Source organism: Cetorhinus maximus, chromosome 31, assembly GCF_964194155.1.
Source record: "Cetorhinus maximus chromosome 31, sCetMax3.hap1.1, whole genome shotgun sequence".
In the NCBI taxonomy this organism is placed as follows: Eukaryota; Metazoa; Chordata; class Chondrichthyes; order Lamniformes; family Cetorhinidae; genus Cetorhinus; species Cetorhinus maximus.
Genome location: NC_135909.1, coordinates 9,694,589 through 9,838,767, shown reverse-complemented (window position 1 = coordinate 9,838,767; position 144,179 = coordinate 9,694,589). Strand labels below are relative to the sequence as shown.

Sequence of the window (144,179 nt, the reverse complement as noted above, 5' to 3'; positions counted from 1 at the left end):
AGGAGGTAAAGGGACAGGTGTTGCACCTTCTGCGCTTGCATGGGAAGGTGCCGTGGGAGGAGGCTGAGGTGTTGGGGGTGAAGGAGGAATGGACCAGGTTGTCCCAGAGAGAAAGGTCCCCACAGAATTCTGACAGTGGGGGTGAGGGGAAGATGTGTTTGGTTGTGGCATCATGCTGGAGTCAGCAGAAATGGCAGAGAATGATCCTTACTAAGCAATCCTGATTGAGCTGAGAATTACACTTGCAGTGTGAGCTAGAAGGACAGAGTTTTAAAAATAAGGCATCTCCCATTCAAGATGCAGATGAGGAGGAATTTCTTCACTCAGATGATTGTTAGTCTTTGGAATTCCCTTTCCCTGAGAGCAGCGGAGGCTGGATCATTGAATATATTCCAGACTGAAATAGACAGATTTTACAAGGAAATCAAGGAATGAGGGAGACAGGCTGGTAAGTGGAGTTTAGGCCATAATCAGATCAGCCATGGTCTTATTTAATGGCAGAGTAGACTCGAGGGGCTAAAAGGCCTCCTCTTGCTCCTATCTCTAATGTTCTTATGCCTGTAAGCTCTTCCCAATTCTGGTTCCTTTTTCTTTGCGCGTTTGATTTTAATCTAATTTTTCTCTTGTTTTTGCTTTCGGATGGCAGCTGTTCATCATTCCTCCATTCACACTCCTTTAGACTCATCTCTGATTTTTGTTACTTGTTCCTTTACCATTCCCTGTAGCCTTGCAGCACCAATTCTTTTGCCATTGAATCTCTCCTGCCCTCTACCCTGCAGACTGAACCACAAGACAAAAGGTTTTACTAAATTCACTAAGGAGTAGCAAAGGAGAATTAATAAATAATCTGACAGTAAATGGGCATCTAAAAATCTCACAATATGTTAGAGGCAGACATTCAGTTCGAGGTGAATGGTCACACACATGTTACAGTTTTCACCTTAAGCAAGTCCGATAAGGAGGGAATGAGCGATAAACTGAACTCGTTAACATTCGATCGGTGATTAACAGATAAAAGAAGACAGGAAACAATCAGACACTCAAAGAATTATTTAGCATAATATGTAGAATGCAAGCCCTAGGGAATGAAACTTCACGTTCTTGGTTCATGATGATTTGGGGGACAGAATTCCATGGTTTGAGTCAGCGATTAAGAAGGAACCTGCCCAAATATTGATTAACTGCGTCTTTGACGTGATGCTGTCTCCGCAATGCTGATACTCTCGATGGGACATGTCGAAGGGAGGACACTGTTGTCCAAATTAGCATGGTGAATTACTGCAGGGTGTCCGGTAGATCGGACATACTGCAGCTTATACGTATAAACTTCATTATATACATTTTTCCATTTAAGAGAATAGCTTTTGCTCTTCAGGCAATCATAGCGTGTTAGAGAACAAGAGAAGGCCACTCGGACCATCATGCCTGTGTCAGCTCTTTGGCGATGAGAGAAAATCTAGGCTTGTGTGTGTTTGCCGCATTTACAGCTTGTGTTCTTGTGTGAATAAAAAACATGACAGGGATTTGTTACAGACTTAAGTGGTTACTGGAAGCGAGGAGCCCATTAAAATTCCTGTGTACGGTAAAGAAATATCAAATATATTTGTGGGGAGAGGCCAAATGTTTCTTTCTGCTTTTAATGAAAACGTAAATAGCAGAGAATGGTTTCGATCCATTGACCTCTGGGTTATGGGCCCAGCACGCTTCCGCTGCGCAACTCTGCTCCTTGTTATTTTTCCCTGCTACGTCTTGTTGTGTTTGAGCAACGTTCATTCTCGTTTTGTTGTTCAACCAGAGCACATGTATTCGGCGGTTCCCCCTGGCGACTCGATTCCACTTTGTAACACTCCCAAGAATGTAACAGACAAAGCATGACACATAAGAGCAGTAAGAGACTGTCCGCACACACGACGATAGGAAGGCAAAGGAGCATGGAGTGAATCACCATTTATGTAAAGGCGTTCTCTCTTGCATAAATATACCCCACATTCGAAACGAATTTGCTGTTGCCTAAATTAGCTCCCTGTGCATGTGTACTCTTGTTGAAAGGTGTTCCGGTGTTTAAAGTGCTTTCCCATTTTTTAAAAAATATCTTCCCTGCTGTACAACTTTGCTGTCTGCTTGGAACTGTGTTCACTGCAGAGTTTGAATCCCACCACGGCAGATGGTAGAAGCTGAATTCAATAAAACATCTGGAATTAAAATTCTAATGATGACCGTGAAACCATTTTCGATTGTCGTAAGTATCCATCTGGTTCATTAATGTCCTCCAGGGAAGGAAATCTGCCGCCCTTAACTTATCTGGCCTACATTTGACTCCAGACCCACAGCAATGTGTTTGACTCTTAAATGCCTTCGGAACAAGGGCAATTAAGGGTGGGCAATAAATACTGGCCGAGCCAGCGATGTCCACAACCCATGGACAAATAGAAGAAAAGAACTCTGCTCTCTGCTGTAGAACTGTACTCTCTGCTGCAGTTCTGTCCTGTCTGCTGTAGGACTGTGCTCTCTGCTGCAGTTCTGTCCTGTCTGCTGTAGAACTGTGCTCTCTGCTGCAGTTCTGTCCTGTCTGCTGTCGAACTGTGCTCTCTGCTGCAGTTCTGTCCTGTCTGATGTGGAACTGTGCTCTCTGCTGTGGAACTGTTGAGAGATATTCTCTGTTGTGTAAAATACTTTCCTGTCATGCAAATCTGTTCCAGGCTGTATAAATACGATCCCTCTTGTACTTTTTTTCTTCTCCATTCTGTAAAATGTGACCTGATCAGAAGGCATCCCCTGTTGTCCGAAGATATTACCTGTTGATCTTTGAAGACGTTTTCTGTGGGTAAATATTTTCTTCCTGGTATCATAATGTCCCCCATTCGTGTTATGATGCCTCGTGTTATGTTTAGAATTTCCCATTTCCTATGTGAAAATCGTGATATGCCACAACTGGACAGTTGTCAAATCTAAATTGTATTAATTAGCCTCTGGTCGTGAATGTGATTGTGGGATACATATCATATCCATCAGACTCTGTTACTGTATGTGAGCGAGATTTGTTCTGTATCTGTCAGTCACAGGTAGTGTCTCTGAGTGTAGGATTCATTCTGTATCTCAGTCTGTGGAACAGTTTGTGAGATAAAGGCAAAATACTGCGGATGCGAGAAATCTGAAACAAAAACAAAAAATGCTGGTCTGACTGCATTTGCGGAGAGAAAGACAGGATTAACGTTTCGAGTCCGTATGACTGTTCTTCAGAGCTGAAGAAGAGTCAGACTGACTCATAATGTTAACTCTGTATTTCTCTCCACAGATGCTGTCTAGCCTACTGAGTCATTTTTTTGGTTGTTTTTGGACAGTTTGTGAGAGTGGGATTCCTTCTTTATGGGTCAATGTCTGGTACTGTATGTGAGGGTGGGATTAATTCTGTATCAGTCAGTGGTACAAAACGTCACTGTGGGAATCATTCTGTATTTATAAATTCTCATTACTGTTAGGGAAAATGGGATTAATTCTGTATCTGAATGTCTCTAGTATTCCATGTGAGCTTTGGCAGCATTATTCAGCACTCAGTTTCTCATGCTTTGTGGGAGTTTGGAATTAATTCCTTTTCAGTGAGTGGTATTGTGTGGAAAGTATGAATCATTCTGTGTTGCTCAGTCCCCCATATCAATGGTCTGGTCAGGTGCGCAGAAAAGTGGCAACTGGAATTCTACCTGGGGATGTGTGAGGTGATGCACTTAGGGAAGACAAAGAAGGCAAATAAAAATAAACTACACTGTTAATAGGAGAATACTCAGAGTTGTCGAGGAAGTGATGGAGGTAAAGTGAATGTCCACAGATCCTTGAAGGTACCAGTAGAGGTCGATAAGGTGGTTCAGAGGGCATGTGGAATCATTTCCTTTATTAGCTGACTTTAGAATATAAGAGCGGGGGGAGGGCGGGTAATGCTGGAACTGTGTAAATCATTAGGCCACAACTTGAGTACCGTGTGACTTCTGGTCATCTTATTACAGAAATGATGTAAATGCTCTGGAGAGAATACAGAGGAGATTTATTGGGATGTTGCCAGCACTGGAAAACTGCAACAATGAGGATATGTCAGGTAGGCTGCATTGGTTCTCCTTGGAACAGTGGAGGCTGAAAGGTGATTTGATTGAGATGTACATTATTGTGAGGTGCCTGAATCTAGCAAATGGGCAGGGCCTATTTACCTTCACAAACAGGTCAGTGACCAGGGTGTACAGATTTAAAGTGATTCGTAGAAAGATTGGAGAGGAGCTGAGGATGTCTTTTTCACTCAGAGGTTAGCCAGGGTCTGGAACTCACTGTCTGAACTTGTATCAGGAGCAGAAACTCTCAACTGATTGAAAAGGTGCCTGCATATGCTCCTCAAGTGCCATAACCTGCAAGACTATGGACCAAGTGCTGGAAAGTGGGAGAATCATGATATTAAAAAAAGTAAAGATGCTGTGTGTGAACGTATTTTTTTTCTCTCAGCAGCAAATTGCTGTGATCCGGAATGTGTTGCCTGAAAGACTGGTTCAATCAGATTCAAAAGTAAATGTTAAAAGGGAATTGGACAAATACAGAAATTAAGATATTTTCAGTGTAAGCAGAGGAGTTGGACTGATTCGCTCCGAAAGAGGTCGCACAGATGCTATGAGTCCAAATATCACCGACTTCGCTAATATTATTCTTGAAATGGTGAACAATATAACCCAGGATTCCACGCGTCTGGGAATACGCCCTATCTCCATCAGAAGGGTCTCACTGCGCAGCTGCGGGAAGGCCCAGCCAGCGGAAAACGCCTGCCGCGCGGAGCATGCGCAGTGCGGCACCAGGAAGCTGAATGTGGGTCATCTTCGTCTCATTAACACCGACTCTCAGCGCCGCCGCCGCGGGGACGGGGAGCGGGTCGGCGCCGTGAAGCCGATGGTGCAGCGCCTCCCCCATCCTCACCGCCGCTTCCCGGATTCTCCCGTTTGTACCGAGTCTTTAATGCGGTAACAGAGAGGGTTGGGGAGGGTGATGCTGTTCATGTGGTTTACATGGATTTCCAAAAGGCATTTGATAAAGTCTCACACAACAGACTTGTCAACAAAGTTACAGCTCATGGAATAAAAGGGACAGAGCAACATGGATATGGGATTGGCTGAGTGACAGGAAACAGAGGGTAGCGGTGAATGGTTGTTTTTCAGACTGGAGGAAGGTTTAAAGCGGAATTCGCAGGGGTCGGTGTGAGGACCCTGCTCTTCCTGATATAAGTGAATGGCGAGACCTTGGTGTAAAGAGCATCATTTCAAAATTGACTTCATGAAAGTTAGAGGTATTGTGAACAGTGAGGAAGGCTTTCAAAGCTTGCAGAGTGATCTGGACCAACTGGAAAAATGGGCCAGAAAATGGCAGATGGAATTTAATGCGGAAAAGTGTGAGGTGTTACATTTTGGAAGGTCAAACCAAGGTAGGACATACACAGTAAATGGTAGGACACTGAGGAGTGCGGATGAACAAAGGGATCTGGGAGTTCAGATACATAATTCCCAGAAAGTGGTGTCACAGGTAGACAAGGTTGTAAAGAAAGCTTTTGGCATACTGGTCTTCATAAATCAAAGTATTGACTATAGGAGTTGGGATGTTATGGAGAGGTTGTATAAGACATTGGTGAGGCCAACTTTGGAGTATTGTGTGCAGTTCTTGTCACCTAACTACAGGAAGGATATCAGTAAGATTGAGATAGTGCAGAGAAGATTTACTAGGATGTTGCCGGGTCTTAAGGAGTTGAGTTACAGGGAAAGATTAAACAGGTTAGGACTTTATTCCTTGGAGCAAAGAAGAATGAGGGGAGATTTGATAGAAGTTTACAAAATTATGAGGGGTGTAGACAGAGTAAATGCGAGTAGGCTCTTTCCACTTAGATTAGGAGAGATAAACACGAGAGGACATGGCTTTAGGGTGAAAGGGGAAGGTTTAGGGGGAACTTCTTCACTCAGAGACTGGTGAGAGTGTGGAACGAACTACCATCTGACGTGGTAAATGCAGGCTCACTCTTAAGTTTTAAGAATAAATTGGATAGATACATGGATGGGAGAGGTCTGGAGGGTTATGGACTAGGTGCAGGTCAATGAGACTAGCGGAATAATATTTTGGCAGAATAATATTTTGGCACAGACTACAAGGGCCAAATGGCCTGTTTTCTGTGCTGTAGTGTTCTATGGTTCTAAGATAGTATTAAACTTCAACTGGATATAAGCGTAAAAACAGAAAATGCTGGAAAAACTCTGTTCTGATATCATAATCTGTGGAGTAAGAAACAGAGTTAACTTTTCAATTCTATATGACCCTTCTTCAGAGCGAAAGATATAGACAGGATATAGGCAGGTTGGTGGAATGGGTAGACAAGTGGCAGTGGCAAAAGTTTGGGATCAGAATGCCTTGGGACCGGCCCTGGGGAACATGCCCACTCTGTGCCTGGGAAAATCAGTGCATTGGATACAGCGGTTTCTCGGGCACAGAATTGTGGGAGTTGCAGCCACCATTAGCAGATGTCAGTAAGTGTTTTATTACAGGCTGATTGTCAGTGACCTGAAATGTTAACTCTGTTTCTCTCTCCACAGATGCTGCCTACCTGCTGCATATTTGCAGAATTTTCTGTCTTTATTTAAGACTCCCAGCAGCCACATGATTTTGACGGTGAATTATTGCAGGTGTTTCTCACAAAACCAAGGCCAGAAACACAAACTGACAAATGAGGCGTCCTTTTGCATCAGGGTGGATGTTGGTCATGGAAGTTGGTCTCTCGCTTTCTGTGAAGGTATGTTCTTGTTGGCTGACTTTCAACTGGAGTGTAGATGGAGGAGTACTTGATGTGTTTTAACCTTGAGTACTTTTGAGACCAGTAGAGCCTATCTATTTCTGATAAAAGGACACAAGCAAAAATCATTAGCTGTTTCCTGTACTGTAAGAGACTGACAGAAAGTAAATTCCACACACTGATTCGGTGACAGAGAGTGACAGACTGATTTAAGTCCACTCAGACTCATATACTGTAAGAGAGATTGACAGGTAGTTCATTCACAGAATTATAGAATGGTCACAATCCAGGAGGTCGCCATTCAGCCTGTCGTGTCTGTGCTGGTTATATTCATCTTGTGCCGCTTCACCACCTTTTTCCTGTAGCTCTGCACATTTTTCCTTTTCAGTTAATCCAAATCTCTTTTGAAGACATTGTTTGAACCTGCCTCCATCACACTTCATAAGAACGTAAGAAATAGAAGCAAGAGTTAGCCATTTGTCCACCCTAGCCTTCGATGCCATTCAATAAGATCATGGATGATCTGATTGTGGCCTTTGTTATTCACAACAAGAGGTTGTGGTGGAAGAATTAATCCAGGCTGGTCTTTTTGTTCAAGCTGGTTTATTTTCAAGACAGCTCCTCAGTGCTACAGACTTCCAAGTAGCTTCCCCACAAAGTGTTTCAGCTGTATCTTTTTATTCTGTTTAGGTGGGATAATCAATGCCCACCACCTGTTTAACTAACAACAAGGCTTTTGTCATTCAAAAATCTGTCTAATTCAGCTTTGAATATATTCAATGACCCTGCATCCACTGCTGTCTGAGGTAGAGAATTTCAAAGAATAAAGATCCTTTGAGAGAAGAAATTCCTCCTCATCTTTGTCTTTAGAAGGAGACCCATCATTTTGAAACTGTGCCCCCCCTTGTTCTAGATTCCCCCATGAGGGGAAACATCCTCTCAGCATCTTTCCCCCTCAGAACATTTTAGGATTATATAAGATCACTTCTTATTCTTCTAAACTTAAATGACTATTGGCCCAAACTGCTTAATGTTTCCTCAAGGGACAACCCCTCATCCCAGGAATAAGCCGAGTGAACCTTCTCTGATCTACTTTTGTTTTGGAAAAATATACTTTATTCATAAAATATCTGAAAGAACATTACAAAACATTTCCAAATGGCCATCACAAAAAGTGCAATCATATTCAACTTTTCCACATGGATCACGAGGAGCAATTAATACCAGCAATGAACATTACAGTATTTTCAATATGGTCATCACAGACAGTCAGACAGTGCAATGGTATTGCAGTTATCGATATACAACATGTTGCACTCTGAAGTGCTTCAATATAATTGAGACACATGTAGCTTTCACTATATACATTCCTTGTGAGTCATACAGCCGAGGGGTCCATACAATTCCCAGCCCTTCGGTGCACTATGGCAGAAAGGTCTTAGACAGTGACCTTTCCCCATTGCGCCTTTGTGGCGGCTGCTTCAAGCTTTAGTGCGTCCCTCAGCACGTAGTCCTGGACCTTGGAATGTGCCAGTCTGCAACACTCGGTCGGGTACAACTCTTTGCCCTGGAAGACCAACAAGTTTCGGGCAGACCAAAGGGCATATTTCACCGAGTTGATGATCCTCCAGCTGCAGTTGATGTTTGTCTCGGTGTGTGTCCCTGGGAACAGCCCATAGAGCACAGAGTCCTGTGTCACAGAACTGCTCGGGATGAACCTCGACAAAAATCGCTGCATCTCTCCCCACACTTTCCACAAAGGCACATTTCACAAGGAGGTGAACAATAGTCTCTTCCCCACTACAGCCACCTCAAGGGCAGCGTGCGGAGGGGGTGAGACTCCTGGTGTGTAGGAAGGATCTGATAGGGAGAGCCTTTCTCACCACCAGTCAAACTGCGTCTTGGTGCTTGTTGGAAACTTCTGGTGATGAAGCATTCTGCCAAATGACTTTGACAGTCTGCTCGGGGAACCATCTCACAGGATCCAGCATCTCCTTTTCCCACAGGGCCTCTAGGACATTACGTGCCGACCACTGTCTGAAGGACTTGTGGTCAAAAGTATTTCTCTGCATAAATTCTTCCACAAGGGGCAGGTGGTACCGCACGGTCCAACTACTTGGAGTGTTCTGCGGCAGCGTGGCCAGACCCATCCTTCGCAACACCGGGGACAGGTAGAACCTCAGCACGTAGTGACACTTGGTGGTTGTGAACCGGGGGTCTATGCACAGTTTGATGCAGCCACACACAAAGGTGGCCATCAGAATGAGGGTGATGTTGGGCTTATGTCCCTCCTCCAACAAGATGACGAAAACTGTACACAGTGTTTGAGCTGTAGTCTCACCAATGCCCTGTACAGTTGCAGCAAGGCATCTCTGCTTTCATTCTCCATTGTCTTTGCAATAAAGACCAACAATCCATTTGCATTCCTAATTACTTGCTCGAGCTACATGTTAACTTTTTGTGATTCATGTCCAGGATCTGTCTGAACCACAGTATTTTGCAATCTCTTCACATTTATATAATAATCTGCTTTTCTATTTTTCCCACCAAAGTGGAAATCCTCACATTTTCCGACAGTATAGTCCACATGCCACATTTTTCCCACTGACTTAACATATCTATATTGTTTTGTAGATTCTGTGTCCTCCTCACAACTTCCTTTCCCACCTATCCATGTATTGTCAGCAACTTTGTCTAGTCTGTCCTTTCATCTCAGTCATTAATATAGATTGTAAATAGCTGAGAACCCAGCACTGATCCCTGTGACACTCTGCTAGTTGCAGTTTGTTAACCTGAAAGTGACCCACTTCCATAGAGTAACAGAGACTGACAGACAGAGAGTTAATTACACACACGTTATGATAGATTGACAGAGAGTGAATTCCACACACTCAGAATAACTGTGATTGACAGAGTATTAATTCTGCACTCACACACAGTTACAGAGATTGACAGAATGTTCATGCCACACTGACACATAGTAACAGAGACAAAAAGATCTCGAGTTAATTCCACACTCTCACACAGTAACAGAGACCAACAGATACAGAAATAATTCCACACACACATAAAGTAACGGAGACTGATGGGGAGTTAATTGTGCACTCACATACAGTAACAGAGATGGAGGGAGAGTTAATTCCACACTCGCATGCACTAATAGAGGCTGACACATACAGAATTAATTCCACACTCAGACAGACTAATGGTCAATGACAGGTTGAAAGTTACTGTATTTCCGCCCTGAAACACAGTAACAGAGATTGACGGATAGAGAGTTAATCATGCACTCATGTACAGATGACAGATACTGGAGATTAGTTAATTCCACATTCGCATACAGTAGTAGAGATGGATAGATATAAAGTTAATTCCACCCACTCGTACAATAACAGTTACCTGGGTCACACTTGAAGAATTCATCTGACGTGCGTCATACGGCCTCTTCATTGTTTCATGATATTTTCCATCTTCCTCATCATCCAAGGAGCCCTGGTCTTGGTTCCTCTCCATTTCCCCCTTATTGGAATGTACCTACTCTGTACCTGAAAAATCTCCTCCTGAAAGATCACCCATTGTTCTGTTACAGTTTTTCCTTTCAGTCTCTGGTTCCATTTTACCCTGGCTAAATCCCCTCTACCCCCATTGAAGTTCGCTCCCTTCCAATCACTCTTACCCAAGGGTCCACCCACAGACACTTGGTTCACGTGGCCAACCTTGGCCCACCTCATTCCCCAGCACCAGATCCAGCAATGCCTCCTTCCTAACTGGACTGAGAACATTCTGGTCTAGGAGGTTCTCCTAAACACATTTCATCAATCTCCAGACATCACCACTCTATAGTTCTTATCACTTTTAAAAATATGGGGTCGCCCATTTAAGACAGAGATGAGGATTTTTTTTTTTTCCAATCGGAAGCTTTTGTGTCTTTGAAACTCTCTTCCTCAAAAGATGCTCGAAGCAGAGACTTTGAATATTTTTCAGGCAGAGATAGATTCTTGATAATCAAGGGGGTCAAAGCTTATCAGGGATAGGCACGGATGTGGAGTTGAGGTTACAATCAGATCAGCCATGACCTTATTGAATGGTGGAGCAGGCTCGAGGGGAGGAGTGGCCCTACTCCTCCTAATTTATATCTTCCTATGTTCTTATACATCTGTGATTTCCCTGCAGATATGCTCCTCCATCTCCCCCTCTCTCTCCTTTTTGGAGGCCAATTGAATATCCCCGTGAGTGCGATCATCCTGTTATTATTCCTCAGCTCCAATAAATGAATTCTGCCCTTGTCCTTTTGAGGATATTGTCTCTTACCAACATTACAGTGACTTCCTTAATTAGTACTGCCATCCCACCTCCCTTTTCCCTTCTCTATCTTTTCTGAACACTTTGCATCAGTGAAAATTAAGCACCCAGTCCTCACCATTTTTAAACCACGTTTTCGTCATTGCATCGACATCATATTCCCTCACGGCTATTTGGGCTTCTAGCTCATCAACATTATTCACCACACTTTATACCGTAACACACATGTCCTTGTATCTCTCTTAGATTCCTTCTTCATCTACTCCTATCTTGTATGTTCCCACTTCTTCCACAGTTATTCCTCAGTTCTGCTTCTATATACTGATACCCACCCCGTGCCTATTTAGTTCAAACCCTCCCGAATCACACAAGTGACCCTCCCCATGAGGAAATTGGTCCCAGTCCTATTAAGGTGCAACCTGTTCCTTTTGATTAGGTGTTTCCTGCCCCAGAACTGGTTCCAATGTCCCAAGAATCTGAAACCCTCCCTCCTGCACCAGCCTCAAACCACATATTGATTCTCTCCATCTTCACATTTCTACTCTCACTAGCACGTGGCACTGGCAGTAATCCCGAGATTACTCCCTTCGAGGTCCCACTTTTTAACTACCTCCCTAGCTGCTGGAATTCTGACTGAGGGACCTCAATACCTGTCCTCCCTGTGTCATTGATACTGACGTGTACCACAACCTCTGGCTCATTCCCTTCCCCCTGCAGAATATTCTGTTCCCTCCCCGTGATGTCCTTTACCCTGGCACCAAGGAGACAACACACCATGTGGGACTGTCAATGACAGTGACAGAAATGCCTGTCTGTCCCCCCTGACTATGAAATCTCCAGTAATGACTGCATTTCTACTCTTTGCTGTTCCCTCCTATGCAGTTTCTTGCCCATTGATGCCATGGTCTGGACTGCACTCCTTCAGGGTGTCACCATTCCCAGCAGTCTCCAATGCTGAATACCGGTTTGACAGTGGCACATACCTGAAGACTCCTGCATTTCCTGCCTCTTCCTACTTCTACTATCCTGAGCTCTCTCTCTCTCCCTTTGAGGTGTTCAGCTCCTGGAATGTACGATCCAGCAATCTCTCATCCTCCCTGATACTCCACAGTGACTCCAGCTGCCCCTCAAGCTCGGAAATCCTGAGCTCGAGCTCAAGCAGCTGGAGACACTTCCTGCACATGTGGCCCCCAAGACACATGAAGTGCCCTGTGGCTCCTACATGGGGCAGGAACTGCAAACAACAGGTCACAGCTGCCCATCCATGATCGAAAACAAACCTCTATTCCCTCTTCTAGAATCCAGTTTGTACCTTGATTAAACTATTAATTATATTAAACACCTCAAGACCTGTTCTGCACTAATACTCTTATAGTTGCCCTGATTGAAATGTTTAATTTTCCAGCTCCTCGTTTAATCAATGCCTCATTTAGAGAAATCTGCACAAACCAACCAGCTCCCTTCTTTCCCCTGATATCATGCTTTGACTATTTATTATAACCATGGCCGGTTTGCTCCAACCCCTCCCTCACAGCTCTTTATCCCCCCCACCGCTCTCACTCTTCTCTCCTTCTCTCTCTCACTGCTGCTCTCGGGCTGCTCTGCCGCTGCTCTTTATCCACCCTCCAGCCTCACTCAGCTCTCACTCTCACTCACTCTCGGCTCCTCCACAGTCCCAAGTTTCTGACTGTTTAGGAAATTCTCTGATCTTTCTTTGCTCCAAGATGGGTGACCTCACACATCCCCATGTTGACCACCATCGGCCACAGTTTTGTTCAGTCACTGAATCTGTCAATGATCCTTTGAAACTTGCTGCTCCTGCCTACACTACTTACCATGTCACCTAACCTAGTGCCATCAGCAAACTTGGATATAGGCTGGAAGTATTTGAAATGTAAGAGCTCTGGGAATGCAAACACAACAGCCAGCTGACGTGACAAAGAATCAGTTCTGTATAAATCTCTCCACGCTGAAAAACAGCCATTCACCACTACTTTCTCCTTTCTGTCCCTTATTCAATTTTGCATCCATGTTGCACCTGCCCCTTTAGTCCCATCTGCTTGAATTTTACTAACAAGTCTTTTGCAAACCCCTTTGGAAATCCTGACAAACACCATCAACCTCACTACCCTGGGCAATGTTCTTTGAAACTTCATCAAAGAACTTCATTAAGTATTTGCCATGGTTTTCTGTTAACCAATCTGTGCTGGTTGTCATTGATCAACCCATGTTCTACCAAGTGACAATGAATTTTGTCCTGGATTATTGTGTCTCAATGTTTCCCCACCACCAGCATTAGACTAACTGGTCTGTTGTTCCTAGCTTTATCCCTCTCCATTATAAACATGGATGTAACATTAACAACCTGCAGTTCTCCAGCTTCACTCCCATATCCAAGGAGGTTTGAAAGATTGTGGCTCGAGCTTCCTCTATTTTCCCCCTTCCTTCCCTCAGGAATCCAGGATGTATCCCATCCAGGTTGTGTGGTGTTTCTACTGTGAACGCTGCCAACCTTGTGATGGCCTCCTCTTTATCTATTTTCATCCTTCCAATTTCTCCACCAGCTCCTCCTTTACTGTGAGATTAGCAGCATCTGCTTGTTTCGTGATGACAGATGAACTGTTCTCATTTAGTACCTCAGCCCTCTGCCTCCACAGGATCTCCTAATCAGCTGACCTTTTCAGTAACTGTCTATACATTGGTAAAAGACTTCAGTTTTTGGTTAGGTTACCTTCTAATCTTTTCTCATACACTCTCTTGGCTGACCTAATTTCCTTTTCCAGCTCTCCTCTCTGCTTGGTTCTCGATATGTATTATGAATCTGATAATTATCATCATGCTTCTTTGCAGTTCCCACAGAGCACAGGATGTGTAGGCAACAGCTCTCAGCTGTCTCAATACTTCACTGAAATGAACCATTTAATTAAAGTTCTTGTTATTTAGAATGTTCCTCTCTTTCTCTCTTCTACTTTTGCTGTTGTCTCTCGGTTTCAATTACACATCAGCTCCTTCCCTGTCTGCACCTAATCCCCACTCTCCACAAAATCCACATTTTAAACCCTTCACTCTGCAATTCACTCTCTCTGTGTTTGAGCTTGCTGGTCACTCTGGTACTTTTTGTAAAATAATTGTTCTACTTTATTTATTCGAAAACAGTTTGTTTTTGAATTATCAATTCATTTGCACTGTAATTCTAGTTCATCGGAATTCAATGTTTCAATAAATTGGAACTCAAGAAAATCTAGAGATGACTTACTTGTTCTGCAATGACGTGTCTATTCCACTTAGTTCATTAAAACCTGTTCTAAACAGAAAGCTTAATCCAGATAATATCTTGACCTGATGAACTGATGATGCACAGAACTCTCAGCTTTTGACAGGAGTTATTCTGCTTTTGATTTTAACTTGTTCGCTGGTGTTGATTTACTTGGATTCTTCACCTGATTTCTCTGCTGTCCAATGAAGTTCTCCCAGCAGAGTTCGCAATAATAATTTGATTTTTCCTCACAGGATTTCAATCTTGATGGTTTTTGAACTGTTTTATTAAAGGATTTAGTTTTGTAACTAGCTCTAGCTCCCTAGCTCTCCTCATGATCAGACAGGAAGTTTAACTGCTGCATTTTCAAGCAGCTGACAGCTTAATTTGAAAAATCATTGAGACAAGATTTTGGGTTTGAATCCAGTCACAAATCTGGTTGTGATGCCTTGTGGCTCCAGCTGTCATGTGGCCTGCCAGGGGATGACATCATAATTGCCCCAGTCAGGTAGCTGTTGATTGGTCGATTTCTTAAACACTTTCACTGGGACTGACTTGTTCACAAAGGTGTTTTTTTCAAATCCCACACCGGAATTTGTGTGTAACAAAGAAGACTGATACTCTAGTACAGCACTGAGGGAGGGCTCCACTATTCGAGGTGCTATCCTTCAGAGGACGCATTAAAACGAAGCTCCCTCCAGCCTCTCATTTTGTTGTAAGTGATTCCATGGTGCTCTGCCAAAGACACGAGCAGTGGCGTTATTCTCCTCCCCCCGCCCCGCCTGCGCAGTCGCTGATATTTATGTCTCAATCAACAGCCCAAAACATGGTCACATTGGCGCTTTTGGAGGTTTCCTATGTGCAAATTAGCTGCCTCTTTCTGACAGAAAGTGTCTGTTCCTTTTCCCTGGATGAGTTTCGGTTTTTGACAAATAACACATGAAATTTGACTGAAAACTCAACTTAGGTGGGACTCAAAATCACAACCAATGCATTAGTAATAAAGGGTAGAGGGTTTAATTGATCAGAGTGTGTGATGGACTAATGCTTTCTGGATTAAGTACCGATTTCATTGAGATAATATTAGAGAGAGGGAAACAACTGGATTTTAATTCCACTCCTATGGCTACTATTCCCAAAAACACCATAGAATTGGGTCAACAGGCAGATGTTCCTGCATTAAAATACCCAAATACTGATCAAAGGATTCACAGCTGGTAAAATCTGGGAAATGCAGCTTGGAAAGGATACTGCAACATTGACTGGGAGCTGCGCTGTGTGTAGGATTCTAGTTCTGAGCTGGAGATTTTCAATATTGAGAGAATAATGGCATCAACAAATTTGGACAGGGCTGCACCTCGTTTCAGTTCTCTCCAATAACTATTGAGCACAGATCCAGAGTTAACCCTAGAATCATAACCCACATCAAAGATTGAGAACGATAAAATAAACCTCACATTCACACAGAAAATCGGACAGGGTGAACTACTGAACAAATCCAACATGTTACCAGGCACTGACAAACTGCACAATACACACACAGCACCAGAGCCTGACAGATACAGAATGAATCCCATTACTCCCAGCACCAGCGACTGACCAGTACAGAATAAATCACCCACTCGCTACAGTAACGGAGACAGACAAATGCAGAATGAATCCCACATCACACACAGTACTGCTGACCAGTAGATACAGAATACATCTGAGACCGTTTGACATTCAGAAGTTGAGAATGAATCAGACTTTCACACAGTGCCAAACACAGAGACACAGAGGAATCATAAGCACACGTTCAGAATCAAAATCTGATAGAGACAGAATGAATCCCACAGTCATTAATGAAAATGAAAATAGCAGAAGATGGTTTCAATCCATCGAGCTGTTGGTTATGGGCCCAGCACGCTTCCGCTGAGCCACTCTGCTAGATGGGGAGGTAGTGCCACAGTGTTATTGTCACTGGACGAGTATGCTAGAGACCCAGGGGACCCAGTTTCGAATCCCACCATGGCAGATTGTGAAATTTGAAATCAAAATTCTGATTGTCGATTGTCGTCAAAAACCATGCAAAACCTGCCTCTTTTACATGATCCGACTGGTAACTCCAGGCCCCTGACCCACAGTAACGTGGTTGTCTCTTAAATACCCTCTGAACAAGGGCAATTAGGGATGGACAAAGTTGTGCACAGCATCAGGGATTGAGTGTTACAAAATGTATCTAACACTCGCGCAGATTACCAGAGCCTGACAGACAAAATGAATCCCACTCTCACATACAGCATCACAGACTAACAGATGCAAAATATGTTTCAAAGACTCCCAGATATTGAGAATGACTCCCACATTCCTGTTCAACACTCGACACTGACAGATACAGACTGAATTCCACACTCACATTGAGCAGCAGATGTTGGAATGTCCAAAATTAATCCCACCTTCAGACACAGAACCAGGCTCTGACAGTGAATGAGAAGTGCACAATCAGATAGTACCACAGACTGAACGATCTAGAATCGATACCACATTGACTTACAGTGCCAGAGACTGACAAACACAGGATGAATCTCATTTACAGACAGTTACAGGGACTAACGGGTATAGAATCAATCCAACACTCTCATATTGCTGTCGAGAATGACAGATACAGCATTTATCCCAAACTGGTATATCATTGAAACAAGGATCAAGTGTAGGCCATTCGGCCCTTTGAGCCTGCTCCACCATTCAATATGATCATGGCTGATCCTCTATCTCAACACCATATTCCCTCTTTCTGTCCATACCCCTTGATGCCCCAAATATCCAAAAATGTACCAATTTCTTTCTTGAATATACTCTGTGACCCGGCCTCCCCAACTTTCTGTGGTAGAGAATTCCACAGGCTGACCACCCTCTCAGTGAAGACAAAACCATGAAGCAGCACTTTATGGGGTATGTGGAACATTCCTTGTTCCAGTCCTGCTCAGGCCCCCTTCCGCAATTCTTTCTTCGGAAAACCGATGACCATTTCAGTGCTGCTTCATGCCCTCACCTGGACCTGGAAAAAATGATACAATTTTGCTTCCAATTTCCATCCCTCCATCACCTTCATGGTCCATCTCTGACACTTCCCTTCCTTGACCCCTCTGTCTCATTTTCTGGCAATAGACTGTACATCAATATTTGATACAATCCACTGGTTCTCCCTTATCTTTTCTCCAAAAACTTCAGTTGATTAGTTAAGCATGATTTCCCTTCCATAAACCCATGCTGACTTTGTCTAATCCTATTAATGCTTTCCAAGTGTTCAGTTACCATGTCTTTTATAATAGACTCTAGAATTTGCCCCACTACTGATGTTAGGCTAACTGGTCTGTAGTTCTGTTTTTTCTCTCCCTCCTTGTTTAAATAGCTGGGTTACAATTGCCACCCTCCAATCTGTAGGAATTGCTCCCGAGTCGAGAGATTTTCGATGATGATCACCAACGCATCCAATATTTCCAGGGCCACTTCCTTTAGTAGCCTGGGATGTAGATCATCAAGTCCTGGGGATTTTTCAGCCTTTAACCCCCTTAATTTCTTGACCACAATTTCTTTAACTAATACTAGATTTCTTCAATTCCTCCCTCTTGCTAGACCCTTGGTTCCCTAACATTTCTGGTAAATTATTTGTGTCCTCTTTTGTGAAGACAGAACTAAAATATGTGTTCAATTCTCCTGCCATTTCTTTATTCCCCATTATAATTTCCCCCATTTCTGACTGTAAGGAACCTACATTTATCTTTGCTAATCTTTTTCTCTTCACATATTGATAGAAGCCTTTACAGTCAGTTTTTATGTCCCTTGTAAGTTTAATCTCATACTCCATTTTCCCCTTCTTGACAAATCTTTTTGTCCACTTTTGCTGAATCCAAAACTGCTCCAAATCTTCAGGCTTGCTCTCTTTTCTGGCAGGTTAATATGTCTCCTCTTTGGATCTAATACTATCCCTAATTTCTTTTGTAAGCCATGGTTGGGCCACCTTTCCTATTTTATTTTTGTGCCAGACAGGAATGAATAATTGTTGTAATTCATGCATACTTAAATATTAGCCATTGCCTATCCACTGGTCAACCTTTTAAGTACGGTTCCCCAGTCCATCATTGCCAACTCGTGCCTCACACCTTCGTAGCTCCTTTTATTTAGGTTCAGGACCTTCATTTTGAATTCAACTTCTTCACTATCCATCCTAATGAACAATTCCATCATTTTATGGTCGCTCTTTCCCAAGGGAATTAATTCTTTCTCATTGCATGGCACCCAGTCTATGATAGCCTGCTCTCTAGTTGGTTCCTCAATGTCTTGGTCCATAAAACCATCACGTACACACTCCAGGAAATCCTCCTCCACAGCATTATTGCTGTGTGTTTTGTCCAATCTGTATGTAGATTAAGGTCACCCACAATTACAGTTGTATCCTTATTGTATGCATCTCTAATTTCCTGCTTAATGCCTTCCCTTACATCTCCATTACTGTTTGGAGGCCTATAGACAACCCCCACCAACATTTTCTGCCCCTTGGTGTTTCTTATCTCCAGCCAAAAGATTCCACATCATGATTTTCCAAGCCAATATCCTTCGTCACTATTGCATTGATTTCCTCCATTACTGACAATGCCACCCCACCCCCTTTCCCTATTGGTCTGCCCTTCCTAAATATTCAATACCCCTGGATGTTCAGTTTGCATCCTTGATCACCCTGTAGCCATGTCTTCATAATTGCAACTATATCATAACCATTTATATCTATTTGCACCGTTAATTCATCTACCTTATTGCAAATGTTCCACACATTAAGATATGATGCCTTTCAACTTTTCTTTAACTTTGTAACCATCTTCGCTTTATTTTGCACTCTGACCCCATTTGTTTTTCACGCCTTTTTTTCTGTCATTCACTTTTGCTTCTTACTTTTCTGTCTTTTGTTTCTATCCTCGTTTCCCCCTCCTCTGTCTCCCTACTCAGGTTCCCATCCCCCTGCCATTCTAGTTTAAACCCTCCCCAACCGCACTAGCAAACACTTTCCTCCACCACCACCACCACCACCCCACCCCCAACCCCTCCACTCCCACCACCCCCCCACCTCCAACCCCTCCACTCCCACCACCCCCTCACCCCCAACCTCTGCACCCCTGAGGACATTGGCTTCGGTCCTACCCAGATGCAACCTGTCCTGTTTGTACTGGTCCCACTTTCCCCATAAGCGGTCCCAATGTCCCAGGAATCTGAATCCCCCCTCCCAACACCATTTCTTCAGCCATGTATTTATCTGATATATCCTGTTATTTCTACTCTCGCTAGCACGTGACACTGGTAATAATCCTGAGATTACTACCTTTGATGTCCTACTTTTTAGTTCACATCCTAACTCTCTATATTCAGCTTGTCGGAGCTCATTATTTTATTTTTTACCTATGTTGTTGGTACCAATATGCACCATGACCACTGGCTGTTCACACCACCCCCCCCCCCACCCCCCTTCAGAATTCCCTGCCGCTCTCTGGGACATCCTTGACCGTGGCACCAGGGAGGCAACAGACCATCCTGGAGTCTATTTTGTGGGCCACAGAAACGCCTGTCTGTTCCCCTTACTATTGAATCCCCTTTCACTATAGCCCGGCCACTCTTCTTCCTCCCCTCTTTTGCAGCAGAGCCACCCGTGATGCCATGGACTTCTGCTGCTTTCCCCTGAGACGTTGCCTCCCCCAGCAGTATCCAAAACGGTATATATGTTAGAGAGGGGGACGGCCACAGGGGACTCCTATACTACTTGCCTCCCTCTACTCTGCCTGGTGGTCACCCATTCCCTTTCTGCCTGTTCAGTCTTAACCTGCAGTGTGACCGCCTCACTGAATGTGCTGTCCCCGATAATCTCAGCATCACAGATGCTCCAAGGTGAATCCAACCGCAGCTCCAGGTCCGAAATGCAGTTAGCCAGTAGCTGCAGCTGGACACACTTCCTGCACACATGCTCACCAGGGTCACTGGAAGTGTCCATGAATTCCCACATAGCACAGGAGGAGCATATCGCGGGTGTGAGCGCTGCTGCCTTCTGTTCCCTTTAATTTAAGCTTGTTAGTTACTCCCTTTTAAAGAATACTAATTACACTAGGGTCCTTATTCCACTCCAACTACAGTCCAAAGTCCTCACATTATTTTGTTTAAACTGATGGACTGCAGCAGTTTAATTAATAGAATAAGTAGAAGTACTTACCTGACCTACTTACTGCGTCATATTTTGAATCGTGATGTCACTTTGAACTCCACCGCCTGGAGGCCCTGAGGGTCCACCTCTCCTCTCCGGACTTGGCGTCTGTCAGAGGGAGAGAATGAAACAAAAACAAAAATACCTGGAAAAACTCAGCAAGTCTGGCAGCATCTGCGGAGAGGAACACAGTTAGCGTTTCGAGTCCGAATGACCCTTCAACAGAACTAAGTAAAAATAGAAGAGAGGTGAAATATAAGCTGGTTTAAGGGTGGGGCGGGGGGCGGGGGGGGGACACAAGTAGAGCCAGTGATAGGTGGAGATAACCGAAAGATGTCACAGACAAAAGGACAAAGAGGTGTTGAAGGTGGTGATATTATCTAAGGAATGTGCTAATTAAGGGTAGAAAGCAGGACAAGCAAGGTACAGATAGCCCTAGTGGGGGTGGGGGGAAGGAATCGAAAAAGGCTAAAATGTAGAGATAAAACAATGGATGGAAATATATTTAAAAATAATGGAAATAGGTGGGAAATGAAAAGTCTATATAAATTATTGGGGAAAAAAGGGGGGGGATCGGAAAGGGAGTGGGGATGGAGGAGAGAGTTCATGATCTAAAATAGTTGAACTCAATATTCAGTCCGGAAGGCTGTAAAGTGCCTAGTCAGAAAATGAGGTGCTGTTCCTCCAGTTTGTGTTGAGCTTCACTGGAACAATGCAGCAGGCCAAGGACGGACATGTGGGCATGAAAGCCGGGTGGAATGTTGAAATGGCAAGCGACAGGGAGGTCTGGGTAATGCTTGCGGACAGACCAAAGGTGTTCTGCAATGCGCTCACCCAGTCTGCGTTTGGTCTCTCCAATGTTGAGGAAACCGCATTGGGAGCAACGAATGCAGTAGACTAAATTGAGGGAAGTGCAAGTGAAATGCTGCTTCACTTGAAAGGAGTGTTTGGGCCCTTGGACAGTGAGGAGAGGGGAAGTGAAGGGGCAGGTATTGCACCTTCTGCGGTTGCATGGGAAGGTGCCATAGGTTGGGGTTGAAGCGTAGGGGGTGATGGAGGAGTGGACCAGGGTGCCCCAGAGGGAACGATCCCTGCGGAATACCGCCAGGGGGGGTGAAGGGAAGATGTGTTTGGTGGTGGCATCATGCTGGAGTTGGCGGAAATGGCAGAGGATGATCCTTTGAATGCAGAGGCTGGTGGGGTGATAAGTGAGGACAAGGGGGACCCTATCATCGTTCTGGGAGGGAGAGGAAGGTGTGAGGGCGGATGCGCGGGAGATGGGCCGGACACGGCTGAGGGCCCTGTCAACCACCGTGGGTGGAAAACCTTGGTTAAGGAAGAAGGAAGACATGTCAGAGGAACTGTTTTTGAAAGTGGCATCATCAGAACAGATGCGACAGTGGCGAAGGAACTGAGAGAATAGGATGGAGTCCTTACAGGAAGCGGGGTGTGAGGAGCTGTAGGCGAGGTAGCTGTGGGAGTTGGTAGGCTTCTAATGAATATTGGTGGACAGTCTATCACCAGAAATTGAGACAGAGAGGTCAAGGAAGGGAAGGGAAGTGTTAGAGATGGACCATGTGAAAATGATGGAGGGGTGGAAATTGGAAGCAAAATTAATAAATTTTCCAGGTCCAGATGAGAGCATGAAGCAGCACCGAACTGATCATCGATGTGCCGGAGAAAGACTTGTGGGAGGGGGCCGGAGTAGGACTGGAACAAAGAATGTTCCACATACCCCATAAAGAGACAGGCATAGCTGGGGCCCACGCGGGTAACCGTAGCCACACCTTTTATTTGGAGGATGTGAGAGGAGTTTAAGGAGAAATTGTTCAGTGTGAGAACAAGTTCAGCCAGACGGAGGAGAGCAGTGGTGGATGGGGATTGTTCAGGCCTCTGTTTGAGGAAGAAGTTGAGAGCCATCAGACCATCCTGGTGGGAGATGGAGGTGTAGAGGGATTGGACGTCCATGGTGAAGAGGAGGCGGTTGGGGCCAGGGAACTGGAAATTGTTGATATGAGGTAGGGTGTCAGAGGAATGACGGGTGTAGGTGGGAATGGACTGGAAAAGGGGAGAGAGAATGGAGCCAAGAAAGCACGAAATGAGTTCCGTGGGGCAGGAACAGGCTGACATGATCGGTGTGCCGGGACAGTCCTGTTTGTGGATTTTGGGTAGGAGGTAGAAGCGGGCCATCTGAGTTTGGGAGACTATCAGGTTGGAAGCTGTGGAAGGAAGATCTCCAGAGGAGATGAGGTCAGTAACAGTCCTGGAAACACTGGCTTGATGTTCAGTGGTAGGGTCATAGTCCAAGTGTGGTAGGAGGAAGTGTCTTTGAGTTGATGCTCAGCCTCTGTGAGGTAGAGGTCAGTGCGCCAGACAACAACAGCACCACCCTTGTCAGTGGGTTTGATGACAATGTCAGAGTTGGACCTGAGAGAACGAAGTGCAGAAAGTTCAGAGAGAGATAGGTTAGAGTGGGTGAGAGGGGCAGAGAAATTGAGACGACTAATGTTACGCCAACAGTTCTCAATCAAAAGATCAAGAGAAGCTAAGAATCCAGAGGGAGGCATCCAGGTGGAGGGAGAATATTGGAGGCAGGTAAAAGGATCCATTAAATGGGGAGAGGACCCCTGCCCAAAGAAGTGAGCACGGAGACAAAGGCAGCGGTAGAAGAGTTCAGCATCGTGCCGAGCCTGAGATTCATTGAGATGAGGGCGTAAGGGTCTGAAATTAAGTCCTTTGCTGAGCACTGAACGTTCAGCGACGGAGAGGGGAAGGTCAGGGGTATGGTGAATACACGGCCGGGGCTGCCATTGGAAGACGGGATAGGGACAGAGGGACAGGCAACGGTTGAGGGTCCTGGATGGGTGTTGGTGTCAATGAGTTGTTGGAGCTTGCGTTCCTATGCGCCTGAAAGAAAAAGACAAAGTTTCTTGTTGAAGCGTCGGATGAGACGAAGAATAAAATGAAACTGGGGATATGCGCAGCTTAGAAAAAGAGTGCGGCGGTGCTGCTGGAGGAAGAGGTCAAGTGTGTTCATATGGCGGCACATGGCACTGAGTGTAGATCTCAGAATGCGACGAGAACAGCAGTCCGAGGAGCGTTGTATGTCCCGGAGATACCTTTAATCCTGGGTGGGTTTGAAACATAAGGGATGGAACTTAAGTTGAAATCCACATGGGGTAAGTCGGAGACGGAGACAGTCAATGAGGAAGGAAATATGGCTGTGGAAGCGAGTTTTGGTAAACACCTTGTCAAACACCAGGAGAGAAATGGAAAGCAATGAAGGTGAACAAGGCAAGAGAGAGATACGAAAATCCTGTCGGAGAGAAGAGCACAACTTCTTCAAGGTAGGCATTCCTTGAAGAGAAGTGGCAGTCAATTAAACTCTAAGATAAAAGCAAAAAACTGCGGATGCTGGAAATCCAAAACAAATACCTGGAAAAACTCAGCAAGTCTGGCAGCATCTGCGGAGAGGAGCACAGTTAACGTTTCGAGTCTGAATGACCCTTCAACAGAACTAAGTAAAAATAGAAGAGAGATGAAATATAAGCTGGTTTAAGGGGCGTGGGTAGGACAAGTAGAGCCAGTGATAGGTGGAGATAACAAAAAGATATCTCAGACAAAACGGCAAAGAGTTGTTGAAGGTGGTGATATTATCTAAGGAATGTGCTAATTAAGGGTAGAAAGCAGGACAAGCGAGGCACAGATAGCCCTAGTGGGGGTGGGGTGAAGGAATCGAAAAAGGCTAAAAGGTAGAGATAAAACAATGGATGGAAATATATTTCAAAATAATGGAAATAGGTGGGAAAAGAAAAATCTATATAAATTATTGGGGAAAAAGGTGGGGGGGGGATCGGACAGGGGGTGGGGATGGAGGAGAGAGTTCATGATCTAAAATTGTTGAACTCAATATTCAGTTCGGAAGGCTGTAAAGTGCCTGGTCGGAAGATGAGGTGCTGAATGAAAGCCCCACTCACTCACAGGCACCGCTAACTGACAGATGCACAATGAGTCTCAAACACTATCACAGTCAGACACAGAACGACAGCAACAATCACTTTCAGTCCCAGAGACTGACAAGCACAGAATGAATCCCAGACTCTCTCACTGTAGCACGGCCTTACAAACAGTGAATAAATCCCAAACTCATTCACAGTATCAGAGTGAGTAAATCCCACACTCGCACACATTATCAGGGGCTCTCTGTTACAGATGGAATCCCGCTTTCCCGTATAGTCTCTCTCTGTGGAGAACGGACCCTCGCAAAACAATCAGGCGACATTCCCCGATGTATAGTAAAACACTGTGGAACTGGGGCTGGAGAGAGTCTTTGTAAAATGTATTTCCTGACCAAAGTAAATGGGCTGATGACGGGTCGGGAGGAGGAGTGGGGGCGAGAAATCACAATCTGATTGGCCTGTTTCCATTTCCAATCCTGAAATTATATACTTAGAGGCTGGTTCCGCCTTTAAACTGTCCATTCAGAGTCATCTTTTCCCAATCCTTCATTAACATAGATCTGGGAGACTGTCTATTTAATCGGCGCTCGGAAGGGGTTTGGTTTATTTCTGTGTCTGAAACTGAAGATGGTTGATGAGAAGAAACCAGCTCCCAAGAAGGGAGCCAAGAAAGCCTTAAAGAAACCGGTAGCAAAGGGCGGCAAGAAGCGGCGAAAGTCGAGGAAGGAGAGTTACTCCTGACCATTTTCTGAACAGATTCACCAGTCAGAGTTACAAGGACTATTAATACAATCTGCTCGACAATCCGCCTTTTTAGACTCTGTGAGGAACCGCCCCGAACAGTAATTGGCTGCAGCCTTACGCCCAGGCAGTTGCGTCCAAAATCGAACCAATGAATTAATCCCTGGCAGCTCAGGTCCTCATTGGTCGAGTTGTTTTTAATTGTCCATTTAAAAATTCCGCCTTTTTTTACAGCCGTTTCCCGTCTCGACAATAGACTTCGTTCTTCCCTTTTTTGAAAATTATAAATACCATTTTTCACACTCACTCACTATTTCCTAACCCCAATGAAATTCCAGTTCATGTAACCTGACCCGGCAATTTGTAAACCCCGCATCATCCTGGTGAATCTGCTCATTTTTGGACAGAAACACCAGTCTGTTGTTTGAACTGTGTAAAGTCAGTGCTGAGTTTCCCAGGCAATAACTGAATTGTTAATATAATAATAATTGAACATTGCTCCATACAGCACAACCAACCTTTAAAATCGCCGCTCGCTTAGAGGGCTGGAATGGGTAATAAAATAGAAACGGTGCTGGGGGCATCAGACCCCTTCCCATTGCCCTCATTCTGGGCTGTTCATTCCGATAAAGAGCGGGAACGGGAGCGGCTCGAAGCTCCCCCTGTTTCCGGTCTGAGTCTTGACGGACATCCGTGCGAATATTGGGAATAGGAGGAGGAGGCCACTCAGTCCATCGAGCCTGTTCCGCCATTCAGTGAGATTATGGTTGATCTGATTGTAACCTCAACTCCACTGACGGATTGAACGGCTGATGTCAGAGGAACCGCCGGATCCTGTCATTATTATCCGACCCATTATTCATCTAGAACAAAACCTTTCGGAAATGTGAAGCAGTGGAGAGACTTTTCAGTGTCAGTACAGAATGTGGCATCCGGGTAAATAAACAACGAGCAAACTGAGATTCTCAGTACATTCCCCGCCAGAACAAATCAGACACTAACATTCCCGATCACAGCCCATCCCAGCTCCCGCTCCCAGGTCTCTGCTCTCTCTGTGAGGCGGTGGGTGGCTCTTAAAAGAGCCTTTGTTGTGTGTTCGGTAAAAAGGGTCGAATGGTTTAGCCGCCGAAACCATAGAGAGTGCGGCCCTGGCGTTTCAGAGCTTACACCACATCCATGGCAGTGACCGTCTTGCGCTTGGCGTGTTCAGTGTAGGTGACCGCATCCCTGATCACATTCTCCAGGAAAACCTTCAGCACCCCGCGAGTCTCCTCATAGATCAAACCCGAGATCCGCTTGACACCGCCACGGCGAGCCAGGCGGCGGATTGCTGGTTTGGTAATGCCCTGGATATTATCACGAAGCACTTTGCGGTGCCGCTTTGCTCCGCCTTTCCCCAGTCCTTTGCCTCCTTTCCCTCTGCCAGACATGATGATTCTACACTCAGAGCGCTGCAGAATATGAGAAATCAGCTGTTTCGGTTCTTCTTTTATACAGCCCGCCCCGACCTGACTGAGAAAGGGGCAGAGAGTGAGAGGCGGGGTGGGGAGGAGACTGAGTGACAGACAGAACAGAGGAATGTCTATGATAATCCAACTCCGCCTCCTCCCTGCTAGAAACGACTTTGTTTTTAAATTATCGACAATGGAAGTTAACACAGCGCTCGGCACAAAGCTTATAGATTGGAGCTTCAAATTAAACGGTTCTAAAAACCCGCAGCTTTTAAATAAAGAGCTTTACAATTAAAATTCAGTAATATTCCCGCCCAAGTACATACACTATATGCTGTCAAATCCGCCTATTTCCACTTCACTCCCAGCTTCTGTTCTATCCCCACACACCTCCCCTCCAGGCGGGTTGAGCAGTTTACCGACACCTCACTCCAGCTGAATTAGACAAACTCATGTGTTGGGCTTTGAGTTGTAACGCGGGGTTTCTCCGCCCGGGTAACTGTCTTACACACACCCTGAATCTGTGAAAAGGGAAGGAGCAGAAACTGACAGAGCAGCTGAACAAATCCCCAGTTACAATGGGGCACGGACACCGCTCTGTTTTATTGCAGAGTGGGGGAGGGGATGGGTATAGTGCATGTCAGTGAGATACCGGGAATTTTCAATTTAATATAAATCATTTCAGTGTGAAACCTGCTCCCAGCGCCGGGAGAGGAACATTTGATTCGGGGATCAGCTCTTTCCTGAGAGACGTGGGCGGCTCTGAGAAGAGCCTTTGTGTTCAGAGGTTTACAATTTGCTCGGCTGGTTTCACTTCTTTCCTGGCGCTGCTTTCTTAGCCTTTGCTGCTTTCACTTTGGGTTTGGCCTTCGATTTATCCACTTTTTTTAAAGCCTTTCCGCCCGTGACCTTCTTGACGGGAGATTTTTTCTTCAGCGCTGCTTTCTTCACCGCCTTTTTTGGAGTTGCCGCCTTCTTGCTGCTTGTTTTCTTGACTGTTGCTTTCTTCGCTGGGGATTTCTTGGCTGCTACTTTCCTGGCTGGAGATTTCTTAGCTGCTGGTTTCTTTGTTTTCACCTTCTTGGCCGCTGGTTTCTTTACTAAAGATTTCTTGGCTGTTGGTTTCTTCTCCTTCTTTCCCACTTTCCCCTGGGATTCCTTCTTAGGGATTTTGAAGGAGCCGGAGGCGCCCTGTCCCTTTACCTGCACCAGGGAGCCGCTCTCCACCTTCCTCCTGATACTGAGCCTGATCTGGGAGCCGAGCTTCCCCACATCGACACCGCTGCCAGACAAAGCTTTCTTTATCGCGGCCAGGGACATCCCCTTGCGATCGCTGCACCCCGCCACAATCTTGAGGATCTGTTCGCCTAACTTGGGACCGGCTGCCTTCGATCGGGAAGCCGCCTTCTTCTTCTTGGGAGGTTTGACTTGAGCGGTGGCGGCTGGAGGAGCCGTTTCGGCGGCTGCAGTATCAGTCATATCCGAGACTGTGTGGAAAATCTCTCTGACAGTCAGAACTGGATCAGAAATGAAACCAGTGGTGGCGGCTCAGAGCAACTTAAACACAGAGAGCGGACGGGGCAGAGACAACCTGCTGTCTGCTCCCGGCTCCTCAGCCTCTCTGTGTTTCTCTCTCCTCATAAACTCCCCAATTCCACTTCAAATTAGACATTTCAGATTCCCACACTCGCTTCCTTCTGTTAACAAAATCCGAATCTTTGTTGTCGAGAATGTTCCATCCGAATTAAATGCAGCAATTTCGATTTAAACCCGTTTCTTTGCTGCTTTGATCGCGCCCTCTCAGCCGAGCGCTGACTTCTTCTCTGTGTTTCCACTGAAATCTTGAAATAAATGAAAACTTTGCCTTAAATTCTCTCTTCAGGGCTGAGCAGGGGAGCATCGCGATCCAATTGCAGGGAAATCTTGTGATTTTACACAAGAATGACTCGGAAACCTGGCGCTGAGGCCGGACACACAAACACAGTGACATTAGTCTAACCCGCCCGCCCCTTCAACACACTCTCGCTGATACAATGTCACTGTCAGCCTGTTCCTGCCCCACGGAACTCATTTCTTGCTATCTTGACTCCATTCTCTCTCCCCTTGTCCAGTCCCTTCCCACCGACATCCGTGATTCCTCTGACACCCTACATCATATCAACAATTTCCAGTTCCCTGACCCCAAACGCCTCCTCTTCACCATGGACGCCCAATCCCTCTACACCTCCATCCCCCAACCAGGATGTTCTGATAGCTCTCCGCTTCTTCCTCGAACAGTGGCCCGAACAATCCCCATCCACCACTACTCTCCTCCGTCTGGCTGAACTTGTTCTCACACTGAACAATTTCTCCTTAAACTCCTCTCACTTCCTCCGAATAAAAGGTTTGGCTATGGGTTCCCGCGTGGGGCCCAGCTATGCCTGTCTCTTTATGGGGTATGTGGAACATTCCTTGTTCCAGTCCTACTCCGGTCCCCTCCCACAACTTTTTCTATGGTACATCGATGATTCCTTCGTTGCTGCTTCATGCTCTCCTCTGGACTTGGAAAAATTTATTAATTTTGCTTCCAATTTCCACCCCGCCATCATTTTCACATGGTCCATCTCTGACACTTCCCTTCCCTTCCTTAACCTCTCTGTCTCAATTTCTGGTGATAGATTGTCCACCAATATTCATCACAAGCCTATCGACTCCCACAGATACCTCGACTACAGCTCCTCACACCCCGCTTCCTGTAAAGACTCCATCCCATTCTCTCAGTTCCTTCGCCTCCGTCGCATCTGTTCTGATGCCACTTTCAAAAACAGTTCCTCTGACATGTCTTCCTTCTTCCTTAACCAAGGTTTTCCACCCACGGTGGTGGACAGGGCCCTCAACTGTGTCCGGCCCATCTCCCGCGCATCCACCCTCACACCTTCCTCTCCCGGCCAGAACCATGATAGGGTCCCACTTGTCCTCACTTATTACCCCCCCAGCCTGCGCATTCAAAGGATCAGCCTCCGCCATTTTCGCCAACTCCAGCATGATGCCACCACCAAACACATCTTCCATTCACCCCCCCGCTGGTGGCATTCCACAGGGATCGTTCCATCCGGGACACCCTGGTCCACTCCTCCATCAACCCCCTCCCACGACGCCTTCCCATGCAACTGCAGAAGGTGCAACACGTGCGCCTTTACTTATCCTCTCCTCACCATCCAAGGGCCCAAACATTCCTTTCAAATGAAGCAGCATTTCCCTTGCACTTCCCTCAATTTAGTTTACTGCATTCGTTGCTCCCAATGCGGTTTCCTCTACATTGGAGAGACCAAACGCAGACTGGGTGACCACTTTGCAGAATACCTTCGGTCTGTCCGCGAGCATGAGCCAGACCTCCCTGTCGCTTGCCATTTCAACACTCCACCCTGCTCTCATGCCTACATGTCCGTCCTTGGCCTGCTGCATTGTTCCAGTGAAACTCAACGCAAACTGGAGCAATATCACCTCATCTTCGGATTGGGCACTTTACAGTCTTCTGGAATGAATATTGAGTTCATCAATTTTAGATCATGAACTCTCTCCTCCATCCCCAACCCCTTTCCGATCCCTGTTTTTATTCCCCAATAATTTATATAGATTTTTCTTTTCCCACATATTTCCATTATTTTTAAATGTATTTCCGTCCATTGTTTTATCTCTACCTTTTAACCTATTTCGATCCCTTCCCTTCACCCCACCCGCACGAGGGCTATCTGTACCTTGCTTGTCCTGCTTTCTATCCTTAATTAGCACATTCCTTACATAATATCACCACCTTCAACACCTCTTTGACCTTTTGTCTATGACATTTTTTGGCTATCTCCACCTATCAATGGCCCTCTATCCAGCTCTACCTGTCCCACATCCCCTCTCCCTTAAACCAGCTTATATTTCACCTCTTTTCTGTTTTTACTTAGTTCTTAGTTGAAGAGTCATACGGACTCGAAACGTTAACTGTGTTCATCTCTGCAGATGCTGCCAGACCTGCTGAGTTTTTCCAGGTATTTTTATTTTTGTTCATATCTACACGTTGACAGGACAAACTGTGTCTCAGATTTACAGCTCCCAGGACAGGCTTTCCTCTCCTCTCGGCCTGTGCTGTGGATTATTTGGAACTAGTTGTTGTTTCCCAGCTCAGTAACTGTTAAACCTTCTGAGACCGGAGCTGCTCACAGTGTCTGTTCCCCAGATTCAGGAGGTTGCAGCCAATCACAGCTGTGCCTGTGTTAACCCATAACTGGTTTAAATTATTCTCTTGTTCACAGGAAAATTTACTTTTGATCATTGGAGGGGGCATCGAATAAAACTTTGTGGGTAGAGTTTAGGAATAAAAAAGGGGCAACCACATTATTAGGTGTTTATTATAGACCCCCAAATAGTCAGCGGGAAATTGAGGAGCAAATATGTGCACAATTTTTGGAGGTGGGTAAAAACAATGACAATAGGGTGATTATATTAGGTGATTTCAACTTTCCCAACATTAATTGGGATAGACAGAGTGTTAAGGACTTGGATGGAGTGCATTTCTTGAAATGTGTACAAGAGAACGTTTTAGGTCAATATGTAGTGGGTCCAATAAGGGACGGTGCATTGCTGGACCTAATTCTGGGGAATGAAGCTGGACAGGTGGCTGAGGTAGTGGTGGGCGAGCATTTTAGTGATAGCGACCACAACATGGTACAGTTTAAGTTTGTTATGGACAAAGAAATCGAAAAGTTGCAAAAAAATGTTTTGGATTGGGGGAGAGTGGATTTTAGTAAAATAAGGCAAGATCTGGCCAAGATAGACTGGGAACAGTCACTTGTGGGAAAATCTGCAGAGGAACAGTGGGGGGTGTTCATAAAGGAAACGGGGAGGGTACAGGTTCAATATGTTCCCTTTAGGGTGATAGGAAGTAGTAACAAACCCAGAGAACCATAGATGACCAGAGATATTCAGGTTAAGATGAGATAGAAAATAGAGGCTTTTAGCAGGTACAAGGGATGCAAATCAGCAGAGGCATTAGTGGAGTACAGACAGTGCAGTGTGGACCTTAAGAAAGCAATTAGGAGAGCAAAGAGGGGATATGAGAGAGCTCTGGCTGGTAAAAGAAGGGAAAATCCCAAGATATTCAATAAGTATTTCAATGGGAAGAGGATAACCAGGGAAATAGTATATGGGATCAAGTGGGCATTACATGGGTGGAGCCAGAGGACATCACTAGAGTTTTGAATGTATACTTCACGTCCGTCTTCACCCAAGAGAATGAGGATGAATGTATCGAACTCGGGAAGAAAGACTGCGAGGTACTTAACCAAATTGATATAGCGATTGACAAGGTATTGGTGGTGTTGGCAGGTTCAAAAGTGGATCAATCTCCAGGTTCGGATGATTTGTGTCCCAGACTGCTGAGGGTGGCAAGGGAGGAGATCACAGGGCTCGGACCCAAATTTTAATTCCTCTCTGGCCACGGGGAAGGTGCCAGAGGACTGGAGAACAGCTAATGCGGTTCTGCTATTTAAGAAGGGTTGTAGAGATACACCAGGGAACAACAGGCCAGTGAGTATCGCGTCAGTGGTAGGGAAACTATTGGAGAAATTTCTGAAGGAGAGTATCTGCCTCCACTTGCAGAGGCAAGTTTTGATCAGCGATAGTCAGCATGGCTTTGTCAGAGGGAGGTCATGCCTAACAAATTTGATTGAATTATTTGAGGAGGTGACCAGGTGTGTAGATGAGGGTAGTGCAGTTGATGTAGTTCATATGGATTTCAGCAAAGCCTTTGACAAGGTCCCACATGGGTGACTTATAAAGAAGGCAAAGGCACATGGGAAACAGGGTAACTTGATAAGGTGGATTCAAAATTGGCTTAGTTGAAGGAGGCAGAGGGTGATGACAGAAGAATGCTTTAGTGACTGGAAGCCAGTGTCCAGTGGCGTACCACAACGATCTGTGCTCTGTCCCCTATTGTTTGTCATTTATATAAACGACATAGATGACTATGTGGGGGGTAGGATTATTAAGTTTGCGGATGACACAAAGATTGGCCGGGTGGTTAACAGTGAGGTTGAGTGTCTTGGGCTACAGGAAGATATAGATGGGATGGTCAAATGGGCAGATAAGTGGCAGTTGGAATTTAAACCTGAAAAGTGTGAGGTGATAAACTTTGGATGGAGTAATTTTACAACAAAATATTCAATGAGTAGCATGGCACTAGGAAGTTCTGAGGAACAAAGTGCCCTTGGCGTGTGTGTCCATAGATCTCTGAAGGCGGAGGGGCATGTTAGTGGGTTGGTGAAAAAGGCATATGGGTCACTTGCCTTTATCAATCGAGGCATAGATTACAAAAGTAGGGAGGTCATGTTGGAGTTGCATAGAACCTTGGTGAGGCCACTATGCATTTCTTGTCGCCACATTATAGGAACGATGTGATTACACTGGAGGGGGTGCAGAGGAGATTCACCATGATGGTGCCTGGGATGAAACTTTTAAGTTATGAAGGGAGGTAGGATAGACTTGGGTTGTTTTCGTTGGAGCAGAGAAGACTGCAGGGCGACCTGATCAAGGTGTACAAGATTATGAGGGGCATAGACAGGGAGCAGCTTTTCCCCTTTGAGGAAGGGTCAGTCACAAGGGGGCATAAGTACAAGGTGAGGGGCAGGAGGTTTAGGGGGGATGTGAGGAAAAACATTTTTACCCAGAGTGTGGTGATGGTCTGCAATGCACTGCCTGGGAGGGTGGTGGAGGCGGGTTGCCTCACTTCCGTTAAAAAGTACCTGGGTGAGCACTTGGCACGTCATAACATACAAGGCTATGGGCCAAGTGCTGGTAAATGGGATTAGGTAGGTAGGTCAGGTGTTTCTCACGTGTCGGTGCAGACTCGATGGGCCAAAGGGCTTCTTCTGCACTGTGATTCTGTGATTCTGTGATTTGAAGATAGACTGTGTGCACTCAGTCACTAAACAACAGTATCGCACCTTCATGTGGAGTTCAAGAGAGAGGGGGTGGAGGGATAGACAGAGACAGAGTGAGTGAGGGCGGTGAGACACAGACAATGCATCAGTTGCAGAAATCCTTGTAAATTCTGGTGTTATCCAGAAAGATTCTCATGAAGAGGCAGAAGCTGCAGTCTCAGATCTTAATGATATTGTAGCACAGACACATCATTAATCCCACACACAGGAATAATGCTGTATTTTAACAGAAATGAGGCAGTATGAACACAATGGTCCAGTTCTAAAAATTGTGCAAGGTCAGAGGGACCAAGAATCTTTATATCTTTGAAGGTGACAGGAGATTTTGAGGGTGTATTTCAGAAAGCAAATGGGATCTTTGGTTTCAACAACAGAGGTACTGAGCATAGAAGCAGGAACGTTATATTTAACATTTATAAAGCTCTGGTTAGGCTGCAACTAGAGTATTGCCTACATGTCTGGTCACCACGTTTTTGGAAGGATGTGAGAGTCTTTGAGAGAGTGTAAAGGAGATTTCCTAGAATAGTTCTAGGCATGAGGGATGATAGCTGCAAGGTTTGTTTGCGGAATCCGGAGCTGCTCTCCTTGAAGCAACCGAGATTGACGGGAGGTCTGAGAGAGGTGTACAGGATTATAACAGGTTTAGATCAGGTAGACAAAGGAAAGCTGTTCCCATTAGGTGAGAGCAGAAGGAATAGGCAGCACGGATTTAAAATATAAGACAAGATGTACAGGGGGGATGTGTGCAAGAAATTTGTTACATTCTAGGTAATGACCTGGATCTTGATCCCTCTGGGCATTGTGGAAACGGAGATGGTGATTACAAATGGAAATTGGGAAATAAAGTTGCAGGAATGGAGCAGGAGAATGGGCCTGACTGGATTATTCTACAGACAGTCAGACTGGATGGGCCGTATGGCCTCCTTCTGAGCAGCAATGTCTCCATGACTCTATGTCTCTCTGTCTCTATGACAGTGTCAGTGAGTGAGAAACAGTGGCCCATGTTTAACCCTCGGTTCCTTTTTGTACTCCCTGCAGCTCAGGGCCATTGGGTATCACTCTCAGTGAGTGTTTCACTCGGATTGAATGAATCTGGGAGAGTTCATGACAGATATTAACTCCTGCACGGTCCTAGCAAACACCACGACTACCGGCTTCCTCCAGTGATTCTGCAGGATTGCTTTGTGATGACGGGCCCCTGAACAGCAAACAGGCTGCACAGAAAGATCTCAAGCAGAAATTCTTATTTCATCGTTCCCTTTCTCAGGAGCTCCACATCTTTTGCTGATCTCGGATATAAATGAATTGGAGAACGTTTCAAAACAAAATTGTTTCACGGAATGTTGTAGAATTCTGCGTCATTCTGACCCACCAGAGCTCAATGGGTGGGAGCGGAAGAGCGCATGGGCGCTGCTCTCCCCCAGCTCCACCTGGGACAGGAAGAGCCGCCAATGGAGTGACCTCAGTCCTGGGGGAATGGAACAAACAGCAGCCTCCTGGGAGGAGGGAGACAAAATGGCAAGAAGCTGTTATTGAAAATAATTGCTGCTTTCTCCCCACAAAGCAGCAGTGAATATTCTTGGTTGAGTTCCCACTCCCCAGGTTTGTTGATATTGGACAGTGAAGAGTTTGAACAGAGCCGGACAGTCGGGACGTGGGGAGTCAGACAAGGAGCAGCTATTGCAGGCACCAGATGAGAAATAGGACGGGCACTTTTTAAACAGCGGCAGTTTGGTTTCGGTGGCAGTTTTAATAGTGGAGATGGTGGCGTAGCGGGAATCTAGAGTTCCAGGTTAATGAACATAAGAACAGAAGGAACAAAGAGCAGGAATAGGCCACTCGGCTCCTCGAGTTTGCTCCACCATTCAATAAGGTCATGGTTGATCTGATTGTAACCTCAACTCCACATTCCTGTCTACCCTCGATAACCTCTCACCCACTTGCTTTCATGAGTCTACCCCTGCTTTAAAAGTATTCAGAGAATCCACTTCCACCCTCTTTTGAGGAAGAGAGTTCCAAAGACTCAAGACCCTCAGCGAGAAAAAAATCTCCTCATCTCTGTCTTAAATGGACGACCCTTTATTTTTAAACAGTGACCACGAGTTCTAGATTCTCCTCCAAGAGGAACCATCCTCTCCACACCTATCGTGTCAAGAAACATCAGGGCCCCCTCAGGATAATGTTATGGAGGCGAGGGATCAAATCCCACCACAGCTACTAGTGACATATAATTCAAAAAAACCTTGAAAGTCATGTTGATAAAAAACCCATCTGGTTCACGCACTCTCCTGCTCTGTTTGAACGAATATACATTCCTGAGACTTGGGCTCACTGCCAGTCTACCATAGTGCTAACAAAAACGGAACATTCTGGAAAACTCAGGAGGTCGAACAGCATCTGTGGAGAGAAAGACAGAGTTTACCTTTCATGTCTGTATGACTCTTAAACGTTAACTCTGTCTTTCTCTCCATAGATGCGGTTAGACCTGCTGAGTTTTTCCAGCATTTTCTATTTTTCTTTCAGATTTCCAGCATCTGCACTATTTTGCTCTTATCTTACTGTGTTGTTGGTGCTTGTGGAACTGGTGTCTCTGCTCTCTGTGAGTGATACTGTACTTACTGTGTGAGAAGGAGCTGGCTGCACTTCTCCTTTTGTCACCGAATCACTATTTTGATTCAGCTGCTATCAAACTTTTGCCTGTAGGAAGAAAAAGGTATTTATAATAATTCAAAGAGAGGTGAGGTTGCAAATACAAAATAGACCAACGCATTTGTTTCAATTAATTGTCATTACGAAAAAACAGAAAATTAAAAGCAGCAACTGAAGCAGGGCCTGATCTGAAGGGTAATTAGAGCAAGGCAACATATTCTGGTCTTGTCAGCGACTCCTACAGCCCGTGAACAAATAAAAACAAAAGTGGATCCCGAGTGTGGGTAGTAATTCGAACTGTACAGAACTCCCTGCTCTGTCACTCAGTCCCATTCATGGAGCAGTGAATTGTTTCTGGATGGCAGGAAATTGTTGTAAAATGTTCCAAGTCCTTGCTCTGCAGTAGCTGGGTGCTGCAGCACTGTCGTGCAATCAGACACTGACTCTGTTCAGAGAGAGAGAGAGAGAGAGAGAGTGGAAGCAAATCATCCTCTAACCCGAATGTCTGAATAATAGTAAGAATAACAGAGACATTCAGATACAGAATTAATCCCACTTCCCCTGTCAGTAATGGGGTCTGATAGACACAGATTGATTCCCACATTCACATTCTGTACCACTGCCTGATACAGACCCTCATCCTCACATATAGTACCAGGCATTGACCCATAAAGAAGGAACCCTGCTCTCACAAATTGTTCCAGAGACTGAGATGCAGAATGAATCCTACACTCACAAACACTATCTGTGATGGACACATACAGAACAAATCTCGCTCAAGTCCAAAAACAGAGTTCTCGGGATGTATCACACAATCACATTCATCACTAGAAGGTAACAGACACAACTGAGAATTGACGATTGTAGTCCAGTTGCGAATTAACCAGATTTTCACTCAAGAAGAGGGAACATCTGAACACAAGATGGAACACATTAACATGACAGGGAAAATTAAGGCCCCTGAAAGAAAATAATTGTGCAATAGAAAACACCCTCACTGAGCAACAGAGACCATCTTTGCAGAACAGGGAGCACTTTGAAACAACAGAGAACATTTTAATGCAGCTGGGAAAACGTTTGCACGACAGGGAAGCGGGTTACACAACGGTGAAGATCTCTCAACAGCAGAAAGCACAGTTACACAATAGAGAGCACAGTCACACAACAGAGGGCACAGTCACACAACAGAGAGCACATTTACATAATAGAGAGCATTGTTACACAACGGAGAGCATTGTTACACAACAGGGAACCGAGTTAGACAACAAAGGGCACAGTTATACAACAGAGTACACAATTACATTTTCGTGAATACAGTTACACATCAGAGGGCACAGTTCCACAACAGAGAGCACAGTTAAACAACAAAGGGCTCAGTTCGACGACAGGGGGCTCAATTAAACACATGGCACAGCTACACAACAGAAAGCACAGTAACACAGCAGAGAGCATATTTACACGACAGATAACACAATTACACAACAGAGAGCGCAGTGAAACAACATAGGACACAGTTACACAATAGAGGGCAGAGTAACACAACAGAGAGCACAGTTATATGAGAGCAGTTACACAACGAGAGCACAGTTACACAACAGAGAGCACAGTTATACAACAGAAGGCAAAGTTAGACAACAGAGGGTACAGTTAAACAACATCGAGCACAGTTAAACAACAGAGGGAACAGTGAAACAACAGAGAGCACAGTTGAACAACAGAGAACAGAGTCCCGCAACAAAGAGCACAGTTACACAATAGAGAGCACTTTTATACAACAGGGTGCACATGCACAAAACAGAGTGCACAGTTACACAACAGGGTGCACAGTTACACAACAGGATGCACAATTACATTACACGATGCACAGTTACACAATAAGAGTCATTGTTACAAACAGGGGACATCTCTGTGTAGCTGGGAACAGTTTACAGAAATGATTAGTTTCTCCACCTCAGTGTCTTGCTAATTTTCTCGGCGTCTTTCTCTGTTATCTTGTGTATCCTGACAGTCTCTTGCTGCCTTTCTGTGTGTGTTTTTCTGTCTGTTTCTGGTGTTACGCAGTGGAATTGTGCAGCCAAGATGATCCACCCAACACATCTTCTCTTGCTCAAAAGCACAAAGCAAGTGACTATTTAGTTCCCTAATACACAAAACTAACATTCATCAACTAGTGACAATGTGCAGCAGAGTGGCGCAGCGGAAGCGTGCTGGGCCCATAACCCAGAGGTCGATGGATCGAAACCATCCTCTGCTATTTATATACTCACTAAAATAAACATTTTGCTGCTACCCACAAACTTATCTCATTTGTAGGTATTAGCATTGGCATCTCGCTTCCTGTAAACACTTCAGTCTGCAACAAATATCTCAAATTGCTTTCATTCACACAAGGATACTAGCTGAAATTGCAAACGCACATCAGCTGAGACCAGCCCATTTCTCGCAAAGAGCTGGCACAGTCTGAATGTTCTTCTCTCGTTCACTCTCACCCCATCATTACCTGAATAGGAAATTCCTGAGATGGGAATATATAGTGAAATTGATATTCATTGCATGCAGTCTGTCCGACCTATATGACAAGCAGCAGTAATTCACCATTCTAATTTGGACAACAGCTTCCTAAACTGCGACATGTACCATCGAGGAAGAGAGGATCATCATAATGAAGACAGCATCATGTCAAAGGCAGTTAATCAATATTTGGGTAGATATCAGCGTTCCTGCTTAATTACTGGTTTAAAACTGGGATAGTGAAGTTTCCTTCCTTGGACCTTTGAGAGCCTCTGATTGTTTCCTTTATCCTGCTAGTAGCTGTTCGGAATTTAATGTGTTCAGCTTCCTGCTCATTCGGCCCTTACCGACCTTACTTAAGGTGAAAATTGTAACATTTCTGTGACCTTTCTCTGCCTCTAACATATTGTGGTCACTCATTGCTAGATGCTCATATACTGCCAGAATATGAATTAATTATCTCTCGTTACTTATTACTAAATCTAACATTTTTCTCTTGTGGTTTCCAAATCAGGGTGGAGGGCAGGAGAGGTTAAATGACAAAAGAGTTTTTGGTGCAAGGTTAAGGTAAATGGGCAAGTAACAAATCCAAAGATGTGTCTGAAGGAGATGTGAATGATGGGATGATGAACGTCTGCCATTCAAAAGCAAAAACAAGAGAAAAATGTGAATTCAACCAAAATATCCAATTGAAAAGATACATAATGGGGATTGAGATTACATTCTCAAATTGTTGTACTCAGTGTTGAGTCTGGATGGTTGTAAAGTGCTCAATTTAAAGATGAGACACGGTTCCTCAAGCTTACATTGAGATTCATTAGAACACTGCAGGATGTCCAGGACAGAAAGGTCAGCGTGAGGACAAGATGGAAAATTAAAATCACAGGAGATTGGAAACTCAGAGTCGTACTTGCTGACAGAGCAGATGTTTATCAAAGCAAACACTGAAACTGCCTAACATAGATCAGACCACCATTGTGAGCAGTGAATACGGGGTGCTAAATTGAAGAAAGTACACATAAATCACTGTTTCAGCTGGAATGAGTATTTAGGTGAGGACAGGTAATATTCCATACCAACACTGCTAATTTACCTTCTTTTTTTCTCAACTGGTTATCTCTCCTCTCTGTGATTGACAGGGCCCTCAAGAACTTCTGTTCCATTTCGCGAACTCGGCTCTCATCACTTCCCTCGCTCCCCGTACACCGATAGGCTTCCCTTGTCCTCACCATCCTCCCCACCATCTTTCACATTTAATGGATCATCCCTTGTCATTTCTTTGTAAGGCAGAGAGTTGTTGCGGTCTTAAACCCTCTGCCGTAATTGGTGGTGAAAGCCGAATCAAAATAAACTTTCAAAAGTGAAACGAGTAAATACCGAAGGGAAAATATTTTAAGGCTATTGTAAAGGGGAAGGGGAGTGGCACTGATTTGCTTCTATAGAGCTTGCACAGAAACGATTAACACAAACGTTTCCTCCCGTTTCGCTGTTTAGAATGAAATGGCGGTAAACACTTCCCAGAATGCTCTGGGGGATATAAAACGGCCTATCTCGAGCGGAAGGGCCGCACTGCGCAGGCGCACCTATGTCCACCGGAAATCCTTTCTGCGCCGAGCATGCGCGGTACATCTCCCGGAAGCTGAGCGTGGTCGAGTGCAGCCTCAGGAGCCCGATTCTCAAAGTCCGAATCAGAGGCTCCGGGTCCGATGACGTGCGGCGAGGAACCCGGGCAACGGCACCATGAAGCCGATGTGCACCATCCCAGACGCCGCTTCCCGGTTTCATCTCCCGTTTGCACCGAGTCTTTGATGCGGTAACAGAGAGGGTTGGGGAGGGTGATGCTGTTCATGTGGTTTACATGGATTTCCAAAAGGCATTTGATAAAGTCTCACACAACAGACTTGTCAACAAAGTTACAGCTCATGGAATAAAAGGGACAGAGCAACATGGATATGGGATTGGCTGAGTGACAGGAAACAGAGGGTAGTGGTGAATGGTTGTTTTTCAGACTGGAGGAAAGTTTATAGTGGAGTTCCCCAGGGGTCGGTGTGAGGACCCTGCTCTTCCTGATATATATTGTTGACCCACTGCTTGGTGTATGGGGCACCATTTCAAAATTTGCAGATGACATGAAACTTGGAGGTATTGTGAACTGTGAGGAGGATAGTATTAAACTTCAAGAGGTCATAAGCATATTGGTGAAATGGGCCGATAAGTTCGACCTCAGAATGACCCGGGGCCGGCCCTGGGGAGCATGCACACTCTCAATGCCGGGGAAGACAGTGCATTTGATAGAGCCGTTTCTGGGATGCAGGGAATTGTGGGAACTGCAGTCACCATGGGCAGATGTTAGTAAGTGTTTTATTGCAGGTTGATTGTCAGTAATCCGAAATATGAACTTTACTTTCTCCACAGATGCTGTCTGATGTGTGGTGTATTTCCAGCATTTTCTCTCTTTATTCCAGATTGCCACTATACACATGATGTTGTCAGTGAACTATTGCAGGTGTTGCTCACAAAACCAAAGTCAGAAACTCAAACTGACAAATGAAGAACACTTTTGAATCAGAATGGATGTTGGACGTGGAAGCCGTTCGTCGCTTACTTTGAAGGTATGTTCTTTTGGCTGATTTAGAACTGGAGAGTAGAGAGAGGATAAGGTGGTGGGTTTAACCGCGAGCAATTTTGAGAACAGTAGGGCCCAAGCATTTCTGATATCAGGTCATTTACTGTTTCCTGTACAGTAACAGAGACTGACAGGAAGTATATTTCAAATTTTTATGTAACAGCAGAGAGTGACAGACGGTGTTAATTCCACCCATATTCATATACTGTAAGAGAGATTGACGGAGAGTTAATTCAAAGAATCATAGAATGATTACAGCAATGACGGAGGCCATTCTGCCCTTGATGTCTATGCTAGCCTTCTGAAGGAACAAATCACCTCTTCCACTTCACCGCCTTTTCCACATAGCCCTGCACATTTTTCCTTTTTGGATAATGATCCAATTCTCTCTTGAATTCCTTGATTCAACCTGCCTCTACTACATTTTCAGGCACTTCTCCTATCCGGTCAATGCATGACAAGGTTTTTCCTCATGTTGCCATTGCTTATTTTGCCACTTAGCTTAAATCTGTGCCCGTTGTCCCTCTACCTTTCCACAAATGGGATAAAAAGTCTTCCTGTTTGCTCTGCCACACTCGCAGTAACAGAGACAGACAGAAAATTAATTCCACATACATTCAGTAATGCAAATTATTAGACTTTTTATTCAAACTCACATACAGTAACAGACTCTAACAGAGAGTTAATTTCACACTCAGATCCAGTAACAGACATTGACAGGAAGACAATTCTACAATCACGTACAGCAACCAAGACTGTCAGAAATTTAATTTCACACTTACTCACAGTAACTGAGACTAGCAGAGAGTGAATACCACACTCACAGCATAATTGATACTGACAGGTACTGAATTAATTCTGCATTCCTGTACAGCAAAGAGGTTGACATGTAAGGTATGAATTCCACACCCACAGTCAATAGCAGAGACTTAATGATAGAGATTTAATTCTTCACTCACATAACAGAGACTGAGAGTTAATATCTCACTCATATACAGTAACACATTGGCAGATGATGAGTGTGGAATTAACTTTCTTGAAGTTGCAGAGCCTGAAAAGGAGTTATTTCCATGGCCTGATACAGTAACCGAGACTGACAGATACAGAATGAATTCCACGTTCTGATACAGTGACAGAAACTGACAGAGTTAATTCTATATTTACCTACAGTAACAGATTATCATACAGAGTTAATTTCACACTCACGTACAGTAACCAACATGATTGGATGGAAAGCTAAATCTGCGCTTGCATATGCGACAGAGATTGAAAGTTAAGCTTAACACAATAGGAAGGATCTGAATGTGTTGGAGAGAGTGCAGAAGAGGTTTATGAGAATGATTCCAGGTATCAGGCACTTCAGTTATGAGGAAAGATTGGAGAAGTTGGGACTGTTTTCCTTGGAGAGGTGAAAGCTAAGAGGAGATTTGATAGAAGTTTTCAAAATCATGAGGTGTGTGGATAGAGTAGATAGAGAGAAACTTCCCACTTGTAAACGGATCGAGAACCAGAGGACATGGTTTTAAAGTGTTTTGGAAAAGAAGCAAATGCGAAGTGAGAAAAAACTTTTTCACACAACGAGTAGTTAGGTTTTGGAATGCACTGCCTGGAAGTGTGGTGGAGGCAGGTTCAACTGAGTCATTCAAGAGGGCATTGGACGATTATTTGAATAGAAACAATGTGCAGGGTTATGGGGAAAAGGCAGGAGATTGGCACTACGTTAAAATGCTCAGAGAGCCGATGCAGACACGATGGGCCAAATGGCCTCCCTCTATAGCGTAACAATTCTGTGATTCTGTGAATTCACACTCACATTAACAGAGACTGACTGATAGAGAGTTAATTCCACACTCACATACAGTAACAGAGACTGACATAAGGAGTTAATTCCATATTTTCATACAGCACGAGGGTGACAAAGAGTGAATTCCGCACTCATATACAGTGTTCGAGATAAAAACAAAAAACTCCTGCGGATGCTGGAAATCCAAAACAAAAACAGAATTACCTGGAAAAACTCAGCAGGACAGTGTTCGAGAGTTAGTTCCACTCTCATAACCGTAAAAGAGACTGACAGAGATTTAAATTACACACTCGCATTCAGTGAGTGATGGACAGAGAATCAATTCCACACTTACATGCAGATCAGACTGAATTAATTCCACACTGAAATACAGTAAAAGAGACTAACAGACAGAGATTCAATTCCACACTGACAAATTAAAAATATAAGAAAGAGAAGCAGGAGGAGGCCATTCAGCCCATCGGGCCAGCTTCGCCATTCAATAAGACCATGGCTGATCTGATTGTGGCCTCAAACCCATTTTCCCACCTGCCCCATAACCCTTGACTCTCCTACCGATGAAAAATCTGTCTAACTCAGCGTGAATATATGCAATGAGCCAGCCTCCACTGCTCTCTGAGGTGGAGAATTACAAAGATTCAGGATGCTCTGAGAGAAGAAATTCCTTCTCCCCTTCTTCTTAAATTGGAGATGTTTATTTTTAAACTGTGTCCCCTGGTTCTATATTCCCCGCAAATGGAAACATTCCTCTCAACATCTACCCGGTCAAACCCCCTCAGAATCTTATTTGTTTCAATGAGATCACCTCTCATTCTTCGAATCTCCTATGTGGATCAGCCCAACCTGCTTAAACATTCCTCAGGAGACAACTCCTTCATCTCAGGAGTCAGTCTAGCACCTCTGTGAATTGCCCCCTATGCAATTATATCCCCCTTTAAATAAGGAGACTCCAACATAACACAGTACTCTCGGTGTAGTCTCACCAATGCTGTGTAGTTGTAGCAAGACTTTCCTACTTTTATACTCCCCCCCCCCCCCCCTCCGGGAATAAAGGCCAACATTCCATTTGCCTTCCTAATTACTCGCTGCAGCTGCACATTAACTTCTTGTGATTCATGTACAAGGAGATCTTGATCCCTCTGTACTGCAACATTCTGCAGTCTCTCTCCACAGTATCACTGCATCGAAGGAGGCCATTCGGCTTATCAAGTCTGCATTGGCTCTCTGAAAGAGCATTCTACCTAGTACCATTCTCCTCCCTTGTCCCCATAACCTTGCACGTTCTTTCCTTTCAGGTAGCAATTCAATTCCCTTTTGAATATCTCAAGCAAACCTGCCTCCACCACCCTTTGAGGAAGTTTGATCCAGACTCCAACCACCTTCTGGGTGAAAAAAAAATTAAATTTTAAATGAAACTTTGAGTCTATCTCACATCACATTTACTCCTTTTGCCAATTATTTTGAGTCTGTGCCTTCTGGTTCTTGATGTTCTATTGAGTGGGAACAATTTGTCATTTATTTACTCTGTCCATTCCCCTCAGGATCTTGAATGCATCCCTCAAGTCTCCTTTAAGCCACCTTTTCTCCAGGGAAAACAGCCCCAACCTCTCCAATCTATCCCCATGGCGACAGTTCTTTATCTTGGAATCATTCTTGTGAATCTTCTGTGTACTCTCTGCAATGCCTTAACATCCTCCCTTAAGTATGACACCCAGAACCGCACACAGTACTCCAGATGAAGCCTAAAAAGAGACTTATAAAAGTTCAACATGACCTCCTTACTCTTCACAGAATCACAGAATCTTGTACTCAGTGCCCCTATTAATAAAGCCTAAGTTACTATATGCTTTATTACCTGCTCCCTCAACATGCCCGGCCATCTTCAATGACATATGTACATATACAATGCAGTCCCTCTGTTCCTGCACCTCCTTTAGAGGGTCTCCCTTTATTTAATACTGTCTCACTATATTTTTCCTACCAAAATGAATCACCTGGCACTTCTCTGCATTGAACTTCAGCTGCCACTTGCCTGGCCAATCCACCAACATGCCTATGTCCTTTTGAAGTTCAAGACTATCCCAATCACAGTTGACAATGTTTCCAATCTTCGTATCATCTGCAAATTTTGAAATCATGCCTTGCACACCACAATCTAGGCCATTAATATATATATCATTTGAATAATGTGTTGTTTTTCTATTCTTCCCATCAAATTTTCCCACTTTGTATTTCATCTGCCAAATGTTTGCCCACTGATTTAACCTTTCTATATCCTCTTGCAGACACTTTGTGTCCCCCTCACAATCTGCTTTCCCACCTATTTATGTATTGTCTGAAAATTTGGTGATGCTCTCCCCACTCATCTATGTCATTAATATAGATTGTAAATAGCTGAGAACCCAGCACTGATCCTTGTGACGCTCTACTGGTTACAGTTTGCTACCCTGAAATTGACTCACTGCCATAGAGTAACAGAGACTGACAGACAGAGAGTTAATTACACACACATTATTATAGATTGACAGAGAGTGATTTCGACACACACGTAGTGTAACATTGATTGATAGAGTATTAATTCTGCACTCACACACAGTAACAGATTGACAATGTTTGTGCCACATTGACACACAGTAATGGAGACAAAACGATTGAGAGTTAATTCCAGGCTGTCATACAGTAACAGAGACCAACAGATAGAGAAATAATTCCACACACACATAAAGTAACGGAGACTAATGTAGAGTTAGTTGTGCACTCATGTACAGTCACAGAAACTGAGAGAGAGTTAATTCCATATTCAATTACGGCAATAGAGACTGAGAAAGAGATAATGCTGCCCTCATATACAGTAACAAAGACTGACAGTTAATTCCACTCTCACATGCAATAATAGAGAGAAACAGGGAATTACTGCCCCACTCAGAAACAGTCATAAAGAATAACAGAGACAGAATTAATTCCCCCTCACATACACTAACAAGATGGACAGAGAAGTAATTCCACCCAGAAATGCAGTAACAGAGACTGACGGATAGAGAGGTAATTGTGCACTCATGTACAGATTGACAGATACTTGAAATTAGTTAATTCTCGATTCACATACAATAACAGAGATAGACAGGTAGAGAGTTAATTCCACACTCTTGTACAATAAAAGTTACCAGGTTCTCGCTTGAAGAATTCACCTGACATGCATCATACAGTCTTTTCATTGTTTCATTATATTTACTATTTTCTTCTTCATCAAAGGAGCTCTGGCTTAGGTTACCCTCCCTTTCCCCCCTCATTGGAATGTACCTAGTCTGTACTTGAAACATCTCCTCCTGAAAGATCACTCATTGCTCTGTTACAGGTGTCCCTGTCAGTCTTTGGTTCCATTTTACTTTGGCTAAACCCCCTCTCCTCACATTGAAGTTAGTCCTTTTCCAATTTAGAAGTTCTACTTTTGATTGCTCCTTGCTCACCTCAAGCTTATGATACGATGATCACTCTTACCCAAGGGTTCACCCACAGACACTTGGTTCACTTGGCCAACCTTGGCCCACCTCATTCCCCAGTACCAGATCCAGCAATGCCTCCTTCCTAACTGGACTGAGAACATTCTGGTCGAGGAAGGTCTATTGAACACATTTCAGAGACCCCTGGATATCACCACTCTACAGCTCTTGTCGCTGTTTAAAAATAAGGGGTTGCCCATTTAAGACAGATGAGAATTTTTTTTCTCTGACAGGGTCTTGAGTCTTTTGGACTCTCGTCCTCAATGGTGCTGGAAGCAGAGTCATCGAATATTTTTAAGGCAGAGGTTGATAGGTTCTCGATAGGCAAGGGTGTGGGGGGGAGGTGAAGTCTTATCACGGGCAGGCACGAATGTGGAGTTGAGGTTACAGTCAGATCAGCCATAATCTCATTGAATAGTGGAGCAGGCTCGTGGGGCCGAGTGGCCTCCTCCTGCTCCTAATTCATATCTTCCTATGTTCTTAGACACCTCTGTGATTTCCCTGCAGATTTGCTCCTCTATCTCTCTCTCACTATTTGGAGACCGATTTAATATCCCCATGAGTCTGATCATTCCCTGATTATTTCTCAGCTCTAACAAATGAATTCTGCCCATTTCCGGTCAAGGACATTGTCTCTTCCCAATATTACAGTGATTCCCTTAATCAGTCCCGCTAACCCACTTCCTTTTTTCCCTTCTCTATATTTTCTGAACAGTTTGTATCAGTGAATATTAAGCATCAGTCCTCACCATTTTTAAACCATGTTTTTGTCATTGTCTCTACATCATTTTCCCACATGGCTCTTTGTGCTTCTAGCTCAGCGACATTATTCACCACACTTTGTGCGATTACAGACATGCATTCTAAACCTGTCCTTGTATTTCTCTTAGAATCCTTCTTCATCTACTCCTATTTTATATGGTCCTATTTCCTTCTCTAGTTATTTTTCTTTTCTACTTCGATATACTGATGCCCACCCCCCCTGCCAATTTAATTCAAACCCTCCCCAACCACTCGAGTGAGCCTATCCATGAAGACATTGGTCCCAGTCTTGTTAAGGTGCAACCTGTTCCTTTTGATTAGGTGTTTCCTGCCCCAGAACTTGTCCCAATGTCCCAAGAACCTGAATCACTCCCTCCTGCACCAGCCTCAAGCCACATATTGATGTTCCCTATCTTCACATTTCTACTCTCACTAGCACGTGGCACTGGCAGTAATCCAGAGATTACTCCCTTTGAGGTCCTACTTTTTAACTACCTCCTTAGCTGCTGGAATTCTGACTGAGGGACCTCAATACCTGTCCTCCCTGTGCCATTGATACTGACGTGTACCACAACCTCTGGCTCACTCCCTTCCACCTGCAGAATATTCTGTACCCTCCCCGTGATGTCCTTTACCCTGGCACCAAGGAGACTACACATCATGTGGGACTCTCAATGACGGTGACAGAAATGCCTGTCTGTCCCCCTGACTATGAAATCTCCAATAATGACTGCGTTTCTACTCTTTGCTGTTCCCTCCTGTGCAGTTTCTTGCCCATTGATGCCATGGTCTGGACTGCACTCCTTCAGGGTGTCACCATTCCCAGCAGTCTCCAATGCTGAATACCGGTTTGACAGTGGCACATACCTGAAGACTCCTGCTCTTTCTGCCTCTTCCTACTCTTTCGATGGCCACCCATCTACTATCCTGAACCCTCTCTTTCCGTTTGGAGTGTTCACCTCCTGGAACGTACGATCCAGGAAACTCTCATCCTCCCTGATTCTCCACAGTGACTCCAGCTGCCCCTCAAGCTCGGAAATCCTGAGCTCGAGCTCAAGCAGCTGGAGACACTTTCTGCACATGTGGCCCTCAAGACACATGAAGTGTCCTGAGGTTCCCACATGGGGCAGGAACTGAAAACAACAGGTCACAGCTGCCCACCCATGACTGAAAATAAACCTCTATTCCCTCTTTTAGAATCTAATTAGTACCTTGTTTAAATTATTAATTTTATTAAATGCCGACCTGCTCTGCACTAATACTCTTATTATACTTACACTTACTGTTATACTTACCCTGATTGTAATGTTTAATTTTCCAGCTCCTATTTATCATGCTCTGACTATTTATTTTAACCATGGCCGGTTTGCTCCAACCCCTCCCTCACAGCTCTTTATTCCACCCCCCCGTCACTCTTCCCTCCTTCTCTCTCTCACTGCTGCTCTCGGGCTGCTCTGCCGCTGCTCTTTATCCACCCTCCAGCCTCACTCAGCTCTCACCCTCACTCTCGGCTCCTCCACAGTCCCACGTTTCTGACTGTTTAGGAAATTCTCTGACCTTTGCTCCAAGAAGGATGATCTCATGTTGACCACCATCGGCCACGGTTTTTTTCACTCACTGAATCTGTCAGTGATGCTTTGAAACTTGCTGCTCCCACCTCCACTTCTAACCATGTCACCTAACCTAGTGTCATCAGCAAACTTGGATATAGTCTGGAAGTTATTAAAATGTAAAAGAGCTCTGGGAATGGGAATAGAACAGCCGCCTGACGTGACAGAGAATCAGTTGTGTATGTATCCCTCCACCCTGAAAAACACACCACTCACCACCACTTTATCCTTTCTTCCCCTTATTCAATTCTGTAACCATGCTGCCACTGCCCCTGTTTCCCATCTGCTTGAATTTTACTAACAAATCTATGATGTGGGATTTTTGCAAACCCTTTTGCAAGTCTGGACACACATCATCAAATTCACTCCCCTGGTCAATGTTGTCTGAAACTTCATCAAATAACTTCATTATGTATTTCAGTCATGATTTTCTGTTAACCAATCTGTGCTGGCTGTCATTTATCAACCCATGTTCCACCAAGTGACAATGAATTTTCTCCTGGATTATTGACTCTAAACCTTTCCCCACCACCAGCATTAGACTAACTGCTCTGTAGTTACTGGGTTTATCCCTCTGGCTTTACTGGGTTTGTCCATCTCTGGTGCTTTACCTGAGTGTGTGATTGGTTATTTAATTATCACTCGCCAGTCCTGTGTCAGGATTACATTAATTCTGTACATCAGTTTCTCGTCTCTCCTGGCCTATGTCAGCATGTCATTGAATTTGTTTCACTCTGAAACGTGATCTTTGTGAGTCTGGCAGTCATTTTCCGACTGTTAGTCCTTGGCACTCTTTGATAATATTTCATACATTTTGTATCTGCCAATCTGTGACACTGTCAATATGAAAAACACTCTCAACCTGTCAGTCTCCATTACTGCCTGTGAGCATTGTATTATTTTTGTGTCTGACAGTCTGTTGTTCTCCAGGTGAAATTGTAAATCCTGATGTTCAGAGAGATTTGAGTGAACTTGTATATGGATCATGGGAAGATAGCATCCAGAAATCAATGTGGAAGGCAGCTAGCATGTTAGACTTTATGACAAGGGGATTGGAGTACAACAGTAAGGAAGACTTACTACACTTCCATACGGCTTTGCTGAGACCACACATGCAGGATTTGGCACTGTTTTTTGTCTCCATATCTAAGGAAGGATATATTTACATTGGAGGCCATAAAATAATTGGTCGCTGTGATGAGACGTTTGTCCAATGATGAGAAGCAGTGTAAATTGTTTTCATATTCTCTGGTTATTGGAAGTAGAAGTGATCTCATCCACGCGTGCAGGATTACAATGGAGCTTGACAGGTTAGACACTGAGAGGTTGTTTGTCTTGGCTATGGAATACGGACATACATATGAATTCGGAGCAGGAGTCGGCCACCCGGCCCCTCGAGCCTGCTCCGCCATTCAGTAAGCTCATGGCTGATCTGAATGTAACCTCAACCCCACATTCCTGCCTTCCCCGATAACCATTCACCCCCTTGTTAATCAAGAAACTATCTAGCTCTGTCTTAAAAATATTCAAAGACCCTGCTTTCACTGCCGTTTGAGGAAGACAGTTCCAAAGCTTCTCAACCCTCTGAGAGAAAACATTCTCCTCATATCTCTCTTAAATGAGTGACCCCTTATTTTTAAACAGTGACCCGTAGTTCTAGATTTTCCCACAAGAGGAAACATCCTCTCCACATCCACCCTGTCAATACCCCTCAGGACCTTAAAGGTTTCAATTGAATCACCTCTTACTATTCTAAATTCCAGTTGATACAAGCCTAACCTGTCCTGCCTTTCCTCATAGGACAACCCCTCCCTTTCCTGGTATTAGTCTAGTAAACCCTCTCTGAACTACTTCTAACATATGTACATTTCCCTTTAAATAAGGAGACCAGTACTGTATACAATACTTCTGAAGAGGTCTCAGCAATGCCGTGTACAACTCAAGCACAGCCTCCCTACTTTTGTAATCAATTTCCCTCACAATAAATGATAACATTGTATTAGCTTTCCTAATTACCTGCTCTACCTGCATACTCACCTTTTGTGATTCATGCACCAGGACACCCAGACCCCTCTGAATCTCAGAGCTCTGCAATCTCGCACCATTTAGATAATAAGCTTATTTTTTATTCTTCCTGGCCAAAAGGAAAGATTTCACATTTGCTGACCTTACACTCCATTTGCCAGATCTTTGCCCACTCACGAAATCTATCTATGTCACTTTGTAGCCTCCTTGTGTCCTCTTCACAATTTACTTTTCTACCAACTTTGTCTCATCAGCAAATTTAGCAAACATTCCTCCGGTCCCTTCATCCAGGTCATTTATATAAATTGTAAAAAGCTGGGGTCCCAGCACTGATCCCTGTGGCACACCACTCATCATATCCTGCCAACCATAAAAAGACCCATTTATGCCAACTCTCTGCACCGTTAGCCAGCCAATCTTCTATCCATGCCAATATGTTACCCCCTTCACCATGAGCTTTTATTTAATGCAATAACCTTTGATGTGGCACTTCATCAAATACCTTCTTGAAATCTAGGTACAGTTCATGGACTGGTTCCCCTTCATCCACAGCACATGTGACTCCTTCAAAGAACTCAATTAAAATGGTTAGACATGATGTCCCTTTCACAAAGCCATGTTGACCCTTGAATTTTTCTAAGTGCCCTGCTATAACTTCCTTAATAGCTTCTAAAATGTTCCCTGTGACAGATGTTAGGCTAACTGGCCTATAGTTTTCAGCTTTCTGTGTCCCTCCCTTTTTGAATGAAGGAGTTATGTTTGCTATTTTCAAATCTAATGGAACCTTCCCTGAATCTAAGGAAGTTTGGGAAATTAAAACCAGTGCATAAACAATCTCACTAACCACTTCTTTCTAGACCTTCGGGTGAAGCACATCAGGACCTGGGGATTTGTCAGCCCGCAGCCCCAACTATTTGCTCAATACCACTTCCCTGGTGATTGTAATTTTCCCCAAGTTCCTCCCTCCCTTCCATTTCCTGATTTACAGCTATTTCTGGGATGTTACTTGTGTCCTCTACAGTGAAGAACGAAGCAAAATACCTGTTTAATTCACCCACCATTTCCCTACTTTCCATTATCGATTCCCCTGAATCTAGAACATGTGGGCACAATGTCAGCATAAGGGGTTAATCATTTTGGACTGAAATTTGGAGAAATTCTGCACTCTCAGCGTGTGAATATTAATACTTCTCTGTCCTAGTGAAATATGGATGCTTCATCCATGAATATATTTAAGGATGATGCAGACAGGTTATTCAGTGAATCAATGGATATGGGGTGTAGGCAGGAAAATCTAGTTAGGTAGAAGGTCAGGCCTCTGACCTTATTTTGTTTGCTATGATATTGCCCCTTAGTGAGTGAATTATTTGGTGTATTTCATTCTTTGGTATGATGTATGAGTGGTTCGGGTTCTGCAAGTCAGTCTCTGGTACTCTATCTGAGTATGAATATCCTTTTATTTTTCTATTAGTCTCCCACTCTGAATAAGAGTGAGTGATTTTTTTTTCCCATCAGTATCTGGTACTGACTGTCAGCTTAAAATTCATTCAACATCTGCCAGTGTTTTATATTCCATGTGAATGTGGATCTAACTGTGTTTTTCAGTGCGAGTAGTTGCAATTAATTCTGCATCTGTCAGTATCTGGAACTGAACAGGGCTATGGGATTCATTCCGTATCTTACAATCTCTGTTAATGAATGTCAGTAACATTCATTTTGTGTGCATTATTTTCCGGTACTGGAATTGATGGCGGGATTTAATATTTAACTGTTATTCCCTGGTACTGCATGTGAATTTGTGTCACATCCTGTATCAGTCACTATCTTTGTGTGTGTCTGTATGTGTGTGCAGGGTTCATTCTGTATTTGTCAGCATCTGGTACTGAATGGGAATTTGGAATAATGTATTTTAATATGTGTCTACATCTGGGGCAGAGAGTTACTGTGGGATTAATTGTATATCACTCGGTTACTGGAACTGTGTGTGAAAGTGGGATTCGTACTCTATCTATGTGACTTGGGAGCTGTATGTGAGGGTACTTTACTTCCATATCTGTATTTAATAGGTATCTCAAGAGTGGTCGGCAAAGCCATTTATTTCACATTGTAGACTGCAGCTCAGGGTTAACCTGATTATTGTGATTGGTTCTAAGATCACACATAAGCCAAATTGGGTAAGGATTGGGATGAGAGGTTTCCTTCCTGACAGGTATTAAGATGGGAATCATTTACAACACCATGCCTGAGATAACTATTGAGTACAAATCCAGAATTAATCCCAGAGTCATAAGCAACATCAAAGATTGAGAACAATAAAATACACCCCACATTCACACAGAAAACTGGACATGGTGAACTACTGGACAAACCCTATACGTTACCGGGCACGGACAAACTGCCCAATAGACAGACAGCACCAGAGACAGACAAATGCAGAATGAATCCCACATCTCACACTGAGAACAAAACACTTGCACACCTGCAGTTCTACTGGCAGGCTCAAAAAGTGTCCAGACACTCATACAATACCAGAAAATACAATATGCAGACTGAATATGACACACATATATTGTACCAGAGAATGAGAGACATAGAATGACTCCAACACTCACTTTCAGCTCCAGAAGCTGACTGATAGAGCAAAATCCTTCCACATACAGTTCCACTGACAGTTTCAGAATGTAACCCACCTCTCTCAGTATCAGAAAATACTGATACAGAAAGGAATGGAATATAACACAAATATACTGTCCAAGAGAGTGACTGTCAGAATAAATCCAAACATATTGGCAGTTCCACTGATAATGTCTCCACACTCACATACAGTAACCAAGACTAACAGCTTCAGAATGTCTCTCAGTTTCACACAGTACCAGTGAGTGACATAGATATTGAATCCCACATTCACAAAATGAGCCAGAAAAGGGCAGTGAAGAATGTATCTCACTCTCAAATACAAAACAACGGTCTGTTGGTTTCAGCACAACATTATAACTTCTGCTTGGTATAACAAAATATTATGAAATGTCATCTTCACCGTTAGTAATTCCAAATACCTCCCTTCGCCGTCCAATAAAATGTGAACGGTTCTTGTCTGTCCTGTCGCTCTCTGAGTGTGCTGACATCTACTGGCCAGAGCTGAGAAGTGCAACAGAGCGGAACTTTTTTTAAATTCAATGGATATGAGATTCGCTGGCTCGGCCATCATATTTGTACAACCGGGAACACGTTTGTACTGCAGGGAAGCATTTTACACAACAACAAAGAACATTTCTCAACACCAGAGAGCATAATTCCACAGCAGGAAATATATTCTAAACATGTGAAACACTTTAACACCATAATGGAACAGTAGACATTAAAAGACCAAGCAGCAGAGTGGCGCAGCGGAAGCGTGCTGGGCCCATAACCCAGAGGTCGATGGATTGAAACCATCCTCTGCTATTTACATTCTCATTAATGTCAAAAGGGAGTACTTCCTGTTACCCACAAGCATGTCCGTTATTTACATCAGCTTCCTGCAAAAATGCAATCTTCAACAAATCTCTGATATGGCATTTATTCACAGAGGGACACAAGCTGCAAATACTGTGAACTCATCCGAGCCGATTCCCTCAGCCCATTGACCCCAAAGAACTGGCACAGACGCAAATGGCCGGAGTGGCCACCTCCTCTTCACTATCACTGTATGATTATCCGAATACAAAAAACTATCCTCTTAGATGGAAACAACATCGTGAAGGTCATAATTTTTAAAGGTAATTCACGGGATGTCGGCTTCGCTGACTGGGCCGGAATTTTTTGCCCATCCCGAGTTGCCCTTGAGAAGGTGGTGGTGGCTGATTTCTTGAACCGCTGCATTCCATGTGGCGTAGGTACACCCACAGTGCTGTTAGGAAGGAAATTCCAGGATTTTGACCCAGCGACAGTGAAGGAACGGCGATATATTTACAAGTCAGGATGATGAGTGACTCGGAGGGGAACTTAGCCGCAGGTTTTCCGATCTATAGGACACCCTGCAGTAATTCGCCATCTTTATTTGAACAGCAGCGTCCTCCCTGAGACATGAACCACCGAGAAGGACAAAACCATCAGCATAGCGGAGACAGCATCGCACCAAATACACAGTTCATCATTATCTGGACAGAAATTGTCATTCCTTCTTAATCACTGGTTTAATTTATGGAATTCCGTCCCCGTTATTAATAATATTAATCATAATAATTAACCATAATTATCATAAAAGTTTCATTCCTTCGGTACAGATTACACTAAATTATTATTTGAGTGCCTCTGATTGTTTCCTGTCTTGTTTTACCTGTTAATAGCTGATGGGAATTTAACGTGCTCAGTTTACCGCGCATTCCATCCTTATTGGCCTTACTTGAGATGATAACCAGCATGTATGCGACCTTTCTGCTCGAACTGAATGTCTGTCTCTAACATATTGCAATCACTCATTGCCAGATGCTCATTCACTATCATATTGTTAAGTCATTCGAAATTCCGGTGAGTCTAGATCCAACCTTATCAACCCTTCCTCGTTAGAAAACCCCCTCAGCCAAGGGAATATCCCAGTCACCTTTCTCGGGAACTGTCTTCAATGCAAGTATATCCATCCTTCAGTAATCAGGCCAAATCAGCACCCATTATTCTAGGTGTGGTCTCGCCAATGTCCTGTACAGCTGCAGCAAGGCTTCTCCGCTTTTCTATTCCAGTCCCCTTGCAATTAAGACCAACATTCCACCTGCCCTCCTAAGTATTTGATGCACCTAAATGATAACTTTTTTTCAATGATTCTTATACAGCGGCACCCATATCCATCTGTACTGCAGCATTCTGCAATGTCATCTAAACATTTTTTGTAATTCTTGTACAAGGATCCCTCTGTACCACAGGATTCTGCAGTCTCTCTGCATCTCAGTAATATTCCTCTCTCCTATGCTTCTTGCAGAAGTGGGCAACCTGACATTTTACTACATTGTACTTCCATTTTATCCCCACTTACTTGAACATCTACATATCTATGCAGACTCTTTCTCCACCCTCCGGTCTCACTCAGCTCTAACTCTCAGCTCCTCTGGCATAGTCCCAAGTTTCTGACTGTTTAAGAAGTTCTCGGATCTTTCTTTTGTTCAAGGTGGATGACCTCATTCTTCCCAGTGTTGACCACCACCGGCCACAGTTTTATTCACTCACTGAATCTGTCAATGGCCCTTTGAAACTTGCTGCTCCCACATACACTAATAACCATGTCACCTAATCTAGTGTTATCAGCAAACTAGATATAGGCTGGAAGTTATTAAAATTTATAATAAAACAGAAAATGCTATAAAAACTCAGCAGCCCTGGCAGCATCTGTGCAGAGAGGAACAGAGTTAATGTTTGAGTCCGTATGACTCTTCTTCAGAGCTCGCCACTACTTTACACTTTTTGTCCCTTATTTTATTTTGTATCCATGCTGTCGCTGCCCCTTTAATCCCAGCTGCTGGAATTTTACCAAGTTCATTATGTGGGACTTTTTCAAATCCCTTTGGAAGTCCAGACATCAATCATCATCCTCACTTCCCTGGTCAATGTTCTCTGACACGTCATCAAAGAGCTTTATTAAGTATTTCAGTGCTGATTTTCTGTTAACCAATCTGTGCTGGTTATCATTTATCAACTCATGTTCTACCGAGTGACAATGAATTTTGTTCTGGATTATTGTCTTTAAATGTTTCCCCACCACCAGCATGAGACTAACTGCTCTGTAGTTACTGGGTTTATCCCTCTCCATTTTAAACACGGATGTAACATGAACAATCTGCAGTTGTTTGGCTTCACTCCCATATCCAAGAAGGATTGAAAGATTGTGGCTCGAGTCTCCGCTATTTCCACCCTTCATTCCCTCAGTAATCCAAGGTGTATCCGATGCGGATCGAGCAGCTTTTCTGCTGTGAGCAGTGCCAGCCTTGTGATAGCTTCCACTTTATCTATTTTCATCCTATCCAATTTCCCCACCAATGACATTAGCAGCATCCGCTTGTTTTGTGATGACAGGTTTATTGCAAAGTTTACGAGGCAAATACCAGGGATGGGCCGGTTGTCTTATGTGGTGAGGTTGAACAGGTTAGGCTTGTATCGCCTGGAGTTCAGGAAAGTAAGAGGCAACTAGATTCAAACCTTTAAGATCCTGAGGGATTTGACAGGGTGGAGATGGAGAGCACGTTTCCTCTTGTAGCAGAATCTGGAACTAGGGGTCACTGTTTACAAATAAGGGGTCGCTCATTTCAGACAGAGTTTCTTTTCTATCCGAGGGTCGAGCGTCTTTGGAGCTCTCTTCCTCAAAAGCTGGTGGAAGCAGAGTCTTTGAATATTTTAAAGGCAGAGTTAGATAGATTCCTGATTAACAAGGTAGGGGGGGCGGTGAAAGGTTATTGGGGGTAGGAAGGAATGTGAGGTTGAGGTTACAATCAGATCAGGCAGGGTCTTACTGAATGGCGGAGCAGGCTCGAGGGGCTGAGTGGCCCAATCCTGCTGCTAATTAGTTTGTTTGTATGTTCTCATTTAGTACGTCAGCCACGCCCTCTCCCCGCACAGGATCTCCAAATCAGCCCCCCTTTCAGTGACTGCCCTTAGGCTGGTAAAAAATCTTCTGTGTTTTCGGTTGTTACCTGCAAATCTTTTCTCAAACGCTCTCTCTTCTGATCTAATTTCCTTTTTCCATCTCTCCTCTGCACTTTCTGTATTCTGCTTGGTTCTGTAATGTATTATGAATCTGACTATTATCATCAGACTTATTTGGAATTCCCACAGAGCACAGGATGTGTAGGCAACAGCTCTCAGCTGTCCCAACATTTCACTGAAATGAATTGTCTATTTAATTAAATTTCTCGTTATTTAGAGAGTTCCACTCCTTCCCTCTTGTACTTTTGCTGCAGTATCTCGGTTAAAATTACACAGCAGCTCCTTCCCCTCTGAACTTAACCCTCACTTGCAAAAAATTGAATTTTTTAAGTCTTCACTCTGAAATTTACTCTCTCTGTGTTTGAGCTCACAGGTCACTTGAGTTCTTGTTTGTAATTTAATTGCTCCACGTAATTTACCTGAAAGTAAGGTTTGATTTTGAATATCAATTCATTTGCACTGTAATTCCAGTTTATTTCAATTCTATATATCAACAAACTAGAAGTTTGCTCCTAGTTTCTATGTTTTCAAAGGAAAATCTAGAGGTGACTTATTTGTTCTGCAATAACGTGCCTGCTCAACTCAGGTCAATAAATCCTGTTCTGAACAGAACGCTTTATCCAGACAATACATCTACTTGATGAGCTGATGGTGCACGGAGCACTCAGCTTTTACTCACTGATCTTCACAAGAGTTGATTCAGTTTTGATGTTGACTTGTTCGCTGGTGTCGATTTACTCAGACTCTTCACCTGATTTCTGTGCTGTCCAATGAAGCTTTCTCAGCAGAGTTCTCATAATAACTTGACTTTTCCTCATAGGATTTCAATCTTGATGGTTTTTGAACTATTTTATCAAATGATTTTGTTTTGTAAATGTCACAGTCGCTCTCATGATCAGGCAGAAAGTTTAACTGCTGTGTTTTCAAGCAGCCGACAGCTTTATTTGAGATGTCATTGAGACAGCATTTTGAGTTTGACTCCAGTCACAAAATGTTCCGATGAAGCTCAAGGTTCGCTCGAGGAGCAGCGGCTCATCCTTCAATGAGGAACTTTACAGCCTTCCAGTGTGAACATTCAGCTCAACAATATCACTCTGTAAAAACTGCCAACATTCTGATTCCCTTCTGTTCGCAGATGTGGGTTTGAGCTAAAAACAAAAAACTACTGCCGATGCTGGAAATCCAAAACAAAAACAGAATTACCTGGATAAACTCAGCAGGTCTGGCAGCATCGGCGGAGAAGAAAAGAGTTGACGTTTCGAGTCCTCATGACCCTTCAGCAGAACTAACAGACCCTTCTGCTGAAGGGTCATGAGGACTCGAAACGTCAACTCTTCGCCGATGCTGCCAGACCTGCTGAGTTTTTCCAGGTAATTCTGTTTTTGTTGTGGGTTTGAGCCTCGGTTTCACTGAGATGTTCTGAATTGATCTTTTTCTTGACGTCACAAAGCGCTTTATTATTCAACACGTCTGTCCATTGCAGGGGCTGATGGAAGATCCAATCAGTGAGGTGCGCATTCACCCTTTTAAAACATTATTTCAGGGGGTGTGAGCGGCGCTCGCAAGGCCAGTCTTTGTTACACATCCCAAATTGTCCTTGAACTCAGTGGCTTTCTCAACGGCAGTTAGGAATCAAACTCATATGTAGGCCACACCAGGGAAGACATCAGTGAACCACCACTGAGACTAGCGTTTAATTGCAGGTTTTAATTATTGAGTTTAATTTCCATCAGCAACTATGGTGGGAAATGAACCCAAGTCCCCGGAATATTTCCACTGCTCCAATGTTTCCCCTTAGAGAGAGACGGAAATATCAAGTCAAATGGACACTAAGTCGTAGCCCCATGTTATTGTGAACAAAAGTATCGAATCCAAGATCTTACAAGAAAAGTCGAAGCAAGCTGGACTCATAACTTCGGTTGGAGAATCACATCAGTGATTCCAGGCAGAGCTTCTGCAAAATCACCGCAATAAGGCGAAAACAGTTGATAAAGTAACGACGAAGCTGGGATTCGAACCCACGCGTGCAAAACTCAATGGATTAGCAGTCCATCGCCTTAACCTCTCGGCCACCTCGTTGCAAAACACAGTCGATTAAACCCCCTTCTAAACTTTTTGCATCCATGAACCGTTGAAATAAATGATCCTCTTTGGTACAGGCCCTGAATATTCAGCCAGATGTGTAAAGATGGAAATGTAGTTTATGTCATTAAAATGAATGCCCATCACATCAGATCAGGGACTGTTGTAAACCGACTGATTTGAATCACTTCAACGCTTCAAACTAACATCCAACATGTTTCTACACAGTGTGAAAATCCACCGCGGAAAGACCGGAACATACAAGCATTTGGTAGCAAAAGGAAACCCCTCCCAGCTCACTGCAAGCACCGGAACACAGCTAAAATGTGGTAAATTAAAATGAAACACTGGGGTTCCCAGCTCTGCTTGTCCTTTCAGTCAAGATTGAAACTGAGTGCAATCAGCCTCCCACGTGAATCCACAAATAGACAGTTCACTCATTTGATGCATTAGAATAAATTCAGAGTCTCATGGCACGGAGAAACGCTCTTTAAACTTGGCATTCATTTATATCACGTGTGTTGAGGTGATGCATTCCCTGCAATGACTTCCTGGGTGTTCAAACTTGCTCCTGATTTCCGGAACTGCCACCACCTCGAGCGCGAAAGAAAATGCTGCATTAAGATGGGCTCGTCCGGGAATTGAACCCGGGACCTCAGGCATATTAATTCAAAGGAAAAACCCAAAGCGACCAACAAGCCACCTTCTTAACAAGATGCACTCAAGGAATCATTTCATTGTCACACAAAGTGCATCAATCATAAGCGAATTACAGTTCAGGCTGGAAATATTTTCGAATGTTTTAGAAACCCCGGGGACGACTCCAAATAGTGGAGAGTTTCCCGCCTTATTTCCATTGACTTCAGTTTTGCTGGGGTTCCTTGATGCCACATTACGTCAAATACTTGTTTGAACTCAAGTGCAACCACTTGCACCTCGCGTCTTGAGTTCAGCTGTTTTCTCCATGTTTGGACCAAGGCTCCAATGAGGTCAGGAGCTGAGTGACCCTGGCAGAAAACAAACTGAGCTTCAGTGAGCGGGTTATTGCCGCTTGATCGCACTGTAGAAGACATTTTCCCTCACTTTCTTGATAAACGAGTGAAGACTGATGGGGCGGTTTTTTTCCGGTTGAATTTTCCAGTTTTTTTGTGGATCAGACAGATCTGAGCAATTTCCCACATTGCCGGGTACATGCCAGTCCTATAGCTGCACTGGAACAACTTGGTGAGGGGCGAGGCTATTTCTGGAGCACAGGTTTTCAGGGCTGCTGCAGGAATGGTGTCAGGGCCCAAAGCCTTTGCAGTTACCCGTGCCTTCAGCCATTTCTTGATTTCACTTGGAGTGAATAGAGCTGGCTTAAAATTGACATCTCTGATGCATTCCCCCGGCTTTGAACAAAAGCGGAACTGAGGAAATCACATACGTGGCTCTATGAAACTGATCAGCTAAACAGTGAAAGGTGACAGGGTTTATCACAAGCGGGTTCCATTAATTCAGATACAGATTTGGTGTAAAACTAGCCATGACCAAGTGCGAAACACGCATTTTTCTGATCTGCATGCAGTTAAATGTGCTCCCGCTGTGACGTTTACATACTCGTGAGTTGGGAAACTCTTTCAAGTTACCAACAGTCACAGATTGCAACTTCTTTCGAGTACAATCACAGTTCTTGGTTTTCCGGGAGCGGGACAACAACCCACAACCCTCTGATTCAAAGGCGAGGGTGCTATGAACTGAGCCACAGCTGACACCAGCTCGTGAGTTGAGAAGCTGTAGGCGTTATCTGGTTGAGGTAATTGAGATGATTAATAGGTTTTAATGCGGAGAAACGATTTTCTCTGGCGGGGGAGTGCAGAACAAATGTATATAACCTTAAACTTAGAGCGAAGCCATTTAATAGTGACGTCAGGGAGCAATTCACTCAAAGGATGAAGAAAGCTGTTTGTCGGACAATCCCTGTGTAGCGATTGGCCGAGAGATTATGGCAATGAACTGATGCTTCGTTGGGCTTTGCACCCCCTCTTTATCACGAAAAACTGGAAAACTGGAGGGAACTGAAATGAGGCGATGGCTGTCCTTTGTCATTATGCGATCATGTTCTCTAATGTAAGCGGAGGACTGCAGGTGCCTGTAAAACTAACATCCTTAGTTCTCTGGTTCAATTCTGGCTCGAAGAACTCATTTCTGTCAGCCGAAATAGCTCAGTTGGGAGAGCGTTAGACTGAAGACCTAAAGGTCCCTGGTTCGATCCCGGGTTTCGGCAGCAAATAGCAAATCCTTTCGCCTGAGCGTCGCTAGCCGATGGCGCCGACCGTTTTTGGGAAGGCCTAGTCCCGCTTCTGAGGGTAGGGGTCTCATCCACCGCACACGGAGAGCTCTGTGACCGCTGGTCCACCTTACTTGAATAAAGCTCGGTTTAACCTTTCTTGAAAAAAACATATGAAAAAGCGCTGGTCATATGTTCCCAGCTTCTGGTTCCTCGATCAGTCATTGACTGATTTTAATTTCCTGAAAATCCGTCTGTTGATGCATTGCATTGGTGCTTTTTTTCACTTTAACCAGGGGACCGTAATTGGAATCCAAGTAGTCCATTGTTTCCCTCTCGTTTATTAATATTTCTTTGTGTCTGTGTCTCTCAGTGATTAGGTCACTATGAAATGAGCTCGCCTCAGTCATGCGGCGGATGGATCTCATGAGTATTACAAATATTTACCCTTTCCTTTTAAATTCAGATCAGGATTTCTCATTGAAACACAGGAAATGCTGCTTCACCTGCTCCAAGGTCACTTCTATGACTCACTGAAACAACATAATTTGACCTTTCAGTAAGCTCTTTGGGTGCAGCCGTTTCTGGGGGTCTTCCTCAGTCACGCATATTGGAATCGGATCTTAGTTTTCTGCATGTTTAGTGGGAAGCCCAATATGTCATCGGCTTTATAGAAGGAGTCGACAGTGACCTGGAGCTAAGTTTCTGAGTGAGCACCCTTTTACGAGCGGGATGGGAGGAGTGCGCCCTTGGTCTATTCCCAGTACTCTACAGGTCACAACATTGGCTCAAATGTTCAATTTACTCACCAAAATTGCCAATTATTTACCTTCACCACTGTTCCCGAGAATAAAAGAGGTTTTAAAGTGGATTATTTCGATGAACAATAAATATGTTTGTTTATTATAGAAAAAGGTATTTTCGAATAGAAAAGTACAGTATGGATCTGACATTATGCGAATTAATCTTTTGAGATACCATAAGTCACACACACACACACACACACACACATATACACACACATATACACACACACGCTCTCCCTCTCTCACAAACACACATACACACACGCATTCATAATAGGAAACCATGATAGTAAAAAGAGAAATAGGGGAAATTAAAGCAAAATGATGGGGATGCTGGAAATCAGAAACAATAACAGAAAATGCTGCAAAAAATCAGCTGCTCTAACAGCATCTGTGGGGAGAAGTAAATACAGAGTCAACGTTTCGAGCCCTTATGAACCTTCTTTAGAAAGGGAGCAATTTTGCCAAAAATTAAAAGTCAATCGATCAAGGCAAAAGACAGGGTGTGCAGTCCTTGAGATGGGGTCAGTGTTCGACAGTAACTCCCCCAGCACTGATCCGTGACAACATCAAGCAGTTGGTCCTTCTCTTCTCAAAGGAAAAAAAGCCCACTTTTTAAAACACAGTTTTCCAGGTATGATTTCTTTCAGAACCATGAAATCCATGTGACCCCCAGTGTACAGAGCCCTATCGGGTCAAAATGTTCACAGCCTGATTTCAACATGTAGGCTTGTCTGAAAGAACATTCAGCTTGGCAGAGTTGGGGGGTGGCTGCGGGTCCGGGGGAGGGGGGGGCGGGGGAGGGGTGGGGGGGTGGTGCTGGGGGTGCAGGGGGGCGAGGGTGGTGGCAATTGGGTGAAGCAGTGAGAGGAGGGGCGTGTGGTGGGGGCAGATGATGGTGGGTTGGACGGAAGGGTTACAGCTTCATGTTACTTGACCATATTTTAGCTGTGTTATAGGAGTTGCAGAAAGTCAGCTTTAATTGGACTTAGCAAAGAAGCTCAGGAGGAATTAACGGTCAGGGAAGTTAGGCAGCGCTCACTTCAATTACTGGTCATCACATGTCTAAGTGGCAGTTTCTCAGGGCAGTAAGAGTTGGGATGGGGTTACTTTTGACAGAAAGTGTTGAAGTGGCATTTTCCTGCGACAGAACTGATAGCCAAGAATGTGTGGTAAATTAACAGAAAGTCCAACAACTCATCCACACCGTCAAGCTGGTGAAACGAAATGACTGGCGACCTGGCTCTCACCCTGATCACTCGGTTCTCGGACTCCTGCCATGTTCCGATGAAGCTCAGGGTTCGCTGGAGGAGCAGCGGCTCATCCTTCAATGAGGAACTTCACAGCCTTCCAGTGTGAACATTCAGCTCAACAATATCGCTCTGTAAAAACTGCCAACATTCTGATTCCCTTCTGTTCGCAGATGTGGGTTTGAGTCTCGGTTTCACTGAAATTTATATTTTTCTTGACGTCACAAAGCGCTTTAATATTCAACACGTCTGTCCATTACAGGGGCTGATGGAAGATCCAATCAGTGAGGTGCGCATTCACCCTTTTAAAACATTATTTCAGGGGATGTGACCGTCGTTCGCAAGGTCAGTCTTTGTTACAAATCCCAAACTGTCCTTGAATCAGTAGATTTCTCAGCGGGCAGTTTGGAATCAAACTGATCCCTAGGCCAGACCAGGGAAGACATCGGTGAACCACCACTGAGATTAGTGTTTAATTGCAGGTTTTAATTATTGAGTTTAATTTCCATCAGCAACTATTTTGGGAAATGAACCCAAGTCCCCGGAATATTTCCACTGCTCCAATGTTTCCCCTGAGAGAGATGGAAATAACATGTCGAAAGGACACTAAGTCGGATCCCCATGTTATTGTGAACAGAAGTATCGAATCCAAGATCTTACAAGAAAAGTCGACGCAAGCTGGCCTCATAACTTGGGTTGGAGTATCACATCAGTGATTCCAGGCAGAGCTTCTGCAAAATCACCGGAATAAGACGGAAACAGTTGATAAAGTAACGACGAGGGTGGGATTCAAACCCACGCGTGCAAAGCACAATGGATTAGCAGTCCATCGCCTTAACCTCTCGGCCACCTCATCGCAAAATGCCCTTTCTTAAACCCCCTTCTATACTTTTTGCATCCATGAACCGTTGAAATAAATGATCCTCTTTGGTACAGGCCCTGAATATTCGGCCAGATGTGTAAAAGTGGAAACATAGTTTATCTTATTAAAATAAATGTGCATCACATCAGATCAAGGACTGTTGTAAACCGACTGATATGAATCGCTTCAAGACTTTAACCTAACATGTTTCTATACAGTGTGAAAACCCACCGCGGAAAGACTTCAACATAAAAGCATTTGATAGCAAAAGGAAACCCCTCCCAGCTCACTGCGAGCACCGGAACACAGCTAAAATGTGGTAAATTAAAATGGAATACTGGGATTCCCAGCTCTGCTTGTCCTTTCAGTCAAGATTGAAACTGAGTGCAATCAGCCTCCCACGTGAATCCACAAGTGGACAGCTCCCTTATTTGATGTATTAGGATAAATTTAGAGTCTCATGGCACGGAGAAACGTTCTTTAAACTTGACATTCATTTTTATCACGTGTGTTAAAGTGATGCATCCCCTGCAATGACTTCCCGGGTGTTCAAACCTGGTCCTGATTTCCGGAACCGCCACCACCTCGAGCGCGAAAAGAAATGCTGCATTAAGATGGGCTCGTCCGGGAATGGAACCCGGGACCTGACGCATATGAATCCACAGGAAAGCCCAAAGCGACAAACAAGCTAACGACATAACACAAACCAATCAAGGAATCCTTTCATTGTCACACAAAGTGCATCAATCATAAGCGAATTACTGTTCCTGCTGGAAATCTTTTCGGATGTTTTAGAAACCCCGGGGACGACTCCAACCAGTGGTGAGTTTCCCGCCTTACTTCTTTTGACTTCAGTATTGCTGGGGTTCCTTGATGCCACATTAGGTCAAATGCTTCTTTGAACTCAAGTGCAGTCACTTGCACCTCACGTCTTGAGTTCAGTTGTTTTCTTCATGTTTGGACCAAGGCTGCAATGAGGTCAGGAGCTGAGTGACCCTGGCTGGAGACAAACTGAGCTTCAGTGAGCGGATTAGTGCGGAGTAAGGGTCACTTGATCGCACTGACGAAGACATTTTCCCTCACCTTCTTATTCAACTAGAGTAGGCTGATGGGGCGGCTTTTTCCGGTTGGATTTTCCTGTTTTTTTGTGGACAAGACAGACCTGAGCAATTTCACACATTTCCGGCTAGATGCCAGTCCTGTTCCTGCACTGGAACAACTTGGCGAGGGGCGAGGCTATTTCTGGAGCACAGGTTTTCAATACTGCTGCCGGATTGATGTCGGGGCCCAAAGCCTTTGCAGTTACCCGTGCCTTCAGCCATTTCTCGATTTCACTTGGAGTGAATGGAGCTGGCTGAAGACTGACATCTCTGTTGCATTTCCCCGGCTTTGTACAAAAGCAGAACTGAGGAAATCGCATACGTGGCTCTATGAAACTGATCAGCCCCAGTGAAAGGCGACAGTGTTTATCACAAGCGGGTTCCATTAATTCAGATACAGATTTGGTGTAAAACTAGCCATGACAAGTGCGACACACACATTTTTCTGATCTGCAGTTAGATGTGCTCCCGCTGTGACGCTAACATACTCGTGAGTTGGGAAAGTGTAGGCGCTATCTGGTTGAGGTAATTGAGATGATTAGTAGGTTTTAATGCGGAGAAACGATTTCCTCTGGCGAGGGAGTGCAGAACAAATGTATATAACCTTAAACTTAGAGCGAAGCCATTTAATAGTGACGTCAGGGAGCAATTCACTCAAAGGATGAAGAAAGTTGTTTGTAGGACAGTCCCTGTGTAGCGATTGGCCGAGAGATTATGGCAATGAACTGATGCTTCGTTGGGCTTTGCACCCCCTCTTCATCAAGAAAAACTGGAAAACTGGAGGGAACTGAAACGAGGTGATGGCTGTCCTTTGTCATTATATGATCATGTTCTTTAATATAAGCGCAGGACTGCAGGTGCCTGTAAAACTAACATCCTTAGGTCTCTGGTTTAATTCTGGCTCGAAGAACGCCCTTCTGTCAGCCGAAATACCTCAGTTGGGAGAGCGTTAGACTGAAGATCTAAAGGTCCCTGGTCCCATCCCGGGTTTCGGCAGCATGTTGCAAGCCCTTTCGCCTGAGCGTCGCTAGCTGATTTCGCCAGCGGTTTTTGGGAAGACCCAGTCCCGCTTCTGAGGGTAGGGGTCTCCTCCAACGCACACGGACAGCTCTGTGCCCGCTGGTCCACCTTACTGGAATAAAGCTCGGTTTGACCATTCTTGAAAAAGCACTGGTCAACTCAGCACCCATATAAACTATGCTAACAACCGTGCAACGCTCATATGTTCGCAGCTTCTGGTTCCTCGATCAGTCATTGGAATTTTAAATTCCTGAAAATCCGTCTGTTGATGCATTGCAATTCTGCTTTTTTTTAACATTAACCAGGGGACCGTAATTGGAATTCAATTAATCCATTGTTTCCCTCCCGTTTATTAATATTTCTTTGTGTCTGTGTCCCTCAGTGATTAGGTCGAGAAATGAGCTCGCCTCAGTCATGCGGCAGACGGATCTCATGAGTATTACAAATATTTACTCTTTCCTTTTAAATTCAGATCAGCATTTCTCATTGAAACACGGGAAATGCTGCTTAACCTGCTCCAAGGTCACTTCTATGACTCACTGAAACAACATAATTTGACCTTTCAGTAAGCTCTTTGTGTGCAGCCGTTTCTGGGGGTCTTCCTCAGTCACGAATATTGGAATCGGACCTTAGTTTTCTGCATGTTTAGTGGGAAGCCCAATATGTCATCGGCTTTACAGAAGGAGTCGACAGTGACCTGGAGCTAAGTTTCTGAGTGAGCACACTGTTACGAGTGGGATGGGAGGAGTGCGCGGTTGGTCTAGTCCCACTACTCCACAGGTCGCAACATTGGCTCAAATGTTCATTTGACTCACCAAAATTGCCAATTATTTACTTTCACCAGTGTTCCCGAGAATAAAAGAGGTTTCAAAGTGGATTATTTCGATGAACAATAAATTCATTTGTTTATTATAAAAAAAGGTATTTTCGAATAGACATGTAAAGCTTATGAACATACAGTATGGATCTGAAGTCACACAGACACACGTTCTCCCTCTCTCACAAACACACACACACACACATACACACAGACACACGTTCTCCCTCTCTCACAAACACACACACACACACATACACACACGCACCCATCATAGGAACCAACACACACATACACACAGAAATACGCTCTCCCTCTCTCACAAACACACATACACACACGCACGCATAATAGGAAACCATGATAGTAAAAAGAGAACTAGGGGAAATTAAAGCATAATGATGGGGATGTTGGAAATCAGAAACAAAAACAGAAAATGCTGGAAAAAAATCAGCTGGTCTAACAGCATCTGTGGGGAGAAATAAATACAGAGTCAACGTTTCGAGTCCTTATGACGCTTCTCTAGAAAGGGGGTAATTTTGCCAAACAGTAAACGTCAATGGATCAAGGCAAAGGTCAGGGTGCGCAGTCTTGAGATGGGGTCATTGTTCTACAGTCGCTCCCCCCGCACTGATCAGTGACAACATCAAGCAGTTGGTCCTTCTCTTCTCAAAGGAAAAAAAAGCCCATTTTTTACAAGACAGTCTCCCGGGCATGTTTTCCTTCAGAACCATGAAATCCATGTGACCCCCTTTGTACACAGCCCAATTGGATCAAAATGTTCACAGCCTGATTTGAACATGGTGTTGTAGGCTTGTCTGAAAGAACATTCAGTCTGGCAGAGCTGGGGGTGGCTGTGGGGCCGGGGGGGAAGGGGGAGTGGGATTGGTGTGGAGGGGAGGGGAGTGGCGAGGGTGGTTGTAGTTGGGGGGGTGCACTGAGGGGAGGGACGTGTTGTGGGGGCAGATGATGGTGGGTTAGGCGGGAAGGTTACAGCTTCATATTATTTGACCATATTTTAGCTGCGTTATAGGAGTTGCAGAAAGTCAGCTTTAATTCGACTTAGTAAAGAAGCTCAGGGGGAATTAACGGTCAGGGAAGTTAGGCAGCGCTCACTTCAATTACTGGTCATCACATGTCTAAGTGGCAGTTTCTCAGGGCAATAAGAGTTGGGATGGGGTTACTTTTGACAGGAAGTGTTGAAGTGGCATTTTCCTGCGACAGAACTGATAGCCAAGAATGTGCGGTAAATTAACAGAAAGTCCAACAACTCATCCACACAGTCAAGCTGGTGAAACGAAATGACTGGCGACCTGGCTTTCACCCTGATCACTCGGTTCTCGGACTCCTGTAATGTTCCGATGAAGCTCAAGGTTCGCTCGAGGAGCAGCGGCTCATCCTTCAACGAGGAACTTTACAGCCTTCCAGTGTGAACATTCAGCTCAACAATATCACTCTGTAAAAACTGCCAACATTCTGATTCCCTTCTGTTCGCAGATGTGGGTTTGAGCCTCGGTTTCACTGAGATGTTCTGAATTGATCTTTCTCCTGACGTCACAAAGCGCTTTATTATCCAACACGTCTGACCATTACAGGGGCTGATGGAAGATCCAATCAGTGAGGTGCACATTCAACCTTTTAAAACATTATTTCAGGGGTTGTGAACGTCGTTCGCAAGGCCAGTCTCTGTAATACATCTCAAACTGTCCTTGAAATCAATGGCTTTCTCAGCGGGCAGTTAGGAATCAAACTCATATGTAGGCCAGACATCAGTGGGAAGACATCAGTGAACCACCACTGAGCTTAGCGTTTAATTGCAGGCTTTAATTATTGAGTTTAATTTCCACCAGCAACCTATGGTGGGAAATGAACCCACGTCCCCGGAATATTTCCACTGCTCCAATGTTTGACCTTAGAGGGAGATCGAAATATCATGTCGAATGAACTCTAAGTCGGATCCCCATATTATTGTGAACAAAAGTATCGAATCCAAGATCTTAAAAGAAAAGTCGAAGCAAGCTGGAGTTAAGTTTCGGAGTGAACACCCTGTTACGAGCGGGGTGGGAGGAGTGTGCCCTTGGTCTAGTCCCACCACTCCACAGGTCGCAACATTGGTTGAAATGTTCAATTGACTTTCCAAAATGGCCAATTATAAACCTTCACCTCTGTTCCCGAAAATAAAAGAGATTTTAAAGTGGATTATTTCGATGAACAATAAATTTGTTTGTTTATTATAAGAAAAGGTATTTTCGAATAGAAAAGTAAAGCTTATGAACATAGAGTATGGATCTGAAATTATGCGAATTAATCTTTCGAGATAAAAAGTCATATACATACACACACACACACATACACACACACACATACACATGCTCTCCCTCTCTCACAAACACACACACACTTACTTACGCGCGCTCATAATAGAAAACCATGATATTAAAAAGAGAAATAGGGGAAATTAAAGCAAAATGATGAGGATCTTGAAAATCAAAAACAGAAACAGAAAATGCTGGAAATTATCAGCTGGACTAACAGCATCTGTGGGGAGAAATAAATACAGAGTCAATGTTTCGAGTCCTTATGACCCTTCTTTAGAAAGGGGGGAATTTTGCCAAACGTTAAAATCCAATGGATCAAGGCAAAGGTCAGGGTGCGCAGGCCTTGAGATGGGGTCAGGGTTCCACAGTCGCTCCCCAGCACTGATCCGAGACAACATCAAGCAGTTGGACCTTCTCTTCTCGAAGGAAAAAAAAGCCCACTTTTGAAAACACAGTTTTCCAGGTATGTTTTCATTCAGAACCATGAAAACCATGTGACCTCCCTTTGTACACAGCCCAATTGGGTCAAAATGTTCACAGCCTGATTTTCACATGGAGTTGAAGTTTTGTCTGAAAGAACATTCAGACTGGCAGAGCTGAGGGTGGCTGTGCGGCCGGGGATGGGGGGGAGGTGGGAGGGTTACAGCTTCATATTACTTGACCATATTTTAGCCGTGTTATAGGAGTTGCAGAAAGTCAGCTTTAATTCGACTTAGCAAAGAAGCTCAGGGGGAATTAACGGTCAGGGAAGTTAGGCAGCGCTCACTTCAATTGCTGGTCATCACATGTCTAAGTGACAGTTTCTCAGGGCATTAAGTGTTGGGATGGGGTTACTTTTGACAGAAAGTGTTGACGTGGCATTTTCCCGCGACAAAACTGATAGCCAACAATGTGCGGTAAATTAACAGAAAGTCCAAACATATCATCCACACAGTCAAGCTGGTGAAACGAAAAGACTGGCGACCTGGCTCTCACCCTGATCACTCGGTTCTCGGACTCCTGCAATGTTCCGATGAAGCTCAAGATTGGAACAGCGCCTCATCCTTCAATGAGGAACTTTACAGCCTTCCAGTGTGAACATTCAGCTCAACAATATCGCTCTGTAAAAACTGCCAACATTCTGATTCCCTTCTGTTCGCAGATGTGGGTTTGAGCTTCGGCAGTTGTTCATCAATCCGCGATTTAAAACCTCCACCAGTTACATATTTTTTTCTCTTTATTGCTCCACATACGGAGCCGAGTGCCCTACTTCTGTGCTGTTTAACTCTTGGAGCTGATGTTTCCCTCTCTCTGGCGATGCAGCACAAACTCTGTTGTGATTTTATCTCTCCCGATTTCCAAGATTTTCCAGGGCGTCGTTTTTGCATTTTTCCCGCTTCCCTTTCACTGGCTTAACCCCTATCACAAAATATTTTCCTCTCCTGTTCAGGTGAAAAGTCACTTACCTACAACACGAACTCTGTTTCACCGCCCATGTGTAATTCTTACATTTCCTGTGTTACTCTCGCGGTGTGAAAGGATAGTTGACTGGCTTTGGATGTGAATGGAACTAAATGCCCGCTTCGTCACGGCAAGCGGTTAGCAGGAGGGCAGAGGAAACGTTTCAGGGGCGTCCTCAAAGCCTCCCTGATAAAATGCAACATTCCCACCGATTTGTGGGAATCTCTTGCTCGAAACGCCCAAACTGGAGAAGAAGCATCCGCGAAGGTGCCAACCATTTGGAACGTCTCCGACAGGCCCAGGTGGAGGCCAAGCGCAAACAGCGGAAGGAGCGGAGCAAAATCCGAGCATCCCACCCACCCGCCTCCTCAAACACTACCTGCCCCAACCTGTGGCAGAGTGTGCGGAGCCAGCATTGGACTTTTTAGGCTCCTCAGAACCCGCAACGTGGAAAAAAAGCCATTCTCAGTGACGAGTTACTGCCTAAGAAGAAGAAGATGAAGAGGCTCTGGGATGGGTATGATTCTCGCTTAGCGATTCTTATTGAGATATTCTGCGAGAGGTGTCGTATTCAAATCTCGGACGAGACCCCAAGTGTTATCAACTATCGCCCTAAGTCACTGATGGGACTTATTTAAGAGAATGAATATGTTTTTGTTCTGGAGAAGGTGGGATTTTTTTATTTCAGGAATTTAGCAGCGATTGAGTGAAGGTCAACGGGCCAAGATTTAGAGAGGACAAAAAAATTGCAGGGACATTTTGAGGAGAGGTGCGGACAATAGTAACTGACTTCATGATCCAAAATCAATCTGAGATCCCGAGGCCAAGGGTCTGGGAATCAGTGGATCATTCAAAAATCCAAGAGACATAAATGCAGCACAGTTTTTGTGGACAAGGCATTATTTGGCTGGAAGGAATGGTAGCCTGGTCCAAATGGATCAGGCGTCTGACTTCAATGTACATTATGATGTAATCAGAAGATAGCAGTTTCGTGTCCTGTCCCGTTGCTTCATACAGAAATCTGGTGGAACGTCCAGTAAACCAGGTTCCCACTCGTCAGCTGCAAGTTCTGCTTTTTCTTACAAACAATGCGGAGCTCTTTCTCAGAATGTATTTCCTTGTTACTTTGTGCATTAATCCCTCACTCATCTTTGGATTGTGTTTCGTTACTAAGAAATCCACAATGTCTGACTAATGTCGAGAGAATATTGATATTTCCAATGGAACAAAAGGCTTTGAATCAATCAGTTTAATAAAATGCTGCGGAGGGAATTCCAATTTCCTCATCAAGCGGCTGAATGATTCGCTGAATGTTCAGTTGTTGTTTCCAGGGATGAAAGATGATGTCACTGGTCTCGGAATCCAGAGGACCAGGCTCATCTCTAGGGGCAAGTGTTCAAATCCCACCGTGGCAGCTCGTGGAATTTAAATTCAATCATTTCATGATTCTTGAATTGAAAACTGGTCTCTGTAATGATGGCCATGAAACTATCGTCGATTGTACTAAAAAAAAAATCTGGTTCACCAATGCACTTAAGAGGAAACAGTCTGCCGTCCTGACCTGGTCTGGTTTACATGTGACTCCATGCACATGGGGATATGGTTGACTCTTATCTGCCCTCGGAAAATACTGAGCAAGCCATCCAATTCGAGGGAGATTAGAGAAGGGCAGGACGTTCTGGCCGTGCAGTTGACGCCCACAGCCCACAGAAGAAGAATAAATAACAAAAAAATGCAATGCGTGGTATACAAGGACGAAAGGATTGACAGTTTGGATCTTTATTCTCTTGTAATAACAAGGCTGAGGGGTGGCCTAACGCTTGTATTTCAAATAGTGAAAACAATATTTCATGGGATGTGAGCGTCGCTCGCAAGGCCAGTCTTTGTTACACATCCCAAATTGTACTTGAACTCCGTGGATTTCTCAGCGGGCAGTTAGGAATCAAACTCATATGTAGGTCCGGCCAGGGAAGACATCAGTGAACCACCACTGAGATTAGCGTTTAATTGCAGGTTTTAATTATTGAGTTTAACTTCCAGCAGCAGCCATGGTGGGAAATGAACCCCAGTCCCCCGGATATTTCCACTGCTCCACTAACTCCCCTTAGAGAGAGATCGAAATATTAAGTCGAATGGACTCTAAATCGGATCCCCAAGTTATTGTTAACAATCAAATCGCAACGGAGATCTTAGAAGAAAACTCTATGCAATTTGCCCTCAGAACTTGGGTTGGAGGATCACATCAGTGATTCCAGGCAGACCTTCTGCAAAATCCCCGCACCAAGGAAGAAACAGTTGATGAAACAACGACCAAGGTGGGATTCGAACCTTAACGTGCAAAAATCAATTGATTTATATTCCATCACCTTAACCTCTCGGCCAGCTCGGCACAAATTAAAACCCCGTATATACTTTTTGCATTCATGAACTGTTGAAATAAATGATCCTCTTTGGTACAGGCCCTGAATATTCGGCCAGATGTGTAAAGGTGGAAATGTAGTTTCTGCCATTAACATAAATGCCCATCACATCAGATCAGGGACTGTTGTAAACCGACTGATGTGAATCACTTCAACACTTCAACCTGATATCAAACATGTTTCTACACAGTGTGAAAATCCAGCGCTGAAAGACCGGAACTTACAAGCATTTGGTTGCAAAAGGAAACCCCTCCCAGCTCACTGCAAGCACCGGAACGCATTAAAATGTGGTAAATTGTAATGAAACACTGGGGTTCCCAGCTCAGCTTGTCCTTTCAGTCAAGATTGTAACCGAGTGCCTACCTGAATCCACACGGAGTGAGTTGCCTTATTTGGCACATAGGGATAAATTCAGAGTCTCATGGCACGGAGAAACGTTCTTTAATCTTGACATTCATTTTCATCACGCGTGTTTTTAGTGATGCATTTTCTGCAATGTGTTCCCGGGTGTTCAAACCTGGTCCTCATTTCCGGAACTGCCACCACCTCGAGGGCAAACAAAATTACTGCATTAAGATGGGCTCGTCCGGGAATTGAACCCGGGAACTCTCGCACATTAATAAAATAAAATTCGCAAGGCAAGAATCATGCCACTAGACCAACGAGCTACCAGTACTACAAAGTGCAGTCAAAGGATCCTTTCCTTGTCACCCATAGTGTATCAAACAAAAGCGAATTACTGTTCCTGCTGGAAATCTTTTGGAATGTTTTAGAAACCCCGGGGACGACTCCAACCAGTGGAGAGTTTCCCTCCTCATTTCCATGAACTTTCAGTTTTGCTGGGATTCCTTGATGCCCGCAATAGGTCAAATGCTTCCCTGTACATAAGTGAACACTTGAACCTCATGGCTTGAGTTCAGCTGTTTCTCCATGTTTGGACCAAGGCTGCAAAGAGGTCAGAATGTGATTTAAAAGATGCCATACATGGGTTGGTTGTGTGGTCAGAAAATTGGCAAATGGAATTCAATCCCAGAAAGTTTGGGGTAATGCATTTGGGGAGGGCAGACAAAGAAAGGGAACACTCAATAAATGGGAAGATATTGAGACAGGTTGCGGAAGGGAGACACTTTGGAGTGCATGTTCACATTTCCCTGAAGGTGGCAAGACAGGGGGACAAGGTGGTAACGGAATGTTTTCCTTTATTGAACGAAATATTGAATACAAAAACAGGGATATAATGCTGGAAATCTATAAAACGCTGGTTAGGCCATTGTTGGAATTTTGTGCACTGTTCAGGTCATCACGTTACAGGAAGGACACAAATGCTCTGGAGGGTGTACAGAGAATATTTAAAAGAATGCTACAAGGGCTTGAAAATTGCAGCTGTGAGGAAGGTTGGATATTCTAGGGTTGTTTTCCTTAGGACAGAGGAGGTTGAGGGGTGACCTAATTGAGGTGCAAAAAGATTATGAGCGACCTAGGGCTGGGATTCAGAACCAGTTGGGTTTCTCTGGCAGAGAAACACCAGAGACACAAAGGGCCGAATGGGCTTTCTCTGTGGTGTAACTATTCTAAGATTTCATGTGTATAAGTGCCGGATTCATTCTGTATCGCTCTGTCACTGGTAAAGGATTTGAGTGTCTGACTCCTGATGTATTTGTCAGCCTCTGGGGATCTGTCATTCATTCTGCATTGCTCTCTCTGGAAAACTATGTGAGTGCGGGATTCATTATGTATTGGTCAGTCTCTGGGGATGTGTGTGAGTGTATGATTCACTCTGCATTGCTCTGTCTCTGGTGCACTATGTGAGTGTGGGATTCATTATGTATTGGTCAGTCTCTGGGGATGTGTGTGCGTGTAGGATTCACTCTGCATTGCTCTGCCTCTGGTACACTATGTGAGTGTGGGATTCACTATGTATTGGTCAGTCCCTGGGGATGTGTGTGAGTGTAGGATTCACTCTGCATTGCTCTGCCTCTGGTACACTATGTGAGTGTGGGATTCACTATGTATTGGTCAGTCCCTGGGGATGTGTGTGAGTGTAGGATTCACTCTGCATTGCTCTGTCTCTGGTGCACTATGTGAGTGTGGGATTCATTATGTATTGGTCAGTCTCTGGGGATGTGTGTGCGTGTAGGATTCACTCTGCATTGCTCTGTCTCTGGTGCACTATGTGAGTGTGGGATTCATTATGTATCTGTGAGTCTCTGAGGTACTTTGAAAATCAGTATTCATTCTACCAAGAATATACTTCATTGGGCCATTTGGATACATTGGTACATTAATGCTAACGATCTTCAATACAGTTTACTTTATGTAATATTACCTGTTTATCCATGAAATCTATTCCCTCTCCTATGCTTATCTTGCTTTCCCTGAAATACAGCTGTGCTAATCGTCTTGACTGCTCAACATGACAGCCAGTTCCAAATTCTACCGACTCAGTGGGAAAACAAGGTAATATCGAATTCTCTTTGAATTGATTGTTGACACCTCTATGTCCACCCTATCACACCCCATCACTAATTACTCATATTGAGCTGTTTCTGCAACACACACAGTTAATGTCATTGTATCAAAATCCTGGAACTCCCACCCTCACAGCACTGTGGGTTTAACTACGCCACTGAGATTGCAGCGGTCCAAGAAGGCAGCTCACCACCACCTTCTCAAGGTCACTTAGGAATGGACAATAAATGCTGGCCGAGCCAGCGAATCTCATATCCATTGAATTAATAAAAAAAAGCTCCGCTCTGTTGCACTTCTCAGCTGTGGCCAGTAGATGTCAGCACACTCAGAGAGCGACAGAACAGACAAGAAGCGTTCATATTTTATTGGACGGCGAAGGGAGGTATTTGGTTCAATGCAGATCTGTCAATGGCACGATGTACCTGTGATATTGTAAAGTAAGTGTGGGAATCATATGTTTCTTTCATCACTTGGTTCTGTTTGTGTGCATGAGATTCATTCTGTATCTGTCAGTGGGATTAATTTTACATCTGTTAATCTTTGGTATTATAAAACATTGTGAGATTCAATTGCGGTTTTCCCAATCATCGGTATTGTATGTGAAAGTGGAATTTACAGTGTGTGTGTTAGTGTGTGGTCTTCCATGTGTATCCATCAGCATCTGTTACTCTATGTGATGCTTGTACTCTTTCTAAATGTCTCAGTGGTACAATTGGTGTGTCATATTTCTTTAGTATCACTCAGATTCAGCTATTGTGAGTGAGTGCAGTGACCAGCCTGTATCTTTCAGCATCTGGCACTGAAAATGTGCTTGAGAATTATTCTCTGCTTCTGTGTGAGTGTGGGATTCATTATATTACCTTCAGTCTCTGGGACTAATTATAAGTTTGGATTCATTCCACATACATTTCCAGCAGAACAACAAGCCACTGATATGGTAGGTTTAAAGCAAACAATGTGTGTAAGCTTTGGCTGAGTATTAAATCTCTGGAGGAAACACCACCTTTATTCTGGTTTCGTCAATTATTTGCCTGTTGGAAAAAAGTATATTTTAGGACTCAAGTACAGGTGGAGCGGAAGATACAGATTCCATCAATTTAACCTCTATAAATAATCATTGTGAATGGTTTGAGAGATTTTCGACAGGCTCTAGCTCTGATTGGTCAGTCCATTCTCAATCCTAATCTTCAACCAATCGGAGAGCCAGGTAACAGGAATTGGAAGTGCCGATTGGCTTATGTTTTCAAATTCGAAAAGCCCGCCAATTTGAGGGGGGAAAAAAGATAATAGCCGAACGGCTTAATTTCCAGGCAATTTTAATCTCACGCTTTAGGAGCTGTAATATTGCATTCTGCGTCACAGAGTCCTGGCGCTATTTTAGGAACAGATTAAATGTGTCAATCTCTTATCTGTAACCGGCGGTAACAAAGCAGCGATTTAAAAAGAGCCAATCTCAGCTCACTGGAAACGCAATAACATAGGTTACCAACCGACTCCTTCACACAGGTTTCATCGGAACAGAGAGAAACGGCTGATTTCTGATCCTGTACCCTGAAAGCGGCCGGCAATGTTACAATCGGAAGAGCGGAGCGCTCCAGCAGCCACACGCTCAGCATAGCTGCTCTTTCTCATGAGCCTGTGAACACGGCCCGCGGGGAGCTGCAGTCCAGCCCGGGAGGAGCGAGACTTGGCTTTGGCTTTGTCCTGGGCTCCCCCGCCGGTCTTTCTACAATCTTACACACACTGACACCACGAATGAAGAATTCCTCTCGCACTCACCCTTTCCCTATCTTCTGGGGAATGTAGTCGGCCACTTCTGAAAGCCCAGACATGAGCTTGTGTGATACACAGCGCGAAATGACCTGATCAGTGTAACCATTACCCTGCAGGATGCCTTTGATGAGCCCAGTTTCCGCATCACGCTTGCACGTTGAGCAAATGGCTCGGACCCGATTCACAAAGTTGCTGATAAGACCAATCTTACAGAGCGTGGAACTGTAAGAATCCCAACGCGTTTTTTAACTAATGTAGAGAATTGTGGTCTGACCACGGAGAAGGCTGAAAATAAATCACTACTGCGATGGCCGGGAATCGACCCGGGTCAACTGCTTGGAAGACAGCTATGCTCACCACTATACCACCATCGCACACTTCTTCAAATTACAGTCAGCATTTATAGTACCGCGAAACACACTATATCTTTGGCATCTTGTGTCTGATTGATAAACTGTTTTGCAATAATTCTCACCATGTTTATGTTGTTTCACACACATTTAAAATTTCCCCAAAGAAGTTACCTCTTTGCACGTCTCACGTGCAGCCAGCAGAGGGCACCAGTCCACAATAAATTCTCTCCGGCTGTTTCTGTGGACACATCGAGACAGGAAAAGGTCTGTTGCTGCCCGGGGAACGGGCCGTGAAACAGACAAAGATAGTGACCAACTACAACGGCTCCATGTAGATATCCACAAAGTTCCGAACAATAAAAAAATGCAACTTATCCTGGAAGGGATGATGAAGTTCTCTCTGAAATAACTACACCAACACCTCCCTTAAAATAATTGATTTGTTGTCACCTCTTCAATACCAACCGTTTAAATTTCAGCCGGTATTCATTTCCAGTTCTTAGACAGACACTTTCACTGACCGGTTCAATCTTTGCAAAACTTTTCGAATTCCCGCTCAATAAACTAAATTACAGGCCCGTGATCCGATTTTATCTTGATCATAGAGGCGGGATATTGCTGACAGGTCTGGATTTAAAAGATCCCGGTTTCTAACTATAGATAAACAAGATGTTCCATTGAGTAAGATTTGTTTCGAGCGCCCTGTTCACTAATGGTGCCCAGAATTCGAAAACAAATCAGTTCGAACAGGCAGGAGGCGGAGCTGGATGATCACAGACTCTGTTCTGTCTGTCACTCAGTCTCCTCCCCGCCCCGCCTCTCACTCTCTGTCCTGTTCTCAGTCAGGTCGGGGCGGGCTATTTAAAAGAGGAACGTGAAGCAACTCGTCTCTCATATTCTGCAGCGATCTGAGTGAAGAATCATCATGTCTGGCAGAGGGAGCAAAGGACTGGGGAAAGGCGGAGCAAAGCAGCACCGCAAAGTGCTTCGTGATAATATCCAGGGCATCACCAAACCAGCAATCCGCCGCCTGGCTCGCCGTGGCAGTGTCAAGCGGCTCTCGAGTTTGATCTATGAGGAGACTCGCGGGGCGCTGAAGGTTTTCCTGGAGAATGTGATCAGAGATGCGGTCACCTACACTGAACACGCCAAGCGCAAGACGGTCACTGCCATGGATGTGATGTACGCTCTGAAACGCCAGGGCCGCACTCTCTATGGTTTCGGCGGCTGAACAACTCGACCCTTTCTACCAAACACACAACAAAGGCTCTTTTCAGAGCCACCCAAAACGTCACATTAAGAGCACTGACCTGGGAACGGGAGCGAGAAATCTCAAACTGTAACTGAATGAAAAGCAACTTTAGCATCATTTCATTCTCTTTCTGTCACTAGTTCATTTATTAAGGTTGTTGATGTTTTAAGTGAGGAGTGGAGCGGTGTATTATCTCCCCAGACCCCACTCTCCCACTCCAATATATTGGAAGGACGACTCACTCCGTTTTCTCTTCAATATCTATTAAACCGTCATTTGAATAAAACCCATACAGTTCATGATGTTTATGTGGGAGACCCGGAACTGTCGGTAGTCATGGTGATTTCGCCCATCAGTAGGAGCTTTCTACCCGCCTGTTATAAACAGATCAGGTAAAGATTCCGAATTGAAACCGGGTTGAAAGGCATGTAGAGCCAAAATGAGACTTTTCTCAGGTTTTATACTGGTGTCGTTTGCTGCGAAGCTAGTATTTTTAATGAAAATGCTGGAAAATATCACCAGGTCAGGCAGCACCTGTGTGGAGAGAGGGAATTATCTCTTCTAATGGACATGACGTTTCTTCAGAGCCAGAATGAAATGAGTTCAAACAGTGAGCAGCCCTTTCACAGACTCTGTGAGAGGCTCTGAAAAGAGCCTTTGGGTTATTTGATTAAAGAATGGCCTCTTCACTTGGTCTTCGAGCCCGCAGAGGCGCTGGTTTTCTTGGGCAGCAGCACGGCCTGGATATTAGGCAGCACCCCGCCCTGAGCGATGGTCACCCCTCCCAGCAGCTTGTTGACCTCCTCGTCGTTGTGGACGGCCAGCTGCAGGTGTCTGGGGATGATGCGGGACTTCTTGTTGTCCCGGGCCGCGTTACCGGCCAGCTCGAGGATTTCAGCCGTCAGATACTCGAGCACAGCAGCCAGATAGACCGGGGCTCCGGCACCCACACGCTCAGCATAGTTGCCCTTTCTCAGGAGCCTGTGAACACGGCCCACCGGGAACTGCAGTCCAGCCCGGGAGGAGCGAGACTTGGTCTTGGAGCGAGCTTTACCGCCGGTCTTTCCTCTTCCAGACATTTCACAATTTCACAAACGCTTTCACAGGACTGAAATCAATTGTTGGGCAGCAAGTGTCTAAGTGTCTGTATCATAGGGACAGGAAGTGTTCCAGCGCCTGTTACTATGAACAGAAAGTGTCGGAGTGACATTATTTTCAGTTTGCAGTCATCTTGTAGCTGCAGAAATAAATTGATTTCAGCATGATGGGAGGATTGCTGATTCGGTTCTTATTTGTCATCAAAGAAAACTGAGTTCGATTACAGTGAATGCATAACTCAGCGTCTTCATTAATATTTCAAGCAGCAAGTTTCCGATGTATAGAAATACCCACCTTTCTCCCTTTTGTCTAATATATTTGATGATTAGAAATCTATCAAAGTGAGATTTAAAATTGAAGTGTCGTTTCCGGAAGGGAGCTCTGAAATTCTCATCCCCGTCTGTCGATAGAGATGGTTTCGAATTTCACCTCCGGAAAGCTCTGAATGTTTTACTGCCCCCAGTGCCGCCAGCTCCTACCCCCCACCCAACCTCTCCCATCCTCTAACCCCTATCCCCCACCTCTCCCTCCCACCAAACTCCACCTCCACCCCGCCCCAGTACCTGGATTGCCAATCATCGGAAACAGTTCCTCACTCTGACACGCTCGCCTCAACATCTCCGAACCGTCGGTGGAATTTCTTGTTAAACAAGGAAGAAGGAATTCCTTTCGAAGTGGTTTGGATGAAGGGGATGTTCTGTGTTTTCATTTCAGGAATTTAGCAACGATTGAGTGAAGGTCAACGGACCAAGATTTAGAGAGGACAAAAAATTGCAGCGACATTTTGAGGAGAGGTGCGGACAATAGGAACTGACTTCATGATCCAAAATCAATCTGAGATCCCGAGGCCAAGGTTCTGGGAATCAGTGGATCATTCAAAAATTCAAGAGACATAAATGCAGCACAGTTTTTATGGACAAGGCATTATCTGGCTGGAAGGAATGGTAGCCTGGTCCGAATGGATCAGGCGTCTGACTTCAATGTACATTATGGTGTAATCAGAAGATAGCAGTTTCGTGTCCTGTCCCGTTGCTTTATACAGAAATCTGGTGGAACGTCCAGTAAACCAGGTTCCCACTCGTCAGCTGCAAGTTCTGCTTTTTCTTCCAAACAATGCGGAGCACTTTCTCAGAATGTATTTCCTTGTTACTTTGTGCATTCATCCCTCACTCATCTTTGGATTGTGTTCCGTTACTAAGAAATCCACAATATCTGATTAATGTCGAGAAAATATTGATATTTCCAATGGAACAAAAGGTTTTGCATTAATCCGTTTAATAAAATGCTGCGGAGGGAATTCCAATTTCCTCATCAAGCGGCTGAATGATTCGCTGAATGTTCAGTTTATGTTTCCAGGGATGAAAGATGATGTCACTGGTCTCGTAATCCAGAGGCCCAGGCTCATCTCTAGGGGTAAGTGTTCAAATCCCACCGTGGCAGCTCGTGGAATTTAATTTCAATTATTTCATGATTCTTGAATTGAAAGCTGGTCTCTGTAATGACGGCCATGATAATATCGTCGATTGTACTAAAAAAAATCATCTGGTTCACCAATGCACTTAAGAGGAAACATTCTGCCATCCTGACCTGGTCTGGCTTACATGTCACTCCTTGCACATGGGGATATGGTTGACTCTTATCTGCCCTCGGAAATTACTGAGCAAGCCATCCAGTTCGAGGGAGATTAGGGAAGGGCAGGATGTTCTGGCCGTGCAATTGACGCACACAGCCCACAAAAGAAGAATAAATAACAAAAAGTGCAATGCGTGGTATACAAGGACGAAAGGATTGACAGTTTGGATCTTTATTCTCTTGTAATAACAAGGCTGAGGGGTGGCCTAACGCTTGTATTTCAAATAGTGAAAACAATATTTCATGGGATGTGAGCGTCGCTCGCAAGGCCAGTCTTTGTTACACATCCCAAATTGTACTTGAACTCCGTGGATTTCTCAGCGGGCAGTTAGGAATCAAACTCAAATGTCCTGGCCAGGGAAGACATCAGTGAACCATCACTGACATTAGCGTTTAATTGCAGATTTTTATTATTGAGTTTAATTTCCAGCAGCAGCCATGGTGGGAAATGAACATAAGTCCCCCGGATATTTCCACTGCTCCACTAACTCCTCTTAGAGAGATATATCAAGTCGAATGGACTCTATATCGGATCCCCAAGTTATTGTTAACAATAAAATCGCAACGGAGATCTTAGAAGAAAGCTCTGTGCAATCTGGCCTCAGAACTTGGGTTGGAGTATCACATCAGTGATTCCAGGCAGACCTTCTGCAAAATCACCGCACCGAGGAAGACACAGTTGATGAAACAACGACCAAGGTGGGATTCGAACCTTAACGTGCAAAATACAATGGATTTTTATTCCATCACCTTAACCTCTCGGCCAGCTCGGCACCAAATGGGGCCTATTAAACGCCCTTCTATACTTTTTGCATTCATGAACTGTTGAAATAAATGATCCTCTTTGGTACAGGCCCTGAATATTCGGCCAGATGTGTAAAGGTGGAAATGTAGTTTCTTCCATTAACATAAATGCCCACCACATCAGATCAGGGACTGTTGTAAACCGACTGATGTGAATCACTTCAACACTTCAACCTGATATCCAACATGTTTCTACACAGTGTGAAAATCCAGCGCTGGAAGACCGGAACTTACAAGCATTTGGTTGCAAAATGAAACCCCTTCCAGCTCACTACAAGCACCGGAACACTTTAAAATGTCGTAAAATAAAATGAAACTTTGGGGTTCCCAGCTCTGCTTGTCCTTTCAGTCAAGATTGTAGCCGAGTGCAATCAGCCTCCAACCTGAATCCACACGGAGGGAGTTGCCTTATTTGACGCATAGGGATAAATTTAGAGTCTCATGGCACGGAGAAACGTTCTTTAATCTTGACATTCATTTTCATCACGCGTGTTTTTAGTGATGCATTTTCTGCAATGAGTTCCCGGGTGTTCAAACCTGGTCCTGATTTCCGGAACTGCCACCACCTCGAGCGCGAAAAAAATTACTGCATTAAGATGCCCGATGGGCTCGTTTGGGAATTGAACCCGGGTCCTCTCGCAGATTAATAGAATGAAATTCGCAACGCGTGAATCATGCCACTAGACCAACGAGCCACCTGTACTACAAAGTGCAGTCAAAGGATCTTTTTCTTGTCACCCATAGTGTATCAAACAAAAGCGAATTACTGTTCCTGCTGGTTTTCTTTTGGAATGTATTAGAAACCCCGGGGATGACTCCAACCAGTGGAGAGATTCCCTCCTCATTTCCATGAACTTTCAGTTTTGCTGGGGTTCCTTGATGCCCGCACTAGGTCAAATGCTTCCCTGAACATAAGAGAACACTTGAACCTCACGGCTTGAGTTCAGCTGTTTCTCCATGTTTGGACCAAGGCTGCAAAGAGGTCAGAATGTGATTTAAAAGATGCCATACATGGTTTGGTTGAATGGACAGAAAATTGGCAAATGGAATTCAATCCCAGAAAGTTTGGGGTAATGCATTTGGGGAGGGCAAACAAAGAAAGGGAACACTCAATAAACGGGAGGATATTGAGAAAGGTTGCGGAAGTGAGAAACGTTGGAGTGCATGTTCACATTTCCCTGAAGGTGGCAAGACAGGGGGACAAGGTGGTAACGGAATGTTTTCCTTTATTGAACGAAGTATTGAATACAAAAACAGGGATATAATGCTGGAAATCTATAAAACGCTGGTTAGGCCACGGTTGGAATTTTGTGCACAGTTCTGGTCATCACATTACAGGAAGGACACAAATGCTCTGGAGGGAGTGCAGAGAATATTTAAAAGAATGCTACAAGGGCTTGAAAATTGCAGCTGTGAGGAAAGGTTGGATATTCTAGGGTTGTTTTCCTTAGGACAGAGGAGGTTGAGGGGTGACCTAATTGAGGTGCAAAAAGATTATGAGCGACCTAGGGCTGGGGATCAGAACCAGTTGGGTTTCTCTGGCAGAGAAACACCAGAGACACAAAGGGCCGAATGGGCTTTCTCTGTGGTGTAACTTCTCTAAGATTCCATGTGTATAAGTGCCGGATTCATTCTGTATCACTCTGTCCCTGGTAAAGGATTTGAGTGTCTGACTCCTGATGTATTTGTCAGCCTCTGGGGATCAGTCATTCATTCTGCATTGCTCTCTCTGGAAAACTATGTGAGTGCGGGATTCATTATGTATTGGTCAGTCTCTGGGGATGTGTGTGAGTGTATGATTCACTCTGCATTGCTCTGTCTCTGGTGCACTATGTGAGTGTGGGATTCATTATGTGTTCGTCAGTCTCTGGGGATGTTTGTGCATGTGGGATTCACTCTGCATTGCTCTGCCTCTGGTACACTATGTGAGTGTGGGATTCATTATGTATTGGTCAGTCTCTGGGGATGTGTGTGCGTGTAGGATTCACTCTGCATTGCTCTGTCTCTGGTGCACTATGTGAGTGTGGGATTCATTATGTATCTGTGAGTCTCTGAGGTACTTTGAAAATCAGTATTCATTCTACCAAGAATATACTTCATTGGGCCATTTGGACACATTGGTACATTATTGCTAACCATCTTCAATCCAGTTTACTTTAAGTAATATTACCTTTTTTTCCATGAAATCTATTCCCTCTCCTATGCTTATCTTGCTTTTCCTGAAATACAGCTGTGCTAATCGTCTTGACTGCTCAATATGACAGCCAGTTCCAAATTCTACCGACTCAGTGGGAAAACAAGGTAGTATCGAATTCTCTTTGAATTGATTGTTGACACCTCTATGTCCACCCTATCACATCCCGTCACTAATTCCTCATATTGAGCTGTTTCTGCAACACACACAGTTAATGTCATTGTATCAAAATCCTGGAACTCCCTCCCTCACAGCACTGTGGGTCTACCTACACCACAGGGACTGCAGCGGTCCAGGAAGGCAGCTCACCACCACCTTCTCAAGGTCACTTAGGAATGCACAATAAATGCTGGCCGAGCCAGCGAATCTCATATCCATTGAATTAATAAAAAAAAGTTCCGCTCTGTTGCAGTTCTCAGCTCTGGCCAGTAGATGTCAGCACACTCAGAGAGCGACAGAACAGACAAGAAGCGTTCACATTTTATTGGACGGCGAAGGGTTATTTGGTTCAATGCAGATCTGTCAATGGCACTCTGTACCTGTGATATTGTAAAGTAAGTATGGGAATCATATGTTTCTTTCATCACTTGGTTCTGTTTGTGTGCATGAGATTCATTCTGTATCTGTCAGTGGGATTAATTTTACATCTGTCAATCTTTGTTATTATAAATCATTGTGAGATTCAATTGCAGTTTTCCCAATCATCGGTATTGTATGTGAAAGTAGAAGTTACAGTGTGTGTGTGTTAGTGTGTGGTCTTCCATTTGTATCCATCAGCATCTGTTACTCTATGTGATGCTTGGAATCTTTCTAAATCTCTCAGTGGTACAATTGGTGTGTCATATTTCTTTAGTATCTCTCAGATTCAGCTATTGTGAGTGAGTGCAGTGACCAGCCTGTATCTTTCAGCATCTGGCACTGAAAATGTGCTTGAGAATTATTCTCTGCTTCTGTGTGAGTGTGGGATTCATTATATTACCTTCAGTCTCTGGGACTAATTATAAGTTTGGATTCATTCCACATACATTTCCAGCAGAACAACAAGCCACTGATATGGTAGGTTTAAAGCAAACAATGTGTGTAAGCTTTGGCTGAGTATTAAATCTCTGGAGGAAACACTACGTTTATTCTGATTTCGTCAATTATTTGCCTGTTGGAAAAAAGTATATTTTAGGACTCAAGTACAGGTGGAGTGGAAGATACAGATTCCATCAATTTAACCTCTATAAATAATAATTGTGAAAAGTTTGAGAGACTTTAGACAGGCTCTAGCTCTGATTGGTCAGTCCATTCTCAATCCTAATCTTCAACCAATCGGAGAGCCAAGTAACAGGAATTGGAAGTGCCGATTGGCTTATATTTTCAAATTCGAAAAGCCCGCCAATTTGAGGGGGGAAAAAAGATAATAGCCGAACGGCTTAATTTCAAGGCAACAATTTTAATCTCACGCTTTAGGAGCTGTAATATTCCATTCTGCGTCACAGAATCCTGGCGCTATTTTAGGAACAGATTAAATGTGTCAATCTCTTATCTGTAACCGGCGGTAACAAAGCAGCGATTTAAAACAGAGCCAATCTCAGCTCACTGGAAACGCAATAACATAGGTTACCAACCGACTCCTTCATACAGGTTTCATCGGAACAGAGAGAAACGGCTGATTTCTGATCCTGTCCCCGGAAAGCGGCCGGGAATGTTACAATCGGAAGAGCGGAGCGCTCCAGCAGCCACACGCTCAGCATAGCTGCTCTTTCTCATGAGCCTGTGAACACGGCCCGCGGGGAGCTGCAGTCCAGCCCGGGAGGAGCGAGACTTGGCTTTGGCTTTGTCCTGGGCTCCACCGCCGGTCTTTCTACAATCTTACACACACTGACACCACGAATGAAGAATTCCTCTCGCACACACCCTTTCCCTATCTTCTGGGGAATGTAGACGGCCACTTCTGAAAGCCCGGTCATGAGCTTGTGTGATACACAGCGCGAAATGATCTGATCAGGGTAACCATTACCCTGCAGGATGCCTTTGATGAGCCCGATTTCAGCATCAAGCTTGAACGGTGAACAAATGGCTCGGGCCCGAATCACAAAGTTGCTGATAAGACCAATCTTACAGAGCGTGGAACTGTAAGAATCCCAACGCGTATTTTAACTAATTTAGAGAATTTTGGTCTGACTACGGATTAGGCTGAAAATAAATCACGAATGCGATGGCCGGGAATCGAACCCGGGTAAAACTGCTTGGAAGGCAGCTATGCTCACCACTATACCACCATCGCCCGTTTTTTCAAATTACAATCAGCATTTATAGTACCGCGAAACACACTATATCTTTGGCATCTTGTGTCTGATTGATAAACTGATTTGAAATAATTCTCACCATGTTTATGTTGTTTCACACGCATTTAAAATGACCCCAAAGAAGTTACCTCTTTGCACGTCTCACGTGCAGCCAGCAGAGGGCACCAGTCCACAATAAATTCTCTCCTGCTGTTACTGTGGACACATCGAGACAGGAAAATGTCTGTTGCTGCCCGGGGAACGGGCCGTGAAACAGACAAAGATAGTGACCAACTACAACGGCCCCATGTAGATATCCACAAAGTTCAGAACAATAAAAAAATGCAACTTATCCTGGAAGGGATGATGAAGTTCTCTCTGAAATAACTACACCAACACTGCCCTTAAAATAATTGATTTGCTGTCACTAATTCAATACCAACCGTTTAAATTTCAGCCGGTATTCATTTCCAGTTCTTAGACAGACACTTTCACTGACCGGTTCAATCTTTGCAAAACATTTCGAATTCCCTCTCAATAAACTAAATTACAGGCCCGTGATCCGATTTTATCTTGTTCTTAGTCGCATTAATTTGTGATACCTGCAGACTAACTGGTTTAGAGGCTGATGTGTTTGTGACCTTCGTTCTCCTTCTCTGCCTGATCCTCACACCTCTTGACTGCCTTGTAGATTACAAATCTCCCCAACTCAACCTTGGCCAAACCCCGCGTCACAACTCAAACCCAAACATATTATATTCTCCAATTCAGCTGGAAGAGGGGTTAGTAAAAGTCTCAATGCTTCTGGGAGGGGAGTTGTGTGTTAATGGAATAGAAGATGTCCTAGAAATGGAAGCAGACTGTTTGTCTGTTTGTAGAAGCGACTGGAATGAGGCGGGGATATTGCTGACAGGTCTGGATTTAAAAGATCCCGGTTTCTAACTATAGATAATCAAGATGTTCCATTGAGTAAGATTTGTTTCGAGCGCCCTGTTCACTAATGGTGCCCAGAATTCGAAAACAAATCAGTTCGAACAGGCAGGAGGCGGAGCTAGATGATCACAGACTCTGTTCTTTCTGTCACTCAGTCTCCTCCCCTCCCGTTCTCAGTCAGGTCGGGGCGGGCTATTTAAAAGAGGAACGTGAAGCAGCTCGTCTCTCATAGTCTGCAGCGATCGGAGTGAAGAATCATCATGTCTGGCAGAGGGAAAGGAGGCAAAGGACTGGGGAAAGGCGGAGCAAAGCGGCACCGCAAAGTGCTTCGTGATAATATCCAGGGCATCACCAAACCAGCAATCCGCCGCCTGGCTCGCCGTGGCGGTGTCAAGCGGCTCTCGAGTTTGATCTATGAGGAGACTCGCGGGGCGCTGAAGGTTTTCCTGGAGAATGTGATCAGGGATGCGGTCACCTACACTGAACACGCCAAGCGCAAGACGGTCACTGCCATGGATATGGTGTACGCTCTGAAACGCCAGGGCCGCACTCTCTATGGTTTCGGCGGCTGAACAACTCGACCCTTTCTACCGAACAAACAACAAAGGCTCTTTTCAGAGCCACCCAAAACGTCACATTAAGAGCACTGACCTGGGAACGGGAGCGAGAAATCTCAAACTGTAACTGAATGAAAAGCAACTTTAGCATCATTTCATTCTCTTTCTGTCACTAGTTCATTTATTAAGGATGTTGATGTTTTAAGTGGGGAGTGCAGCGGTCTATTACCTCCCCAGACCCCACTCTCCCACTCCAATATAGTGGAAGAACGACTCACTCCATTTTCTCTTCAATATCTATTAAACCGTGACATGAATAAAACCCATACAGTTCATGATGTTTATGTGGGAGACCCGGAACTGTCGGTAGTCATGGTGATTTCGCCCATCAGTAGGAGCTTTCTACCCGCCTGTTATAAACAGATCAGGTAAAGATTCCGAATTGAAACCGGGTTGAAAGGCATGTAGAGCCAAAATGAGACTTTTCTCAGGTTTTATACTGGTGTCTTTTGCAGCGAAGCTGTTATTTTTTAATGAAAATGCTGGAAAATTTCACCAGGTCTGGCAGCACCTTTGCGGAGAGAGGGAATTATCTCTTCGAGTGGGCATGACACTTCTTCAGTGCCAGAATGAAATGAGTTCAGACAGTGAGCAGCCCTTTCACAGACTCTGTGAGAGGCTCTGAAAAGAGCCTTTGGGTTATTAGATTAAAGAATGGCCGATTCACTTGGTCTTCGAGCCCGCAGCGGCGCTGGTTTTCTTGGGCAGCAGCACGGCCTGGATATTAGGCAGCACCCCGCCCTGAGCGATGGTCACCCCTCCCAACAGCCTGTTGAGCTCCTCGTCGTTGCGGACGGCCAGCTGCAGGTGTCTGGGGATGATGCGGGTCTTCTTGTTGTCCCGGGCCGCGTTAGCGACCAGCTCGAGGATTTCAGCCATCAGATACTCGAGCACAGCAGCCAGATAGACCGGGGCTCCGGCACCCACACGCACAGCATAGTTGCTGTTTCTCAGGAGCCTGTGAACACGGCCCACCGGGAGCTGCAGTCCAGCCCGGGAGGAGCGAGACTTGGCTTTTGCTTTGTCCTGGGCTATACCGCCGATCTTTCTACAATCTTACACACACTTACACCACGAATGAAGAATTCCTCTCGCACTCACGCTTTCCCTATCTTCTGGGGAATGTAGTCGGCCACTTCTGAAAGCCCGGTCATGAGCTTGTGTGATACACAGCGCGAAATGATCTGGTCAGGGTAGCCATTACCCTGCAGGATGCCTTTGATGAGCCCGATTTCAGCATCAAGCTTGCACGGTGAACAAATGGCTCCGGCCCGATTCACAAAGTTGCTGATAAGACCAATCTTACAGAGCGTGGAACTGTAAGAATCCCAACGCGTATTTTAACTAATGTAGAGAATTGTGGTCTGACCACGGATAAGGCTGAAAATAAATCACTACTGCGATGGCCGGTAATCGACCCGGGTCAACTGCATGGAAGGCAGCTATGCTCACCACTATACCACCATCGCACACTTCTTCAAATTACAGTCAGCATTTAGAGTACCGCGAAACACACTATATACTTGCCATCTTGTGTCTGATTGATAAACTGTTTTGCAATAATTCTCACCATGTTTATGTTGTTTCACACACATTTAAAATTTCCCCAAAGAAGTTACCTCTTTGCACGTCTCACGTGCAGCCAGCAGAGGGCACCAGTCCACAATAAATTCTCTCCTGCTGTTTCTGTGGACACATCGAGACAGGAAAAGGTCTGTTGCTGCCCGGGGAACGGGCCGTGAAACAGACAAAGATAGTGACCAACTACAACGGCTCCATGTAGATATCCACAAAGTTCCGAACAATAAAAAAAATGCAACTTATCCTGGAAGGGATGATGAAGTTCTCTCTGAAATAACTACACCAACACTTCCCTTAAAATAATTGATTTGCTGTCACTAATTCAATACCAACCGTTTAAATTTCAGCCGGTATTCATTTCCAGTTCTTAGACAGACACTTTCACTGACCGGTTCAATCTTTGCAAAACATTTCGAATTCCCTCTCAATAAACTAAATTACAGGCCCGTGATCCGATTTTATCTTGTTCTTAGTCCCATTAATTTGTGATACCTGCAGACTAACTGGTTTAGAGGCTGATGTGTTTGTGACCTTCGTTCTCCTTCTCTGCCTGATCCTCATACCTCCTGACTGCCTTGTAGATTACAAATCTCTCCAACTCAACCTTGGCCAAACCCCGCGTCACAACTCAAACCCAAACACGTTATATTCTCCAATTCAGCTGGAAGAGGTGTTAGCAAAAGTCTCAATGCTTCTGGGAGGGGAGTTGTGTGTTAATGGAATAGAAGATGTCCTAGAAATGGAAGCAGACTGTTTGTCTGTTTGTAGAAGCGACTGGAATGAGGCGGGGATATTGCTGACAGGTCTGGATTTAAAAGATCCCGGTTTCTAACTATAGATAATCAAGATGTTCCATTGAGTAAGATTTGTTTCGAGCGCCCTGTTCACTAATGGTGCCCAGAATTCGAAAACAAATCAGTTCGAACAGGCAGGAGGCGGAGCTAGATGATCACAGACTCTGTTCTTTCTGTCACTCAGTCTCCTCCCCTCCCGTTCTCAGTCAGGTCCGGGCGGGCTATTTAAAAGAGGAACGTGAAGCAGCTCGTCTCTCATATTCTGCAGTGATCTGAGTGAAGAATCATCATGTCTGGCAGAGGGAAAGGAGGCAAAGGACTGGGGAAAGGCGGAGCAAAGCGGCACCGCAAAGTGCTTCGTGATAATATCCAGGGCATCACCAAACCAGCAATCCGCCGCCTGGCTCGCCGTGGCGGTGTCAAGCGGCTCTCGAGTTTGATCTATGAGGAGACTCGCGGGGCGCTGAAGGTTTTCCTGGAGAATGTGTTCAGGGATGCGGTCACCTACACTGAACACGCCAAGCGCAAGACGGTCACTACCATGGATGTGCTGTACGCTCTGAAACGCCAGGGTCGCATTCTCTATGGTTTCGGCGGCTGAACAACTCGACCCTTTCTACCAAACACACAACAAAGGCTCTTTTCAGAGCCACCCAAAACGTCACATTAAGAGCACTGACCTGGGAACGGGAGCGAGAAATCTCAAACTGTAACTGAATGAAAAGCAACTTTAGCATCATTTCATTCTCTTTCTGTCACTAGTTCATTTATTAAGGATGTTGATGTTTTAAGTGGGGATTGGAGCGGTGTAGTACCTCCCCAGACCCCACTCTCCCACTCCAATATATTGGAAGAACGACTCACTCCATTTTCTCTTCAATATCTATTAAACCGTGACATGAATAAAACCCGTACAGTTCATGATGTTTATGTGGGAGACCCGGAACTGTCGGTAGTCATGGTGATTTCGCCCATCAGTAGGAGCTTTCTACCCGCCTGTTATAAACAGATCAGGTAAAGATTCCGAATTGAAACCGGGTTGAAAGGCATGTAGAGCCTAAATGAGACTTTTCTCAGGTTTTATACTAATGTCTTTTGCAGCGAAACTAGAATTTTTAATGAAAATGGTGGAAAATTTCATCAGGTCTGGCAGCACCTGTGTGGAGAGAGGGAATTATCTCTTCGAATGGGCATGACGCTTCTTCAGAGCCAGAATGAAATGAGTTCAAACAGTGAGCAGCCCTTTCACAGACTCTGTGCGTGGCTCTGAAAAGAGCCTTTGGGTTATTAGATTAAAGAATGGCCTCTTCACTTGGTCTTCGAGCCCGCAGCGGCGCTGGTTTTCTTGGGCAGCAGCACGGCCTGGATATTAGGCAGCACCCCGCCCTGAGCGATGGTCAGCCCTTCCAGCAGCTTGTTGAGCTCCTCGTCGTTGCGGACGGCCAGCTGCAGGTGTCTGGGGATGATGCGAGTCTTCTTGTTGTCCCGGGCCGCGTTACCGGCCAGCTCGAGGATTTCAGCCGTCAGATACTCGAGTACAGCAGCCAGATAGACCGGGGTTCCGGCACCCACACGCACAACATAGTCGCCCTTTCTCAGGAGCCTGTGAACACGGCCCACCGGGAACTGCAGTCCAGCGCGAAAGGAGCGATACTTGGCTTTGGCTTTGTCCTGGGCTCTACCGCCGGTCTTTCTACAATCTTACACACACTTACACCACGAATGAAGAATTCCTCCCGCACACACCCTTCCTCAAACTTCTGGGGAATGCAGTCGGCCGACTTCTGAATGGTCAAGGTGTTCGGAATCTCATTGGGTGGCTTTTGTAACAAATCAGAGAGCAGCTTATTTCACCAACCAAAAAACATCAAAAAGAAAAAAAACAAAATACCGCGGATGCTGGAAATCTAGCCAAAAATAAAAATACCTGTATAAACTCAGCAGGTCTGACAGCATCTGCGGAGGGGAATACAGAGCGATCTGATGAAGAGTCATACGGACTCGAAGCGTCAACTGTATTCCCCTCCGCAGATGCTGTCAGACCTGCTGAGTTTTTCCAAGAACAAAAAGAAAATGGACCGTAGATTGAGCCAACCTGGCAGAGCTGAAACGGTTTTACAAATTGAACATTAGCGCCAATGTATTTGAGTGTGGCTGAAAAAAGAGACATGTCAAAGCTTTTCCTTCTGCAATCAAACAGGACACTCGCAAGAAAACCAATGTAAGGGGAAGACAACAATTTATACTGATAGAGAATATACTTCAGGGTGGAAAGTGACGGTCTCAGGCCCGGTCATGAGCTTGTGTGATACACAGCGCGAAATGATCTGATCAGGGTAGCCATTACCCTGCAGGATGCCTTTGATGAGCCCGATTTCAGCATCAAGCTTGCACGGTGAACAAATGGCTCGGACCCGATTCACAAAGTTGCCGATAAGACTAATCTTACAGAGCGTGGGACTGTAAGAACCCCAACGCGTATTTTAACCAGTGTAGAGAATTGTGGTCTGACCACGGATAAGGCTGAAAATAAATCACTCCTGCGATGGCCAGGAATCGACCCGGGTCAACTGCTTGGAAGGCAGCTATGCTCACCACTATACCACCATCGCACACTTCTTCAAATTACAGTCACCATTTATAGTACCGCAAAACACACTATATCTTTGGCATCTTGTGTCTGATTGATAAACTGTTTTGCAATAATTCTCACCATGTTTATGTTGTTTTACACACATTTAAAATTTCCCCAAAGAAGTTACCTCTTTGCACGTCTCACGTGCAGCCAGCAGATGGCACCAGTCCACAATATATTGGCTCCTGCTGTTTCTGTGGACACATCGAGACAGGAAAAGGTCTGTTGCTGCCCGGGGAACGGGCCGTGAAACAGACAAAGATAGTGACCAACTACAACGGCTCCATGTAGATATCCACAAAGTTCCGAACAATAAAAAAATGCAACTTATCCTGGAAGGGATGATGAAGTTCTCTCTGAAATAACTACACCAACACCTCCCTTAAAATAATTGATTTGCTGTCACTAATTCAATACCATTGCTGACTGGTCTGGATTTAAAAGATCCGGGTTTCAAACGATAGATAAACAAGATGTTCCATTAATGGTGCCCAGAATTCGAAAACAAATCAGTTCGAACAGGCAGGAGGCGGAGCTGGATGATCACAGACTCTGTTCTGTCTGTCACTCAGTCTCCTCCCCGCCCCGCCTCTCACTCTCTGTCCCGTTCTCAGTCAGGTCGGGGCGGGTTATTTAAAAGAGGAACTTGAAGCAGCTCGTCTCTCATATTCTGCAGTGATCTGAGTGAAGGTTCATCATGTCTGGCAGAGGGAAAGGAGGCAAAGGACTGGGGAAAGGCGGAGCAAAGCGGCACCGCAAAGTGCTTCGTGATAATATCCAGGGCATCACCAAACCAGCAATCCGCCGCCTGGCTCGCCGAGGCGATGTCAAGCGGCTCTCGGGTTTGATCTATGAGGAGACTCGCGGGGCGCTGAAGGTTTTCCTGGAGAATGTGATCAGGGATGCGGTCACCTACACTGAACACGCCAAGCGCAAAACGGTCACTACCATGGACGTGGTGTACGCTCTGAAACGCCAGGGCCGCATTCTCTATGGTTTCGGCGGCTGAACAACTCGACCCTTTCTACCAAACACACAACAAAGGCTCTTTTCAGAGCCACCCAAAACGTCATATTAAGAGCACTGACCTGGGAACGGGAGCGAGAAATCCCAAACTGTAACTGAATGAAAAGCAGCTTTAGCATCATTTCATTCTCTTTCTGTCACTAGTTCATTAATTAAGGATGTTGATGTTTTAAGTGGGGAGTGCAGCGGTGTATTATCTCCCCAGACCGCACTCTCCCACTCCAATATAGTGGAAGAACGACTCACCCCATTTTCGCTTCAATATCTATTAAACCGTGACATGAATAAAACCCATACAGTTCATGGTGTTTATGTGGGAGACCCGGAACTGTCGGTAGTCATGGTGATTTCGCCCATCAGTAGGAGCTTTCTACCCGCCTGTTATAAACAGATCAGGTAAAGATTCCGAATTGAAACCGGGTTGAAAGGCATGTAGAGCCAAAATGAGACTTTTCTCAGGTTTTATACTGGTGTCGTTTGCAGCGAAGCTAGTATTTTTAATGAAAATGCTGGAAAATTTCATCAGTTCTGGCAGCATCTGTGTGGAGAGAGGGAATTATCTCTTCTAATGGGCATGACGCTTCTTCAGAGCCAGAATGAAATGAGTTCACACAGTGAGCAGTCCTTTCACAGACTCTGTGAGAGGCTCCGAAAAGAGCCTTTGGGTTATTAGATTAAAGAATGGCCTCTTCACTTGGTCTTCGAGCCCGCAGCGGCGCTGGGTTTCTTGGGCAGCAGCACGGCCTGGATATTAGGCAGCACCCCGCCCTGAGCGATGGTCACCCCTCCCAGCAGCTTGTTGAGCTCCTCGTCGTTGCGGACGGCCAGCTGCAGGTGTCTGGGGACGATGCGGGTCTTCTTGTTGTCCCGGGCCGCGTTACCGGCCAGCTCGAGGATTTCAGCCATCAGATACTCGAGCAAAGCAGCCAGATAGACCGGGGCTCCGGCACCCAGACACACAGCATAGTCGCCCTTTCTCAGGAGCCTGTGAACACGGCCCACCGGGAACTGCAGTCCAGCCCGGGAGGAGCGAGACTTGGCCTTGGAGCGAGCTTTACCGCCGGTCTTTCCTTTTCCAGACATTTCACAATTTCACAAACGCTTTCACAGGACTGAAATCAATTGATGGGCAGCAAGTGTCTAAGTGTCTGTATCATTGGGACAGGAATTGTTGCAGCGCCTGTTACCATGAACAGAAAGTGTCGGAGTGACATTATTTTCAGTTTGCAGTCATCTTGTAGCTGCAGAAATAAATTGATTTCAGCATGATGGGAGGATTGCTGATTCGGTTCTTATTTGTCATCAAAGAAAACTGAGTTCGATTACAGTGAATGCATAACTCAGCGTCTTCAGTAATATTTCAAACAGCAAGTTCCCGATGTATAGAAATACCCACCTTTCTCCCTTTTGTCTAATATATTTGGTGAATAGAAATCTATCAAAGTGAGATTTAAAATTGAAGTGCTGTTTCCGGAAGGGAGCTCTGAAATTCTCATCCCCGTTTGTCGATAGAGATGGTTTCGAATTTCACCTCCGGAAAGCTCTGAATGTTTTTCTGCCCCCAGTGCCGCCAGCTCCTACCCCCCACCCAACCTCTCCCATCCTCTAACTCCTACCCCCCACCTCTCGCACACACCAATCTCCACCTCCACCCCGCCTCACCTCCCGCTCCAGTACCTGGATTGCCAATCATTGGAAACAGTTCCTCACTCTGACACGATCGCCTCAACATCTCCGAACCTTCGGTGGAATTTCTTGTTAAACAGGGAAGAAGGAATTCCTTTCGAAGTGGTTTGGATGAAGGGGATGTTCTGTGTTTTTATTTCAGGAATTTACCAGCGATTGAGCGAAGGTCAAGGAGCAAAGATGTAGAGAGGACAAAAAAAATGCAGCGACATTTTGAGGAGAGGTGCGGACAATAGGAACTGACTTCATGATCCAAAATCAATCTGAGATCCCGAGGCCAAGGTTCTGGGAATCAGTGGATCATTCAAAAATTCAAGAGACATAAATGCAGCACCGTTTTTATGGACAAGGCATTATCCGGCTGGAAGGAATGGTAGCCTGGTCCGAATGGATCAGGCGTCTGACTTCAATGTACATTATGGTGTAATCAGAAGATAGCAGTTTCGTGTCCTGTCCCGTTGCTTCATACAGAAATCTGGTGGAACGTCCAGTAAACCGGGTTCCCACTCGTCAGTGCAAGTTCTGCTTTTTCTTCCAAACAATGCGGAGCTCTTTCTCAGAATGTATTTCCTTGTTACCTGGTGCATTCATCCCTCACACATCTTTGGATTTTGTTCCGTTACTAAGAAATCCACAATATCTGACTAATGTCGAGAAAATAATGATATTTCCAATTGAACAAAAGGTTTTGCATTAATCAGTTTAATAAAATGCTGCGGAGGGAATTCCAATTTCCTCATCAAGCGGCTGAATGATTCGCTGAATGTTCAGTTGTTGTTTCCAGGGATGAAAGATGATGTCACTGGTCTCGGAATCCAGAGGCCCAGGCTCATCTCTGGGGGCAAGTGTTCAAATCCCACCGTGGCAGCTCGTGGAATTGAAATTCAATTATTTCATGATTCTTGAATTGAAAGCTGGTCTCTGTAATGACGGCCATGAAACTATCGTCGATTGTTGTAAAAAACCATCTGGTTCACCAATGCACTTAAGAGGAAACAGTCTGCCGTCCTGACCTGGTCTGGCTTACATGTGACTCCATGCACATGGGGATATGGTTGACTCTTATCTGCCCTCGGAAATTACTGAGCAAGCTATCCAGTTCGAGGGAGATTAGGGAAGGGCAGGAAGTTCTGGCCGTGCAATTGACGCCCGCAGCCCACAGAGGAAGAATAAATAACAAAAAAATGCAATGCGTGGTATACAAGGACGAAAGGATTGACAGTTTGGATCTTTATTCTCTTGTAATAACAAGGCTGAGGGGTGGCCTAACGCTTGTATTTCAAAAAGTGAAAACAATATTTCATGGGATGTGAGCGTCGCTCGCAAGGCCAGTCTTTGTTACACATCCCAAATTGTACTTGAACTCCGTGGATTTCTCAGCGGGCAGTTAGGAATCAAACTCATATGTAGGTCCGGCCAGGGAAGACATCAATGAACCATCACTGAGATTAGCGTTTAATTGCTAGTTTTAATTATTGAGTTTAATTTCCACCAGGAGCCATGATGGGAAATGAACCCAAATCCCCGGAATATTTCTGCTCCACTAACTCCCCTTAGAGAGAGATCGAAATATTAAGTCGAATGGACTCTAAATCGAATCCCCAAGTTATTGTTAACAATAAAATCGCAACGGAGATCTTAGAAGAAAACTCTATGCAATCTGGCCTCAGAACTTGGGTTGGAGGATCAGATCAGTGATTCCAGGCAGACCTTCTGCAAAATCACCCCTCCAAGGAAGAAACAGTTGATGAAACAACGACCCAGGTGGGATTCGAACCTTAACGTGCAAAAAACAATGGATTTTTATTCCATCACCTTAACCTCTCGGCCAGCTCGGCACAAATTAAACCCCCTTCTATACTTTTTGCATTCATGAACTGTTGAAATAAATGATCCTCTTTGGTACAGGCCCTGAATATTCGGCCAGATGTGTAAAGGTGGAAATGTAGTTTCTGCCATTAACATAAATGCCAATCACATCAGATCAGGGACTGTTGTAAACCGACTGATGTGAATCACTTCAACCTGATATCAAACATCTACACAGTGTGAAAATCCAGCGCTGAAAGAACGGAACTTACAAGCATTTGGTTGCAAAAGAAACCCCTCCCAGCTCACTGCAAGCATCAGAACACAGTTAAAATGTGGTAAATTGAAATGAAACTTTGGGGTTCCCAGCTCTGCTTGCCCTTTCAGTCAAGATTGTAACTGAGTGCAATCAGCCTCCTACCTGAATCCACACGGAGGGAGTTGCCTTATTTGACGCATAGGGATAAATTCAGAGTCTCATGGCACGGAGAAACGTTCTTTAAACTTGACATTCATTTTCATCACGCGTGTTGAAGTGATGCATTCCCTGCAATGACTTCCCGGGTGTTCAAACCTGGTCCTGATTTCCGGAACTGCCACCACCTCGAGCGCGAAAAAAATTACTGCATTAAGGTGCCCGATGGGCTCGTCCGGGAATTGAACCCGGGACCTCTCGCACATTAATAAAATGAAAATCCCAAGGCGTGAATCATGGCCGGAGATCAACAAGCCACCTGTGCTACAAAGTGCAGTCAAGGGATCGTTTCATTGTCACCCATAGTGTATGAAACAAAAGCGAATTACTGTTCCTGCTGGAATTCTTTTGGAATGTATTAGAAACCCCGGGGACGACTCCAAACAGTGCAGAGTTTCCCGCCTTATTTCCATGAACTTTCAGTTTTGCTGGGGTTCCTTGATGCCCGCACTAGGTCAAATGCTTCCCTGAACATAAGTCAACACTTGAACCTCACGGCTTGCGTTCAGCTGTTTCTCCATGTTTGGACCAAGGCTGCAAAGAGGGCAGAATGTGATTTGAAAGATGCCATACATGGTTTGGTTGAGTGGTCAGAAAATTGGCAAATGGAATTCAATCCCAGAAAGTTTGGGGTAATGCATTTGGGGAGGGCAGACAAAGAAAGGGTACACTCAATAAACGGGAGAATATTGAGACAGGTTGCGGAAGGGAGACACTTTGGAGTGCATGTCCACATTTCCCTGAAGGTGGCAAGACAGGGGGACAAGGTGGTAACGGAACATTTTCCTTTATTGAACGAAATATTGAATACAAAAACAGGGATATAATGCTGGAAAACTATAAAACGCTGGTTAGGCCACAGCTGGAATTTTGTGCACAGTTCTGGTCATCACATTACAGGAAGGACACAAATGCTCTGGAGGGAGTGCAGAGAATATTTAAAAGAATGCTACGAGGGCTTGAAAATTGCAGCTGTGAGGAAAGATTGGATATTCTAGGGTTGTTTTCTTAGAACAGTGGAGGTTGAGGGGGTGACCTAATTGAGGTGCAAAAAGATTATGAGGGACCTAGATATGGTAAACAATAAAGACTTGTCTTCCCTAGCTCAGGGGTCAATTACCTGGGGGGCATAGATTTGAGGTGATTGGCAGAAGGATTAGAGGGGACACGAGGAATATCTTTTTCACGCAGAGGGTGGCGGGTGTCTGGAATTCACTGCCTAAATCGGTGGTTGAGGCTGAAACGACCAACTCATTGGAAAGGCACTTGAATCTGCGCCTGAAGCGCTGTCACCTGCAAAGCTACGGACCAGGTACAGGAAAGTCCGATTAAAATCAGCGGCTCGCTCTTTTTTTTGGTGGCACAGACATGACAGGCTGAATGGCCTCTTTCTGCATCGTAATGTTTCCAGAGTGTCATGGCTTCTGTGGTGTTGCCGAGAGGGTAAGGCGATGGACTGTTGGTGAACTGTGTTTTACACGCTCTCGTTCGAATCCTGTCCTTATCGATGTTTCCATTGATGCTTGGCTGTGTTCGGTGTCGCTGCCGGTAGTTGTGTTAATGATATTTATGATTTTACTATGAAGCTTTCCGAATGGTCTAATTGTTATTTTGATCACGTCTCAATCACAGCGATTCTCGGTAATGTAGATTTAACCCTCGTTCAATTGTTGGTCTCATTAATAATACCCCATAAATTAATGACTGCGCTTTGTTCTCAGACGCGTTTATATTCGGCCCCTTTCCCTGGCTTTGGAGAGAGAGATAATAGAGCGTAAATGCGTCAGTTTCCAGTTCTGGTCAAGTTTGGCCTCAATAATCGATCAGTTCATTTCCTATCAGCCCCGGTTGTGCAGGAACCTTCAGTCACAACGCTGGCAAATTTACACCAAAAATGTTCACTTTTGATTCCCACGAATATCTACAATATACCTTCCGTTTTTAGAGAGGTGAAAATGAGACTTTCTGCCGGCTGGTTAGAGGGTTTCAAAAAGGACTGAAATTAACCGAAATGGATCCCGGATTCTAAAAGCGAATCTGGAACTTGGTATAAAATGTGAAATAGTCCCATCTCGGACCGATATTGGCAAAATTTTTTCGTCAGATAGAGTTAAATATTAATGGGATTTTCTATATGAAATCTATTTATTGTTTTATAAATATATCGGCGGTTTTTTCCATATCGAATAAAAAGAAAAGTTTGGATTCTGTAAATTTGGCGCCGTTATTTTCGGCTTGTTTTAGATACAGATAAAGCCAGGACGAAAATCAGAAACGGACAGATACAGACAAACTGTAGACAAGGGAAAGAGAGAGCGAGATTAAGTGCATCCAACATTCCCATACTAAATGCCTATTTCCAATTAGTACGGTATTGTGTCCTTTATTCGTTGCATAACATTTTGGCGGGCTTTCAGCATTTGAAATAAAAAAGGTTGGAATCTGATAATTTGGCGCCGTTATTTTCCGCCCTCACTCCGTGGAGTCTCCGGATAGGTGAGTTCAGTAGATATCAGGTTGGTGATATGAACAACATTATGAGACGCAGCACAAAGTGACCAATCAGCAATGCCCGCAGCACCATTCATCCCGAAGATATAAGAGAAGCGAATGTTAGAGGATTTCCTCATTCTCTGTGAAAGTGTTTGTGAGATTGTGGAAATGTCTGGAAGAGGAAAGACCGGCGGTAAAGCTCAGTCCAAGGCCAAGTCTCGCTCCTCCCGGGCTGGACTGCGGTTCCCGGTGGGCCGTGTTCACAGGCACCTGAGAAAGGGCAACTATGCTGAGCGTGTGGGTGCCGGAGCCCCGGTCTATCTGGCTGCTGTGCTCGAGTATCTGACGGCTGAAATCCTCGAGCTGGCCGGTAACGCGGCCCGGGACAACAAGAAGACACTCATCATCCCCAGACACCTGCAGCTGGCCGTCCGCAACGACGAGGAGCTCAACAAGCTGCTGGGAGGGGTGACCATCGCTCAGGGCGGGGTGCTGCCTAATATCCAGGCCGTGCTGCTGCCCATGAAAACCAGCGCTGAGCGCTCCCAGAGGAAGTGAAGCGGCCACAATGTGATCTAATAACCCAAAGGCTCTTTCCAGAGCCACTCACGGGAAAGGGCTGCTCACTGTCAGGAGGGTCAGAGATGGAGTTATTGTAACGGTGGATTTATCTGTTTCTGATTTGTTATCTTGTGTTTTCAGTTCCCGCTCTGGATAGCGCTGTTTCTCTGCTCACACATCTCCCGCTTTTGTTAGTGAACTATTTATGGACAGGATATCAGAAACAATCATTCTGTAAATCCATCAATGTCAAAAATACCGAATCTATTCGATGCAATTACGAGAGCGACATGAGGAAATTCACAAGCGGGTTTCACAGCGAGTGTTGCGCCCGGACAGGATCTGATTCAATTGCATCTGCCCGCACGCAGTCTGTGAAAAGGGCTGTCTCCGATCTCAATTGCTCATATAGGCAGCATTTTCTTTACTTCCCATGGGGGTGGGACGGTTTAAATTCTATGCCGATTACTTACGAGATTCGAGTCTGAGCGGCCGAATTAATTTCTGTTCTAAACGCCGGTCACAGCTCTTTCATTATTTGATTTAGTGGCTCTTAAAAGAGCCGTTGTTGTGTTTGGTGCTTAAGCCGGGTTTTAGGCGCGTTCCCCGCGGATGCGGCGGGCCAGCTGGATGTCTTCGGGCATGATGGTAACTCGCTTGGCGTGGATGGCGCACAGTTTGGCTTCCTCAAAGAGCCCCACCAGGTAAGCCTCGCTGGCCTCCTGCAGGGCCATGACGGCCGAGCCCTGGGCGAGCAAGACGCTAAAGTCCTGAGCGATCTCTCGCACCAGGCGCTGGAAAGCCAATTTGCGAATTAGCAGCTCGGACCTCTGGTAGCGGCGGATCTCCCTCAGAGCCACAGTGCCGGGTTCGTAGCGATGAGGCTTCTTCACTCCGCCCGTGGCTCGAGCGCTCTTCCGGGCCGCTTTGGTAGCCAGCTGTTTGCGGGGAGCTTTCCCTCCAGTCGATTTGCGCGGTGTTTGCTTGGTCCTGACCATTTTCTGAACCGATTACAGTCTGGCCTACAATCCGCATTTTTAAACTGTGTGAGGAACCGCCCCGAACAGTAATTGGCTGGAGCCCAAATTGAGAGTTCCAATCAAACACACGCACATCCCACCTCGCGTTCCGAGGTCTCTGCTCTCTCTGTGAGACGGTGGGTGGCTCTTAAAAGAGCCTTTGTTGTGTGTTTGGTAGAAAGGGTAAAGTTGTTCAGCCGCCGAATCCATAGAGAGTGCGGCCCTGGCGTTTCAGAGCGTACACCACATCCATGGCAGTGACCGTTTGGCGCTTGGCGTGTTCAGTGTACGTGACCGCATCCCTGCAATTTCGATGTAAACTCGTTTCTTTGCTGCTTTGATCGCGCCCTCTCAGTCGAGCGCTGACTTCTTCTCTGTGTTTCCAGTAAAATCATGAAATAAGCGAAAAAATTGCCTTAAATTCTCTCTTCAGGGCTAAGCAGGGGAGCAGCGCGATCCTATGACAGGGAAATCTTGTGATTTTACACAAGAATGACTCGGAAATCTGGCGCTGAGGCCGGACACACAAACACAGTGACATTAGTCTAACCCGCTCGCCCCTTTAACACACTCTCGCTGATACAATGTTCACATCTACACACTGACAAGACAAACTGTGTCTCAGAATTACAGCTCCCAGGACAGGATTTCCTCTTCTCTCGGCCTGAGCTGTGGATTCTCGGGAATTCATTGTAGGTTCCCAGCTCAGTAACTGTTAAACCCTCTGAGACCGGAGCTGCTCACAGTGTCTGTTCCCCAGGTTCAGGGGACTGCAGCCAATCACAGCTATGCCTGGGTTAAACTGTAACTGGTTTAAATTATTATCTTGTTCACAAGCAGAATTATTTTTGATCATTTAAAGATACAGATTGTGTGCACTCAGCCACGAAACAACAGTATCCCGCCTTCATGTGGAGTTCAAGAGAGAGGGGGTGGAGGGATTGACAGAGACAGAGTGAGTGAGGGCGGTGAGACTCAGGTAATGCAACAGTTGCAAAAATCCGAGTAAACTCTGGTTTTACCCAGAAAGATTCTCATGAAGAGGCAGAAGCTGCATTCTCAGATCTTAATGATATTGTAACAGAGACATATTATTAATCCCACACGCAGGAACAGTTCTGCATTTTGACAGAAAAGAGGCAGTATAAACATGATAGTCCAGTTCTAAAAATTGTGCAAGGTCAGAGGGACTGAGAGTCTTTAGATCATTGAAGGAGACAGGAGATTTTGAGGGTGTAGTTTGGAAAGCAGATGGGATCTTTGCTTTAATCAACAGAGGTACTGAGCATAAAAACAGGAACATTATGTTTAACCTTTCTAAAGCTCTGGTTGGACTGCAACTACAATATTGCATCCATTTCTGGTCACCACACTTTTGGAAGGATGTGAGAGTCTTTGAGAGGGTGCAAAGAAGATTTACTAGAATAGTTCCAGGCATGAGGGATTACAGTTGCAAGGTTTGTTTGCGGAATCTGGAGCAGCTCTCCTTGAAGCAACCGAGATTGAGGGTTGGTCTGAGTGAGGTGTACAAGATTATTACAGGTTTAGATCAGGTAGACAAAGGAAACCTGTTCCCATTCTTCCCTGGCCACGGGGGAGGTGCCAGATGACTGGAGAACAGCTAATGTGGTTCCTCTATTTAAGAAGGGTTGTAGAAATAAGCCAGGGAACTGCAGGCCAGTATGTCTCACGTCATGGTTAGGGAAACTATTGGAGAAAATTCTGAAGGAGAAAATCTATCTCCACTTGGAGAGGAAAGTTTTGATCAGGGATATTCAGCATGGCTTTGTCAGAGGGAGGTCATGCCTAACAAATTTGTTTGAAATTTTGAGGAGGTGACCAGGTGTGTAGATGAGGGAAGTGCAGTTGATATAGTTTTTATGGATTTCAGCAAAGCCTTTGACAAGGTACCACATGGGAGACTTATAAAGAAGGCAAATACACATGGGACACAGGGTTATTTGATAAGGTGGATTCAAAATTGGCTTCGTTGTAGGAGACAGGGTGATGACAGAAGGCTGCATTAGTGATTGCAAGTCAGTGTCCAGTAGCATACCACAGGGATCTGTGCTGGGTCCCCTATTATTCATCATTTATGTAAACAACATAGATGACTATGTGGGCGGTAGGATTAGTAACCATCCTCTGTTAATTACTTTCCCAACTAAGAGAAATATTTGCTGCCACTCACAAACTTATCTGATTTATCATTTCAGTTTGCAGGCATTAACATTGGAATCTCGCTTCCTGTAAACACTTCAATCGGCAACAAACATCTCAAATTGCATTTGTTCACACAAGAACACGAGCTGCAATTGCTGCAAACACACACCAGTGGAGACCAGCCCATTTCTCACAAAGAGCGGGCACAGTCTGAATGTTCTTCTCTCGTTCACTATCACTCCATCATTACCTGAGTATGAAATTCTGGGATGGAAAATAGAGTGAAGTTGATATTTATTAGGCGCTTCCTCCCGCGTTACAGTTTATGCTAAAATGGCAGACAGAATTCCCAGAATGCTCTGGGTGATTTCAAACGGCCATTCTCGATCAGAATGGCCGCACTGCGCAAGCGCACCAAATCGTAAAGGAAATCCTGTCTAGCCGCGCATGCGCAAGGAGCTTGATCGAGCGCAGCCTCAGTAACACCGAGTCTCAGCGGTTCTCAGAGCCCGAATGAAAGCCGCCGGGCCCGTCGGACGTGCGGCGGGGGACCCGGGGGACGGCATTAGATCCCCTGGTCTTTCTGATATATATTGTTGACCGACTGCTTGGTGTATGGGACACCATTTCAAAATTTGCGGATGACATGAAACTTGGAGGTATTGTGAACTGTGAGGAGGAGAGTGTTAAACTTCAAAAGGACACAAGCATATTGGTGAAATGGGCCGATAAGTTCGACCTCAGAATGACCCGGGGCCGGCCCTGGGGAGCATGCGCACTCTCAATGCTGGGGAAGTCAGTGCATTTGATAGAGCCGTTTCTGGGATGCAGGGAATTGTGGGAACTGCAGTCACCATGGGCAGATGTTAGTAAGTGTTTTATTGCAGGTTGATTGTCAGTAACTTGAAATGTGAACGTTTCTTTCTGCACATTTGCTGTCTGATGTGCTGTGTATTTCCAGCATTTTCTCTCTTTATTTCAGATTGCCACTATCCACATGATGTTGTCAGTGAATTGTTGCAGGTGTTGCTCACAAAACCAAGGTCAGAAACTCAAACTGACAATTGAACACTTTTGAATCAGAATGGATGTTGGACATGGAAGTCGATCCTCGCTTACTTTGAAGGTATGTTCTTGTTGGCTGTTTTAGAACTGGAGAGTAGAGAGAGGAGAAGGTGGTGGGTTTAACTGCGAGCACTTTTGAGAACAGTAGGGCCCAAGCATTTCTGATATAAGGTCATTTACTGTTTCTTGTATAGTAACAGAGACTGACAGGAAGTAAATTTCACATTCACATGTAACAGCAGAGATTGACAGATGGTGTTAATTCCACCCACACTCATATATTGTAAGAGAGATTGACGGAAAGTTAATTCATCGAATCATAGAATGATTACAGCACAGACAGAGGCCATTCTGCCCATTATATTCTATGCTGGCCTTCTGAAGGAGCAAATCACCTCTTGCCACTTCACCGCCTTTTCCACATAGCCCTGCACATTTTTCCTTTTTGGATAATAATCCAATTTTCTCTTGAATTCCTTAATTGAACCTGCCTCTACTACATTCTCAGGCACAATAACAGAGACTGACTGATAGAGAGTTAATTCCACACACTCAGTAACAGAGCCTGACAAATTGTTTGTTTATTCCTCACTCACACACAGTAACACAGACAGACAAATATGAGAGTGTGGAACTAACTCTCTTAATTTCTCTCAGCCTCTGTTGTTGTAAGTTAATTCCTCACTGAAATATTAATGGAAATTGAGAGGTCTTAACTCCACTCTCAGATGTCAGAACAAAGACTGGAAAAGAGAATTCCACACTCACAGCAACCAAGACTGAGCGATAGAGATAATTCCACACTCACATACCGTAACAGAGACTGACATGAGTTAATTCCATATTCTAATACACCTAGAGGCTGACAAAGAGTGAATTCCGCACTCATATACAGTATCATCGGCTGCTCGAGAGATAGTTCCACTCTCAACCGTAACAGAGACTGACAGAGATGTAAATTACACACTCACATTCAGTAAGTGATGGACAGAGAATCAATTCCACACTCACATGCAGATAAGGCTGAGTTAATTTCACGCTGAAATACAGCAAAAGAGACTAACAGACAGAGGGTCAATCCCACACTGACAAATTAAAAATATAAGAAAGAGAAGCAGGAGGAGGCCATTCAGCCCATCGGGCCAGCTTCACCATTCAATAAGACCATGGCTGATCTGATTGTGGCCTCAAACCCACTCTCCCACCTGCCCTATAACCCTTGACTCTCCTGCCGATGAAAAATCTGTCTAACTCAGCATGAATATATGCAATGACCCAGCCTCCACTGCTCTCTGAGGTGGAGAATTACAAAGATTAAGGACGCTCTGAGAGAAAAAATTCCTTCCCATTTTTGTCTTAAATGGGAGATGTTTATTTTTAAACTGTGCCCTTTGGTTCTATTTTCCCCACAAATGGAAACATCCCTCTCAACATCTACCCTGTCAAACCCCCTCAGAATCTTAGTTGTTTCAATGAGATCACCTCTCATTCTTCGAATCTCCTATGCAAATCAGCCCAACCTGCTTGAACATTCCTCATGAGACAACTCCTTCATCTCAGGAGTCAGTCTAATCAAACTTCTCTGAAGTGCCCCTATGCAGTTATATCCCTCTTTAAATAAGGAGACTCCAACAAAACACAGTACTCCCGGTGTAGTCTCACCAATGCTGTGTAGCTGTAGCAAGACTTCCCTACTTTCAGACCCCCCCACCCCGGAATAAAGGCCAACATTCCATTTACCTTCCTATTTACTTGCTGCAGCTTCACATTAACTTCTTGTGATTCATGTACAAGGAGATCTTGATCCCTCTGTACTGCAACATTCTGCAGTCTCTCTCCACAGTATCGAAGGAGGCCATTCGGCCTATCAAGTCTGCACTGGCTCTCTGAAAGAGCTTTCTACCCAGTCCCACTCTCCTCCCTTGTCCCCGTAACCTTGCACGTTCTTTCCTTTCAGGTAGCAATTGAATTCCCTTTTGAATATCTCAAGCAAATCTGCCTCCACCACCCTTTGAGGACATTCGTTCCAGACTCCAACCACCCTCTGGGTGAAAAAAAAATTAAATTTTAAATTAAACGTTTTGAGTCTCTCTCATATCACATTTAATCCTTTTGCCAATTATTTTGAGTCTGTGCCTTCTAGTTCTTAGTGTTCTATTGAGTGGGAACAATTTCTCATTATTTACCCTGTCCATACCCCTCTGGATCTTGAATACATCTATCAAGTCTCCTTTCAGCCGCCTTTTCTGCAGGGAAAACAATCCCAACCTCTCCCATGTATCCCCATAGCTACAATTCTTTATAGAATTATAGAAACATTATGGCACAGAAAGAGGCCTTTTGGCCCATCGTATCTACACCAGCCAAAAAATAAGCTACGCAGCCTAATCCCACTTTCCAGCATTTAGTCCGAAGGCTTGCAGGTTACAGCACTTCAGGTGCAGATCCAGACACCTTTTAAATGAGCTGAGGGTTTCTGCCTCTTCTACCCTTTCAGGCAGTGAGTTCCAGAGCCCCACAGCCCCCTGGGCGAAAAACATTTTCTTCATCTCCCCTCGATTCTTTCCAATCACTTTAAGCTTATGCCGCCTAGTCACTGACATCTCTGCTAAAGTAAATAGGCCCTTCCCATCCACTCTATCCAGGCCCCTCACAATTTTGTGCATCTCAATCAAATCTCCCCTTTGCTTCCTGTGTTCCAAGGAGAACAACCCCAATCCATCCAATCTTTCCTCATAGCTGCGATTTTCCAGTCCTGGCAACACCCTCATAAATCTCTGGACTCTCTCTACTACAATTGGATCCTTTCCGCAATGAGTTGACCGGAACTGCACACTACTCAAGTTGTGGCCTAACTAATGTTTGACGTAGTTTCAGCATAACCTCCCTGCTTTCATATTCTATGCCTCAGCTAATAAGTGAAAGGATTCCATATGCCATCTTAACCACCTTATGAACCTGTCCTGCTACCTTCAGGGATCTGTGGAAACTCACTTCAAGGTCCCTCACTTCCTTAACACCTCTCAGTATCCTCCCATGTATTGTGGCCTTGCATGAGACTCCAGACCCACAGCAATGTGGTTGATACTTAAATGCCCTCTTAGGGATGGTTTATAAATGCTAGCCTAGCCAGTGACACCCACATCCCATGAATGAATAAAAAAAATACATCACCTCACACTTCTCTGGGTTGAATTCCATTTGCCACTTTTCTGCCCACCTGATCAGTTCATTGATATCTTCCTGCAGTCTACAGAAATCCTCCTCGCTATCAACTGCTCGGCCAATTTTTGTATTGTCTGCAAACTTCTTGATCATTCCCCCTACATTTATATCCAAGTCATTTATCTTGGAATCATTCTTGTGAATCTCCTCTGTACTGTCTCCAATGCCTTCACATCCTTCCTTAAGAATGACACCCAGAACTGGACACAGTACTCCAGATGAAGCCTAAAAAGTGACTTATACAAGTTCAACATGACCTCCTTACTCTTCACAGAATCACAGAATCTTGTACTCAGTGCCCCTATTAATAAAGCCTGAGATTCTATATGCTTTATTAACTTCTCCCTCAACATGCCCCACAATCTTCAGTGATTGATGTACATATACAATGAAGTGCCTCTGTTCCTGCACCTCCTTTAAAGGCTGTCCCTTTATTTAATACTGTCTCACTATATTTTTCCTACCAAAATGAATCACCTGACACTTCTATGCATTGAACTTCAGCTGCTACTTGCCTGCCCAATCCACCAACATGTCTTTGTCCTTTTGGAGTTCAAGACTATCCCAATCACAGTTGACAATGTTTCCAATCTTCGGATCATCTGCAAATTTTGAGATTTCTCATCTCGCTGCACACCACAGTCTAGTCCATTAGTATATATATCATTTGAATAATGTTTTGTTTTTCTATTCTTCCCATCAATGTTCCCCACATTGTATTCCATCTGACAAATGTTTGCCCACTGACTTAACCTTTCTATATCCTCTTGCAGACTCTTTGTGTCCCCTCACAGCCTGCTTTCCCACCTATCTATGTATTGTCTGAAAATTTGGTGATGCTCTCTCCATTCATCTGAGTCATTAATATAGAATGTAAATAGCTGAGAACCCGGCACTGATCCCTGTGACTCTCTACTGGTTGCAGTTTGCTAACTTGAAAGTGACCCACTTCCATAGAGTAACAGAGACTGACGGATGGAGAATTAATGACAATCACATTATTATAGATGGACAGAGAGTGAATTCCACACTCAGACAGTAACAGAGATTCACAGTGTGTTAATGCCACACTAAAGTAAACTATTGGAGACTAAAGGATAGAGAATTCATTCACACTCACATAAAGTAACAGAGACTGTCAAAGAGAGAGTTAATTCCATATTCAATTACACTCATCGAGAGAAAGAAATGCTGCACTCATATACAGTACCAAAGGCTGACAGTTAATTCCACTCTCACATGCAATAACAGAGATGAACAGAGAATTAATGCCCCACTTACATACAGTAATATAGAATACCAGATACAGAATTAATTCTGCCCTCTCACACTAACAAAGATGGACAGAGAGATAATTCCACACTGAAACTCAGAAGCAAATACTGACAGATGAGAGTTCATTGTGCACTCACACACAGTAATGGAGATGAGGGAGATTTAATTCCACATTGACATACAGCAATAGAGGCTGACAGATACTGAATTAATTTCACACTCAGACAGACTAATGTTTAATGATAGGTAGAAAGTTATCATAATTCTGCCCTGAAACATAGCAACAGAGATGACGGATAGGGAGTTAATTGTGCAGATTGACTGATATTGGGGATTAATTAATTCCACATTCACATGCAGTAACAGAGATGGGCAGAGAGAGAGTTAATTCCACACTCTCATACAATAGCAGTGACCTGGTTCTCACTTGAAGAATTCATCTGACATACATCATATGCTTCATTGTTTCATCATATTTCCTATCTTCCTCATCATCCAAGGAGCCCTGGCTTTGGTTCCCCTCCCTTTCCCCCTTATTGGAAAGTACCTAGTCTGTACCTGACACATCTCCTCCTGAAAGATCACCCATTGTTCTGTTACAGTTTTTCCTGTCAGTCTCTAGTTCCATTTTACCCTGGCTAAATCCCCTCTCCTCCCATTGAAGTTCGCTCCCTTCCAATCACTCTTACCCAAGGGTTCACCCACAGACACTTGGTTCACGTGGCCAACCTTGGCCCACCTCCTTCCCCAGCACCAGATCCAGCAATGCCTCCTTCCTAACTGGACTGAGAACATCCTGGTCGAAGAAGTTCTCCTAAACACATTTCCAAAATCCCCAGATATCACCGCTTTATAGTTCTTATACATCTCTGTGATTTCCCTGCGTATTTGTTCCTCTATCTCTCTCACCACAACTCCATTTTTTTCCCTCTCTCTCTTTTCTGAGCACTTTGTAGCCTTGAATATGAACCCGATCCTCACCATTTTTAAACCACGTTTCCATCATTGCCCCCACATCATTTTCCCACATGGCTCTTTGTGCTTCTAGCTCACCAGCTTTATTCACCGCTCTTTGTGCGATTACGCACATACATTGTAAACCTGTCCTTGTATTCCTCTTAGATTCCTTCTTCATCTACTCCTATCTTATATGGTTCTACTTCCTTTTCTAGTTATTCCTCTTTTCTACTTCTATATACTGGGGCTCACCCCCTGCCAGTTCAGTACAAATCCCCCCCAACCATATGAATGACCCTCCCCATGAGGGCATTGGTCCCAGTCTTGTTAAGGTACAACCTGTTCCTTTCGAATAGGTGTTTCCTGTCACAGAACTGGCCCCAATGTCCCAAGAATCTAAAGGCTCTCCCACCTCCTGCACTGGCCTCAAGCCATGTATTGATGCTCCCTATTTCTTCCTACATTTCTACTCTCACTATCACGTGGCACTGGCAGTAATCCAGAGATTACTCCCTTCGACATCCTACATTTTAACGACCTCCTGAGCTGCTGAAATTCTGACCGAGTGACCTCAATACCTGTCCCCGCTGTGTCATTGATACTCTGGCTCACTCCCTTCCCCCTGCGGAATAATCTGCACCCTCCCCATGATGTCCTTTACCCTGGCCCCAAGGAGACAACACACCATGTGGAACAGAAAAGCCTGTCTGTCCGCCTGACTATGAAATCTCCAATAATGACTGCGTTTCTACTCTTTGCTGTTCCAACCTGTGCAGTTTCTTGCCCATTGATGCCATGGTCTGGACTGCACTCCTTCAGGGTGTCACCATTCCCAGCAGTCTGCAATTCTGAGTACCAGTTTGACAGTGAGAACAGTGACTGTGGGAGATAGAGGTTAAAATAGAGGGACTTCGGGAGGAAGAGGCTAAAACAGCAAGAGTTCGGGAGCAGAGAGGTTAAAACAGTGAGACTTTGGGAGAGTGAGGCTAAAATAGAGACTTCAGGATAGAGAGAGAGGTTAAAACAGATTTCGGGAGAGAGAAAGGTTAAAACAGAGAGTTCGGGAGAGAAAATTTAAAACAGAGACTTCGGGAGAGAAAGGTTAAAACAGCAAGACTTCGGGAGAGAGAGCTTAACACAGACAGACTTCGGGAGAGAGAAAGGTTAAAACAGACTTCGGGTGGGAGGTTAAAACAGGGAGACTTCGGGAGAGAGGTTAAAACAGCGAGACTTCGGGAGAGAGAGGTTAAAACAGAGACTTCGGGAGAGAGGTTAAAACAGAGACTTCGGGAGAGACAGGTTAAAACAGAGACTTCGGGAGAGAGAGGTTAAAACAGAGACTTCGGGAGAGAGGTTAAAACAGAGACTTCGGGAGAGAGAGGTTAAAACAGAGACTTCGGGAGAGAGAGGTTAAAACAGCGAGACTTCGGGAGAGAGAGGTTAAAACAGAGACTTCGGGAGAGAGAGGTTAAAACAGAGACTTCGGGAGCGAGAGGTTAAAACAGAGACTTCGGGAGAGAGGTTAAAACAGAGACTTCGGGAGAGAGAGGTTAAAACAGAGACTTCGGGAGAGAGAGGTTAAAACAGAGACTTCGGGAGAGAGGTTAAAACAGAGACTTCAGGAGAGAGGTTAAAACAGAGACTTCGGGAGAGAGAGGTTAAAACAGAGACTTCGGGAGAGAGAGGTTAAAACAGAGACTTCGGGAGAGAGGTTAAAACAGAGACTTCGGGAGAGAGAGGTTAAAACAGAGACTTCGGGAGAGAGGTTAAAACAGAGACTTCGGGAGAGAGAGGTTAAAACAGAGACTTCAGGAGAGAGGTTGAAACAGCGAGACTTCGGGAGAGAGGTTAAAGCAGAGACTTCGGGAGAGAGGTTAAAACAGAGACTTCGGGAGAGAGAGGTTAAAACAGAGACTTCGGGAGAGAGGTTAAAACAGAGACTTTGGGACAGAGGTTAAAACACAGACCCTTCCGGAGGGAGAGGTTAAACAAGCAAGACTTCGGGAGAGAAAGGTTAAAGCAGCGAGACTCAAGTAGGAGTAAGGGTAAAATAAAAGCAAGAGTCCATATTCGATTTAGTTAAGTTATGCCTGGGGAGCTCAGTGCTGTGATTTGCACATCCTGCGCTATGTGGGAAATCCTAGACTCTCCCGGCGGTCTGGATGACCATGTGTGCAGGAGGTGCCTCCGACTGGAGGAACTCGAGCTCCTGGTTTAGCAGCTTGAGCGGCAGATGGGGGCACTACGGTGCATCCATGAGGCTCAGAGGCTCATGAATAGCACGTTTCAGGACGTGGTCACCCTGCAGCTGAAGGAGGTGCAGGCAGAGAGGGAATGGGTGACCACCAGACTGAAGAAGGGCACCAGGCAGGTAGTAAGGGAATCCCCGAGTGCACCACACTTGAAAACTGTTTTTCGGTCATGGAAAACGGTGAGAGTGACGGTTCCTCTGAGGAGGCCAACCAGAGCCAAGGCCATGGCACTGTGGGTGGTCCAGCTGCTCAGTGGGGGAGGACAGTGGCAATAGTGGGAAGGGATACATTAGTGAGGGGAGTAAACAGGCGCTTCTGTGGCAATAGGCGTAACTCCTGGTTGGTATGTTGCATCCCAGGTACAGGGTTAAGGATGTCACGGAACAGCTGCAGGGCATTCTGAAGGGGGGAGGGTGATCGGTCAGAGGCCATGGTTCATGTTGGGACCAATAACATAGGAAGAAAGAGAAATGAGGGCCTGCAAGCAGACTTTAGGGAATTAGGTGGGAAATTGAAAAGCAAGACTTCAAAGGTGGTAATCTCCGGATTACCCCGGGTGCCACACAGGAGTGGGTATAGGAGCATAAGGATAGAGCAGATGAATGCGTGGCTGGAGAGATGGTGCAGGTGGGAGGGCTTTAGATTCCTGGGACATTGGGACCGTTTCTGGGGTAGTTGGGACCTGTACAAGTTGGACAGGTTCCATCTGAACAGGAACGGGAGCAGCATCCTCACGGGGAGGTTTGCTAATGCTGTTGGGGTGGATTTAAACTAAATTGTTAGGGGGATGGGATCCTGAAAAGTTGTTCAGAGGGGAGAGAAGCTGAGATGGAATGAGAAGTTAAAACACTAGTAAGTGAGTCTGAAAGGCAGAGGAAACATAGGCCACTTCTGAAAGAAGTGAGTTTAGCAAGGCTAAGTGGAATGTATTTTCATGCAAGGAGCCTGAGGAATAAGACAGATGATCTGAGGGCACAAATTGGCATGTGGGAGAATGATATCATAGCTATGACCGAGACCTGGCTGAAAGAAGGGCAGCTCAACATTCCTGGTTATAATGTATTCAGACATGATAGGGGGAGACGGGGGTGTAGGTGGATAGAAGAGGAAGGGGGTATTGATCAAGGAATCAATTATAGCAGTGAGGAGGGATGATATCATGGAAGGGTCATCAAATGAGGCCATATGAGTAGAATTAAAAAACACAGAAGGGGCAAACATGCTGTTGGGTGAGAGAGAGGGAGATAGAGGATGAAATATGTAATTAAATTTCAGAGATGTGGAAGAATAATAAGGCAGTAATAGTCGGGGATTTTAACTACCCAAACATAACTGGGATAGTTTCAGTGTGCAAGGTAGGGAGGGAGCAAAATTCTTAAGTTGCAACCAGGAGAACATTTTTAGCCAGTGCGTAGAAAGCCCAACAAGGGAGCAGGCAGTTCTGGACCTAATATTGGGAAATGAGCCCAGGCTGGTGGAAGGCAGATCAGTAGGGGAGCATTTTGGAGATTGTGACCCTAACTCAGTTTGATTCAGTAGAGTTATAGAAAAGGATAAGGTTGGGCCAAGAATAAAAGTTCTAAACTGGGGAAGGGCTAATTTTACGAAGATGAGGTACGATTTGGCCCAAGTGGACTGGGAGCAGCTCCTTGCAGATAAAACTGTGTCAGAGCAGTGGGAGGCATTCAAGGAGGAAATAGCGAGAGTACAGGGCAAGTATGTTCCTGTAAAGACAAAGAGGAGGACCAAGTCCAGAGAACCCTGGATGTCAAGGGACATGAAGGTTAGGATTAAGGAAAAAAGAGGTTATGACAGATACCGAGGGCTCAATAAGGCTGAGTGCTAGAGGAGTATAAAAAGTGCAAGGGGAACTTAATAAGGAAACTAGGGAAGCTAAGAAAATGCATGAGAAAAATTGGTGGGTAGAATGAAGGAAAACCTAAAGGGTTTTTTGAAAATATATAAACAGCAAGAGAACAACTAGGGAAAGAGTAGGCCCAATTAGGGACCATAGAGGTGACCTGTATGTGGACCCATAAGACGTGGGTAAAGTCCTCAAAGAATACATTGCATTGGCCTTCAGAATGGAAAAGGACAACGCAGATAAAGACATCAGGGTGAAGGACTGTGAAATATTAGATGAAATTAACATAGAGAGAGAGGAGGTACTAGAGAGTTTAGTGGCCCTAAAAGTAGATAATCAGCAGGCCTGGATGAGATGTATACCAGCCTGTTGAGGGAGGCGAGGGAGGCGAGGGAAGCGATATCAGGGGATTTGGCAGGAATTTTCAAATCTGCTCTGGCCACAGGGGAGGTACCAGAGGACTGGGAGACAGCTAATGTCCCATTATTAAAAAAGGGAGGAAGGGATAGATCAGGAAATTACAGGCCTGTCAGTCTAACCTCAGTGGTGGGGAAGTCCTGAGAAAGAACTCTGAGGGACAGAATATATCTGCACTTAGAGAGACTCGGATTAATCAGGGATAGTCAGCATGGATTTGTTAAGGGAAGATCGTGTTTGACAAATTTGATCAAATTTTTTGAGGAGTTAACCAGGAGTGTTGATGATGATTATACATTTGATGTGGTCTACATGGGCTTTAGTTAGGCTTTTTTTTTAAGGTCCCCCATGGCAGACTGGTCAAGAAAGTGAGTGCACAAGTGATCCACGGCAGAGTGGCACATTGGATCCAAAATTGGCTGAGAGGCAGGAAGCAGAGGGTGATGGTAGAGGGATGTTTCTGTGGCAGGAAGTTTGTTTCCAGTGGGGTTCCACAGGGCTCAGTGCTGGGGCCCTTGCTGTTTGTGGTGTACTTAATGATTTGGACTTAAATGTAGGGGGTATGATCAAGAAGTGTGCGGATGACACGAGAATTGGCCTGGTGGTAAATAGTGAGGAGGATAGCCGTAATCTGCAGGAGGATATCAATGGACTGGTCAGGTGGACAGAGCAGTGGCAAATGGAATTCAACCTGGATAAGTGTGAGGTAATGCACTTGGGGAAGGCTAACAAGGTAAGGGATTACACTGAATTGTAGGACCTTGGAAAGTACTGAAGATCAGAGGGACCTTAGTGTGCATGTCCACAGATCCCTGAAGGCCGCAGGGCAGGGCATTTGTTGCCCATTCCTAATTTCCCTTGTTCAGGAGGCATTTCAGAGTCACCCACATTGCTGTGAGTCTGGAACAGGTAAGGATGGCAGGTTTCCTTCCCTAAAGGGCATTAGTGAACCAGATGGGTTTTTACGACGATCGACAATGGTTTCATGATCATCATTAGACTTGTCCTGATGGGATTCGAACCCGGGTCCCCAAAACATTACCACTGCGCCACTGCCGACTTGCCTTTATTAGCTGAGGCATAGAATACAAGAGCGGGGAGGTTATGCTGGAACTGTATAAAACACTGTGTCAGCCACAACTGGAGTACTGAGTGCAGTTCGGGTCACCACATTATAGGAAGGATGTGATTGTACTGGAGAGGGTCAGAGGAGATTTACCAGGATGCTGCCTGGGCTGGATGTTCTGAGCTATGAGTAAAGATTGGATAGGCTGAGGCTGTTTTCTTTGGAGCAGCAAAGATTGAGAGGGGACCTGATAGAGGTAAATAAGATTGTGAGGGGCATAGATAGGGTGGATTGGAAGGCACTTTTTCCATTAATAGAGGGGTCAATAACCAGGTGACATAGATTTAATGGAAGAGGTAGAAGGTTAAGAGGGGAGTTGAGGAGAATATTTTTCACTCAGTGGGTGGTGGGAGTCCGGAACTCACTGCCTGAAAGGTGGTTCAGTCAGAAACTCTCATAAATTTAAGAAGTATTTGGATATTCACTTGCGTTGCCATAGCCTCCAGGGCTATGGGCCAAGCGCTAGAAAATGAAATTAGTGTCGTCAGATCTTTGTTGACCCGCGCTTACACGATGGGCCGACTGGCATCCTTCTGTGCTGTAAACGTCTCTGAGTCAATGAGTGGCACAGACCCCAAAGTCTCCTGCATTTCCTGCCTCTTCCTACTCTTGTGATGGCCACCCATCTACTACCCTGAACACACTCCCTTTGGGGTGTTCACCACCTGGAACGTATGATCCAGGAAACTCTCATCCTCCCCGATGCTCCGCAGTGACTCCAGCTGCCCCTCAACTTCGGAAATCCTGAGCTCGAACTCGAGCAGCTGCAGGGACTTCCTACACATGTGGCCCCCAAGGCCTGAGGTTCCCAAATGGGTCAGGAACTGCAAGCAACAGGTCTCAGCTGCCCATCCGTGATCGAAAACAAACCTCTATTCCTTCTTATAGAATCGAATGAGTACCTTGTTTAAACTCTAAATTGTATTTAATATCTCTTGACCTGCTCTGCACTAATACTCTTATTACACTTACACTGACTGTCACACTTACCCTGATTGAAATGTTTAATTTTCCAGCTCCTAGTTTAAATCAAAGTCCAATTTAGAGAAATCTGCAGAAACCAACCAGCTCCCTTCTTTCCCCTGATATCATGCTTTGACTATTTATTATAAACATGGCCGGTTTGCTCCAAACCCTCCCTCACAGCTCTTTATCCCCCCCACCGCTCTCATTCTTCTCTCCTTCTCTCTCTCACTGCTGCTCTCGGGCTGCTCTGCCGCTGCTCTTTATCCACCCTCCAGCCCCATTCAGCTCTCACTCTCACTCTCAACTCCTCCACAGTCCCAAGTTTCTGACTGTTTAGGAAATTCTCTGATCTTTCTTTGCTCCAAGATGGATGACCTCACACTTCCCCATATTGAACACCATCGGCCACAGTTTTTGTTCACTCACTGAATCTGTCAATGATCCTTTGAAACTTGCTGCTCCCACCTACACTACTAACCATGTCACCTAACCTAGTGCCATCAGCAAACTTAGATATTGTCTGGAATGTATTAAAATTTAAAAGAGCTCTGAGAATGGGAATAGAACAGCTGCCTGACGTGAGAGAGCATTGGTTCTGCCTAAATCCCTCCACTCTGAAAACAACCGCTCACCTCTACATTATCCTTTCTGCCCCTTATTCAATTTTATAACCATGCTGCCACTGCCCATTTAATCCCACCTGCTTGAATTTTACTAACAAGTCTATTATATGGAACTTTTTCAAACACCTTTGGAAGTCCAGGCTCACATCATCAAACTCACTCCCCTGGTCAATGTTCTCTGAAACTTCATCAAACACCATTAAGTATTTCAGTCATGATTTTCTGTTCATCAATCTGTACTGGTTGACATTTATCAACCCATGTTCTACGAAGTGACAATGAATTTTATACTGGATTATTGTCTCTAAACGTGTCCCCATCACTACCATTTGACTAACTGGTACTGGGTTTATCTCTCTCTATTTTAAACACAGATGTAACATTAACAACCTTCAGTTCTCTGGCATCACTCCCATATCCAAGGAAAGATGAAAAGATTGTGGCTTAAGTCTCCACTATTTCCACCCTTCCCTCAGTAATCCAGGATGTATGGCATCCGGATCAGGTGACTTTTCTGCTGTGAGCGCTGCCAACCTTTTAACTGCCTCTTCTTTATCTATTTTCATCCTATCCAGTTTCTCCACCAGCTCCTCCTTTACTGTGGCATTAGCAGCATCCTCTGTTTCGTGCTGACAGATGTAATGTTCTCATTGAGCACCCCAGCCCTCTGCCTCCACATGATCTCCTAACCAGCCGACCCTTTCAGTGACTCTCCGTTTTTTGTTAAAGGTCCGCGTTGTTTTCTCTTGTGTTACCTTCTAATCCTTCCTCATGCACTCACTGTCTGCTGCTCTAATTTCCTTTTTTATCGGTTCTCTGCTGTACTTTATTTATCGCGCTTGTTTCTCTAATGTTTTATGAATCTGACATTTACCATCAGCCTGCTTTGGAGGTCCAACAGAGCATACGATGCACCTAATCCCCGCTGTCAACAAATCCATGTTTTAAAGTCTTCACTCTACAATTCACTCTCTCTGTGTTTGAGCTCAGAGGTCACTCAATTTCTCGTTTGCAATTTAATTTTCCCACTTTCTTTATCACAGTGTAACTTGCATGTTCTGCAATGATGCATCTATTCCACTAAATTCAATAAATCTTGTTCTAAAGAGAATGCTTTATCCAGACAATATCTCCACTTGATGAACTGATGATGCACGGAGCTCTCAGCTTTTACTCATTGATCTTGACAAGAGTTGATCCATTTTGATGTTGACTTGTTCACTGGTGTCGATTTACTCTGTTCTTCACCTGATTCCTCTGCTGTCCAGAGAAGTTCTCTCAGCAGAGTTCTCAATAATAACTTGACTTTTCCTCTCAGGATTTCAATCTTGATGGTTTTTGAACTGTTGTATTAAAGGATTTAGTTTTTCTCCTGTCTTCCTAGCTCTCCTCATGGTCAAGAAGGAAGTTTCACTGCTGCATTTTCAAGCAGCTGACAGCTTTATTTGAAAAATCATTGAGACAGGATTTTGGGTTTGAATCCAGTCACAAATCTGATGCCTTGTGGCTCCAGCTGTCATGTGACCTGCCAGAGGATGACATCATAGTTGTCCTAGTCATGTAGCTGTGGATTGGACGATTTCTTAAACACTTTGACTGGGGCTGACTTGATCACACTCGGCTTTGAAACACAAGGATATGTCTTCAAATCCCACACCAGAATTTGTGTGTAACAAGTAAGACTGACACTCCAGTATATTACTGAGGGAGCGCTGCTGTATTGGAGGTGCTGTCCATCAAAATAAGGCCATAATACAAAGAAATATTTGTAAAAAGAGAAGTCTAAATGCACTGTATCTGAATGCACGGAGCATTGGGAATAAGGTGGATGAATTGACATTGCAAATAGATGTAAACGGGCACAACATGATTACGAGAATAGAGACGTGGATGTAGGGTGACCAATTCTGGGTACTGAATATCCAATGGTTTTCAATATTTAGGGAAGACAGGCAAAAAGGAAAAGGAGGTGGTGTGGCATTTTTCTTTAACAATGAAATCAGTGCAATATTGAGAGAGGATATTGGTTCATAAAATCTAGATGTAGAATCAATCTGTGTAGAGCTAAGAAGCAACGAAGGGCGGAAAACATTAGTGGGAAATGTATATATGACTCCAAGCAGTATTGATAAAGTAGGGGACGGCATTAAACAGGGATTTAGAGATAAATGTTTCGAGCATACGGCAGTGATCATGGGTAACTGAAGTTTCTCAGAGAAATAATTTCTTCCCAATGTTTCCTGCGCACTCTCTAATGTCGCCACATCTTTCTAAAGTGTGATGATCATTGTTGGACACAATGCCCTGCTCCTGGCCCAACCATTATTTTATAAAGCTGCAGCGGTTCAAGAAGACAACTCACAATCTCCATCTCAAGGGCAATTAGGGATGGGCAATAAATGCAGGCCTAGCCAGCGACGCCCACATCCATGAATGGATTAAAAGGACGTAGCTCGGATGCTAGAAACCTGAAATGAAAACAGGGAATGGAAACACTCAGCCAGTCTGGCAGCATCTGTGGAGAGGGAAAGAGAGTATCCGGAAAAGAGTCATATTAGACTCGAAACGATAACTCTGTTTCTCTCTCCACAGATGCTGCCTGACCTGCTGAGTTTTTCTAACATTTTCTCTTTTGATTTCAGTGTTTATAACGATTCTCCATTGCTGTTTTGTTTTTCTGCTCGATACTTCTATTTATAAAGCCCAGGAACCAGCGTGCCTTTTGTTCAGGTCTCCGTGGGAACCTATAGAATCAAATTTACGCAATGACCTCAATGAGAAAACCAAAAGACAAGATTTCGCTTCTTATGTTTTTACTTCTTACTTTGTTTTAACAAACAAACCAAAATCAACTTCAATTACACATGAATTAACAGGCAGATTGCTGTCGATGTAAAGTATAAATGACTTATTCAGATTGATTTCACCTTGAAAAAAAGTAGCCTGTTCACTCAATTTGGTGATTTCTGCATTTGGAACCCTCAGTCTCTCGGCTCTTTAAAACAAAGGGAACGTTTTCTGATTTCGAAGCTCGTATCGAAATTCCTACAACACTCTCTTCCTGCCCTGCTTAAAATGTCCATCACTTTCAACTGTGTGTGTTTATATCTCATTCTCTGTAACACCTCTCCAAATAACACATTTGTAGCCTAAAGCCCTTCCTATCACACGGCTCCGTGAATGTGTCAATGATAGTTTGGAGCTCTGTCTCTGAGTTTGCGCAGACACAAGTGTCGTCAGCGCGCTGCAGTTCGATGACAGGCTGGGGTGATCTCGGTTCTGGAATGGAGGTGACGTAGGTTGAGCTGTTTCCTGCTCGTCCTGTAGAGTAGCTCCACCCCGACGAGGAGCTTCATGGAGATGGGGTGGGGTGTTGCAGTGATGGAGGTGGAAAAGAGATTTGGTGTGATGACACAGACTTGCTTGACCCCAGTTTGCACTAGTGTGGGTCTGCAGCAGATCCCTTGGTAAGGATCACGGTTTGCATGTCATCCTGCAGCAGGCGGAGGGGGGGTGACTTTTTTCTGGGGGCAGAAAAATTCCAGGAGGATGCTCCACAGTCCCTCCCAGTTGATAGAGTTGAAGGCCTTTGTGGGGTCAAAGAAGACCATGAAAAGAGGTTGCTGCTGCTCGCTGCATTTTCTTAGGCTTGTCTTCCTGTGAAGATCATTTTCAATGTTCTGTTTGATGGACAGAATCCGCATTGTGACTCTGGCAGGAGTTCTTCAGCCATGGAGAGAAGGTAATTGAGGAGGACTCTTGTAACGACTTTCCCTGTGGTGGACAGCAGAGATTCCCCTCTATAGTTACCGCAGTCAGTCTGGTCTCCTTTTCTGAAGATAGTCATAATTAGGCATCTCAGAGATACCCTGGTATGCTCTCCTTCCAGATGATGGAGATGAGGTCCTGTATTTTCTTTAAGAATAGTTCTCCACCCTATTTTAGTGTTTCGGCAGGGATTCCACCTTTGCCGGCGGCCTTGGTGGTTCTTAGCTGTCGGATGGCCTTTCCAACCTCATGTCGGGCTGGGATTGTGCTGAGCTGGTGGAGGGTAACATGCTGTGGAATGTGGTCGAGGGCACTCATGTCGAGGACTGAGTCTCGGTTGAGGAAATCGGAGAAGGTCCCCTTTCCAATGAGCGGGATTGCATCTCTGTCCTTGATAAGCGCCACTCCATTCTTAGCTCTCAGTGGGGTATGTCCTTGGGTGCTTGGGCTGTAAATGGTCCTGACTGCACTGAAGAACCCACACATTCCGAGGCTGCCCGCGAGTTGCTGTATTTACTGCGATCCTTGCACCAACCATCAGTTCTTTAATTCACGGGCTTTTTTTCCTCTTTCAGATAATCATGTAGCAACAGAGAACGGGGGAAGTCCATTCGGACAATGGGCTGAGAGAAAGGAGAGATCCCCCAGGGCTGGTGTATTTTTGCAACAATTATTGCTTGTGTCCATGTGCGAATGGAAGCAACTTGAGTGTTTGGTTGCAGATTGAAATGCTTACTGGAAGTATAAAGCTGATATAAATTTCCTGTAATGAAGGCTCCGAGTTTTTGTATCGAAGTTCAAATCCTTCTTTTCCGTCCGTATGGCAACCTGAACAGCAGAGGAGGGTTTCGATCCATCGACTTGTGGGTTATGAGCCTAGCACGCTTCCGCTGCGCCACTCTGCTTTGAAGCAGGAGCTTCAAATTAATATTAATGCTGCCTGGGAGCCAAGCAACCATTCACTTGTTCATTTATTTTTAAAGGACATCTGTTGGTGAGCTCAGCCTGGCTGCACAACCCCACTTCACACCACCGGGAACAGAGCACAGAGCGGAAGACACACAGAGAAACAGTAAGACACGACCAGGGCACACAAAGACAGGCACAAAAAAGTGCCTGTCAAACCAGGAAGAAACTGAAATGGAGAAACTGATCATTTATGAGAAAAGGTCTTTGCAGTTGCATGAAGATCGGCCCTTTTTAAAATAGATTTCCTGTTGTGTAACTGTGCTTTCTGCTGTACAACTGTTCTCTCTGTCGTGGAACTGTGACAGACCTTCACTGTGGCTGTGTAAAATGCTTCCCTGTTTTGCAAATATGTTCCCGGCTGTGTAAAAGCGCCACATGTTTTGTAAAAGTGTTTACTCTTGTGTGAAGATGATCTCTGCTGGCCTGTGAAGATGAGTTCTGTGGAAAATATTTTCTTCCTGGTCTCATAGAATAATAAGAAATTTAGGGCATAGACCGGGGGCCATTCCGCCCATTGTGTCTGCCCCGGCTGGAAAAAAACACATAAAATCTAGCCGCCCATTCCAATCCCACCTTACAACACGGAGCTTTGCAGGTTGCAACACTTTAGGTGCAGATCCAGGTAACTTTGAAATGAGCTGAGTGTTTCTGCCTCCATCACCAAACCAGGCAGCAAAGTGTCTCAGTGGCAGTTTCTTAGAGCAGTAAGTGTAGGAGTTGCAGTAACTTTGAACAGATGTTCCATAGCGGCATTTTCTGGTGACAGAATTGATACCAAAGTCGTCCAAAAATTAGCAGGAACTCTAACCAACACATTCATAGAGTCAAGGTGGTGAAATAAAATGACTGGCGACCTGGCTCTTACGCAGATCACTCAGTCCTCGGCCTCCAGCAATGTGCCAATGAAGCTCAGGACACTCTCGAGGAACAGCACCGCATCTTTCAATTGGGCACTTTCCAGAGGTCCAGATTGACCAGAGAGTTTTCAAGGGCGCGACGGACGGAATGACCTCATCCTGCGCTGTTACTGCACGAGAAGCTTATATTTATCTCTCTCTGGACATGCAGCACAAACCCTATTCTCATTTTAACTCTCCTGCCTTTCAAAAGATCACCCGCTATCCGTTTTGCTGTTCTCCTTCCTTTCACTGGCCTAAAACGTATTACAATTCTCACTTTCCCCAGTGTTGATGAAAGGCCATTGACCTGAAACATGAAATCTGTTTCACTCCCCGTATTACGGCCGGAGCTGAGTTGGAATTGTTCATTGTTCTCTTTTCACTATAGCAATGTAAAAGGGTGACAGAAACACTTTGATGGCAATCAACATCTATATTCATTTAAGTGGGTCATCTCCGCTCGCTCTTTGGTCTAGGAGTGTGATCCTTAATTAGGGATTTTTGTTGAATTGGTTTGCGACAAGTGGGGGGTTCAATCCCCAGCCAAACATCATCGTTTGTGGCTTTTGGTCCAATATGTGGGCTGCATAAGGAAAACAATGAAGAGCTGTGCTCTGGAAGGTGCGATTTACTGAAATCGGGAGCAGGTTTGAGAATCCGGGTCGTTACTATTCAGAATTGATTCACGCTGCACAAATGGGGAAAATAAATACAGACCTTCCACATGTTTGCCTATGTAATCTGACTCTGAAATTATCCCAAAGCAGCAATTCAGGTAACCCCATGCTGGTGGGTTCAGGTTGCTGGCTGGTGAATTCTGTTGTAATATTGTCTGAAAGAACTGACAGAGCTGGTAACCCCACAGCTTGGTTTTTATTTGACTGCATTTAAACTGTATTCTAGGAGTTTCACTGAGGAGAAAATGGGCCTTTATGTGGTTCAACAATTTTGTTCAGGGGGAATTCACAACCAGCATGGAGCTGCAAGTCAGAATTTCTTTGCAGGTATTGTGTGCTGCATAAAGATAGGCCCTGTTTTTCATTGTATTTCCTGTTGTGTAACTGTGCTCTCTGCTGTACAACTGTTCTTTCTGTCGTGGAACTGTGACTCTGCCGCTGACAGATCTTCACTGTGTTTGTGTAAAATGTATCCCTGTTGTGCAAATGTGACCCCACCTGTGTAAATATGATCCGTCTTGTGCAAAAGTTTTCTCTGTTCTGTAAAGGTCTGTCTTGTTGTGTAAAGATGTTTTCTGTTCTCTGTTGTGCTGTGAGGATGTTTTCTGTGGGAAAATATTTCCTTCCTGGAGTCATGATGTTCCCTGTCAGATGCTGCTTTGATGTCAAGGGCAGTCGCTGTCATCTCGCCCGTTGAGTTCAGCTCTTTTGTCCATGTTTGGGCCAAGGCCGCAGTGCAGTCAGGGGCTGAATGGCCCTGGTGGATCCCAAACTAAGCATCAAAGAACAGGTTATTGTTGAGTTAGAGTTGTTTGATGACCCTGCCGAAGACTCCTTTCATCACTGTTTTTATCGGGAGTAGACTAATGTGGCGGTAATTGGCCGGGTTAGATTTGCCCTCTTGTTTTTGTGAACAGGACACACCTGCTGCCTCGCCAGAGACGCCCACGTCTCGTGAAAGAAAAAAAAAACCCAGATGTTCAGGTTCTTGTGTAAAACTCTGGTTAAACCACAATGGGATTACTGTCATCATCACCACTTAATCTCTGGCAGTAAATGTGATTGTGGGATACATGACGTATCTATCAAACTCTGCTACTGTACCTGAATGAGATTTGTTCTGTATCTGTCAGTCACAGGTAGTGTTTGTGAGTGTAGGATTCATTCTGCATTTCAGACTCTGGAACAGTTTGTGAGAGCAGGATTCCTTCTTTATGGGTCAGTGTCTGGTACTGTATGTGAGGGTGGGATTAATTCTGTGTCAGTCAGTGGTACTGAACGTCAATGTGGGAATCACTCTGTGCCTATCAGGCCCCATTACTATTGGGAAAAGTGGGATTAATTCGGTATCTGAATATCTGTGGTAAATTCTTATTCTTAGGCATACCCTCGGTATAGAGGTTGATTCCCCTGCTTGATGGGAATGTTGGGGTGATGATATGCCAGACCATGAGTTTACCAGTTATGGTCGAATACAATGATGGGCCTCAGCACCTCATGGATGACCAGTTTTGATTTCCTAGATCCGTTCAATATTGATCCCATTTAGCACAGTGTTAGTGCCACATAACACGATGTGAAGATGTGACCTTGTCTCCACAAGTACTGCAGGTTGCTCAGTCCTACCCATAGTGTCATGGACCCAGGCATCAAATACGCATTGTCTAGTTAATCATGAAGTTTCAGCATGGTTTTTTAAAAAGGGAATCATGTTTAACCAATTAATGAAAAGTCCTTTGAGTGAACAACATGTGCTGTAGATGAATGGGAGCTTGTCGGCGTACTGAACCTGTATTTCCAGAAGGTATTTGACAGGGTGCCTCATCAAATGCTATTGCGGATGGAAAAAAGCGGTCACGGTGTTGGGGGTAACATATAAGCATGGATAGAAGATTGGCTGGCTGTCAGAAAACAGAGAGTTTGCATAAACGGTCTATGTCTGATTCGTAGGGTTTTTTTTATTCATTCACGGGATGTGGTCACCGCAGGCTAGGCCAGCAGTTATTGCCCATCGCTCAATGCCATTCAGAACGTAGTGCTGAGCTGAATTCTTGAACCGCTGCAGCCCTTGTGATGTACGTACACCCACTGTGCTGTCAGAGGGCAGATAAGAGTCAACCACTTTGCTGTTGGCCTAGATTCCTGCGTAGCCAGACCGGGTAAGGTTGGCAGCTTTCCTTCCCTAAAGGGCATTAGTGAACCAGGTGGCTTTTTGTGACCATCAGTGATAGTTTCATGGCCACTATCAATAAGACACTCTTTATATTCCAGATTTATTAACTACATTCAAATTCCCCCAGTCGCTGTGGTGGGATTTGAACCCATGGACTTAGAGCATTAACGGGGCCTCTGGATAACTAGTCCAGTAACAGGACCAGATTTCTGTATCGGTCATTCTCTGATACAATATATCATCATCATATTCCGTTTGTATCTCGCATTTTCTGATACTCTATGAGGTTTGGGTCACTTGTTGAGTCTATCAGTGGAACTGTCCGTGCACAATTGATTCTGTTCCGACAGTCAGCTCCCGGTACTGTAAATGAGTGCGGCATTTATTCTGCGTTTGGTATTGTAAGCGAGTTCCTGAATCTCCTCATTCTGAATCTCCCAATGGCTCTGTGTTTGTGTTTCTGTACATATCTGTGTATGCGAGTGTATGTGTGAGTCTGTGACTGTGTAATCTACTCATTATCACTGAGTGCTACTGTGTGTGGGTGTGGATTAAACGCTTATATTCTCTGTCAGACTCTGTGATCCCCTTGTCCTGGCGAACTCCTAAGAAACGCTGAGACTACCTGAGGTGTTAGTGGGCGGCGGGGGACAGGGGTGGGGGTCGTGGTGTGTGGGTTGGTGATGCGGGGGAGGGAGGGTTTGAAAGACATTTCGGAGGATGATGTGTGTGAAAATGGACGGATTTAAAGCATGTGAATTGCGAACTCGCCTGTGAGAAGATCACAGAAAAGCCGACTTGTCAGTATAAATAAATAACTCCTGTAACGAAGCACAAATCAGAAACAGGAAATGCGGGGAATATTCAGCAGGTCCAAAAGCAGCTGTGGAGAGAGATTCCTGTCGCCAGGATGTAACTCTCCAATTGGATACTTCACGTCGCTCAGATCTTACACTCTCATCACCTTCGTGTGAGGAACAGGTCGGGTGGGAATTGGGTCTTTGTTGATTTGAGCAAACAGAGCAATGCAGCAATGAGAAGCTCCTCACCCCCCGGCGGCTTGGGGAAGGATGGGACTCAGATACAGGAACCTGACAGGTGCTGACAAAAGGAAAATCAAAGCGAGTTTCAAATGCAATGAAGATGAAAATAGAATTCAAAACCATTTATGCTGACTGCAAAATTAGCATGCAGATGCAGGAAATAACTAGGAAAGCATGTGGAATATTGGTCTATTTCACAAGGGGAGTGGAATTGAAAAGTAGAGAGGTTGTGCTGCAACTGTACAGGGCATTGGCGAGACCACACCTAGAATAATAGGTGCTGATTTGATCTGCTTACTGGAGGATGGATATACTTGTAATGAAGATAGTTCCCCAGCAAGGTGACTGGGATATTCCCTCAACTGAGGGGGTTTTCTAATGAGGAAGGGTTGATCAGGTTGGATCTAGACTCACTGGAATTTAGAATGACTTAACAATATGATAGTGAATGAGCATCTGGCAATGAGCGACCGCAATATGTTCAAGACAGACATTCAGTTCGAGCAGAAAGGTCACATACATGCTGGTTATCACCTCAAGTAAGGCCAATAAGGACGTAATGAGTGGTAAACTGAGCATGTTAAATTCCCATCAGCTATTAACTGGTAAAACAAGACAGGAAACAATCAGAGACACTCAAATAATAATTTGGTGTAATCTGTACCTAATGCAAGCCCGAAGGAATGAAACTTCACTATTATTGTTAATATTATTAATAATGAGGATGGAATTCCATTGTTTAAGCCAGTTAGTAAGAGTGGATGACGATTCCTGTCCAGATAATGATGAACTGTCTATTTGCTGTCTCCGCTATGCTGAGAGTTTTGTTCTTCTCAGTGGTTCATGTCACAGGGAGAACGCTGCTGTTCAAATATACATGGTGGATTACTGCAGGGTGTCCATTTGATCGGAAAATCTGCAACTAAGCTCCCCTCTGAAATATATCGGCCGTTCCTTCACTATCACTGGGTCAAAACCCTGGAACTTCCTTCCTAACAGCAGTGTGGGTGTACCTACACCACATGGACCTCAGCGGTTCAAGATGTCAGCCCACCATCACCTTCTCAAGGGCAACTCGAGATGGGTAATAAATGCCAGCCCAGCCAGCGAAGCCCACATCCCGTGACTTAACATAAAAAATATGACCTTCAATGTATTGTTTCCAGCTTTTTCTATTCAGATAATCATATGGTGATAGTGAATAAGAGGTGGCCACTGAGGCCATTGCGCCTGTGCTAGTTACTTGGGGTCAATGGGCTGAGGGAACGGGGAAAGCAATGTATTGTCCAGGGGCTGCAGCCGAACTGCTGACACAGGCAAATCAACTTTTGACCTGAAGTAACCTGAGTCCAGTCACTGGCCTGAGCTGGCTGGAGCGGGTTTGAATTAGCTGAGTTTCTTGAAAAACAAAGAGAACGTGATAAGACACAAGTCCTTGTTTAGAAAAGGAGTAATGAGGTAATGTTACCTAAGTCCTTGGGACAGAGCCAATGAGAAGATGCCACAGACTAGGCAAGCAAGCCTGAACCAACGGGAGAGAGACAGCACAGCTTGAAGAGATAAGATTCAGTATAAGAGTGGAGAATCTCGGGCGTGGTGCCAGCGAAGACTCCGGAGAACAACCATCGCGGAAATGGAAGAACCTACGTCAGCAACGTAGAGATGGTGTCGAAAGAGAGAGAGAACGGAACGCCTGGCCAGCGACAGCTCTCCTTTTCGGGTATTAGCTTTTATATTCTGTAACCACTCAGGGAGTGTCAGAGAAACCTAGTGGGTGTGCGTTTAGATCCTAGTTTGAGTATAAGACAGCAGCACCTGGTGCAAACTGCATGTGTATATCTAACCAGACGTATAAGCTATATGAATAAGATCTAACAACGTGAATAAAGCGAATTTAGAGTGAAGAGAGAATTGACTCTTCTCCTCTTTGTACTAAGCCAATAACCGTTACCGGTGAACTCCGGCAACAATTGGCTGGGATTTGTTTGCAGGATTTACAGCTTGTGTCCGTCTATGAATAAACACCATACTAGAGATTTGTTGAAGATTGAATTTTAGTGCTGGAAGCAAGACACTGATGTAAATAATAGGCATGATTGTGGGTAGCAGAAAATGCTTCTTTGCTATTGATGACAACGCAAATTGCAGAGGATGGTTTCAATCCATTGACCTCTGGGTTATGGGCCCAGCATGCTTCCACTGCACCACTCTGCTCCATGCCCATATACATCTACTGTTGTATGATGGTTTGAAGTGCTTCCCTTTTTAAACATATTTTTCCTGCTGTGCTGTTGAGAAATGTTCTTTGTTGTTGTGTAAAATGCTTCCCTGTCGTGCAAATGTGTTTCCGTTTGTGTAAATATGATTCATCTTGTGAAAAAGCATCCTCTGTTCTATTAAAATGTTCCCTGATCTGCAAAAGTATCATCTATTGTGTGAAGATATTCTCTGCTGTTCTGTGATGACGTTTTTTGTTGAGCAAATGCTTTATTCCTGGTCTCACGATGTTGTCTATCGTGTTAAGATGTCTTATGTTGTGTTAAGAAGTTCCCTGTTCTAGTGTGACAATCAGGTGAAGGGATTAATTCTGCATCAATCATTGTTACTGAATGTTAATGTGGGAATCATTCTGTATCTCTCAGTCCCCGTTACTGTCAATGAAAATGGGATTAATTCTGTATCTGAATGTCTCTGGTATTCCCTGTGAGTGTTGGCAAAATAATTCAGTTCTCAGACTCTGATACTTTGTGTGAATTTAGAATTCACTCTGTTTCACTCAGTGGTATTGTGAGGATAGTAGGATTCAGACTGTGTCGCTCTGTCTCCCACAATCTATGTGAGTATAGTATAATTTAATATTGGACAGTCTCTGGCACTGTACGACAAAGTAGTATTCATTTGATATTTCTAAGTCTCTGGTACTCTATATCAGCGTTGAAAACATCCTGTGCTGCTCTGTCTCTGGTGTCGTATGTGAGTGTGTGGTTAAATTCCTTCCCTTCAGTCTCTGGAACCTTTTGAGAGTGTCAAATTCATTCAGCATCTTTCAGTCTCTGGCGGTCTATGTGAGGGCAGAATTCACTCTGCACTTATCTATCCCCAGAATTGGAATTGATTGGGGAGCTCTTATTTCATCGGATGGTCTCTGTACTACTTGTGCATCTGAGATTCAATGTATCTCTCAGAGGTAGTGTATGTGCGTGGGGGATGGGTGGAATCATTCTTTAACTATCAGTCTCTGGTGTCACACATGAATGTTGGACTTATTCGAGAACTGTCAGTCTCTGATATTGTGTGAGAGTGTGGGATTAATTCTTCATCAGTTCATGATAACCTATTTGAGAGTGGGAATAATTTTGTGTCTGTTGTTTTCTGTTAGTATTTGTGAGTTTGGTGGTAATTCTGGATCTTTGTCTCTTGGTGCGATACATGGATACAAGATTCACTGTGCATTTTATCAATATTATTGCATGTGAGTGTGGGTTCCATCTCATGTATGTGTGTGACTGTGTTGTATCTTTCTGTAAATCTCAGTCTGATGCTGTGTGTGAATTTTGGGTTCATTCTTTAAATGTCAGTCTCTGGTTTGACTGTGTGACATATTTTATATCTGTCAGTACAAAAACAAAATAGTGCAGGTTCTGGAAGTCTCTGCTACTGTGTTTGAGTGTGGGATACATTCGATATCTGTCAGTCTGTGCTCCTGTTGTATTCACTTTGTATCTATCAACCTCTGAGATACTTTGTGAGTTTGAGACTCAACCTGAATTGGGCCTTCGTACTGTATGAGTGCATGAGGTGGTCTTTGTATATGTTAAACTGTGATATGGTGCTTGAGTGTGAGATGCATTATGTTACTAAAAGAAAGACAGAAACTTCCCCTCTCTTCATTTCGGAAGCATGATCCCAAACTTTCAACGACCTGCAATCTTAAGTCTCCATCTTTCTCTCCTGCTGATATCTCTATCCTCGGTCTGCTGAAATGTTCCAAAGAAGCTCAACACAAGCTCCAGGAACAACACATCTTTTCAGTTAGAACTTTAGAGCCTCTGAACTCAACATTGAGTTCAGAACTTTTAGATCATGATGTCCACCCCCTTATCCCCAATGACTTTGTTTTGTTTGCATGTGTCTTGTTTTTCTTGTTTTAGTCTCGGGTGTCAGCTGTTCATTATTCTGCCATTCATACCTCCTTTAGGCACATCTTTTATTTCTTTACTTGTCCCATTGCTGCTCTCTTTGGTTCCGCCCCACCAACATTTTTGCCATTGAATGCCTCCCATCTTCTACCCTATCTTCCCCTTTTATTTGTTTCCCACCCTCCCCCATTACACCTATATCAATGTAATTACAATTCAAACTTTTCCCAGTTCTGGTGAAATGCCACGACCTGAAACATTAACTTTGTTTCTCTCCACAGATGATGCCAGATCTGCTGAGAATTCCCAGCATTTTCTGTGCTTATTTCAGATTTCCAGCATTCACAGAATGTAGCTTTTGTATTTCCATTATGTTACTGTGGAGTGAATTATATGTCTGCCTGGCCCTTGTACTTATGTGTGCAGGATTTTCGCTGCACGTGGCAATATCTAACAAACATTTAAATATTATTAAATTTAGAATCTCTCTCGAAACGAATTGTCTGTGTAGGCAGTGGATCCGACACAGACACTTTTATCAATTCAGTTCCTGGCACCAATCTTTTGGAAATTTGGGAAGGTTTTAGAGACTGTGCAGAAAAGCTTTATGAAAATGGTTGTGAGGATGAAGGGCTTTAGTTACATGGGTAGATTGGGGGAGTTGTGGTTACAAGGTGTCCAAGGCAGAGTAGATAGCGAGAAACTGTTCCTGTTGGGAGAAGGCACAGATTTAAAGTGTTTGGCAAAACAACCAATGGTGACATGAGGAAAACTATTTTTACACAGTGAGTCATTAGGATCTGCAATTCACTGCTTGAGAGTGTGGAAGAGACATGGTAAACTCGGAGTTGTCAAAGGGGAATTGGATACAAACCTGAAGAGAAAAGAGTTGCCACGTTGTGGTGATAGGGCTGGGGATCAGGACCAGTTGAGTTTCCCTGGCAGAGAACCACCAGAGACACAAAGGGCAGAATGGGCTTTCTCTGTGGTGTAATTATTCTAAGATTCGATGTGTATAAGTGCTGGATACATTCTGTATCGCTCAATCCCTGGTAAAGGATTTGAGTGTCTGATTCATGATGTATTTGTCAGCCTCTGGGGATGTGTGATTCATTCTGCATTGCTCTCTCTGGAAAACTATGTGAGTGCGGGATTCATTATGCATTGGTCAGTCTCTGGGGATGTGTGTGAGTGTAGGATTCACTCTGCATTGCTCTGTCTCTGGTGCACTATGTGAGTGTGGGATTCATTATGTATTGGTCAGTCTCTGGGGATGTGTGTGAGTGTAGGATTCACTCTGCATTGCTCTGTCTCTGGTACACTGTGTGAGTGCAGGATTCATTATATATCTGTGAGTCTCTGAGGTACTTTGAAAATCGGTATTCATTCTACCAAGAATATGCTTCATTGGGCCATTTGGACACATTGGTACATTATTGCTAACGATCTTCAACCCAGTTTACTTTATGTAATATTACCTGTTTTTCCATGAAATCTATTCCCTTTCCTATGCTTATCTTACTTTCCCTGAAATACAGCTGTGCTAATCGTCTTGACTGCTCAATATGACAGCCAGTTCCAAATTCTACCAACTCAGTGGGATAACGAGATAATATCGAATTCTCTTTGAATTGATTGTTGACACCTCTATGTCCACCCTATCACATCCCATCACTAATTCCTCATATTGAGCTGTTTCTGCAACACACACAGTTAATGTCATTGTATCAAAATCCTGGAACTCCCTCCCTCACACCACAGGGACTGCAGCGGACCAGGAAGGCAGCTCACCACCACCTTCACTTAGTAATGGACAATAAATGCTGGCCGAGCCAGCGAATCTCATATCCATTGAATTAATAAAAAAAAGTTCCGCTCTGTTGCACTTCTCAGCTCTGGCCAGTAGATGTCAGCACACTCAGAGAGCGACAGAACAGACAAGAACCGTTCACATTTTATTGGACAGCGAAGGGAGGTATTTGGAATTACTAACGGTGGAGATGACATTTCATAATATTTTATTGTACCAAGCAGAAGTTATAATGTTGTGCTGAAACCGTCAGACCGTTGTTTTGTATTTGAGAGTGAGATACATTCTTCACTGGCCTTTTCTGGCCCATTTTGTGAACGTGGGATTTATTATCTATGTCACTCACTGGTACTGTGTGAAACTGAGAGACATTCTGAACCTGTCAGTTTTGGTTACTGTATGTGAGTGTGGAGACGTTGTCAGCGGAACTGCCAGTATGTTTGGATTTATTCTGTAACAGTCACTCTCTTGTACATTATATTTGTGTTATATTCCATTCCTATCTTTCATTTTCTGATACTGAGAGAGGTGGGTTACATTCTGAAACTGTCAGTGGAACTGTATGTGTGGAAGAATTTTGCTCTATCAGTCAGCTTCTGCTACTGAAAGTGAGTGCTGCAGTCATTCTGTATCTGTCATTCTCTGGTACACTATACCTGTGTCATATTCAGAAGGCACATTGCATTTTCTGGTACTGTATGAGCGTCGGGACACTTTTTAAAGTAGAACTGTAGGTGTGGAAGTGTTTGTTCTCAATAACTTTCTGGTAATGCAAATGAGTTTGGGACTCATTCTGAATTTCTTAATGGTGTGTGTGTGTTTAATCCTATCAGTCAGTACTACTGTATGTGAACATGGAAATCATTCTGAATTTGAAGTCTTTGGTGCCCTTTTTTAATTCATTCATGTGGTGTTAGCTTCGCTGGCTGGGCCAGCAGTTATTGTCCATCCTTTTTTGCCCTTGAGAAGGTGGTGGTGAGATACCTTCTTCAACCTCTGCAGTGCATGTGGTGTAGGCACATCCCCAGTACTATTCGGAAGGGAGTTCCAGGATTTTGACCCAGTGACAGTGAAGTTACAGTGATATATTTCCAAGTCAGGATTTTGAGTGTAGTATCCACTCTGTATCCGGTACATACATGTCAGACTCTCGTAACGTGTGTGAGCATAAGATTCAATACAGATCGGTCAATGGCACTCTGTATCTGTGATATTGTAAAGTAAGTGTGGGAATCATATGTTTCTTTCATCACTTCTTTCTGTTTGTGAGCATGAGAATCATTCTGTATCTGACAGTGGGATTAATTTTACATCTGTCAATCTTTGGTATTATAAAACATTGTGAGATTCAATTGGAGTTTTCCAATCATTGCTATTGTATGTGAAAGTGGAGCTTATTGTGTGTGTGTGTTAGTGTGTGGTATTCCATTTGTATCCGTCAGCATCTGTTACTCTATGTGATGCTTGGACTCTTTCTAAATCTCTCAGTGGTACAATTGGTTTGTTATATTTCTTTAGTATCACTCAGATTCAACTATTGTGAGTGAGTGCAGTGAACAGCCTGTATCTTTCAGCATCTGGCACTGAAAATGTGCCTGAGAATTATTCTCTGATTCTGTGTGAGTGTGGGATTCATTATATAACTTTCAGTCTCTGGGACTAATTATAAGTTTGAATTCATTCCACATACATTTCCAGCAGAACATCAGGCCACTGATATGGTAGGTTTAAAGCAAACAATGTGTGTCATCTTTGGCTGAGTATTAAATCTCTGTCACTGTGAACACAATTGTGAAAGATAATGTATCCTTCAATCGGTCCCCAAAGAAGTTACCTCTTTGTACGTCTCACGTGCAGCCAGCAGATGGCACCAGTCCACAATATATTGGCTCCTGCTGTTTCTGTGGACACATCGAGACAGGAAAAGGTCTGTTGCTGCCCGGGGAACGGGCCGTGAAACAGACAAAGATAGTGACCAACTACAACGGCTCCATGTAGATATCCACAAAGTTCCGAACAATAAAAAAATGCAACTTATCCTGGAAGGGATGATGAAGTTTTGTCTGAAATAACTACACCAACACTTCCCTTAAAATAATTGATTTGCTGTCACTAATTCAATACCAACCGTTTACATTTCAGCCGGTATTCATTTCCAGTTCTTAGACAGACACTTTCACTGACCGGTTCAATCTTTGCAAAACTTTTCGAATTCCCTCTCAATAAACTAAATTACAGGCCCGTGATGCGATTTTATCTTGTTCTTAGTCCCATTCATTTGTTATACCTGCAAACTAACTGGTTTAGAGGCTGGTCTGTTTGTGACCTTAGTTCTCCTTCTCTGCCTGATCCTCATACCTCTTGACTGCCTTGTAGATTGCAAATCTCTCCAACTCAACCTTGGCCAAACCCCGCGTCACAACTCAAACCCAAACACATTATATTCTCCAATTCAGCTGGAAGAGGGATTAGTAAAAGTCTCAATGCTTCTGGGAGGGGAGTTGTGTGTTAATGGAATAGAACCTGTCCTAGAAATGGAAGCAGACTGTTTGTCTGTTTGTAGAAGCGACTGGAATGAGGCGGGGATATTGCTGACAGCTCCCCGCCCCGCCTCTCACTCTGTCCCGTTCTCAGTCAGGTCGGGGCGGGCTATTTAAAAGAGGAACGTGAAGCAGCTCGTCTCTCATAGTCTGCAGTGATCTGAGTGAACTATCATCATGTCTGGCAGAGGGAAAGGCCTTTGACAGAATATCGCACACCTACATGGGGGATGTGCTCTCCAAAATGGGGTTTGGGGAGGGAATTCGAAATTGGATCCAACTGCTCTACACTAACATCAGTAGCGCAGTCTCAATCAATGGGTGGGAAACAGATAGCTTTCCGATTAAATCTGGAGTCAGGCAGGGCTGTCCTCTCTCGCCTGTCCTTTTCGTGTGTTGCATAGAACCCTTTGCCGAGTCCATCAGGAAGGATCCGGGCATAAGAGGAGTGACGATCCCAGGCAGTGGAGGCACTCAGGTAAAAGCCTCCCTGTACATGGACGACGTCGCCGTCTTCTGCTCGGATCCGCTGTCGGTGCGCAGACTGATGCACATCTGCGACCAGTTCGAACTGGCCTCGGGAGCCAAGGTAAATCGTGGGAAGAGCGAGGCCATGTTCTTTGGGAACTGGGCTGACCGATCCTTTGTCCCCTTCACTGTCAGGGCTGACGGCCTGAAGGTGCTGGGGATATGGTTCGGAGGGACCGGGGCATGCGTTAGAAACTGGAAGGAGCGAGTGGCTATGGTGAAAAGGAAACTGGGCATGTGGGAGCGACGCTCCCTCTCCATTGCGGGTAAGAACCTGGTCATCAGGTGTGAGGTACTCTCGCTGTTGCTGTACGTGGCGCAGGTCTGGCCCATTCCAGACTCCTGCGCGACGGCGATCACTCGAGCCATCTTCCGCTTTATCTGGAGGTCGAAAATGGATCGTGTCCGCAGGGACGCGATGTACAAGCCTCTAGATAAAGGGGGAAAAAACGTGCCCAACATCACCCTCATACTGATGGCCACCTTTGTGTGTGGCTGCATCAAGCGGTGCGTAGACCCTCAGTAAGCAAACACCAAGTGTCACTACGTGCTGAGGTTCTACCTGTCCCCGGTGTTGCGAAGGATGGGTCTGGCCACGCTGCCACGGAACGCTCCAAGTAGTTGGACCGTGCCGTACCACCTGTCCCTGGTGGAAAAATTTATGCAGAAAAACACCTTTGACCACAAGTCCATCAGGCAGTGGTCAGCACATAACGTCCTAGAGGCCCTGAGGGAAAAGGAGAGGGTGGACCCTGTGGGATGGTTCCCCGAGCAGACTGTCAAAGTCATTTGGCAGAATGCCTCATCGCCAGAACTTTCCAACAAGCACCAAGACGTAGCTTGGCTGGTGGTGAGAAAGGCCCTCCCCGTCAGATCCTTCCTACACGCCAGGAGGCTCACCCCCTCTGCACGTTGCCCTCGAGGTGGCTGTGGTGGGGAAGAGACCGTTGTTCACCTCCTTGTGGATTGTGCCTTTGCAAAGAAAGTCTGGAGAGAGATGCAGTGGTTGCTGTCGAGGTTCATCCCGAGCAGTTCTGTGACACAGGACTCTGTGCTCTACGGGCTGTTCCCAGGGACACACACCGAGACAAACATCAACTGCAGCTGGAGGATCATCAACTCGGTGAAAGACGCGCTTTGGTCTGCCCGAAACTTGTTGGTCTTCCAGCACAAAGAGTTGTCCCCGACCGATTGTTGCGGACTGGCACAATCCAAAGTCCAGGACTACGTGCTGAGGGACGCACTAAAGCTTGGGGCAGCTGCCGCAAAGGCGCAATGGGGAAGGGTCGCTGTCTAAGACCTTTCTACCACAGCGCACCGAGAGACTGGGAACTGTTTAGAGCCCCTCGGGCTGTACAGATCAAAATGAAAGGCTGTAAATGATTGTAATATTGTTTGTACTGATGCACCTGGTGATACATTTTGTAAAAGTTTAACCTGGATTGTACCCTTGTAATGTTGTTTTTGAAATGGTTTGGAATGTGATTGAAGATATTTTATGAATAAAGTATATTTTTACAAAAAAAAAAGTCTGGCAGAGGGAAAGGAGGTAAAGGACTGGGGAAAGGCGGAGCAAAGCGGCACCGCAAAGTGCTTCGTGATAATATCCAGGGCATCACCAAACCAGCAATCCGCCGCCTGGCTCGCCGTGGCGGTGTCAAGCGGATCTCGGGTTTGATCTATGAGGAGACTCGCGGGGTGCTGAAGGTTTTCCTGGAGAATGTGATCAGGGATGCGGTCACCTACACTGAACACGCCAAGCGCAAGACGGTCACTGCCATGGATGTGGTGTACGCTCTGAAACGCCAGGGCCGCACTCTCTATGGATTCGGCGGCTGAACAACTCGACCCTTTCTACCAAACACACAACAAAGGCTCTTTTAAGAGCCACCCAAAACGTCACATTAAGAGCACTGACCTGGGAACGGGACAGAGAAATCTACAGATGAATCTAACACAGCTTTAGCATCATTTCGTCATCTTTCGGTTATTAGTTCATATGTTAAGGTTGTTGATGTTTGAAATGGGGAGTGGAGCGGTGTATTTCCAGGCAGGCCTACAGACCCCTTTGCCTGTCTGGGTGAGAGAGCAGGCACTTGACAACTACCCAGACCCCACTCTGTCACTCCCAATTTAGTGGAAAAATGACTCACCCCATTTTCCCTACAATATCTATTGATCCGTGACCTGAATAAAACCCATACAGTTCATGATGTTTATGTGAGAGACCCGGAACTGTCGGTATTCACGGTGATTTCGCCCATCAATAGCTTTCTATCCGCCTGTTATAAACAGATCAGGTAAGGAATCGGAATTGAAAGCGGGTTGTAAGGTATGTGCGGCTGTCTTTTGCAGCGAAGCTAGAATTTTTAACGAAAATGCTGAAAAACTCAGCAGGTCTGGCAGCATCTGTGTGGGGACAGAGTTACCGTTTCGAATGGGCATGACGCTTCTTCAGAACCAGAATGAAATGAGTTCAGACAGTGAGCAGCCCTTTCACAGACTCTGTGAGTGGCTCTGAAAAGAGCCTTTGGGTTATTAGATTAAAGAATGGCCGATTCACTTGGTTTTCGAGCCCGCAGCGGCGCTGGTTTTCTTGGGCAGCAGCACGGCCTGGATATTAGGCAGCACCCCGCCCTGAGCGATGGTCACTCCTCCCAGCAGCTTGTTGAGCTCCTCGTCGTTGCGGACGGCCAGCTGCAGGTGTCTGGGGATGATGCGGGTCTTCTTGTTGTCCCGGGCCGCGTTACCGGCCAACTCGAGGATTTCAGCCGTCAGATACTCGAGCACAGCAGCCAGATAGACCGGGGCTCCGGCACCCACACGCTCAGCATAGTTGCCCTTTCTCAGGAGCCTGTGAACACGGCCCACCGGGAACTGCAGTCCAGCCCGGGAGGAGCGAGACTTGGCCTTGGAGCGAACTTTCCCGCCAGTCTTTCCTCTTCCAGACATTTCCACAATCTCACAAACACTTTCACAGAGAATGAGGAAATCCTCTCACATTCGCTTCTCTTATAGCTTCGGGAGGAATGGTGCTGCGGGCATTGCTGATTGGTCACTTTGTGCGGCGTCTTTGTTCATATCACCAATCAGATATCTACTGAACTCACCAATCCGGAGACTCCACGGAGTGAGGGCGGAAAATACCGGCGCCAAATTTCAACCGATTTTTTTTCAAATTTTCAAAGCCCGCCAAATTTGTAAAAAACGGACAGAACATAGTGTTAATTGGAAATAGGTAATTCAGTATTTAATATACGAATGTTAGATTTACTTAATCTCGCTCTCCCTTTCTCTATTCTACGGTTGATCTGTATTTGTCTGTTTGTGATTTTCAGTCTGGGTTTATCTGAACCTGAAAACCAGCCGAAAATAACAGCTCCAAATTTACGCTTTTCGATATCGAAAAGGCGGCCGATAGGTTTATAAAACAAGAAATACGTTTCATGTAGAAAGTCTTATGTAGAAAGTGAACTCGGTCTGAAGACAAAGTTTTAAAATTCCCCGTCCCTGATGGGACTATTTCACATTTTATCCCAAGTTCCAGATACGGGATCTATTCGGGGTTAATTTCCATCTTTTATGAAACCCTTTAACCAGCCGGCAAAGTCTCATTGACATCGTTCTACAAACGGACGGTATATTGTAGATATTCGAGAGAGTCAAAAGCGAACATGTCTGGTGTAAATTTGCCAGCGTTGAGACTGAAGGTTCCGACACAACCGGGGCTGATAGGAAATGAACTGATCGATTATTGAGACCAAACTTGACCAGAACTGGAAACTGACGCATTTGCGTTTTATTCTCTCTCCAAAGCCAGGGAAAGGGGCCGAATATAAACGCGTCTGAGAACAAAGCGCAGAGGGTCAGGGGGCAGACATTCATTTATGGGGCATTATTATCAGGACCTAAGAATTGAGCGAGTGATAAATCTACATTAGCCCGAATATGAGGGAAATAACATGAAAATAACATAGTTCGAAATGTTCAAATTTAAAACATGACAAAGTAAAAATTGAGATGAAATAGCTTTTTCAGAGAGATTGTGAGTGGCTCTTAAAAGAGCCGTTGTGTTTTGAAAGTTGTTCAGTCCATTGTGGGGTTTTACTTGGAGCTGGTGTACTTGGTCACCGCCTTTGTCCCTTCCGACACGGCGTGCTTGGCCAGTTCCCCGGGCAGCAGCAGGCGCACGGCGGTCTGGATCTCCCGGGAGCTGATGGTGCTGCGCTTGTTGTAATGGGCCAGGCGGGAAGCCTCACCCGCGATGCGCTCGAAAATATCGCTCACGAACGAGTTCATGATGCTCATGGCCTTGGAGGAGATGCCGGTGTCGGGGTGAACCTGCTTCATCACTTTGTAGATGTAGATGGCGTAACTCTCCTTCCTCGACTTTCGCCGCTTCTTGCCGCCCTTCGCTACCGGTTTCTTTAAAGCTTTCTTGGCTCCCTTTTTGGGAACTGGTTTCTTCTCATCAACCATCGTTACTTTCAGACACAGAAATAAACCAAATCCTTTCCGAGCGCCGATTAAATAGACAGTCTCCTAGGTCTATGCTAATGAAGGATTGGAGAACCGTGATTCTGATTGGACACTGTTTTAAAACTATGACAGCCCCCTTCTCTCGTATTTTTCTGATTGGTGTCTTTAAATATCCAATCAGATTTCGACTTCTCCACCAATCATTAGCCCATTTGCTGCAACCAGGCAACATATTCTACAAGGCTTCTCTCCAGCCAGAGTTTCTCAGTGTGTAAAGATATATTGGGAAATGTTGCCTGGCTGTCGGTGCGAGGGACCGTCCGGGGATGCAGGATTCCTTCTGGTTCTCTGACCCTCTGCTAACGTGTGACTTACTCACTCGGATACTGTGTGAGGCAGGGGGATAGAGTACAGCGGGTGCATTCTGTTCTTGAAGCTGTGGTACAGTGTGTGTCTGCTGTATCTTGTGCTTGTCAGTTTATGGAACTGGAAATGAGATTCGCTCATGAGTTTCTCAGTTTATGGAACTGGAAATGAGATTCACTCATGAGTTTCTCAGTTTATGGAACTGGAAATGAGATTCACTCATGAGTTGCTCAGTTTATGGAACTGGAAATGAGATTCACTCATGAGTTTCTCAGTTTCTGGCACTGTAAATCAGTGTGGCATTGATTGTATATATTTCAGTCTGTGCTGCTATCCGAGTGTGCAATTCGCATTCACTCCCAGAACCCGGTCTGTGTTTGAGATTAATGCTGGACATGCCAACATCTGATCCGCAATCAGAGTGTAGAATTCAGACTGTATCTGTCAGTTTCTGGTATTGAATAGGAATGTGAGAATGTCCCTTCCTGTCACGGTCCGTTTACCATTTCCCATATTAATACCTTTCTTTCTTGCCTTGTCTCTACTCTTTGGAAATATGATCCCTTGCTCCCACTATTCAGTTTGAAACCCTTGCTACTTCCCTAGTATGCGACCAGCCCCAGCACAGTTCAGGAGTAGAACATCCCAATGGTACAGGTTCTCAAAACTGGTGCCAATGCCCCATGAACTAGAAACCACTTCTCCCACACCAGCCTTTGAGCCACGCATTCATTTCTCTAATCTGATTTGTCCAATGCCAATTTGCACATGGCTCAGGTAATAATCCTTTGATCTTCTGTTTCTTAATTTTGTGCCTAGCTCCTCATACTGACTATGCAGAGCTTCCTTCCTCCTGCCTATGTTGTTGGTACTTAAATGGATTATGACTACTGGATCATCTACCTCCCACTGCAAGTTGCTGTCCAGCCCTGAGCAGATGTCCCGAACCCTGGCACCAGGCAGGCAATACAGCCGTCTGGACTCTCGCTCTTTGCTACAGAGAACAGTGCCATTCCCACTCAATATACTGCCCCATACTACCACTACATTCCTTTTTGTTCCCCCAACTTGAATGGCTTCCTATACCACGGTGCCCTGGTCAGTTTGCTCATCTACCCTGCAGCCACTGCCCTCATCCAAACAAG

At 44.7% G+C, this 144,179-nt stretch overlaps 2 protein-coding genes, 1 long non-coding RNA gene and 6 other non-coding genes across 9 annotated transcripts; 4 read left to right on the top strand and 5 right to left on the bottom strand.

Annotated features, from left to right (window-relative positions):
- Positions 1-27,527: 27,527 nt before the first annotated feature.
- Positions 27,528-28,207, bottom strand: LOC144670388 (histone H1-like). The gene has a single exon (XM_078532870.1). The coding sequence runs from the start codon at positions 28,205-28,207 to the stop codon at positions 27,539-27,541; it is 669 nt and encodes a 222-aa protein (XP_078388996.1). The 3' UTR covers positions 27,528-27,538.
- Positions 28,208-38,527: 10,320 nt separating this feature from the next.
- Positions 38,528-38,599, top strand: trnam-cau (transfer RNA methionine (anticodon CAU)). The gene has a single exon. It is a non-coding gene; the product is annotated as a tRNA-Met (tRNA).
- Positions 38,600-41,372: 2,773 nt separating this feature from the next.
- On the top strand, positions 41,373-125,238 carry LOC144670415 (uncharacterized). The gene is made up of 2 exons (XR_013573870.1): positions 41,373-41,468; positions 124,395-125,238. It is a non-coding gene; the product is annotated as an uncharacterized LOC144670415 (long non-coding RNA).
- trnas-gcu (transfer RNA serine (anticodon GCU)) lies at positions 59,850-59,931 on the bottom strand. Its single transcript has one exon. It is a non-coding gene; the product is annotated as a tRNA-Ser (tRNA).
- On the top strand, positions 62,125-62,197 carry trnaf-gaa (transfer RNA phenylalanine (anticodon GAA)). The gene has a single exon. It is a non-coding gene; the product is annotated as a tRNA-Phe (tRNA).
- On the bottom strand, positions 65,031-65,112 carry trnas-gcu (transfer RNA serine (anticodon GCU)). The gene has a single exon. It is a non-coding gene; the product is annotated as a tRNA-Ser (tRNA).
- Positions 67,142-67,214, top strand: trnaf-gaa (transfer RNA phenylalanine (anticodon GAA)). The gene has a single exon. It is a non-coding gene; the product is annotated as a tRNA-Phe (tRNA).
- trnag-ucc (transfer RNA glycine (anticodon UCC)) lies at positions 88,008-88,080 on the bottom strand. Its single transcript has one exon. It is a non-coding gene; the product is annotated as a tRNA-Gly (tRNA).
- On the bottom strand, positions 103,285-103,689 carry LOC144670346 (histone H3, embryonic-like). Its single transcript, XM_078532823.1, has one exon. The coding sequence runs from the start codon at positions 103,687-103,689 to the stop codon at positions 103,285-103,287; it is 405 nt and encodes a 134-aa protein (XP_078388949.1).
- Positions 125,239-144,179: the final 18,941 nt, after the last annotated feature.

Bases quoted from the DNA above. Each gene is read 5' to 3' on its own strand.
- LOC144670388 (XM_078532870.1), bottom strand. From the start codon at position 28,207: ATGACTGATACTGCAGCCGCCGAAACGGCTCCTCCAGCCGCCACCGCT.
- LOC144670346 (XM_078532823.1), bottom strand. From the start codon at position 103,689: ATGGTCAGGACCAAGCAAACACCGCGCAAATCGACTGGAGGGAAAGCT.